General features: G+C 38.0%; 5 protein-coding genes across 8 annotated transcripts; 3 read left to right on the forward strand and 2 right to left on the reverse strand.

Moving 5' to 3' along the window:
• Positions 1–32892: 32892 nt before the first annotated feature.
• Positions 32893–38985, forward strand: LOC121984842 (BTB/POZ domain-containing protein NPY4-like). Of its 4 annotated transcripts, none has more exons than XM_042537990.1 (6): positions 32893–33061; positions 33206–33374; positions 33753–34473; positions 36113–36182; positions 36759–37940; positions 38245–38985. In XM_042537990.1, the coding sequence occupies exons 3-6, from the start codon at positions 34412–34414 to the stop codon at positions 38818–38820; spliced, it is 1890 nt and encodes a 629-aa protein (XP_042393924.1). In that variant the 5' UTR covers positions 32893–33061; positions 33206–33374; positions 33753–34411; the 3' UTR covers positions 38821–38985. The 4 variants fall into 4 exon arrangements, with proteins under 4 accessions (XP_042393924.1, XP_042393925.1, XP_042393926.1 ...); XM_042537991.1 differs by having other exon boundaries at positions 33278–33374; XM_042537992.1 differs by lacking the exon at positions 33206–33374.
• A 4526-nt stretch (positions 38986–43511) lies between these two features.
• LOC121984843 (chorismate mutase 1, chloroplastic-like) lies at positions 43512–48067 on the forward strand. The gene is made up of 6 exons (XM_042537994.1): positions 43512–43806; positions 45868–46087; positions 46180–46266; positions 47075–47218; positions 47567–47659; positions 47741–48067. Exons 1-6 carry the CDS (start codon positions 43619–43621, stop codon positions 47972–47974), a joined length of 966 nt encoding a protein of 321 aa, XP_042393928.1. The 5' UTR covers positions 43512–43618; the 3' UTR covers positions 47975–48067.
• A 1954-nt stretch (positions 48068–50021) lies between these two features.
• On the reverse strand, positions 50022–52010 carry LOC121984844. The gene is made up of 3 exons (XM_042537995.1): positions 51855–52010; positions 51037–51775; positions 50022–50931 (listed from the first exon to the last, which is right to left on the reverse strand). Exons 2-3 carry the CDS (start codon positions 51739–51741, stop codon positions 50407–50409), a joined length of 1230 nt encoding a protein of 409 aa, XP_042393929.1. The 5' UTR covers positions 51742–51775; positions 51855–52010; the 3' UTR covers positions 50022–50406.
• Positions 52011–57299: 5289 nt separating this feature from the next.
• Positions 57300–69602, forward strand: LOC121984846 (probable mitochondrial-processing peptidase subunit beta, mitochondrial). Its single transcript, XM_042537996.1, has 9 exons — positions 57300–58109; positions 59008–59172; positions 59245–59382; positions 60870–61021; positions 61124–61232; positions 64035–64133; positions 67476–67541; positions 67663–67770; positions 69306–69602. The coding sequence occupies exons 1-9, from the start codon at positions 57456–57458 to the stop codon at positions 69390–69392; spliced, it is 1578 nt and encodes a 525-aa protein (XP_042393930.1). The 5' UTR covers positions 57300–57455; the 3' UTR covers positions 69393–69602.
• A 308-nt stretch (positions 69603–69910) lies between these two features.
• Positions 69911–94796, reverse strand: LOC121984847 (sister chromatid cohesion protein SCC2-like). Its single transcript, XM_042537997.1, has 28 exons — positions 94205–94796; positions 93993–94102; positions 86619–86746; positions 86447–86543; positions 86112–86368; positions 80854–80961; positions 80596–80704; positions 80142–80238; positions 79869–80055; positions 79355–79786; positions 78763–79289; positions 78478–78685; positions 78344–78394; positions 78106–78264; positions 77870–78037; positions 77396–77692; positions 77163–77315; positions 75417–75586; positions 74100–74208; positions 73503–73664; positions 73320–73424; positions 73008–73241; positions 72759–72892; positions 72406–72669; positions 72036–72330; positions 71455–71547; positions 71256–71381; positions 69911–70517 (listed from the first exon to the last, which is right to left on the reverse strand). Exons 1-28 carry the CDS (start codon positions 94438–94440, stop codon positions 70281–70283), a joined length of 5253 nt encoding a protein of 1750 aa, XP_042393931.1. The 5' UTR covers positions 94441–94796; the 3' UTR covers positions 69911–70280.
• Between the last annotated feature and the right edge of the window lie 21393 nt (positions 94797–116189).

A 116189-nucleotide genomic window follows, 5' to 3' on the forward strand; every position in this document is an offset into this window, starting at 1 on the left:
GTATCAGAGCAAGGTTTGCTCTTCATCGGATTAACACCCGGGGAGCACGAGCTAGAGGATGGATCTACTCGGAGAAGATGTCACCATTCCACCCTTCTACGAATGCGGCAACTTCGCGTATTGGAAGGTAAGGATGAAGTACTTTCTTATGACTAACATAATGAATTGGTTTTGTGTACAAGAAGGCTTTTCTCCTCCGGTGGATAGGGAAGGAAAACCTCTTGAGAAGAAGGAGTGGACCGGAGAACAAATTCACAAATCTGAAATCAACGAAGAGGTAACGAAAACAATTGAATTTTCATTACCTACTAATATTTTGTGTAAGATAGGTAAATACAACAATGCCAAGGAGTTGTGGGATAACTTGGCCAAGTACCATGAGGAGAGCTCCACTTCAAGCTATGAAGAGGAGCCTAGTGAGTCAAGTAGCTCACATCATGGAGGGAGCGAATTGGGAGTTGAGGGCTACTCAACATCCAAGGAAGAAGAGGAGGAGAGTTCCTCTTGCTCAAGTTCGGAGCAAGAAGAAGAAGTTTCCACCTCCGGAAGGGTTGAAGAAGAAAGCTCATCTCCATCCACAACCCTAGGTAACTCAAACACTGTGGTTTCAAGCAAATTACACATAATGTGTTTTGAGTGTAGGGAACATGGACATTACAAGAGTAAGTGTTCAAAGAGGGTAAGAAAGACTCCACCGGCGCCAAAGGTCAAGGAAGCCGGAGTCCCGAAACGCAAGGGCAAGGAGCACATCGTGTGCTTCCAATGCAAGCAAAGGGGACACTATAGGAGTCAATGTCCATGGGGGAGGCAACCTCACAAGGACAAGAGGCCAAACACATGTAAAGGGGGAGCTAAGGCAAACCCTAAGGTAACCTCTAAGGTTCATTTTTGCAATTCTAATAAAATGCATGCTAGGAATTTTATTGCACTTGTCGATAATAACAAGCATGATAACCTTAGAAATCAATACATGTGCTTAGGAGCTAAACATGTGAATCTAGATAAGGATAACTCTAGAAAGGCTAACCCTAGGATCAACCCATCTAAGGCTAAGGATAACCTAGGTAGGAATCCTAAATCAACTAGACATATGCCTAGGAATACCTCAAGGAAGTGTGATAAATCAAAAATTGAGGTATTAGAGAAGGAGAATCAAGTCTTGAAGTCAAGACTTGATACTTTGGAAAAGACTCTTAAGAACATGGAGAAGTCATCTCTAGGGTCTAAGAGTCAAAAACCCAAGTCCAAGGACAAGAAAGGTTTGGGTCACAAACCTAAGTCCCAAGTGGTCAAGCCCACTTATCATAGTGTTCCATTCGATTATGGAACAAAACCTAGGGCTAGGAAGACCACCACCAAGATCACAAGGGGAGTCACCCCTAGAGTTGATCTTGATGAGTCCCAAATGACCAAGGCTTCAAAGCCTAAGAGGGTCATTAAGAGGGTTGCTAGGGAAGTCATCCCTAGTGAATATTTAGTGAACCCAATGAGCTCTAATAGGTATTGGGTTCCTAGGAGCATCTTCTCTACCCTATAAATGGGTTAGAGAGTGTCAACTCCAATAAGAAGGGTAGTTAACCCAACTTTGAGGAAATTGACACTCAAGGAGCATTTTTCAAGGTTTTGTGAACCTTTGAAAATGAATTGGAATTATCATTTACTCCTTGGAAGAGTAAAATGTGCCATTATGGAAAAGAATGATTTTAATTGGCACAATTTGGGAAAATCTAGAGAACTCTCGAGGAAAAATGAAACATGCCAAGTTTTGAGGATAAATTTGATCTTTAAGTGGCATGAATTAATCTAGAGTTCAAGAAGTGTCAAAATTAGGATTTTGGCATTTTAGGGCAATCAAGGGTTAAATTTTAGGTTAGCAAAGTGGTTAAGGATACTTAGATAGGTAATCTAGGTATATTTATTTATGCTAAATCTTGCCATGATTGTTTGCCCTCACATGTCATGACATCATGTTTAGTTTTATTATCATTTGAAATGTCATGATAATGCTTAGGCTAGTTTATATGTCATGCTTTATTTAAGTTTTCAAACTTTATGCCATGACATCATGACATTGGCACATGTTTTTACTTATGATATCATTATATGCCATGTCATCATCTCTTGCATTATAATCAATGAAATTGATTTAAGGACAAACATATAATTTGATATTGAGATCAAATTGGTGTTTAGAAAATGCATGAGAACTTAGCCTAAGTTGACCTTAATTCATATCTCACATCAAATTGACTTGAATGTGGTTTGATACACCTTAGATGTGTGTGAGATATTAGGATCATGAATTAGGATCAAGGTGCATAGTTCTTGTACCTAGATGAGCCTAATTCAAGAAATGGAGGATCATAGGGAAAGCTTGTGTACAAGTCATGTACATTTAGCCCTAAGATTATGGTCCTAAATTCAAATGGTTTTAAAAGCATTTTAAAATTGATTTGAAAAACCTTGATGAAGTTTTCCTAGTGATAGCATTCATCATTGAACATTGTGATACAAAGTTGAGTTAAACTTGAACTATTTCAAAGTTTTTGAACTTTGTATCAAGATTGAAAAAATGGAAGTTATCTTCATAGAAAACTATTTTTCCATGATAGTATCTGTTATGAGGAATGTATCCTCAAAATTTTACGATTTTTGGAATTTTCTGGAATTTATTAGGAGTTTCTGAATTTCCGGAGAAGGGAAATCAGAAATCTCTGAGTTCATAGTATGGATCGGTCACCGGACCGATCCAGAGAAGTCCTGATCGGTCTGGTGACCGATCAGTGATGATCCAGAAAACGTGGATCGGTCTGGGGACCGATCCAGGGGGTTTCTGATCGGTCCAGGGACCGATCAGTGCGTGCCAATTTCTGATTTTTCAGTTGTTGTCTGAAATTTCAGTTATGGAAGTGGTGTTTTTGGATTTCTAAAGGTTTGGAACTCTCAAAGACATTGTTGGTGCAATAGTCAAAGGGGGAGTTGACATTTAGGGGGAGTTTTACCTAATTGTCAAGGGGGAGTTGACTTTTAGGGGGAGTTTTTACTCCTTAAGACTTTTGAGGATTAGTGATATGAGATTATCACTAAGTTGATTGTTGAGTTTAGTATAAAGGGGGAAATTAAGAGTTTCAATGAAAGGTATGGGACTTTCATTAGGAAGAAACTCTTGACCTTGATACCCTCCTTTTTTCTTTTTGATGTGTGTCAAAAAGGGGAGAGTGTTCATTGGAGAATTATTGGAGAACTCAAGTTAGGTTATCGGGTTAACCTAAGCTAGGGGAAGAATGTCAAGGAATGTTCAAGGAAGAACATTGGAATTCTTTTTGATGTGTGTCAAAAAGGGGGAGAATTATTGGAGAACCTAAGTTAGGTTATCGGGTTAACCTAAGGGGAGAATGTCCAAAGAATGTTCAAGGAAAGAACATTGGACATTGGAAGATGGTTGGAAAACCTAAGTTAGGTTATCGGGTTAACCTAACTTGATTATGAGTTTTGTCAAACATCAAAAAGGGGGAGATTGTTGGTGCAACCTTAGGTCAAGGTTGACCTGGTTGGCCCGACTCGAGGTGACGTGACTCGAGTTGTATTTTGATGTTTGACTTGGAAAGATTGTCGGTGCAACCTTAGGTCAAGGTTGACCTAGTTGAGTTGCATGTTGATGTTTGACACTCGTGAGAGAGTTCTATTCTTGATGTTTGACAAGAATAGGTGTTTGGGAGATTGTAGGTGCAACCGTAGGTCGAGGTTGACCTGGTTGACCTGATTCGGGAAAAAGCCCAAGTATGGAGACTTGGCAACGGAAAAGTCCAAGCAGGGAGCTTGGCACGGGAAAAGTCCAAGTAGGGAGACTTGACACTGGAAAAGTCCAAGCAGGGAGCTTGGCACGCGAAAAGTCCAAGTATGAAGACTTGGCACGGGAAAAGTCCAAGTATGGAGACTTGGCACTGGAAAAGTCCAAGTATGGAGACTTGGCACGGAAAAGTCCTAACTGGGATGTTAGGCAGTTGGAAAGTCCTGATGAGTGAAGCCAGGCAGTGAGAAAGTCCTAACTGGGATGTTAGGCAGGTGGAAAGTCCTGGTGAGTGAAGCCAGACAGTGAGAAAGTCCTAACTGGGATGTTAGGCAGTGTGGAAAGTCCTGGTGAGTGAAGCCAGGCAGTGGGAGAGTCCTAACTGGGATGTTAGGCAATTGGAAAGTCCTGGTGAGTGAAGCTAGGCAGTGTGAAAATCCTGGTGAGTGAAGCCATGTGAAAGTCCGGGTGAGTGAAGCCAGGCAAGGGAAAATCCAGATGGATCAGGGATGATCGGACATCTGGTGTGGAATAAGTCCAAGTAGGTCAAAGGGATTGACCGGACACTTGGCGAGGATTTCTAGCAGGTCAAGGGAGTGACCAGATACTAGGGATGAAGTACCAATAGGTCAAGGTTGACCGGATATTGGTTTGGAAGGTTTGGGACTTGGTTTGGGCAAAAATCAAGCTCTGGATCGGTCTGCAGACCGATCCAGTGATACGTTGGCTGTGGGCTTACTGATCGGTCTGGGGACCGATCAGCATGGAGCCTGATCGGTCCCCGGGACCGATCAGGGACGCTGGGATCGGTCCGAGGACCGATCAGATTCCACACAGAGAGTTGGGCAACTCTCTGTGAAGCCTTCTGATCGGTCTGGGGACCGATCAGCACAGGGCCTGATCGGTCCCCGCGACCGATCAGGCAAGCCCCAGACCGATCAGGCTGAAGCCTGATCGGTCCAGGTTCTAGCCGTTGCGTAGCAACGGCTAGTTCTCTGCTCTTCTTCTTCGCAGGTATAAAAGAGGGCTACAGGACTTCGGTGAAGGCTCTCTCTTTTAGCTACTTCTTCTTCCTTCTGGAAGTTCTCTCCTGCCTGAAGCTTCTGCTTCTTCTTCCTGCTGAGCTTTGTTGAGCTCGTTGGGTGCTAAAGCTTCGCGTGAGCTTCTTCCTGTTGCTGGTTTTCTAGCTAGGCTTGGATCCGAGAAGCTGCTGCTTCACCAGGGTTCCTGCTGACTTCAAGAAGGCAAGCAAGTGTTGTTTACATTTCTGTTCTTGTTTTCTTGTTCCTATTTGTACTCCTATTGCTGTTGCAAAGATTGTGGTGAGGTTTCTCCACCCACAAGGAGTATCTATTAGCCGGGTTTCCGGGGACTCATCCACCGACGGATTGATAGGCTTCGTCCACCTTACGGACACGCCGAGGAGTAGGAGTTTCATCTCCGAACCTCGTTACATCGACGCGTTGAGGTTTGATCTTCTTGTTTTCGTTTCTTGTTTTTATTTCCACTGCGCTAACCCTAGTTTGTAGAAAGAAACGCGAAAAATTGGGGTCGGCTATTCACACCCCCCTCTCTAGCCGTACGAAGGATCCTAACACTTGCCACTACGATCTTACCGTAGTGTCTTGATACTTTTACTTTGTCGTTTCTCCACATCAGCCTCGTTCTCTTTGAACTAATCAAAGCACTTAGACTTGCGGCACATCAAGTAAATATATCCGTATCTCAAATAGTTGTCTATAAAATAGATGAAATATTTGAAACAACCTCTTGCCTGGATGCTCATAGGATCACACAAATCAGAATGAACCAATTCCAATATATCTTTGACTCCATACCCCTTAGACTTAAAAGCTTCTTGGTTATTTTTCGTTCCAAGTAAGACTCGTAGGTTGGAAAGATTTCCACTACTAATGAACCCAAAAGTTCATCAGCTTCCAATGAATCCTACTCAAGTTAATATAACCTAGCCTTAGAAGCCAAAGATATAATTGGTTCATTTTCGAAGGTTACTTTCTCTTAAAGTTAGAAGATGTGTTACTAATTTCCATTTGTTGCATCGTGAGAGTTATTGGATTTATAAATTGCCAACCAACGTACCAGAACAGATAACTTCCCTCTTTTTCTTAATAACAACTTTGTTATTAAAAGAGGCAGGATATCAAGTTCTTTGAATAGTTTAGAAACTGAAAACTAGTTCTTTCTAAACTTGGTGCGTAAAGACAATCACTCAAAAATTCATGTTTTATTCTTATCAAAAAATAAACATCTCCCACTGCAACAGCTACCATTTTTACAGTAGTGCCCATGTAGACGGTGTTTTAATTTTCATTTAGTTGTCGGGTTTCCTGGAACCCTGCAATGAATTGCGAACATGATTAATGGCATCTGTATCTACACTTCAGGTTCTGGTAGATAACACCACTAAACATGTTTCAACTAATGAATTAAATACACCTATATTGTTCTTAGTTCTAAGAAGACAGTCTACCTTAATGTCCAAGTCCTATTTCCAATCATTACAATTGGGATTACTAAGTCTTTCTTATAGTATGACTACTAGGGGATTGACAAACATTCTAAGAATCACAAAAATATTTGGTTAAGACCAACTCCTTAAAAATCCCCATGAATTTTGTATGCCACGTTAGTGTGGACGTATACAAATTCAAAGAGGAAATTTTATCATTTAATTTTATTATCTCGTCAACCTTACTTTATGACGAATAAAATTAATAGTTGATCTATCTTTAATCAAATATTTGGTCAAGACTCTAAATTTAAAATAATATTGATTCCTCTAACAATACTATTTAAATTTACCAACACCTCAAAACACCGTGAATTTTGCATGCCACGTTAGTGTGGACGTATACAAAATCAACATTTGTAAGAGGAGGGTTTTACCCATTAACTATCTTGTCAACGTAACTTTATGACAAATAAAATTATCTCAAACACCGTTAATTTTGTATGCCACGTTAATGTGGACGTATACAAAATCAATCATTTGTAAGAGGGGTTTTAACCCTTTAATTTTATTATCTTGTCAACCTAATTTTATGACAAATTAATAGTTGGTTTCATTTGGTCACACAAATAATAGCAGTGACTCCGATGGAGAGGATACTATTAGATGTGTCTAAGTGTATACCATTACTTGACACTAAGTCCATTAATAAGATTATGCCCCTTCCGTTGGGGAAGATCACACGCTCTTAATTAACTTCCTATAGTCATCCAAAAATGGAAGTCTGTTCTAGTGATCTGCAAACAAGCTCATCCGTTATGGAGGAAGGCACTCAGAGCCAACGCGCAAGCTTGTTTGCATCACTTACAAACCAGTAATGGAGACCATGGGATTTACTTAAAAATCCCTCTCCCACTTAGTTATTTATAAATGAGGAATTTTTAACTATGCTAGCCTACTAAACTTGTAAACTAACATGCACACACAATATAAAAGCAATAAATAGAAAATCTAATTTTCAACTATTATGGCTTTTATCTCTAGTTGTCCTCCGTGTGTTGTCATCCCAAGCTGCTGCCATATTTGGCCACCGCCACCGGGTCTAGCTGTCGCCTCCATCTTGCTCCTAGTTCCGCTGCGCCTCTGGTCCTTAGAAAGTTCCACGCTTTGCAAGATTCGATCCGCGACATAAATAGAATTTTACATTTTGATCCTATATTCCATAAAAGGAATGTACATATATCTAGATCAAAAATAAAATCCTAATAAAACTAAATACAGCTCCTGCTGTATTTTAATACAATCATGCACACACATATAAATGCCCTTGACATGTCCAAGGGTCCAATCACACACATAATTATAATTAAAAGCCATAATAGTTGGATCCTGCATCCACAAAGTTAGCACATCCTACTATTAACCTGCCTAAATTATGTATGACATGTGCATAATTAACCTAATACCAAATACACAGAGTCAAAACCCTAGCTCTGATACCAATTGTTGGTTGCTACTCGGAAAACCTAGAGGTTCCACTGTACAAAAATTTTGTACAAAGGTCTGAACCTTTTCCTAGCTACCATGTGTTCTTTTAAATTAAATTTTGGATCGCCTATGGAACTTAACACGTTTGATCCAAAACTTAATCTATTTGTTCTTTTAGGTTTAGACTTGGATCTCCTGCGGAACTTAACACGTTTGATCCAAATCACCTTAAGTTATTAATTCCATTAAATATTAATTTCCATAATTGGTTCCCAGTACTGACGTGGCGAGGCACATGGCCTTCTTGGATATGGGAGCAACCACCACCGACTAGACAAAACCTTTTATGGAAAGCTAATATTTAATTTCCTAAAATAACTTTAGGTCAACCGAAAAGAACAATCAAATCACAAGGAAAAGAAAAACAAAAGAACATTATATCGAAAACAAATTCGAAACACTAAAATCGTATGCCTCTTGTATTTGGTATTATTTCCAAAAATAACTAGTATGATGCGGAAAGGAAAAATACTAGTTATACCTTTTAGAAAGACCTCTTGATCTTCTATCGTATTCCTCTTCTAACCTCGGACGTTGTGTGGGCAACGATCTTCCGAGATGAGAACCACCAAGCACCTTCTTCTTCCTTTCAAGTTTCGGCCATCAAAACATCTTCTAGGATGAAGAGGTTCGGCCACCACCACCATGCTCCAAGGGATGCTAGAAACAAAGCTTTCTTTCTCTCCTTCTTCTTCTTCTTCTCTAAACTTGATCCGGCCACCATATGAGTCTCCACAAGAAGGATGAGGTTCAGCCATCAAAGAGAAGAAAGGAGGAGAGGATGGCCGGCCACACCAAGGAAGAAAAAGAGAGAGGAAAAATAATAGAGTTGTTAACCATGAAGGCACCTCTACCCTCTCTTTTATATTCCTTGGCCTTGGCAAATAAGGAAATTTAAATAAAAATTTCCTTAATTCTTTTTCCATTGATAAGGAAAATTTATTTAATTAAAAACAATTTTTTTCTCATCAACAATGTGGCCGGCCACTTTAAACCAAGCAAAGGAAATTTAATTCAATCAAGAATTAAAACTTTCCTAATTTGTTTCCGAAAATTTTATAAAAAATTTCTCTAATAATTTTTCCCTTCATGATGGTTAATAAAAAAGAAATTTTATAAATTAAAATATTTCTTTTAAACATGTGGATAAAAAGAAAGTTATCTTTAAAAAAATTAAAATCTCTTCCAATCTACAAATAAGGAAAGATATCTAATCTTTTCTTAATCTTTGTAGAAGCTTTATAAAAGAGATATTTAATTTTTAAACTCTCTTTTAAATTATGAACATGATTAAAAGGAAAGTTTTTACCAAAATTAAAATCAACCTTTTAATCTACAAATAAGGAAAGAGATTTAACTCTTCTCTTAATCTTTTGTAGAATCTTATAAAAGGAAAGATTTAAATTTTTAAACTCTCTTTTAAATCATGTTATCCACATAAGAAAAATTTTAAAAATAAAATTCCTTTTTATTTTAATAGGGCCGGCCACCTAAGCTTGAGTTCAAGCTAGGGTCGGCCACATGAATTGACCCATGAACCAAAACATGGCCGGCCCTAACTTGGTCTCCAAGCTAGCTTGGCCGGCCCCCTATAGGATGGGTAAGAAGGTGGGTATAGGTGGGTATAGTACTCTATAATCAAGAGGCTACGATAGGGACCAAGAGGAGGAATTGGTTTTGGTCTCCCGATAAAATTAAGCATCCCGTGTTCGCCCCGAACACACAACTTAATTTTATCAATAATAATTCATTCCACTAGAGAATTATTATTGAACTACCGCACCAATCCCAAATTACATTTTTGGGCTCCTTCTTATTATGAGTGTGTTAGTCTCCCTGTGTTTAAGATAACAAATGTCCACTAATTAAGTAAGTTACTAACAACTCACTTAATTAATATCTAGCTCCAAGAGTAGTACCACTCAACTTCATCGTCATGTCGGACTAAGCCCACCTGCAGGGTTTAACATGACAATCCTTTTGAGCTCCTCTTGGGGACATTCTCAACCTAGTATCTCTAGGACACAGTTTCCTTCTATAATCAACAACACACACTATAAGTGATATCATTTCCCAACTTATCGGGCTTATTGATTCATCGAACTAAATCTCACCCATTGATAAATTAAAGAAATAAATATCAAATATATGTGCTTGTTATTATATTAGGATTAAGAGCACACACTTCCATAATAACTGAGGTCTTTGTTCCTTTATAAAGTCAGTATAAAAGGAATGAACTCAAATGGTCCTACTCAATACACTCTAAGTGTACTAGTGTAATTATATAGTTAAGATAAACTAATACCTAATTACACTACGACCTTCCAATGGTTTGTTCCTTTCCATCTTGGTCGTGAGCTACTGTTTATAATTTATAAGGAACCGATAACATGATCTTCTGTGTGTGACACCACACACCATGTTATCTTCAATATAAATTAATTGAACAACTACATTTATCATAAATGTAGACATTTGACCAATGTGATTCTTATTTCTAGATAAATGTTTATACCAAAAGCTAGGCTTTTAGTATACATCCTAACAGTCAGAGGACAGGAGTACTCCGACAGCATCCCGTCCACTCACTCACTCATCAGGTGTAGTGATGGTAGAGTGCACGGTTGTCACAGCCCTACCCACTCGGCCTCACTATTGTGTGTGAGATGACTGACTGGCGTCAGGGGGTGACCAGGACGCATCATTGGCATCATACGCATTTATGCATTTACTGCTTGTGTTTGCTGCACTTATATGCTGCATTTGGATGGATGCATATGTTTGACATGCATACAGGATTTATGACACTTCCGATCTGACGACCTGATTATTCTGATAGGTGGTCCTGGTGAGTACAGTATTCTTTAGCCTTTCTATTATGCATTACCTTCTTTTGTTCAGGAGACTGTACTCCATAGTTATTATTATTTGTTATAGTTTACTATACATGTCAACTAGGTATCTGCTGAGTTGTTGAACTCACCCCCGTGGACACTATATTTTTTAGGTACCAGGTTGTTTATGGTGTCGCTTGGAGTATCCTGTCTGCTGGTCCCCATGTCACATCTGAAGACTTATCGGTTTCCCTTATGTTCTGTTTGTTTATGTATCACTTTGTTTAGCTCTGTACTCCGGTTTTGTTTTTGGAGTGTTGGTGTTGTTATGTGGTATTTTGTATTGGTTGTTGGTTGTGTAAGCCTAGCCGGCTAGCAGTATTTGTGCTTTGATTCGTATTGGATTTCTGTCATTTTCCATTTTGTTGGTTTTGTTCCAGCCGTGTGGGCTGATGATATATATATAACTGCGTGGTTGTGTGTATATTCCAGCCGCTTGTGGCTGATGTATATTATGCCTGTAGAAATGCTTCAGATTGTCACCCGTACAGGGGAGGTGCTGCCAAAATTTCTTCGGACAGGGACTCCTCTGGGGCGTGACAATTTAGTGGTATCAGAGCAGGTATACGATACTTGCTATGTGTTTTGGATTTTGAGATTTATCTGATACCAATTTATTTGGTATCAGAGCTCAGATTACGAGTCTTATTTCTGGTGTTTCGGATTTCGTGATTTGGTTTTCTCGATGTGACTTTTCGGATTTTGGGACCTGGCAGCGACAGGACATCTCTAAGCTATAGGAGGTATGTTGGTATTTTGTTATCCTACCTTTTCGTTAGTATATGCATCGTTGACTATTATAGTTTATGACATGTATTAGCACTCTTTACTAGTACCTGTCTAGTTGAGATAGTAGATATTTTATGTATTAGGTAAAACCCTGATGATGATCGACCTTGATAGAGATTAAGGGTTACAGTTTCTGGTGATTTATCATATCATACACCAGTAGTTTTTAGCTTATGTTATTACTAGTTGGTTAGTAGATTGAGGCACATACCAGCCTCTGCTTTTATTAGCTGAGTAGTGGATAGTATCTATATCTTTATGTTGATCTAGCCAGTAGTATACCATGTTATCTTAGTTAATTTCATCCGTAGATAATTGGTTTACTCTTGTTAGATTGGTCAGTAGAAGTCTGATTTATACTTGTTGATTTGGGTAGTCGTATATTGATATACCTTAGTTGCTTGTGGAGAATTAAGGTATTCTTGATTAATTAGTAGATGACTGATTTAGTTTTGTTGGTTTGATCAGTAGAGGACAGTCATATTCTATTTTTAGAGGTTCGAATCTTTCGATTATTTGTGCTTAGTTAGATATCTATCGCACATTTAAGTACATGATGTTGGGATCTTAGATGGCTAGAGGGGGGTGAATAGCCTCTTAAAAAACTTAGACAGAGAGTTCTACACAAAAACTAGTTAGCACAGCGGAAGTGGAAAACTAAAACGAAGGAAGAAAAACACACACAGAGCAGACACAAAGATATACGAGGTTCGGGGATAACTTGCCCCTACTCCTCGGCGTGTCCGTAAGGTGGACGACTCCTTGATCTTCGGCAGATCGCACCCCGGATAACTTCCGGCTAAAGATGTCTCCTTCTCGGTGGAGCAACCTCTCAACAGAGTCTCAAGGAAGATTTAAATTAAAGCACGAGACTTACAGAAACTCGGTGGCAAAGGAGAATAGAAATCCTTACGACCACGCGAGTATCAGTAGCAGAAAACAGAGATCGCAGTTCACCCGAGAGCTCAAGAACTTCGCACAACAGCACAGACTTTTTTTTTTCAAGCTTTCTTCGTTGTTTGTTCTTGTTCCCCTCTCGCTGTTTTTACTGCTTCTCAAATCTGATCTCTGCTGTCACAGATCTGGTCAAAACTGCGCAAATCAGCGCTGCAGCCAATCCCTCTTCCTCCTTACCTGGTTCTCTGAACTCACACCAATGATATCACAGTCATCACTGGCGTCTTCTGAGCTCGAACCAATCCCCAGGAGTCAAGCAGATCGCAGCCCAATCGCAATCAGAAACCCAGTGAACGTTGATGCCTCAAATGCATCTGTTGCAGCAAATCACAGTGTAAAGAGCACTTGTCTTCTTCTCTTAATGAAGCTCAATTTGAATTCAACCATGAGAATGTGACCTGCAACCTGCAAGCTCAAAAGACTCACAGCAGATGGTTAAAAACAGATGGTGAAGACAAATACGACAATCAGAAAAAGTACATGCAAAATAAACAATACCGTGGATCGGTCTGCAGACCGCTCAGATCATCGATCGATCTGCGGACCGATCAGGAACTAATCTGATCGGTCCCGGACCGATCAGATGGTCGTTTCAAACGCAGCTCTGACCGGTCTGCGGACCGATCAGGCACTACTGATCGGTCCGAGACCGATCGAGATAGCGTTCTTCCCAAAGCTTACGGCCTCGATCGGTCTCGGGATCGGTAAAATCCTGATGAGCTCTTGATCGATTTACGATCGGTGCGGCCGTCGATGGCGTTCGATAGCCAGCGATCAATTCTGATCGGTCGGCGGACCGATCAACTGACACCCATGCGATCGGCTGCCGACCGATCCAGCTTCTCGACTCAGTCCGGGTTGAGCCCTCTCTGACCTAGTCCGGAGAAATGAGCTCCCTAGCCCTCTCCGACTTCATCTGGTCCTAGAGAACGAGCTACCGAACCCTCTCTGACTCCGCATGCCAAGTTTCCTTCTTGGACTTTTCAACACCAGATGTCCGATCACCCTTGATCCATCTGGATTTTCCCTTGCCCGGCTTCACTCACCAGGACTTGCACCTGGCTTCACTCACTAGGGTTTTCACCTGGCTTCACTCACCAGGACTTTCCAACTGCTTCAATCAGGTCAACCTAGTCAACCTGGATTAGTAATTAATCTGAGTTAATTATCTGATACAAACTTAAATCAGTGTCAACAGCAAAACAACATCCAGGTCAGACTGTATCAACACATGACTTGTACTGATGTGGAAAGGATTGAAATAATAGTATATCGTTGTCGGCTCGACCAGTTTTAGAGGACCGATGTATCCAATTTCATGAATATTTTGACCATGGACTGTATATACTTGGTTGGATGACTTAGAAGGTGCATTGGGGTTTGTGACCCCGCTGATGTAAGGAAGTGTAGAGCTAATTGCTTAACACTTATGAGATACAATCGTTACTAGTGTATAACTTGGAGAGTACATTTGGGTTTATGATGTTAAAATTTTCCCCATTAGATATAGTCTTAGTAGGATACGACATTGACTTGCAATGTTATACCATGGCGTGTATATCTCTTTTGTCCGCTACTAGTTCCGTTGAACCTAGAGTAGGGTTGTTACTGGATGATTAGGCTGCTTTATTTTGGGCTGTCTATAATTGATGTATTCCTGCTTGATACATATGCAGGATTTTTGTTTAGGTATGCCCGTAACCCATGAGTGTTGGTAGCATAGGGTTGGTCTCTTTGATTGAGCTAGTATGCTGATTTTGCATGTTTAGGTTGCATGTATATTATGATTGTTAAGTGTTGTAGGAATCTTGTGGTTGACTGTCCATTTGCAAGTAGTATATGTATACATGTTCTGTTATGGTTTGTAGGTTCCTTGTGGATCATAACTATGTAGTTCGGTGTATGTATCTGAATGTATTATGGAAAGTATCTTGTCAATTTAATCTATGTTGTGGGATGTGCACATGAGTTTAGGTATTTTGCTTGATGTATCTTGTCGATTTAATCAAAGATGTGTTATGTGCAGATGTGTTCGGTGTAAGATTCGAGGTAATTTGTGGATTATATTTGATTTATGGATACACTTGGGTCTATTAGACTCTATTGGAAGTATTAAGTGATTATACTCAATTGGTATGTGTTGTGAGTATTATTGGAGGTGTATTGATGATTCTACTTATATTGAATGCAGGATGTGGAGTGTCTGCATTATGTCATTTGTTGGATTACCCTGTCAACTAATTTTCTTATCAGTGGGTGACTCACTACGATGTTGATAGAGTTGACGATGGGTTTGATTTGATTACTGGATTGTGATACCCTAGGCTACCCACAGTGATTTGTGGTAGAGCGACCCCATGTAGTCTCTGGCTAGATAGTTGGGTGCCTTGGGAACTTAGGTTTGTTTGTGGTAGAGCGTAGCTCCCACATATTATTGTTTGTTGTGGTGGAGTGTTGCTCCCACGTATTTCGGATTTCTTGTAGAGGAGCATTGCTCCCATATTTATGGTAGATTCATATTTCGGATTATTTGTGGTGGAGCGTTGCTCCCAAATATGGAGGATTTCTTGTGGTGGAGCGTTGCTCCCACATATGTGGTATTTTGTGTGATGGAGCGTTGCTCTCACACTAGAGGATCTATTCTTTGGTGATTTATATCGTTGGTGATCAGATCTATTTATTGTTGAGGATCTTATGGTTAGGAATGTCTATGATACGGACATTATGTGTCTTGGTTTTACCATTATGGCTTGCGGTGCCCTAGATGTTAGCATGGACTCGATGATTTGGGTATCCCTAGGATGTTTGGATTGGTTTCCATTGTCTTTGTTGACGATGTGGTGATCTATTTCTGATCCGAGGTGAGTCACGTACACCACCTTCGCATAGTTCTAGAGTTGTTTCGACAAGAACATCTATATGTGAAGATCAGTAGTGCGTATTTTGGTTGTCTTCTGTGAGATGTTTGAGACACACGGTCACCAGTAGGAGTATACCGTGGTTACACAGGAGATAGAGGTTGTTACCGTTGGAAGTAGACGAAGTCTATAGAGGAGGCTCGCAACTTCCTTTATTTGGCTCGATATTTCCGGAGATACGTTGAGGGTTTCTCTCGGATATCTATGCCACTGACACGCCTGACCAGGAAAGGTGTGAAGTTCACGTGGTTTGAGGATTACGAGACCAGCTTTCAGGAGCTGAAGAGGAGACTAGTGTCGACTCCGATTTTGGTTTTATCTTTTAGAAAGGACGGATTCGTGCTCTATACCGACGCATCTCTATAGGATTTGTGCGCTGTTTTGCTGCAGCACGGAGGGTAGTCTCCTATGCTTCCCGGCAGTTGGAGGAGCTTGAGAAGAACTACCCAGAATATGATTTGGAGCTAGTCGCTATTATTTTTGCCATGAAGATTTGACGGCATTAATTATATGGCGGTACATTTGAGATTCTCACTGACCATAAGAGTCTTAAATATCTGTTCACTCAGAAGGAACTTAATCTTCGACAGAGTAGATGGATGAAGTTCTTGAAGGGTTATGTCTGGACCTTTAGCTATCACCCGGGGAAAAGCTAATGTGGTTGCCGATGCACACGACAGGAAGTCCAGAGGGACTCTAGCTTACCATCGAGTTGTGGTCACAGATTTGATTTAGGACTTCTCTGAGTTAGTCCTTGAGGAGAAGGGACTTTCCCGGGGCGTGACAATTTAGGGATTCTCTGAATTGAGCCTTGAGGAGCAGTGACAGACAGAGCAGGGTATTCTTGTTACCATGGTTGCTCAGTCGTTGATCAGGACGAGGATCCGAGAGGCTCAGGCTAGTGATCAGCATTTGCAGTATAATGGCAGCCAGATAGCTTCCGGGAAGCAGACCGAGTTCACACGAGACGAGGAGGGTATTATATACTTCCGAGGCAGGTTATGCGTATCTCAGTCTCATCCGGTCTTACAGGAGCTACTTCAGGAGGCTCATCGCTCTCGATTTGTGGTCCACCCAGGCGGGACCGCATGTATCGAGAATTGAGGCGTTCCTATAGGTGGAACGGTATGAAGAAAGACATCGCGTAATTTATAGCGAGAGGTCTTGTCTGTCAGCAGGTGAAGGCAGAGCACCAGATACTTGCCGGTTTACTTCAGCGGATTCCTATTCCTGAGTGGGAATGAGAACATATTACCATGGACTGTGTGGTGAGTCTGCCTAGAACACGACGAGGTCATGACACGATTTGGGTAATCGTTGATTGATTAACCCAATCCGCGCACTCGTTAGCGATCCGGAAGACTGATTTCCTGGATCGATTGGTAGATCTGTTTTGCTGGGAGATCATCCGATCACGTGGTGTTCCGTTGACTATTATTTCGGACAAAGACCCTGGTTCACGTCTCGATTCTGGCAGAGTCTGCAGTAGGCCTTGGGCGCTCAGCTCCGATTCAGTACAACTTTCCATCCGCAGACAGATGGACAGTCAGAGCGGACCATTCAGACTCTAGAGGATTTGCTGAGATCGTGTGTATTGGATTTCGGAGGCAGTTGGGAGGACCATCTGCCATTGGTAGAGTTCGCCTACAATGACAGTTTTTTTTTTCGGCTATCCGGATGACACCGCTTGAAGCGTTGTATGGTAGGTCTTATCGTACACCCACCCTTTGGGATGAGGTTGGGGAGGCCCAGTTGTTGGGACCTCATAGAGCTCAGCAGAACGAAGAGTTGGCCCGTATTATCAGACGGAGAATGTTAGAGGCGCAGGATCGCCAGAAGTGTTATGCTGATCGGAGACGCAGACCCCTAGCGTTCTCTATTGGCGACCATGTATTTCTGCGAGTTTCACCCACGAAAGGAGTGAAGAGATTTGGCCCCGAGGTAAGCTTGCTCCGCGATACATTGGACCTTTCCAGATCTTGGAGAGGATTGGAGCGGTAGCTTATCGTCTGACACTACCATCGTCCTGTCAGGTGTTCACGACGTATTCCTTGTGTCTATGCTGAGGAGGTATATATCCGACTCGACAGATTTGTTGACAGATACCTCAGTTCCTATTCAGCCTGACGTCACCTATGAGGAGGTTCCGGTACGGATTCTAGACCGGAAAGAGCGTCAGTTGCAGAACAAGACTATCCGACTGGTTAAAGTCGGATGACAGTATTATTTGGACGAAGAGGTTACTTGGGAGCTCGAGGATACTATCCGAGCTCGATACCCCATTTTTCATTTGGGATATGTGATTTTATTTACCGTTCAGCATTTATACTCGTTACCTGTTGTTAGTATTTGCTGATGGTAGATAACGAAATTTGGGGACCAAATTTTTATTAGTGGGGGAGAATGTAAATACCGAAAATAGGCGAATATTAATAAGGGAATTTTTCAGAATTTTTGGAAATTTTTCGGAGCTCGTACGGACGAGTTAACGGGGATAAAAATGGGGTCCGGGAAAGCCTGTTTAGGCCACCCCATTTAATGAGGAAAAGTTTTATTTTCTTTTACTTTTCCTTTTCCTTTTTGTTTTGTTTTTTTCTTCTTTTTCTTTCCCTCGCCGAACCCCTCACCCGACGCACGCGCCTTCTCTTCTCTCACGCCCGTGCCCTAACCAGCGCCCCTTTCTTCTTCTCCACTTCTCATCTTCTCCGAGCCGATTTCCCTTCTCTGCCTGTTCTTCTCCTCCTCTATTTCTTTCTTCCTCACTTACGCCGCGACACCTAGAGCCTCTGCACAGCGCCGACGCCGCGTGGAATTGCCGCCGGTTGCCCTAACCGACGCCTTCTCCCCTCTGTGCTGCCACTGACACCCTACAGCCGATGCGACTCACAGTCGAAGCCCTAGCGCCGGTCGCGATCTCTTCTGTGACAGCCACCGAGATTTTCCCTTGCCCACTTCTCTCTGCTCCGTCGGCCGTCGCCTTGTCGAGCAGCGGCGCAAGGAGTCCTCCTCGACGCTGCGGCGATCTCTGTGGCGTGGTTGCTCGGGTTCACCACTGGATAGGACACCAATTCCGGCAGAGGCCAACAACTCTTGTTCCTCACAGTTGCATTTGGAGGGAGGTTGCTGTAGAATCCAGTTTGGGGGTAAGATGTATATAAATTTGAATTAATATTGAATTAAATCCATTGTTTGTTTGGCTGCATTGGATTGATTTCATTCTGGTGAGGTGTTAATGGTGGATGGAGGATAGATTCATCATGGGTTTGGAATTTGTGGATCAAAGATTGATTTTGTGTTCTTGCCGGGGTGTATGTATTTGATTTAGTGTTCATATATTTAGGTGAGTTGTTGTTTAATTTTGGGTTGGATTAAGTGTGGTAGATAAATTATGTAAAATTGATTTTGGATCTAGAAGGAGTTGGATTAAGGATTATTTGGAGGATTAATCAGAAATCAGATATTAGTGGAGTTATCCTAATTGGGTTGGAGATTTATTTAGCTATTTTAATTTATATAAATTTAGCTAAATAAAATATATATATATTGATTGATGCAGGACTTGGATTCGGGACGAGCGTCTCGAAACGGGAGATTAATTGATACGATCTACTTATAAGGCGGGTACCTTGACTTATCTTTTTGATACGTCTTGTTGATATGTCTAGTAGGTTATAGCCTTTAGTAATAATTATGTTCGTCCTTATTTCGGTACGTCACTACCGGATACTCATTACATGCTTGTTTGCTCACCTGTTATGCATTTTATGCTAGTATCCATATGATTATATATATGCTCAGTGAGGTAGTGACATACCATGCTTGTTATGTTCAGGACTTAGGTTTTTGATATCCTATCTGACCTGTGTACTTTAGTTCTTCGTATTTGACCATCGATACTACGATCATGTTATATATATGGATATGGTTATGCTGATCAGTTTATTGCTATGCTTAGTGTCATGCATCATGATTGCATGCTGCACGATTGTCGGCTCCACTATGGTAGAGCACATCGCCAGTTACATATACTACACACACCACCACTCATGGATTAGTGGTATATCAGGCAGGTGTGTGGCAGTTCTGCTGTTTGGCTCCGTTGGTCGTGACGACTCTGTTTGGCTCGGTGGCATTTAGTGTAGCAGTGTAGCAGATGCTGGACTCTGTTTGGCTCCGTTGGTCGGTGACTCAGCGTGGTGACATGAGATACCTCCTGTCATCGAGATAGGAGATGAGAGCATTGAGCTCCCCATTTATGATTTGGGGTCGGAGGACAGGACTCCGACAACATCCCGTCCACTCACTCACTCATCAGGTGTAGTGATTGTAGAGTCTTGATTGTCACAACCCTACCCACTCGGCCTCACTATTGTGTGTGAGATGGTAGACTGGGGTGACCAGGACGCATCATTGGCATCATACGCATTTATGCATTTACTGCTTGTGTTTGCTGCACTTATATGCTGCATTTGGATGGATGCATATGTTTGACATGCATACAGGATTTATGACACTTCCGATCTGACGACCTGATTATTCTGATAGGTGGCCCTGGTGAGTACAGTACTCTTTAGCCTTTCTATTATGCATTACCTTCTTTTGTTCAGGAGACTGTACTCCATAGTTATTATTATTTGTTATAGTTTACTATACATGTCAACTAGGTATCTGCTGAGTTGTTGAACTCACCCCCGTGGACACTATATTTTTCAGGTACCAGGTTGTTTATGGTGTCGCTTGGAGTATCCTGTCTGCTGGTCCCCACGTCACATCTGAAGACTTATCGGTTTCCCTTATGTTCTGTTTGTTTATGTATCACTTTGTTTAGCTCTGTACTCCGGTTTTGTTTTTGGAGTGTTGGTGTTGTTATGTGGTATTTTGTATTGGTTGTTGGTTGTGTAAGCCTAGCCGGCTAGCAGTATTTGTGCTTTGATTCATATTGGGTTTTTGTCATTTTCCATTTTGTTGGTTTTGTTCCAGCCGTGTGGGCTGATGATATATATATATAACTGCGTGGTTGTGTGTATATTCCAGCCGCTTGTGGCTGATGTATATTATGCCTGTAGAAATGCTTCAGATTGTCACCCGTACAGGGGAGGTGTTGTCGAAATTTCTTCGGACAGGGACTCCTCTGGGGCGTGACATATCCACGATGAATGCCCATAATGCATTTCGAGGAAACATGTTTAGATCATACCTGATTAAGTCACGATTCTCCATTTGGTAGCCTATCACGTGAATTCCGTTGAGGATGTCTTTGATCCTCGCATGGAGTTGACTTACCGTTTCTCCTTCCTACATTTTAATATTAAATAGTTTATTTAAAAGAAGGTCACGTTTAGTTACCTTGGCGTCGCTTGTTCCTTCGTGTAGTTTGACCAGCTTGTCCCATAATTCCTTCGCATTTTGGTGTGGGCCCACTCGGTTCAGCTCTTCCCTCGTCAGTCTGCATTGCAGCGTGTTGAGAGCTTTGAAGTTTGTCGAGGCTTTTTTTCTCATGCTCGGAGTTCACTGTTCTGGGTCCAGTGGATTTTCGGAGTTGTCGATCGGCGCCTTGTAGCCTCTGGTGACGCTAAACCACTTGTCGAAGTCGGTCTTTAGATAAACCTCCATTCGCTTCTTCTAGTAGGGAAAGTTGTCCCCGTTGAATAGAGGGGGGCGAACAGTGTTATATCCTTCGTTTAGGGCCATAGATCTTGCAAAAAATGAGGAGAGAAATCCCAAGACTTGGTCTTGAATTAGTAGTGCGGGATTAAATTAAAAACTGAATTGGTGTTGCACCAGTTCAGCTTAATTTCTACGGAAAAAACTTCCAAAAAGGTAATAATACAAGTTTGGATTATAATGTAAAACTTAAATCCGAAAATAAATTGAAAAAGAATTTCACCCCCTTGTTTGATTGGTGGTTGCACCAAACCAGAGTGATACCTGCTCTGATACCACTTGTTGGATCATGAAAGTCGATAGAAGGGGGGTGAATATCGATCAAAAAATTATTCGTAGCGAGTACGCAGCGGAAAATAAAGAGCACAATGCTAACAAGAACCAATTTACTTAGTTCGGAGCCTTGGTCGACTTCTACTCCAAGGCCCGCACTCGTCGAGTGCTTTCGTTGGGCAATCACTAATAGTTCGTAAAAATATTATAGATAAAAGTACAAGAACTTTAAAAGATACCGACAATAATAAAGGAAAGAAAAAGCAGCACGTTGTCGGAGAGGCTTTGAAGCGTCGTAGGGGCATAGCGCAGCAGAGCAGATGTCGTTGTTGTTCTTTGCTTCAGGACTCACCCTCCTTATATAGGAGGCTCTGGGCGCCCGGATCCCTTCCGGGCACCTGGACTGTGACGTCGTCGGACCAATCAACGCGCTCTAAGCTGTCGAGGATAAGTTTTGCCTTTCGGGCGCCCGGACCAACTCCGGGTGCCCGACTCCCTTCTGAGCGCCCAAACCATCTTTATCTAGAAAGTCCTCTTGCAAGAAAGAGTTACTCTGAGGCAAAATAATAATTTAAACTACCCTACAAAATAGAAGTTAGCACAATAGAAAAAGAGTAGTAATTAGATTCTGTCTCACCGAGACTGGAATCTAGTCACGATCTCAACTTATATTTTCGAAATGGATATAATTTGGATCGATACCTAAGTTCTCTACCAGGGTACGCGTCCTCACAATCACTCTCCTCCAGTGACTTACCTTAACTTACCTGCCAAATGTCTGGTCAGCCCGTCGACCCGTCTGGACTTTGTGCCAACTATCATGTCAGCCCGTCGACCTAGATGGACTTCGTTCTAGACATCCGGTCAGTCCATCGACCAGTCTAGTCTTCGTGCTAGCTATCAAGTTGACCCGTTGACCTAGCTAGACTTCGTGCCAAACATCCGGTCAACTCGTCGACCAGTTTGGGCTTCTCCTGCACACTTAGTTAAAGTGTTAGATCATAATGAAACTAACTTAACCTACTTTGTCATTCATCAAAACTTGAGTCAGACCGTTAGTGCTAACCGTACCAACATAATTTATATTAATAAAATATTAAGGCTCGCGCGCGGCTCACGAACTATCGAACAATATAATTTGGGCTTGGGTTCGACTCAAAAAAAAAGTTCGAACATGTTTGAGTTTGGCTCGAATTCGATAAATTTGAATACGAATCAAATATTTTTTGAGCCAGCTTGATTCGTTTGTAGCCCTAATTAGGACACGAGAATTCTTGATGGTACCCATTTTCTAAGCATAATTTAGTAAACCTATGATTTTTAAATTCCCCACCATTATCACTTCTAATTTTGTTGATTTTTGAGTCTTTTTCATTTTTAGTTTATTTATAAAAATTACTAAATATTTAATTTTCATTAATAATCATCAATTATTACTAGACAGTATAAATTTTCATTAATAGATTTAATTCCACGTGAGTCAAATAAATCTAAGTGTAATAATTCAAGTGTTGAATTGGTTTGAATTTGATTAGTTGGTTTGTGAGTTGATTTGGTCTATTTTTCTTGTTAATAAGTATTATAAATTGTTGAGTCTAAATTAGGTAGTTTTAGTAATCCTCTAACTAAGCCATTTAGTTTAGTGAGATTTCTAAAATTAGTGTGGGGCATTCTCCTATGCCACAGTCAGGTTTCCTCTTTTTGTGTCAAGTGACACTTAAGTGAGGAGATGACTAGGTTAATTATATAAATGTTATTATTTCTAAGTCTTTTAATTTTATTATCGGTCTTTCATATGTTTAATTAAGCATTCAGTGGATATAAACTTAATCTTATATTCTGAATCACACAATTGACTAATACTGAGTAAATTAAATTTAAAATTTTCGATAAGGAGTACTTTATTAAAAATGAAATTGGATTCTAATTCAATGTTACCTATTCCAATTACTTTCATTTTGTCATTGTTTCCAAAGGCAACTATTCCTAATCTTTTGAACGTTACCTTTGTGAACATTGTTTGATCCTTGGTCTTATGTCGGGAGTAACCACTGTCCAATATTCATTTATATTCTTAAAAAATATTAGGTAAAACAAACTTTTAGCTCAAGTGTAAACTTGATTCTGATTCTGATTTTAATTTAATTTATTTCAATTTAATACAATTTATTTTAATTTAATTCATTTTAACTTAATGTTTTAATTCAATTCTTATTCATCTCACCTGATCTATATTTTCAATCAGAGAATCTTATGATTTTATGAGATGAGTTACGTTAAATTTTAGGGTTTGGTTTAACTTGTGTTAGATTCAAGTTTAGCTTTGAGTTTAATAAATAGACATTCTTTAGATAAATTTCTAAGTTGTGGTGAGTCACATAAACATCATTAGAGTAACCACACATTCGAAATTTTTCAAATAGTCGTATTCATTGAACTTAATAATAAAACTTTAGTCTACTCAGTTAGGATTGGTAAGAAGTAGCTTCAGTTAGTTCCACTATGCCAAATGCACCAAGTCGAAGTCATATCTTCCTAAACATGTTTATCCAAAACTTCTCCAGTACTTTTTGTCAGATTAAACTTTTGTTCCTATTTAAGCTAGTCCTAATTACCCAACCGGGTAAATTATTATTTTTTTAGAGGTGCCAACTAATTTGGTGTCTCCCTCTGAATTATTGAATTTGTGTTTAAGTTTTAGGTTTATGTCGATTATTTTTCTAGTTATAATAGACTTGATTGTAACTTGAATTTAAATTAACTTTGTAGTTATTTGATTTACATTTATTTTTTCTATTTGAGTTTGAATTGTTTGACTTTATTTTATTTTTTAGGTTTAAGTTTAATTTATTTAATTTAATTTTATTCTTTAGTTTGGAATTTAGCTTTGAAGGTTTATTTTGGTTTGGTTTTGAATTAATAGGTTTAGTTGGATTTGGTTTTAGATAATGAATTTTATTTTTAGATACATAAAATTGATTGAGTCCAACATGCATGGTTAGACACGCTTTCGGAACTCAGACTTTAGTTTGTTTCTTATTTTGGCTTATAAGTGATAATAAAAGCTTTGTTAGTCGAGCTGGATATGTATCCGAGTTCGGACTTATTGTACACAGCTCTTTGTGATCTAAGTATCATATCTAGGTATTTGGATCTAGTTGTGAATTTTTCTAACAATTCTTTTAGATTGTTTATTTCAGTTTTCAATTTAGCATTTTCTTCCTCAAGTTTTTCGACTTAAGTTGAGTTAAAGGTTTTTGTTTGGGAGTTAAATTGTTCCTTAAGGTGTTGATTTTCCTTAAGGAGAGTGTCATTTTATTTTTTTAGATTTTATTAATTTTTATTTAGGCATGCAATTATTTTAAAAAAATCTAGCAGTTAGGATAGTTGATACTTTGTTGGAACCTTCGGAAACGAGTGTGGACTCGTGGCTTGATTCGTATTATACTCGTAGTCTTGTTCTGTCTCGCTTTCTGATTCCGATCCGGTTGCCATCAGTACGAGGTAGTTGTGATGCTTCCGATCCTTGACGTCCGATTCTTCATCCCGAGTCACCTTATCTTCTTCCTGCATTTCGGTGTTAAATAATTTATTCATAGGTGAATTTATTTTGGTTACCTTTGTATTATTTGTTTCTTCGTGTAACTCGATGAGTTTATACCAAAGGTTCGAAAGTTTCGACCCGATTTAGTTCTTCTTTCATTAGCCCGCATTGGAGGGTGTTTAGGGCTTTGTTGTCCGTCTATGCCTTCTTTTCATTTCTGGGTTCCAGTTCTTGGGTTCAAGTGGTTTGTCGGCGTTGTTTGTCAGGATCATGCAGCCTTTGCAGATGTTGAACCACTGCTCGATGTTTGTCTTCAGGTACACTTCCATCCGCTTCTTCTAATATGTGAAGTCATCCCCGTTAAAGAGCAGGGGATGAACGATGTTGTATCCTTTGATTTAGGCCATTTAGAGAGATGGAACCTTGTACACAAGGAAGAGGAAGAAAGAAATTCCAAGACAAGGTCTTGAATTAAGTAATGTGGGAGGAAAGGAAATAAGGGTATTTCACTAATTTTGAGGAAAATAATAAAAAATAATAATAAATATTATGACAAATTTTGTCAAAAAGATTATTTCACCAATTCTGACTAATAGTGAAAAAATGAAAGTGAATTTTAAAAAAAAAATTAGAGGGAAAAAAATGAAAGGCGTAGGAATAATTTTTAATCAAAAATTATATATAATTTTTCTTCAAAAAAGGAACCCCCTGCTCGATTAGTGGTTTCACCAATTCAGAGCGGTCTTGCTCTGATACCACTTGTAGGATCGTAAGGTCGCTTAGGGGGGGTGAATAGCGATCGTCGAAAATTTCAATTTAAAATGAGTTACGCAACGGAAAAGGGAAACAAAAAGACAATGCTAATAATGTCAAGTTTTACTTGGTTCGGAGCATGTGACGACTGATACTCCAAGGCCCGTGATCGTCGATCACTTTCGTTGGACAATCACTATCAGTTCGTAAATGAATTACAAATATTGAGTACAAGAACTAAAAAATAAAACTTGTTACTGACAAACAGAAAGGAAAATGAAGTCTCTCATTCCTCGAACATTGGAGCAACCTTTCGGTGTTGTCGGAGCCTTTTCAGAGGAGCACTTGAATATGAAAGTTGTAGCAGATGTTGTTTTAAAGCTGCTGGTCGAAGACCCTTATATAGACCCATTCTGGGCGCCTGGAACCTCTCCGGGTGCCTAGACCGTTACTGACTTGGCGACCTCTCGTCAAAACTTCATCCACGAAGTTTATCCACTTCCGGACGCTTGGACCCCTTTCGGGCGCTTGGACCCCTTTCGAGCAACTGAACTGTTAACGTTGTTAGAGTGTATACTGAAAGCCTAAACTTTTGTAAACATTTATTTTGAATAAAAAATCACATTTGGTCAAATTATCTATATTTGTTTGTAGTTGTTCAATTAATTTATATTGTAAATAACATAGTATGTGGTGTCACATACAGAAGATAATGTTATCAGTACCTTATAAATTATAAACAGTAGCTCACGACCAAAATGGAAAAGAACAAACCATTGGAAGGTCGTAGTGTAATTAGGTATTAGTTTATCTTAACTATATAATTACACTAGTACACTTAGAGTGTATTGAATAGGACCATCAGAGGTCGTTTCTTTTATACTGACTTTATAAAGGAACAAGACCTCAGTTATTCAGAATTACCAAATTCGTTTTGGGGATACGCTCTAGAAACGGCAGCGCACATTCTGAACTTAGTACCTTCTAAATTAGTATCTTCTACTCCTACAGAATTGTGGAATGGGCAAAACCCCAGTCTAAGACATATTCGGATTTGGGGTAGTCCAGCACATGTGCTGAAACCATATGCTGATAAGTTAGAATCTCGTCCAAAAGTTCGCGTGTTTGTGGGTTATCCCAAAGGAACGAAAGGTGATTTATTTTATAGTCCTAAAGACCAGAAGGTCATTGTTAGCACCAATGCCCAGTTTTTAGAAGAAGACTATATAATGGATTACAAGCCTAGTAGCAAAGTTGTTCTAGAAGAACTTAGAGAGGATACGCCTACTTTAGTACCAACAGTACAAGATAAAGTACCACAAGAGACTGCAACACGTGTCACACATGATACACAACCACAGACGGTGCCTCGTCGTAGTGGGAGAGTTGTGAGGGAACCTGAGAGATTCATGTTTTTGGGAGAGTCTTCGGACTTGATCCCGGGTAAACATGAACCTGATCCCTGAACATATGACGAAGCACTCCAAGATATAGATGCAGTATCTTGGCAAAAGGCAATGAATTCCGAAATAGAGTCTATGTACTCTAATAAGGTCTGGGAGCTTGTAGAACCACCTGATGGTGTAAAAGTCGTTGGATGCAAGTGGATCTACAAAAGGAAAAGAGGGACAGACGGGAAGGTAGAAACCTTCAAAGTTAGGCTTGTTGCGAAAGGGTACACTCAGAAAGAGGAAATCGATTATGAGGAGACCTTTTCACCGGTAGCTATGCTTAAGTCTATCCGGATACTCTTATCCATTGTCGTTCATATGGATTATGAGATTTGGCAAATGGATGTCAAGACAGCTTTCCTTAATGGAAGTCTTGAAGAAAACATCCATATGAAGCAACCAGAAGGGTTCATTGAAAAATGCAAAGAGCATCTAGTGTGCAAGCTCAATCGGTCCATTTACGGACTGAAGCAAGCTTCAAGGTCTTGGAACATCCGGTATAATGAAGTAATTCAGTCATATGGATTTATTCAGTGTCCGGATGAGTCTTGTGTATACAAGAAGTGTAACGGAAACGTGGTGGTATTTCTTGTACTATACGTAGATGATATTTTGTTAATTGACAACAATGTCAAGGTATTATCGGACGTAAGGGTATGGTTGTTCAAACAATTTGATATGAAGGACTTAGGAGATTGTGCACACATTCTTTGGATCAAAGTTATAAGGGATCGCAAGAAAAGAATGTTGTGTCTATCCCAAGCTTCATATATAGATACAATCCTTGCTCGTTTTAGCATACAGAATTCCAAGAAAGGTTTCTTACCTTTTAGGCATGGAGTAGCTCTATCTAAAGAGATGTCTCCGAAGACATCAAAGGAGATAGAGGACATGAAAGCAGTTCCTTATGCTTCAGCAGTAGGAAGCCTTATGTATGCAATGCTGTGTACGAGACCTGATATCTGTTTTGCCGTGGGCATGGTTAGCAGATATCAGAGTAACCCTGGACAAGGACATTGGACTGCGGTAAAGCATATATTAAAGTACCTGAGAAGGACTAGAGATTATATGCTAGTTTACCAAGCAGACGATTTGCTCCCTGTCAGATTTCCAATCGGATAGGGACAACAGTAAGTCTACATCAAGCTATGTGTTTACTTTAGGAGGTGGAGCCATTGCATGGAGGAGTGTTAAGCAGAAATGCGTTTCAGACTCAACCATGGAAGCTGAGTATGTAGCAGCCTCTGAGGCAGCTAAAGAAGCAGTATGGCTCAGGAACTTTCTAATGGACTTAGATGTGATTCCTGATTTGCCCAAAATCATCACAATTTATTGTGATAATAGCAGTGCAGTTGCAAACTCGAAGGAACCACGAGCCCATAAGGCAAGTAAACATATAGAGCGCAAGTACCACCTGATACGAGATATCGTGAAGCGAGGAGAAGTTGTCATCGCCAAGATTGCATCAGCAGATAACCTGACAGATCCTTTCACTAAGGCCCTTCCAACAAAAGCTTTCGATCGGCATGTGGAGGGGATGAGAATCAGATGTATGGCAGCAGATATGACAACTTAGTCATTAGTATAAGTGGGAGATTGTTAGAGTGTATACTGAAAGCCTAAGCTTTTGTAAACATTTATTTTGCCCCCAGGGCGTAGCGCAGACGGTGGGCGCATGGTATCTCTGGCGTAATGGCCAGGGGTCGATTCTCAGGAACTGACGACCTGGGGTTTACCCCGTCATGCGCCTATGGCCTGTGTACCTGCATGAACCTCCCTCCATATCCGTGGGGCCGGCACTAGGGGGGCCGCTAAGGTAGCGGATCTACCTTTTTGTAAACATTTATTTTGAATAAAGAATCACATTTGGTCAAATTATCTACATTTGTTTGTAGTTGTTCAATTAATTTATATTGTAGATAACATAGTATGTGGTGTCACATACAGAAGATAATGTTATCAGTACCTTATAAATTATAAACAGTAGCTCACGACCAAAATGGAAAGGAACAAACCATTGGAAGGTCGTAGTGTAATTAAGTATTAGTTTATCTTAACCATATAATTACACTAGTATACTTAGAGTGTATTGAGTAGGACCATCAGAGGTCGTTTCTTTTATACTGACTTTATAAAGGAACAAGACCTCAGTTATTATGGAAGTGTGTGCTCTTAATCCTAATATAATAACAAGCACATATATTTAATATTTATTTCTTTAACTTATCAATGGGTGAGATTTAGTTCGATAAATCAATAAGCCCGATAAGTTGGGAAATGATATCACTTATAGTGTGTGTTATTGATTATAGAAGGAAACTGTGTCCTAGTGATCTAGGTTGATAATGTCCCCAAGAGGAGCTCATAAGGATTGTCATGTTAAACCCTGCAGGTCCGACATGACGATGAAGTTGAGTGGTACTACTCTTGGAGCTAGATATTAATTAAGTGAGTTGTCAGTAACTTACTTAATTAGTGGACATTTGTTATCTTAAACACAGGGAGACTAACATACTCATAATAAGAAGGAGCCCAAAAATGTAATTTGGGATTGGTGCGGTAGTTCAATAATAATTCTCTAGTGGAATGAATTATTATTGATAAAATTAAGTTGTGTGTTCGGGGCGAACACGGGATGCTTAATTTTATCGGGAGACCAAAACCAATTCCTCCTCTCGGTCCCTATCGTAGCCTCTTGATTATAGAGTACTATACCCACCTATACCCACCTTCATACCCATGTTATAGGGGTCGGCCAAGCTAGCTTGAGGACCAAGCTAGGGCCGGCCAAACCTTGGTCCATGGGTGGCCGGCCCTAGCTTGAACTCAAGCTTAGGTGGCCGGCCCTATTAAATTAGAAAAGAATTTTATTTTTAAAATTTTCTCATGTGGAAGATATAATTTATTGGAGAGATTAAAAATTAAAATATCTCTTTTATAAGTTTCTACAAAAGATTAAAGAAAGAGATTAAATCTCTTTCCTTATTTGTAGATTGGAAGATATTTTATTTTTCTTCTTTGTAAATTATTCACAGGTTGAAAAATTAAAATTATAGAAATTTCTTTTTATCAACCATGAAGGGATTTTAAAGGGAAATTTTATTTTTTAAATTTTCCGAAGACAAATAAGGAATTTTAATTGTTGATTGAAAATTACCTTGTTTGCTCTCCATGAGTGGCCGGCCATGACATGATCTATTAGGAAATTTTGTTTACTTTTTCTTAATTAATTCGTGTCAAGGAAAGTTAAGGAAATTTTATTGTAATTAAATTTTCTTATTTGCCAAAGATAAGGATTATAAAAGAGGGGGTTTTGGGAGCCTTCAAGGTGAACAACCTCTATTATTTTTCTCCCTCTTTTCTTCCTTGGTGTGGTCGGTTCTTCCTTTTCTCTCCTCTCCATCCTTGTGGCCGAAACTTTCTTCCCTCTTGGAGATCAAGTGGTGGTCGGATTCTAGCTTGGAGAAGAAGGAGAGAAAGCTTGCATCCCTTAGAGCATTAGTGGTGGTTGAATCTCTTCATCCTTGGAGGTGCTCTTGTTGTGGCCGAACCTTGCAAGGAGGAGAAGAAGGTGCTTTGGTGGTTTCTCATCTCGAAAGATCGTTGCTCACACAACGTCCGAGGTTAGAAGAGGAATACGGTAGAAGACCTAGAGGTTTTTACTTGCAAAAGAAAAGGTATACTAGTATTTAATTTCCGCATTATACTAGTTTTATTTCTTTGTAAAAATATCAAATACAAGAGGCATGCGATTCTAGTTTTTTGAATTAGTTTTCGATGTTGTGTTCTTTTATTTTTCTTTTCCTTGTGAATCGATTGTTCTTTTTGGTTAACCTAGAGTTATTTAAGGAAATTAAATATTAGCTTTCCTTAAAAGACTTTGTCTAGGCAGTGGTGGTTGTTCCCATATCCAAGAAGGTCATGTGCCTCGCCATGCAGTCCTGGAAGCCAATTTTGAAAATTAATATTTAATGGAATTAATAACCTAGGTGATTTGGATCGAACGTGTTAAGTTCCGCAAGAGATCCAAGTCTAAACCTAAAAGAACAAATAAATTAAACTTAGGATCAAACGTGTTAAGTTCCGCAGGCAATCCGAGTTTAATTTAAAAGAACACATGGTATCTAAGAAAATGTTCAGACCTTTGTACAAAATTTTTGTACAGTGGAACCATTAGGTTTTCCGAGTAACAACCAACAAACATGGGTTCGACCAGTCGTCGCACTGTAACGTGGGCGCTTGGACCAACTCCTGGCACCTGGACCGCCCGGGTGCCTGCGACACCCGCTTGAGCGACACTAGTCTGGGCGCCCGGACCAGCTTCGAGCGCTCGGATCCCTTCCGGGCGCTCAGACTCCCTTTTTTCAACCTTTGAATTCCTGCAAAAAGGAGTTAGTCCAGGTAAATAAAAACATATTTATTTTACAAAATAGAGTTAGCACAACATTAATAAAATAGGAGTAATAATTAGATCTTTTCTCTCCAAGATCAGGATCTAGTCAAGGTCTCAACTTAGGTTTCCCAAATGGACCTAAGTTGAACCAATGCCTACAGCTCCCTTAATCGGGAACATGTCCTCACTAGGTCTCTCCTCCAGTTGCTTACCTTTACTTACCACTTACAGTCGCTTGACTTACCTTCGACCCACCAGGTTTTCCCGCCAGTTGCCAGGTCCCACAGACCCAACTAGACTTCGGCCGATTGTCAGGTCTCGTAGACCCAACTGGACTTCATCCAATTGTCAGATCTCGCGGACTCAACCGAACTTTCTGCCAGATATTGGGTCTCGCGGATCTATCTGAACTTCGTACCATCTATCGCGACCTAACTGGATTTCAACCTGGTGTCATGTCCTTTAGAGTAGTAAACACCTGCACACTTTGTTGAAAGGTTAGATAAACAACACATATACTTTTAACTTATTTGTCATATATTAAAACAAGATTATTAGTACAAACTGCACCAATACTTAACTCCTAATTTTTTCTTACCATATCAGTAGAGAGAAAATAAGAAACTTGTAAAAAGCTACCGTTGGAGATGCTCTAAGGGCATCTCCAATAGTGGATGAGTTTTTAGCTTTTTGACATGACTCCCATAAAAAATGAAGGAGAAAAAAAAATCCAGTTAATATTATTGACTAGTCTTGGGATGATTAACTCGACCCTAAGAAAATTTTTCATCGGTCATCAGGATAAATCGGGAAGTGCGCACGACAGACAGCTCAGAACTCAACATCTTTTGATTGCGCTCCCTATTTAGAGAAATTTTTTTTTTATAAATATACTATAATTAGATATTAAAGCACGAATATCTAGATAATAATTTGGATAACTTACCGCGACGTCATAGCCCGACAATCTAAAAAAACAAGAAAAAAAGCTATTTAAGAAGCTGGGTTTGATTTGATGATACCTAGGAAAGAGAATCATGAAGTTGTTTATTCATTAATAAGCTCCAATTGTTTATTATTTTTTTATGGATTCTAATATCATGGTAAAAAATCTCCTTTTTTTCTTGTCATAATTATCATAAATATCCTACTAAATTTAAAACAAGATATAGATATTATGCTTAATTAATTAATCTATCAATATTATTGTTTGTTGATATATACAATGTTATAAAATAATTATTATTAATCAATGATTCTTATTATTAATTTTGACGAAGGCCATCAACGGTAGACCCGACTCCGGATCAGATCCGGGTCGACGTATTGGGTATCCATGAATTTTGTTATTTTGTTATAGTTTTTATACTTTAGCGAACAATTTTTAGTTTACTTTAAAAATCAATTAAATAGACATAAAAAACTCAAGATTCATTTCATTCTCATCCGCTTTTAAAAACTCTCGCAACAGTAGACAGCGAAGCGAAACAGTGGCAAAGATGGAGCGTCAGAGAGAGAAGGAAGAAGCGTGGTGGAGCTCTGACGCAAGGGAGGAACAACCGCATTATTCCATATAAGACATGGCCAAGGAAGTGAAGTGACCAATGGAAAAAGGTATGATCCCTTCGATGGCAGATGGAGAGGTGATGTTAAATTCTCCCATTTCTTTGTTCCATCAATTCTTGTCCGCTTCTCCTGACGTCCTTTCCTTGTTGCAATTGCGATTGCGATTGCAATTGCAATTGCATTCAAGTGTAGTTTTGCCTTTATTACGTCCCCCGCTTCTTGAGATCTCATCTTACTCTTGTCTGTCCTCTGAACGTGCGGAAGCGAGGAGGAAGACCACTGAGTAGGGGTGTTAAGGACGATGGCCATCAGCTTGATGCTGTTACTTCTGGAACGATCTCAATCGGATATCTGAGAAGCGGTAACTCTTCTTTTCCATAAGTTCGACCTCAAACCCCCAATTGATTTTTTTTTTTTTTTGGGATCGGGGTTAAGGTTTCTCGTTTGCTTTTCGTGGAATTTTCTCAGCTTTCCAAAAGACCAAGGTTGATCTTGATTCGATTTTTAATCATTCTTCACTTTTAGATCTTGCCGTGGTTTTTAGTTGGTTAGCAGGTGAGCCTGCCTGTTTAGGCAACTGTAGGGAGGCATGGGTTCTCTCCACTTGTTAAGATTCCCTTCCGCAGTGGTTACCATGGTCTCCCTACACGCTCTTCTCCTCTTCTGGAGAAAGATGCTCGCTGTCTGGTTTTACTGAAACCCTACCCCTCACCTCGAGATGCTGTCTTTCTCTTCGCAGGCAAAAACCGCAACTTGGAGGGGGAGCTGGAGGGGGGAATGTGGTTCTGAGCGCTACACTGCTGAGGCGCGCAACACCTCCCACCAGATCTCAAGAGCGGAGAAAAGGAGGAGGAGCCAGAGGGGGCAAAAATTATTTACTATTCGATCGAGGGGCAGTGGTGTCAGGTTGTGCTTGTGTGTGGCCCTGTGTTTTTGCGATTTGTTTACTGATATAGAGAGAAGGGGAGTGAGGTAGGCCATTGATCACCTTGTGTTGACTCCGGACTCCGTGGGCATCTGCCGCCGCTCGGGGAGGCAGTGAATCCTCTTTATATGACCGCTTCCTGCGCCCTTGTGCTGGGTCTATCTGCAGGAGTTGGGAATTTTTTTGCCTTTGTTTCTCTAGATCGTAGAGACCACTCGATTGCTCTTCATTTGGAACAAATAGTTGAGGCATAGGGCTTAGTTTTTTCGCAAGCTGTTGTTTCAGCATTAGGCCATCTCTCATGGGAAAAAAATAATCCACTGGCCATCCATTTCGTGGAGCATGCCTCACATGGTGTGGATTACTTGCGTAATGGGAGATTAAGGATTGTGGATTTGAAATACTTCAGTGTTGTTGAAGAGGTCTTTTTTGCTTCCCCCGCCCCACTTTTTCCTTTTCTATTTCTTGGCAAGATGAAGTACATGAAACTTGGATCGAAGCCTGATGCATTCCAGGCTGATGGCAACAACATCAGGTATAGCCCTTATCTGTTGACACCTATTTATGTGTTTGTTGTCATGTTTTTATAAAAGATTTTTTTGTAAATAAGATTTGCAAAGAGATTGTGTTATTACTTATCAGCCAACCAAAATTTTCTCTCATTGCTTTCAGTTGATTTAAAGAAGTAGCTTTTGCCAAAAAGGTTGGATCTATATTTCAATCTGATGTAATTTGCTTTTATGGTCATCTTAATCTTCATCTATGATCTGCTTCTGTGTTTATTTCAATAATGACATATTTGTTAAAAGGTAGTTATTTCTCAGTGCATGTTTAGGGTTTAACTTAGCTTACATAATAACCATAGTATGCGTTATTCCTTATCTGCAACCCAACTTTTACTCTCATCGCTATCAGGTTATTTAAAGAAGTTGCTTTTGGCTTAAAAAAAGTAGGGTGTCATTATTTTAATGGGATGCAATGTTCGTTATGCTCATCGTGATCTCCATCTGGAATGTATTTGGGCTGTTTATTTTTGCATTGACATATTAAAGATTGTTCTTTTCAATCCATGTTCATGTGTAACTTATCTTACATAAGAACAGCCTAATGCATTTCTATCATGATTGCCTATGTGTAAGAAACTTCAACTTGATGTCTTAAACAACCTAGAATTGAGGGAATTTTTTAGTGCATGCTGCTTAAACATTACTGTTTTCGGTAAGGATTGACAACCTAGAATTGAGGGGATTTTTGAGCCCATGCTGTTTAACCGGAACTGTTTTCAGTATGATTGACATACTATTTAACATTTAGAGAAAATATTAAAAAAAGAAGAGAGTAAACAGATCTTTCAAGAAAGATATGCATTAGATGACAGGAATATCTAACAATTATATATGTAAGATTGTGGCGTTACCAGTGCTAGCGCTACTCAGTGTTTCACACATGATTTTGCTATAGTTCAGTGGAGAGAGAAGATTCATGTTGTTGACTGAGTAGTTGCGGCAAACACTGCTTGACAAAGATGATGAGTCTTTTCAAGGGGAAAAAATGAGAATACAGACTTCAAAGTAGTGAAAACATGCTCTTCTTCGTCCTGGAGCTGAATAAGAGCATGCTGTATCTGTAAATTGCACCTGTGGCTATCTCTCTTTGGCAATTATCTTTAGAGTTTGCTTACTAAAGAAGTTAGAGAAAGAATGTAATCTGTTTCTAGGTGGTGGTATATATGGGCTGTTTGATCTCTTTCCTTTCAGGATGTAAATCAATCCTCAATCCATCCATATCCTTATTGTTCTTTAATCAAGATTTTTTTTTTTTTTTTGTGATTTACCTCCTTTCACATGAGGAGAGATCCTCTGTATTGGTGGGAGGCAATGACCCCCACTTGTTATTGCCTCCCATCTATCCGCCTGTCCTGGTTCAGGAGCGGACTAGGATAGACGGTCTAGAGGATCCGCTCCCCCTTCACATAACTTGGGGATGAGCTCTGTGAGAGGCTCCGGGTTGAGTGTAATCACCTTCTGCTATAATTTAATCAAGATTTTTCAGTTTCTGTTTTATTTACTTCTAATCCTTCCATTAGGATTAGATGCCTTCCTTATCCCATTCTGCCAGCATAAAATACTTATTTATTGATAGATATTCTTTTTTTAAAAAAAAATTCTTTCCAGGTTCGTTGCATCCGAGCTGGCGGCTGACATTGTTATTAATGTAGGAGATGTGAAGTTTTATTTGCACAAGGTATTATCTCCACTATTTTGACTTGTACAGAGAAAAAAATCCAGAAGGTCGATATTTACTTTTTTAAATTCATTTTCTGTCAGATACTTTGGGATACAAGTTTCCTTATTTTTATGGTCTCCTGGATGCTTTTTTATTGAGTTTAATCTGTTCTCTCCATTTTTTTTGTGTGTTTGTGTAGAGATTTGAAAGTTCTGCAGGATTGTGATTTTTGGGAGTTGCTATAAGTTCTGTGTTCTTTCTATAATGTTCCATAGGATTGTAATTATGCATGACATTTCTTTGCAGGACTTATTCTCTTTGTTATTATTAATTTTTAGTTGTATTTATGTCCAACTTTCTGAAAGTTCACCTTCGAAGTTTTCATGTTCCATTAATATGATGTTCTTGACCTCCCTGTTGGCTTTGGGATTTATTATAACTATGTTTCAGTATATTTTTTTTCCCTTTTTATAATCTTGACTGGAAGAACTACTGATCCTAGTGAATTTCATGCAGTTAATCCAATATCATTTTTCTCATACTAACTTATTCAACTCATACATGAGGCTCACAATCTTAAGTAATATTATGCAGTTCCCTCTTTTATCCAAAAGCCTTCGCTTGCAAAAGTTGGTGGCACCTACAAATGAGGACAGTAACGATGAAATTGACATTCCTGATATACCAGGAGGACCTGCTGCTTTAGAAGTTTGCGCTAAATTTTGTTATGGCATGATTGTCACCCTCAATGCATACAATGTTGTTGCAGCTCGATGTGCAGCTGAATATTTAGAAATGCATGAAACAGTTGAAAAAGGGAATCTCATCTACAAAATTGAAGTCTTCTTGAGTTCCAGTATTTTACGCTCATGGAAGGACTCGATCATAGTCCTTCAAACCACAAAGTCTCTACTACCTTGGGCCGAGGATCTAAAGGTGATCAATCATTGCCTTGATTCCATTGCTTCCAAGGCGTCCATGGATCATTCTGAAGTTGATTGGTCCTACACCTACAATAAGAAGAAACTTCCATCTGAAAATGGTCTCGATCCCCATTGGAATGGTGTTAGGAAACAAATGTCTGTGCCAAAAGATTGGTGGGTTGAGGATCTATGTGATTTAGAAATGGATTTATATAAGCGGGTTATAGTCGCCATTAATACTAAGGGTAAAGTGTCGAATGATGTGATTGGAGAAGCTCTAAAAGCATATGCATACAGGAGGCTTCCAGGTTTTTCCAAAGGTTCTCTTATGTTTGGAAATGATCCGACGAAAACAAGGACAATACTGGAGAGTGTCATTTGGTTATTGCCAACTGAGCCAGGATCAGTTTCATGCAGTTTCCTGTTTAAGATATTAAGAGCTGCAAGCATATTGGAATGTAGCGAAATATATAGGAAAGAGTTAATCAAGAGAATTGGACAACAGTTGCAGGAAGCATCTGTAGCTGACATTTTGGTACCTGCTGCAATGGGAGAGGCCATATATGATGTTGACTTAGTTGTAAGTGTTGTTGAAGAGTTTGTAATGCTGGACAGGGACACTGTTAGAAACAGCCCAGTCAGCTCTGAGGAACTGGTGGAGGTTAGGAGCCCCGTCTTTGTTCCAGCAAGTTCGAAAATCGCTGTTGCGAAGTTGATTGATGAGTACCTTGCAGAAGTTGCTAAAGACCCAAACTTACCTATTTCCAAGTTTGTTGAACTTGCTGACATGGTGTCAGTTGCCTCAAGGCCAGTCCATGATGGACTTTATCGTGCCATCGACATGTACCTGAAGGTAATTTCTATCACTTCTCTGGTAAGAGGATTAAATATGATTGGACAGTGCCCTATATGAGTTAACATTTGGAATAATCAGTAAGAACCCACAAATTCTTTCTCGCCTTTGAGTTTGTTTCTGTTTTGATTCACATTAAGATAATGATTTTGCAAAGAAGTTGTATCGGAGACTTACACTGAAGTAGTATGGCTTATTCATGCAAGCTTTCAATTTTTCCCTCTAATTATTTCCCTTCATGCTTAAAAGTATTGTTACGAATTAATCACTGCTGTATTTGGCTGCTTCTGTCATGCTGGTTCAGGAACATCCAAGCCTAACCAAGAGTGAAAAGAAGAAAATATGTGGTCTAATGGACTGTAGAAAGTTGTCAACGGATGCTTGCATACATGCCGTGCAGAACGAGCGTCTTCCTCTCCGTGTGGTGGTCCAAGTTCTCTTCTTCGAGCAGATGAGAGCTTCTGCAGCAACCAGTGGAAGCGCACCTGAAGGCCCTAGTAATGTCAAGGCAGTGTTCCTTCGAGAAAATGGTGGCTCCTATGGCAGCTCAAGATCAGCTATCACAACCAACACTGAGGAAGATTGGGATGGCGTTCTGACAACAGGAGATCTCAAGTCCACGAGTTTGGCTGGCAGAGGTGGAGGTAGTCAGAGAAGCGCAAGCGGCGGCAATGTCAATAAACAGAGTGACGACAAATCCAATGGCAAAGTTAAGGGAATTCTGATGCCGAAGAAAATGCTCAGCAAGCTGTGGTCAGGCAAAGGTCAAGGTTGTGACAATAGCAGCTCAGACATGTCTGAGAGCCCGAGCCCAGATTCCATTAATCAAGAAGACTGCAAGTCCACACATTCAAGGAACACGAGACATTCAGTCTCATAGTGAAATGAAAAACTGTCAAGTTATACTAAATTTTTGATGCACTGTAATGCTTGATGTTGATTAGTATCACGAGTGACTGAACATCTTGGAAGCAAGAGGGATCAAATTTTGGTGGCTGGATTTGACCATAACTTATTACTTGGGGCATATTAAAAATTTAGTGTTCGTTGGGTGTTCTAAATGGATGATGAATAGTTCTTGTTACGTAATGGTGCCTTGTCTTTAAGGATTTGCATTTAGAATACTAATAAATACTCTCTGATTTGAAGCTGCCACAAGTGTTTTAAATGTTCTGTGGAACACTTTGTATTAGTTATTTGGATGAATTGTAACATTCTAGCTCCAGGCATTCTTCATGGTCGGTTTCTAAGTTATGTATATGGAGATAAATCATGTGGTCAGTTTATAGTCGACCGTTAAAGGACTTTTATCTCATTATAGTAAATTTGTCACCCTTTAACTAATTGAGCACCCTTATAAGAACAGATTATTTAGATGAATGATGAACCAAATAATACCGAACCTTGGGTGATCGGTAAGGGAAGTGTTCACGGTGGGTGATCCAGTATTCCATGATTGTGCATAAGTTATTTAGATGAATGAATTATTAATTGATGGATATGCAGAACAAACCCATTCTTGATTCAGTCTAGCTATACAAGTGGCTTTGATACCATTATATAGGATTAGAGATTGCTCTGTAACATGATTTACTAAAATGTTATTTTAAACAACACATTTATAATTTGTAGATTTAAAATTGATTCTTGTTGAATTCAGAATATCTTTTATCGTGAATTTAATGAAATCTTCATCTTTCTTGATAAAACAATATGAACAAACAAAGAAACAAAAGAGGTATGAACATGGTATGTTGACTTTACTTCTACTGAGAAAATAAAATATACGATATTTGCACTATATATAAGAGATCTCTTGATCCTTCTTTAGTTTTTCTAGTTTTGCTATGTTGACTGACTTCTAATGAGATAATTGAATCAATAATATACGATATTTGCTCTATATATATATATATATAAAGAGATCTCATCCTTCTTAAGTTTTTCTAGTAAACAAATCTTACTTTTATCCTTTTTTAACATTTAAAAAAAAAATTGAAACCAAAATATGTCTATAAAACATCTACAATCATGCAAGCTCTTTGATATCAGTGTCCTGTCAAAAGTAAAAAAAATTTACCCAACGTTTCACTATCAAAAAAATCTCTCAACAACTCCTTTATGTCCCACACTTTCTTATTAATTATTTAAATATAATATAAGATAATTAAATATAACATAAGATTAGGGGTGTCAAAAATGAGCCCGAGTCGACCCGAAAAAAATCAGGTTCGGGTTGGACATTTTCAGGTTCGGGTTGGAGGGTTGGAGAGTAAAAAATTTTCGGGTTGGGTCAGGTCGGGTTCGGGTTGACCCAGGTTGACTTAAATATAGGGTTTTTTGGGGTTAAATCAAATTTTATTTTAAAAATTTAGATGTTTTTATATATATTAATATCATGTTTGAATGATAATGATGGAGTATTGAGATAAAAGTGAAGAATTATAGGGAAAATAACCCAAAAAAATCATTTTGAATCAGATTTTCGGGTTATATGGGTCGGGTTCGGGTTGATCGGGTTGGTCGGGTTCGGGTTCGGGTTCGGGTTGAGGTGTTTTGGGTTGAACTCGGGTTTGGGTCGGGTTCGGGTTGGGTTAAAAAAAAAAACTCAACCCGACCCAATCCGACCTGACCCACCCGAATTGACACTCCTACATAAGATAATAAAAAATAATTAAATATATCATAATTAATAAATTATTTTTACTAATTACAATCGTAAGGTGCCTAAATCCTAAATCCTAATCGGTCTGCTTATTGCCTTAGACCTAAGAAAGCAGAAGAATTACAACATTAGATGATGGTGTTAATGGAAAAAGGACACATCTAAGAGAGCATGAGCTCCTATGTAGTTCTTGCCCTACTAGTGTTGAAGAAAGATGACTCGTGACATATGTGTGTTGATAGTAGAGTCATCAACAATATTACAGTAAAGTATCAGTTTCCAATTCTCTGCTTGGACAATTTTTCTGGAAAAATCTATAAGACGGTGGTTTTCTCTTCTTGTCTTCTCCTCAATTTTCACTTCTTATCAGCTCACAAGATAACTATTATTGTTCCCGGACTCAAAAATGTTGTACAAAGGAATAGCAACCTATACGGATTGGAGATCCCATTAACTAGATTCAATGAAATAACCTAACTGTACCAACTAAGTGGGGGAACTACCCAATGAAAGGATGGAAATTAAACATATGACATTTAACAATCTAGTGGAATAATGTGGAATACTCCTAAGGGATCACCTATGTGAGAAAGAAGTCGGGTCACTTCGAAAAGAATTAAAGACATGATTCTTAAAACTTCTCACAGAACCAAGCATGTTCATGAATAAGAACGATTACACCCATGAGAACTGAGTTATATCAGGAAGAGTTTTGGTTGAGATATGTCAATGTTTATACAGATGACATAATAGTTTAAGGACATTATGTCTACTATAAACCAGTAAACAAATAGATCTTTATAAGGGAAGATTCAAAATATAAAATCTACCTCTCCTGTACTGAACTCAACTGTTGAATCTTATCACATACCCTGTTTTCAATTATATGGGGGATTGCTAGATATATATGAATGGAAAAGAGGTGGAAAGGAAAGAGATGCTATTGTGAATGAGACTTTAGTCCCACATTGAAAATTTAAAGGCACTTTTGTTGGTTTATATTGATTCACAAGCATTGATATTGTGAAAAAATTCATGGGGAGAAACTCTCTCTCATGCATGGGCCCGCAGGAGTGTAAATTCAAGGCTCAGATTATCAAATAACAGACTAGCGTCATTAATTTGAAACGATCACCGAAGGCATGGAGCTCCTATAACAGGAGAATGCAATAGCAAAAAAGAGAATACTCCACCTTCGTTCCCATCTTTCTTCTCTGTCGATTGGTCCATAGTAACCTTGAAGCACTATTGGAGGGGGATGACATCTCACTCTCGGGTCTCAGTCAAGTCTTCTAGGTAGCCCAATCATCCAAGCACCTCATCCATCCCTACTTAGCAGTCTAAGATTATTCGCTCATGTCACTCAAAAAAATAAGTTGAAGTTGAATTTTAATTTCAATCCGGCAATTTTCTCTTTATCTTCGACAATAAGATTGCCCAACAAGAGGAGCACCACTACTTGTAGCCACCAGGCCATGCACCACTCCACCAACCAATAGCAGAGCCAACCTGAGTAATCTACCCGAGCTGATCCTGGGTAGTGGGCTATGAGCGTCGATGTCGACATGTCACCCCGGGCTACTTTCCTCTATCTCTTTTTTTTTTTCTTTTCCCCGGATACCTATTAATGCTGCTCCGCCTGTTCCACCTACAATGATCCATGAACAAATTCTCTAGCTAGTAGCTAGTGCTTCGCTCAGCCTATTGTGTGAATGGAGCAGGGATGAGAGGTGATTATATTCTTTTGTTGCTGGTGAAGCGGTAACTAGGAGCCATCACTAATCAGTCAAAGGGAAGACGTCAAGTGTGATTTAGGGGAATCTGCCTGCCGCGCCCACACCAAACTATTTTTTTTAAATTGGCATCATATATTTAAGTCTTCGACTTAACTAATTCTAGGTGACTAACTCATTCCTACGGAAAATTTTCATATTCATGAACAAGTCTGGTGTTCAGCTTGGTAAGAATTTGTTTATATTCGTTCAATATACATAAAATCAATTAAATAAATAAATTTGAATAGCTCGTTAAACTAAACAAATAAACTTGAACACATATATGTTCAGCTTGTTAATATCCGTAAATAATGTTAGTGAACAATGTTCACGAATCATGTTCATTAATAAAATTATTATTAATATACTAAATAAATAAAATAAATAAATAAGTTTGAATTATCAAGCTCGATAACCAATCAAACAAGTAAAAATTTTAAACAATCAAACAAATTTAAATTGAGATCTCGATAATATCTAAACGAACCCAGTTCAAACTAAGCTCAAGTCAAGCTTGAATTAAAAGCTCTATAACATCTAAACAAACCAAACTCAAGTTAAACTTCAAACAAGCGCAAGTTCATAAAGAAAATAAATCAAGCCAAGCCTGAATAATCATTTCAAAGGCTCGATTCATTTTAAACTCGACTCAGCTTGACTTGATTATCTTATCAAATAAAATTGAACACCACAAAGCTCTATTCAACTCGGCTCAACTTGTCTACAGCCCTACTAACCTAAACCTTTTAGAGAGTGGTTCAGACAGAGATGGAGTCGACTCATAGATGAAATGGAAAGAAATCTTTGTGCCCGGCCCGCTAAGAAATTCACCATCAATCCCCTGTTAACTTGAATTAAGGTACTAATAAGATAGGATAGGATAGTATAGGATAGATTGTACATCTTGTTTATTTTATTTATCTATTTATTTTTAAAATAATAGATAAACAAATATAAAAAACAAACTATCTATGAAAATAGAGTAGAATTAACTTTGCTTCCTTGACAAGCTATTACTTCGTTCAAATCTGCATTTCATTGTCGCTAGCTAGCAATCTGACTCGACCGGTGGAAAATATAATGGAGGAATTAATCGCCCAACCGGTTTAACCTAACTCTTCTTCCCACCTACCGCACCAAATTCCTCGATATATTGCGTTCTTCCTGCGTGGCCTCTTCCTCGTCGTTTCTCTCCGTTCCATCGCCGCCTCTTCCGTCGATTCGATTCCACCTCTCCCATGGAGCTCAAGCTCTCCAGTTCCTCTCCCTCCTCCCTGCACGCTCATCGGATCTTCAGTTGCCCGCGCGCCGGCGCCTCCTGCAACTGGACAGGGCGATCATTCCTACCTGACTCGCCTCTCTCGGTTTCGCCCAGAGCTTCGAAGAAGCTCCATTCAATCCAAATTCGAGCTGTTTCTCCTTCCAGGTACGAGAAACTTTGCTCCTTTGGCTTTGGTTTGCCGTGCCATCGTTGGTATAAAGAATGTCAAATTTGCTTTTTTGGATCTGCGGAAACTTTGATCTCCATTTTCTTGATCATAGGATTTATTTTTCGGATCATTTAGTTGTGATTTAGGTTTTCTCTTCTTCTGCTCTTCTGTCGTTCTGGATTCCGACTATTCATCCGTCCACTGCCTCCGCTTTTGAAATCGATAAAATTTATAGTGGAATTGCAGCTTTTCACACATTCTTGTATTTGTTTAAGAATTTTCTTAACCTGATGGCTGTTTATCAAGATCTACGTATCTTTCTCTTGTTCTTTGCCTGTTTGGCACCAAAATATTTACTCGAATTGAAATATCTGCAATGGAACAATGTTGGAACGTACAATTTGCTGTCTTTTCATGTATAGATACGCGGAACAAAAAAGGGCGGTTTTTTATATTCCTTGATAGTGGGATTATGTTCTTCGGAGCAATAGTTTGGAAAGGAAATATGATTTTAGGGGAAACTTTTTAAAACCCTATCAGGTTCAGCTCTCACCATTCAAAATAAGTCAAACACCAACCTTTTAAGCAAATTTTCTTTTGTGAGAGATGGCTCTATTTAATGAGGCCAGATCCCCATATCCTCAAGTTATAGTTTAGGTTGGGGAGGGTGGCCGAACACACACACTCGGCCCCCGGTAGCCTGGCCACTTGCCCACCGCCGACATACTCCAGGCGGCCTCTAACCACCCACCCCGACCCAAACTATAACCGTGTGGAGGGGATAGTGAACCCAGGAAGGGATTGTAACCAATTACGGTCGGATTGCTGCAACGATCTAGCGGTAATTGCAAGTGGTCCATTCCCCGGTCCATTTTTTGTGGACCAGAGGTTCTGGTCTCTTAATGAGGATCCTCTAGCCTCTTAATGAGCCCAGATCCCTTGGTCCACAAAAAAAATGGATCAGGGGATGGACCACTTGCAATTGTGGTTGGATCGTGGCCACACTCCGGCCGTAATTGATTGCGATCTCTCTTTGGATTCATCGTCCCCCCCAAGTTATAGCGGTGGGTGGCCAGAGTCCACCCAAAGGACGCCTCCCGGTCGGCCCTCGGTAGCCTGGCTACTTGTCGACGGCCTTCGGGCGACCTCCAACCACCTGTCCGACCCAAATTATAATCTGAGGAGAATGTGAACCCAAGGAGGGATCGTAACCAATTGCGGCCAAATCGTGACCATGATCCGATCGCAATTGCAAATAGTCCATCCCCTGGTCCACAAAAGTGAACCAGAGCATCTGGTCTCTTAATGAGGTCAAATCCCCTGGTCCGCTTTTTTTGTGAACCAGGGATAGACCACTTGCAATTGCAGTCATGGCCGAGATTGATTGTGATCTCTTTTGGGTTCACCCTCCCCCAAGTTATAGTTTGGGTCGGGATGGGTGGCCGGAGGCCGCCCCCTACTTGACCCCCGGTAACCTGGCCACCGTCGACGGCCACTCGTCCCGACGCAAACTATAACCTGGGGGGGGGGGGACAATGAACCCGGGAGAGATCGTAACCAATTGCGATATCTCTCTGGGTTCACCACCCCTCCCCAAGTTATAGTTTGGGTTGGGACGAGTGGCCGGAGGCCGCCCCCCCCGCTCGACCCCTCGCCACTTGTCCACCTCTGGCAGCCTCCAGCCAACCTTCCCGACCCAAACTATAACCTAAGGGGGATGGTGAATCCAGGGAGGGATCGTAACCAATTGTGGCCGGATCGTGGCCACGATCCGGCCGCAATTGCAAGTGGTCCATCCCCTGGTCCACTTTTTTGTGGACTAGAGGATCTAGTCTCCTGTTTAATCTAACTAAATAAATATATAACTATAAGTTGTGCACTTAATGGGAGAAATAAAATATCAAATATATATTTAAGATTTCAACAGCCATTGTAATTGTACATTGCTTATGACTGTCTGTGTATATAACAAGTTGCCCTGCCTTTTTTGTTTTTCAAAATAATCAATTTCAGATTTATCATTATCTTACATTATCTCATCTTCTCATCCTCTGTAGTGTGGAGAAAGAAAGGATCGATCAAAGTGAGATCTTAACATTGGAGAGCATCCGACACTCACTGATAAGACAAGAAGACATCATTATATTCAACCTTTTGGAGAGATCACAGTATGCTTATAATCCCGATACATATGATCGAAATGCATTTTACATGGATGGATTTGGTGGTTCTTTGGTTGAGTTCATGGTTAGAGAAACTGAAAAGTTGCATGGCCGGGTAAGCTGCACCTTAAAGGAGACATAAGTAATAAAAACAGTCAAACTCCCGAACTAATTCCTTTTTCACTTATTGATCACTGTGTAATATAGGTTGGTAGATACAAGAGCCCAGACGAACATCCCTTCTTTCCAGATGCTTTGCCTAAGCCCTTGTTGCCACCTATTCAATACCCTAAGGTATGTATATGTTCCAGTAATAGTATCTTCCACATATATGACAATTGAGCCTTCTCTCTGAACCATTACACTAAGAACTGACAGACATTTGTTAGGAAAAGTGAAATCCCAACTAGTCTCTTTCTTATCAGTGCTGTCTCTTCCTCTTCTCTACTCTCTCTTCACTTGTTATGTTGTGTGTATGTTCTACCATGGGGATTTCAGACATTCTAACTTGTGTTTTCAATAACATGCATATATGTTTTAGAAAACTTAAAAGCAGATTCATAGCTTAGCATTTTGATGATCAAACCATTTAAATTTGATTACACTCGAAAGAAACGGAGAACAAATCAACTTAGGACTATAAATGAGCTCAATGTTTGATAACAAACTTGATACTTAGCTCAAGTGGAGCTCATTTATATTGGTTCTCTGCGAAAAATTGAAAAATATAGAACCTGAATAAATTTGTAAGTTAGACAAGATAAACAAATAATCTTGAATCCTTGGGAGCTTAATTCATTCGTGTTCTTGAATAAACTTGTGAACTGTTCATCAATAAAGCTCAATTCATTCATGAACACACTTATATAGAAACTTGTTAAGGCTGGGTTATGTTATTGCTTATTTAGCTTGTTAATTCACATATATACAATACATATGCCACATGTATTTATGGCACTATTTTTTTATATACTCTTGAAGTTTTGCAAATTTAAATATTGTGTTTATCAGTTTTTTTTTCATTGTGTACAAGAATAAATAACATACATTTTAGTCTAAAACTAGGTTTATTTCATTTATGTCCTAACTTCTTTTATTCTAGGTTCTACATCCGGCTGCTGATTCTATTAATATAAACAAGAAAATATGGGATATGTATTTCTATGATCTACTCCCAAGATTGGTTCAAGAACAAAGTGACGGAAACTGTGGCTCAAGTGCTGTTTGTGATACGATCTGCTTACAGGTATTCTTTTAAAATTATAGGTTTCTGTGCATGATCAAGTGACTCATACTCCCAGTATAGAGGGTGTGCAACATGATTATAGCGTGCTGCAATTTCATGCTAACATTTATATGCAATGAATGTGCAGTAACATTAGATGTACATCCTAGGTTATTGAAATATTCCTGTGGCTTCAAAATCAAGTACACATCAAGAACAAAGTTTATTGCCCTTGGAAATGATTGGGTGCATTGACTGCTTCTCGTCACGATGAAGATATTTAGAATCATGTTAAAGCACCATTTAGAATTTGCTTCTTGTCTAAATATGAATCTTCTTTCCTTTAGCCTATTCTTCACCTTTGTGCAGGCTCTCTCGAAAAGAATCCATTACGGGAAGTTTGTGGCGGAGGCTAAATTTCAGGAGGCACCTGCAATCTACAATCCAGCAATAAGGGCACAAGTACAGCTACTTATCCTGTGCCAATCCAACTATTCCACAAATGAATTCAGATGGATAATATATCTTTCTTGTGGTTTTCAGGACAAGAATCAGCTAATGCAACTTTTAACCTATGAATCAGTCGAAACTGCAATCAAACAAAGGGTCGAGGCAAAGGCCAAGATCTTTGGACAGGAGGTTAAAATTGGAGAAGATGATGGAACACCCCCTGTCTACAAAATACAGCCTTCTGTAGTTGCTGAGCTCTACGACAATTGGATCATGCCATTGACGAAGGAAGTGCAAGTTGAGTATCTGTTGCGTAGGTTAGATTAAATTGTGATATTTAGAGAAGTATGTATACTTTCAGCAAGCACTTTGTCATGAATCCAATAACGAAAGCTAAAAAGAGCCATATGCTGTTTGCAAGCAGTGTCCTTTCTTGTTGAAACTTGAAATGAGCAGATATCTGCTTTGTGTTACTTGTGCATGGATTTAAGAGTAGAAATTGGGTTGTGCAGTATTTGAAGGATATTTCATCGAGCTCATAGGGGCGTGCAAATGGAAATTCTATCAGAATCGTATCGTTTATGTTCTTAATTTCTCTTTTTGGCTCTTGATTTATACTATTGGTCTTCTAATAGTGATTAATCATTTATATTAAGGCCAATGAGAATATATGATTCAAATTTGGGTGTTCCCTCATGATAGCCCCTTTGTAACTTATTTATGAATTAGCAAACAATCAAGTTTAAAAAATCTAATCGCTTGTTCACTTAAGACAACTTTATGGTATGTTGCCCCATTGATATTGCAAAGTTTGATTCATTTATTAAAGCATCTTGGTTTTTAAGCATCCATTAGTTTGATTTCCAACTATTACGTGAGATTTTTTTCTAAGTTGGATAATAAATTTGAAATGTTGGTAGTTGGATGATGAGATACTTGCACTTTCGAATTACCTGATGATGATCGATAAAAAAATTTTATGGAGTTCATCATCTCTCCAATTAATTGGTTCAGAGTTTGAAATCTCGATTATCTAATAATAATAATAATAATAATAATAATAATAAAATGGATGCTGATGGAGGAAATGCGAACTGTGCTGGGAGGGATAATGAGAACCGTCCTGCAGGAGTACACGGCAGAGGGCCCTAAGACTAGAACCCTAAACTCCATCCACTCCCATCCCTAGCCATTCAGCTGCAGTGATCATGGGTTGAGGTGTAGATTCTGGAGGAGCCACGTAGAAATTGTGGGTATTCTCCGATTGCAGCCTATGACTGCAAGGGCTGCTATGAATCAACTGTGCGTTCTCTGGTTTGGGCCGTGACTCAACCCAAAGATTCATCTTGTAACAGTGTCGCGACAATCAATTTGCTTCACCAGAATTGAACACTCGTATATTCATTATCGGTATAATAGATTGTTGCCCCAAGACTATAGTACAGTAAAATGATGCTAAGTTGGCTAAGTAGATCAGTGTTATTTGATTCAATATTTTTTATAATAAATTATCATCCTCAGAGAGTTTCTAACAGATTAGAAGATGATAAATTTATTATAATAAAACAAGAATCAAATCCCCTAGTCATTTAATGATTGACTATAAACTAATCCTCCTTTCACATAGCCTGAAAATAAACTAATCCTCCCTTCACATAGCCTGAAAATGAACCGTAAAAAATATGAACTTAATCAACTTTTATTGGTATAATAGATTGTCTGTTATTTACAATAGATCAGGTAATACAGAAAAGTAAGTTGGTTTCATGGCGTCTGATGTGGAAGCTATTAGAATAAGAAATGATATGTCTATCCAGGAGGTAATGAACACTCATGATTTTGCTCGTTCCAATAAACTGATAACGAACTTATAAAACCCACTTTGACAACAGCATGACCTTCCTCAGTTGGGGAATGCTACATTGAAAGAGAAATAGGTACTCGCATGATACAGAAGAATTGAGCGGGCGTTAGCAGATGTAAGACAGAAACCTACTTGATTAGAGTTCATAGTAGCAATTTGTAATTATACAGAAAATATTGCCTCAAAGAAAAGAAACCGTCTGCTAGGTTAGGAAAAGATACCTTCTTCTACAGCAATTCAAACACGATTACTTGTAACCACGTTGAAACCACATTAACTGGCAGGTAGAAAAACCGTTCTGACAATTTTGATCTATTCTTCAAGTTGAGGGCAAACCCAAGTGTACATACATTATTGTGGATGCTGGTCGATATGAGTTTTAGCATCCTTGGCTGATCGTCATCCCTAAACAGTTGTTATCTCTTCCTACTTTGAGAATCCAATAACTCTTTGAAAAACTCATGCAATTTGGTCGATGAAAGCAATTCCAAATTAACAAAAGCTTAGAGATACAAACAGAAATTTAGAATCATTTAATAAACGCGGCCATGAACTGTGATGAAGAACTAAAACAACTCATTCATGATCAAACAAACAGAAACACGTTTAGATAATCAGAAGAATGTCAATCATCACACAGCTAATTATTAGCCCAGGAAAACATAGTGGTACCACGACAATTTTATAAATTAGAAACCTAGTGAGCAAAATCAGGCAACTGCAAAGGAAAACAGATCGTACCCAATAAAAGCAGCTCCTATTATCCAACTGAACAATGGAAGGCAAAGGATTGCAGCTTTACTACTACCTCATCCTAGACGTAGTTCATGGATCAAAACTCTTAAAACTTTCAAGATGACACTCAGGTTTGATGATTGATACCATCTGCTGCAAATCAATTTCTCCTGGATTCCATTTGCACAGGCAACGGGGCGGATAGGCCAAACTTGCCATTCTGATTCTTGGCCTGCTTCACACTCTCAAATCTTTCACCATTCTCGAAAGAACTTTCAGAACTCCTCTCATCATCACTAGCCTCATGAAACCTTTCAGCTCCTGTATGATTTCCTTGTCCATTTCCCACAGCTTCACAACTCAAATTCTCCACAACAGGATGTTGATCACTGAAATTACTAATTTCATCTACAAACTGGTCGTGGTTGCTAAAGGGCACCCTGGATCTCTTACCAACTTCTGAAAAGCTTACCTTTTTGACGGCCCTATGAACTTCCTCAGCTCCCTCACTCCCTCTTCTACTATCCTCTGCGAAAGTCACCAGATTTCTACCATTACCTGCAAACTCAACAGCATTGAGAAACAACTGATGCTCCTTGACCAATACTTTATCAATGAAGTCAAGTATCCGGGTCAGCTCTCTGCTGATCGATCGCTTTCCTTCTCGAATCATTGAGTCGCCACCCTGCATGTCAAATGCATATCAAATACAGAGATCCTCAGCAGGATATAGCGACGGATACAGCGAGCAAAGAAACCCAACAAAAGAACCAACTTTCCTCGTTCTCACCTGGATAGCGTCCAACCGGAAGAGAAGATTCATGACTCTTTCGGTGAGGGCTTTCGGGTCGACTCGAGTCTTGTCGGAGAGCGCCGATCTAAGGTCAACCACATGGGATTTCATCGCAGCGAGTTCCTTCAGGTGGCGGAGCGTCTGAGATCTCCGCAGAAGGAACCGGCGGAACGCCGCTTGGATTCTCCGCGCGGCCAAATCTCTCAGCGAAGGCGCGCAATAAAAATTCGATCTTGGCGATGGGGAAAAATGTCTTGTCGATGGACGCTCCATCGCAGGAGAAGGAGAGGGAGACGAGTGAGAAGGGGGAACATGGGAAAAGGACGACTCGAGCGCAGCGATACGGCAGAGGAGAGACTGGACGAGTGGGTGAGGTTGTTGTTGGTGATCGTGGAGATGATGAGGAGGAAGGCGAGACTCCTCCCCATGATGAAGACCTGGAAAAAGGGGAGCCTGCGGAGGCTGCTGCTGGAGTTTGGAATAGAGAGAGGGCATCAACTGAGGAGAGTGCTGGAGGAGGATTTGGGCGGCTAGGGTTTGGGAGAGGTGACCAGATGTGGTGAGCGGAGAGGTGTTAGAGCAGCAGCAGCAGCAGCAGTAGTCGCTGCTATAGAACGAGGAAGAACAGCAGCAGCTGCGGCGACAGCATTGATTCGATGGCGTCTGGGTGTGGGCATAGCGGTGGTGGTGTGGGCAAGCCATGAGGGCGGCGAAATGGGAGAGGAAGCAGAGAACTCTGCAGACAACAAGGTATTAATTAAAAAGGAATAGGGGCAAAGAGAGAGAAACGGCAATCCGAAGATAAACTCGCATACTTCAGCCCAAGATCGTTCGGTTTAAGTTTTCACTACCACCAATTGTGCTAAGCACTGGCCAGTTGATTGAACTGGAGAATATGAGAGAGAAACGGCAGGTTTGATTTAGGAGGATGCTTGATGGGATGAATTGATAGATGATTTGTTTGTCGATATGAAGTTTTTGATAGAATAATTTATAAATTATGTGCAGTATTAATCAAGTTTGATGTGTTTTGTTTTTGTTTTATTTTTTAAAACAGAAACTTACCAAACCGCGTAGCTGATTTTGTATTTTTTCCCATCACTGAGTTCATTTTACATTTTACACTCTTCCCAAATATTTTTATTCATCCTAAAATCAGCACCACAACATTGTGTTGCCCTCAATCACCTCTCTCGATCTCCCGCTTCTTTGCCTCCTCGTCTTTCTGCTCCTAAGCATCGTGGCCGCCATAGAAGGTCATCTCGAGTTCCATGACTAGGAGATCCTGATGGGTCTTGACATTGGTGAGGACGATTGGAAACGCTTGCAGGAGCATGACTCCGTCGACGGAGAAATCGTGTTCGACTACTTCATGTTAGATTCGCGTGAGGAGTGTCGTAAATGAGCCTCCTCTAATGGAAATGGCCACGATGAGGAGACCGTTGAGACGATGATGATAGACAATTAGAAAAATCCTAGTTGGGGTGGACATGAAAGGGAACAACAATGGAAGCTCTCATTTGAGCTTCTAAAGTTACATGCTTTGCAATTTATTATCTATCAATTATTTTTTCCCTTTAAAGTTATTTCATTATTATTATAATACTATCAAAATTCATTGCTAAACAAATATTAGGCACAATGTCAAGGATTCTCTTTTAATACTCTTTTCTCTCCGTAAAAGTCATTCCAACCTCAATTGAAGATCCAAGCAGTGCATCTCAATGTTGCCTTTTCGATCATGAGGCGTCTTTCGATTCTAAAATCTCAATTGCTTACTGGTGGATTGACCTCATGGTCAGTTTTAACCCTTTAATAAGACGTTTCGTGACTTCACCCAAAGAAAGGTACCTCTAACAAGGCATGAGATGATTGTTCCTATTAGTTGTGGAACTCATCTAAACACCTTGAACAGTTACCTTTTCAAGAAAGCTCCGAGTCCCTAATTGTTCCTTGAAACTCATTTTCTTTGTCACTCAGTTTTATGCTTGTGCAATAGTTGCCTTCCTTATATTGTTTAGTCTTATCGTTGATGTTGGTATGTGTTTGAAATCAGTAATCGATGTTTTGTATTTTTTTTTATCTTTTTATCGAACAAAGATTGGTTGTATTATCTTTCGAATGATTTATTTATTTATTTTAAGAAATTCATAAAGAATGATGAAAATTATTGATTGAAAAGTTAAATTATAAAATAGATTATCTTCCAATATTATATACAATTTTAATGTATGAGATTATGCATTTTCCCACATCTTTAGTTTTGTAAATGTCCAAACAAACACCGTAGCCTCTCTTTCCTTTTTATTTTATTTCTCTTCCTTTTTATCTCTCTCTCGTGTTAGTGGTCATCCAAAAAATTTTTTCAAACCATTGTTTTTTACTATGGTGCTGAGCACAATATTATTATTGATTTTTTCAACATGTAGTTGATTTTTCAAAATCAGCTATACAATATTGTTGTTTATTTTTTAAACAATATTGTGTTGTTGATTTAATTATAACTTTTCATTTTAAAAAAATAAACTTTATATAAAAATTATTTTATAAATTTATTTTTTAAAAAAAAACTAAAGATTTTAATAATTTTTTTGACGGGAGCTCTAGAATAGTTGAGATAGTCTTGAAATCAATCTTTCTAACTATTGAAATCATCCTCCGCCGAGAAAGACTGTTAAAAGATGATTTAGTGGTGGTGAGTTAATTTGTTGGCAAATGATGTCGATAGAATGAGTGCTTTAGCATTCTACTACACGATGAGTGACTTAAAATTAAAGGATGAAAATTTTGATATAAATTGTGATAAATTTAAATATATATTATGAGTGAAACTATTTATCATGATAGGAGTAATATCTCTAATATATATATATATAGAATATAGAATATTTTTACGCTTAAGATCAACATAATTATTTTTTTACTATAATTAATATGGTATTATTCTTTTAATTATATTATTATTTATAGCCTATTAAATTTATTTATAATATTTGAGGAAGGATAGGTATCTTTTAGTGTAATATATATTGAACTAATTAAAAATATATACGAGAATATAATAACCAAAATAAAGACTTCAGGCGAAGTAATTGAAGCATTTATAATAAAAATAAAGTTACATTAACGGTAAATTAGAGAAAAATCCCCAATCACAATGTTAACTTTGCATGCAATCCCCGTGTCCAAAAAATTTTGTTTCCACTCCTTGCATGCAAAGTATTACTTGTTTCAACTCCCTCATGCAAATATTGATACATAAATTGCCTCTCAAATTTTTTAGGTACAAAAATTCTAAAATTGAGTACAAAAAGTCCAAAAATGAGTATAATTCTTCTTAAAGTCAGTACTTTATATTAAAAATCGAGTATATTTTCTATCAAAATTGTCCCTCTTATTTTTTTAGGTATAAAAAGTCTAAAAATAAGTATAATTCATGTTAAATTCAGCACTTTACACTATAATCTAGTACTCTATACTAGGATCGAGTATATTTTCTATCAAAATTAACCCTCATATTTTTCGGTACAAATAGTCTAAAAATGAGTATAATTCCTATTAAATTCAGCACATTAAACTAAAATCGAGTATATTTTGAGGTGAAAAAAGAATCGTACTCAATTTAATAGAAAATATACTAGATTCTAAGTTAATATACTCAATTTAAGAGGATTTATACTGATTTTTAGACTTTTGTACCTAAAAATATCATGGACAATTAGGTAAAGATATTTGACTGGGGAGTGAAAACAAAGATTTTCATGGATAGGGACTGCATGCAAAGATTTGTTTGCCAATAGAGACTGCATGCAAAATTACCCTTACATTAAATATCAGTTCTAAGTTTCTATCTTTTTACATTAATTATAGATGAACTCACCATACACATTCAAGACGCAATGTTGTGGTGTATGTCATTTACAGATGATATTATTTTGGTAGATGAAATACGTGAAAAAATAAATGTTAAACTAGAATCTTGACGGAAAATACTAAAAAAGAAATATTTTAGGCTTAGTAGAGTAGTGTTGGACCGCTGGGGCCGGTTAGAAGGGGGTTGAATAGCCTGCAAAAATAAGGATCAACCCTTCTCAAACTTCTTAAACTAACACTTGCATAATAATTAAATAGACAGAAAGTAAAAGAAGAGGCATACAGGGATTTACTTGGTTACAACCGAGGAGGTTGTTAATCCAAGGAAGATGTCGCACTAGTATCTCCTTCAGGCGGAGAAGCCTCTTACAACGATGAAGCGCAAAAAGAAAGAAGCTAACTAAATTGAAGCGTATAAGTGTTGGAAAATAAATTGCTTAAAATGAATATAAAGCTTCTGGACCAAGGCTGTATTTATAGTCTTGGTCGGGATGCCCCGAAGTGTTTCGGGCACCCCTGGGAGAGATAAAACTTTATCTCCAACGTACAGATCTCGGTTTGATCGAGATCTGGATATACTTTCGGTCCGGGCGCCCCGGATGGGGAAAGTCAACATCATTGACTTTTTCAGCCTGGGTCTTCTGCTCCGGCTCTATTCGCCTCAGTCCAAATCTTTCGATCGTTTGGGTGATCTCAACCATCCGGAATAGGACTCACCCGAACTCAACTTCCGGTCTTCTCGAGCAGGCTTTCACTCTGGCTTCTCGTCCCTTGGAATCGTTGTGTGCTTCCTTCTTGTCTGCCAGCGTACTTATCCGCAATCTTCGTCTCTCGGTCGCACCCCGTGCCGACCTTCTCGCTAGCTGCATCTCTTGCTCCCCGAGCAGTATTTCGCTCCGGCTTTTCATCCCTCGGAACCACCACATGCTTCCTTCTCATCCGTCGGTGTACTCTTCCGTAGCGTCTCGTCCTTCAGACGTAAAATAATGAATAGAGAGAAAGTGTGATGAGAGAAAATGATAAAAGAGAGTGTGATAGGAGAGAGCATGATGAGAGAAAATATGATGTGAGAGAAAGTATGTGGCAAAAAGGCGATTCGCTCGCCCCCAGTGCCCCCACCAACCCGTCCCTAGGCCAACACGGAGGAGATAAATCACGGGTGGCTACTAACCATTAGTGCAAATGACCAAGACATGGGGGAGGTTATGCTCGGCCACACCGAGTTTCGACCCCAAGACCTCATGTGGCAACACCCCATACCTTAACCATCGCACCGCCTCGAGGGGACGATGTGAGAGAAAGTATGATGGGAGATGATGAAGAGAGAGAAAATGTAATGAGAAAAAATGAGGAGAGAGAGTGTAATGAGAGGGATTGAGGAGAAAGAAAGTATGGTGAGAGAGAAAGTATGAAAGAGAAAGTGTGATGAGAAAAAAGAGAACAGTGAGTGTGATGAGAGAAATTAAGGAGAGAGAAAGTACGATGAGGGAGAAAGTACGATGAGAGAAAAAGTATGTTGAGGAAAAAAAAGGAGGAAGTGTGACAAAAGAGATTGAGGAGAGAGAAAGTGTGATGAGAAAAAAGAGAAAAAAGAGTGTGATGAGAGAGATTGAGGAGAGAGAAAGTGTGATTAGAGAGAAAGTATGATGAAAAAAAGAAAGAAGAGATTGAGGAGAGAGAAAGTATAATGAGAAAAAAAAAATGTGTGATGGAAAAGATTGAGAAGAGAGAAAGTATGATGAGAGAGAACGTGTAATGAAAAAAAAGAGAAAGGGAGTATGATATGAGAGATTAAGGAGAGAGAAAGTGTGTGATAAAATGATGAGAGAGAAAATATGATGAGAGAGAACAAGGAGAGAAAAGTGATATGAAAGAAAAAATAAATAAATATATTTTGATATTTGATATTAAGGGAAAAAATTTTAGTTTTAGGTTAAGGGTATTTTTGGAATAAGGGACTATTTTGATTGATGAGAATAGGGTAATGACTCATTGAAAGAGAGGTACATGAGAATGAGTTATTACCCAATTTCAAAGATTCATTTCTTTATTTGCATTCCTATTTCTATAATCCAAACATTAGCAATAGTAATTAATGATTCTCATTCTCATTCCTCACTCCTATTCCCCTAAACCAAACACGCCTTATACTTTCATCTTATGGTATTTTTGAGAGAGAAAAATGACTTTCATCTAATGGATATTTTTAAGTGAGAGAAATGGGGTTTGTTTAGTTGCAAAAGGTGGAACCGTCACCTTAGCGGCCTCCTAGGTCCGGCCTCATAGATATCCAAAGGGGGTAAATCACTGTTAAGCTGAGCAGAAGGTATGACTGGGAGTTGAGTGGAATTTAAAGCACAGTAAACCGAAATTTTACGCTCGTATGCAACTGACGATCCTTACCCCCGAACCTCCGTTCCAGCCATCAATGGGGTTTGTTTAGTGAACGTTGGGGGCGTGGATAGCCTCCTTCGAACTATTTCTACATCCGTCACCGGACCTCACTCCTCTGCCTTCCCGATCCTCGTTTCTCGGTCATAGCCATGGCGATCCGAAAGCTCCTCGCGCTCTCTCGCCGCCGACTCGTTCCCTCCGGCCATCGATCCACCTCCACCACCTCCGCTGCTATTCTGGCAACTCCAGCCGCCGCCGCCCCCTCCCTGGCCAACCCCCCGGTGATGCCCTATGATCGGATTGCCCAGGAAGTACGATCCAAGATCAAGAAGCTAGATGATCCCGACCCTCGATTCCTCCGATATGCCTCCCCTCATCCCGACCTCGCAGACCACACTCCCATCCTCGCCGCCCCCGAGACCCGTGTGACCACCCTTCCCAACGGCCTCCGCGTCGCCACTGAGTCCACTCTCGCCTCCCGCACCGCCACCGTCGGCGTGTGGATCGACGCGGGAAGCCGATTCGAGACGGACGAGACCAACGGGACAGCGCACTTCTTGGAACACATGATCTTCAAGGGTACGGAGTCGCGGACGGTTCGGCAGCTCGAAGAAGAGATCGAGAACATGGGAGGACATCTGAATGCTTACACATCGAGAGAACAGACCACCTACTATGCCAAGGTGTTGGATAAAGATGTGCCCAAGGCGTTAGAGATCCTTGCTGACATACTTCAGAATTCGTCTTTTGATGAGAAGCGCATTGAAAGGGAGCGGGATGTCATTCTTAGAGAGATGGAGGAGGTAAAAGTTCATCATTTTCACCTCTTTTCAATAATAATTTTTACGTCATTGGATTGAGCCAAGCTCACTAACCGTTTAAAGTCCCTTTCTGAGTCGGCTTAGCTTGCCCATTGCCTGTCTTCATTGTTACCTTGAATTCCGTTATTGACTACTTTTTTTGTACTGTACATGATTCGATTGTTAAAGCCCCTCTTAACCAATATACGAGGATATCCGTGAGAGTCCAGATGGCCACTAATATAATTGATTGATGACTGAGGCAAGCACATAGTAAATAACTAAACAGAGACATCATTCTTCTTACAAATCTCATAGGAGCTTTTATATTGTGGTTATTAAACTGCTAGATTTCTGTAAAAACTAGAAGAAATTTCTGTTAGGTGTTTTTCCAGTGTATTTTGATTTTTTTTTTTTCTGTTGCAAATTGCCTGTTCGTTTTAGTGACCATGACCTTTTATGTACAATATTGCATTATTGCTATATCTAACTATGCAAAACCAAAAAATATGTTTTACTGCTTAAGCACAAACTGATGAACCCAGTTTCACTTGTTGCATTAAACTCCTTGTGTTTTGTTTATTGATTGCCAAGCTATTGTAGCTGACCTAATATGGTCATTTTGCAATTTCATTGGAATCCACATTGATTTTCCTGTTGGATCTGATGATTTTTTCATAGTCTACATCACCAACTAATTAAAATCATCATAGGCAAATTTACTCTGTTGTGTTCAACAGAAATGCATTTTGAAATTTGATTCAATGGAAGGAAAATGATATATTATTTTTTAATCTTTGTAAAGACTTGGTTTGAGAAATTTCAGTGCATTCACAAGTCTTATTATTATATTTTCCTTCTTTGGTCCTATACACTCAGGTCCTTTCTCTCTTAAATACAGGTGGAGGGACAGACGGAAGAAGTTATTTTTGACCATTTACATGCGACTGCATTCCAGTACACTCCGCTTGGCAGAACTATACTGGGACCAGCTCAAAACATTAATTCAATTACTAAAGAGCACCTTAAAAATTACATATCAACTCACTATACCGCCCCTAGAATGGTTTGCTTTTTTTTGTTCAAAATAACACTTTTTTTGTCCGGACACAGAATAATGTTGTTTATAATTCTTTAGGTTATCTCAGCTGCTGGTGCCATTAAGCATGAGGATCTTGTTGAGCTAGTGAAAAAGAAGTTTCCAAAGCTGTCAAACAATCCTATTACAGCATCTCAGTTGATGGCAAGGGAACCAGCTATTTTTACTGGTTCTGAGGTGGGATCAAATGTTAATACTTTATGAAGTTAACCTTTCTTATAAAATGAGAGAAAATAGGATGAGATGACATGAATATATTCAAAGATGATCAGATTCTATCCTTGGAAATATTTAGGTGAAGTTTGGTTAAGGGGTTTGGGAATGAGAAAATAGATTCATTTCCAAACCTTGTATTTGGTTGATGAGAATGGAATTAAAATTTTGGAATGAAACCTAAAAACTTGAGTATTGATGAAAATGAGAATTAAGTTTTGGACGAAAATACTCTTAATATATTTGCTCAATTTTTCTTTCATATCACTTTCTCTCCTTGTTCTCTTTTATCAAACTTTCTCTCTCCTTATTCTATCATCATACTTTCTCTCTCATCATACATTCTCTCTACTTAATGTCTTCCATCATATACTCTCTTTCCTCATTTTCTCTCCCATCATACACTCTCTCTCTCTCCTCATTTTCTCGTATCACACTTTCTCTCTCTTCATTACCTTCCATCACACTTTCTCTCTCTTCATTATCTCCCATCATACTTTCTCTCTCATCATATTTTCTCTCTCCTCATCCTCTCTCATCATGTTTTCTCTCCCATTATGACCCCACGGGTCATCCGAGTTGGTAAGTGGTGGCATGCTTGCCACATGAGGTCGCGGGGTCGAACCGCAGGGCTGTCGGGGCGTAAATCCCTGGACCCTGTGCACCTCACCCCACCATCACTTGCCCGCTCGGCTACCGTGATTTACCTCCCTCGTGATGGCCTGGGGTCGGGTGCGGCGGGGGCGCTGGGGGCGAGCGATTTCGCCTTTTTGCCACATGTTTTCTCTCCCATTACATTATCTTTCCTTATTTTTTCTCATCACACTTTTGCTCTCATCACACACTCTCTCTCCTCAATCTCTCCCATCACACTTTCTCTCTTCTCATCCTCTCTCATCACACCCTCTTTCCTCATTTTCTCTCATTACATTTTCTCTCTCATCACACTTTCTCTCTCATCGTATTTTTCTCTCATATCTAATTTTTCTCTTTTTTCCTCTACAGGTAAAAAAGAATATTTTGGTTTATTCCGATAGAAAATATTCAACTAACCAAATATTATTTTTAAGTGTGATATGCATACTCATATACTTTCTCATTCCACAATACTATGATTCCAATTCCCATTCCGATTCCGATTCCTAAGAAAGAACCAAACGTCACCTTAATTTGAGTGGAAGGAATATGGCTAGAGGGAGAAAAGAAAAACACATTAGTCAATTTAATAGTGAATGATTTACTTATTTTTAACATTACTTGTAGCATTGCCTTACATAAAACTCAATTGGGAGGCATATGATTCATGCAACCGACCCCAAGTAGTTGTGGCAGATACAAATTTGATGGTGGTGAAGTCAACCTTTTCTAGATAAAGTTAACCTCTCTTAGATATGTTATCTTTGTGCAAGATTGTTTTTTCTTCTTTGACAACTACAGTGTGTGATATCCAGGTTAGAATAATAGATGATGATATTCTACTTGCACAATTTGCTATCGCATTTAGTGGAGCATCTTGGACAGATCCAGATTCCATTGCTTTAATGGTTATGCAGTCTATGCTGGGTTCTTGGAACAAGAATTCAGGCTGGGGGAAGCACATGGGGTAAGTGGTTGTTGTTTGTTTTATGCTTATAGTTTGATAATACTAGATTTTAACTTACATTGCTTTGCACTCCTTTATGACTATCTACCTGTATTTAAACAGTTCAGGGCTAGTCCAAAGAGTTGCTATCAATGATATTGCAGAAAGTGTAATGGCCTTCAACACAAATTATAAGGATTCTGGTCTTTTTGGTGTTTATGCAGTAGCCAAGGTTAGCCATCTTTTCCTTATATCTTATGAGATCCTGTGTTCGTACCATAGAAGTGTGATTGATTGGTATACAGGACGTTTATTTTGTGTTCTTTGAATTGGATACATTGAACTTTATTACAAACTAGTCATGATTTAGGAAGAATTTTGCAGTAGATCCTGGAATCATTTGCTATTCATCTAGTTTCTCTTAAATTTGTTAGAGATTCATTCTTGTTATGACTATGTATCTTTGAGGAGCTGCTATAAACAGATGTTTTGCTTTGAAAGCATAGTTATTTGAGGTGTGAAGCGCCCAAAGCACATAGGTGTTGTGGGGCCTAAGGCATTAGGTGCATAGTGAGGTGCGTGCCTTACTAAAAGTGCCTGGGGTATAAATTTTTATAATTTAAACATATATAGGGAATTTCTGTCAAAATATTTCACTAACAAAATGTTGGGGCAATTTTCCTAGGTCAAGTTTGACCAGTTTGACTAAGCTTGAGTTGAGTCAAGCTTGAGTCGGGATTTGAGTTTTGATGTTTGACAATATAAGGAGATTGCTGGAGCAATTATCCAGTTATGGAGATGGTCAAAGGGTTGACCAAGTTGATGAGAATACAAGTCAAGTAGGTCAAGGTTGACAGGAGACTTGACTAGGAAAGTCCTAACTGGATGTTAGGCATTAGGAAAGTCCTAGTGAGGAGCTAGGCAGCAGAAAGTCCTGGTGAGGAACCAGGCAAGTGGAAAGTCTTGGTGAGGAGCCAGACAATTAGGAAGTCCTGATGAGGAGCCAGGCAACGGAAAGTCCAAGTGTGATCTTGGCAAAGGTTGTAAGTCCAAGCATATGGTCTTGGCAAGGTAAGTCCTAGTGTGACTTGGCAAGGAGAACTCGATAACTAGGATGAGGCCGAAGGAAGCTCTTGAAGGCAAGGCGTGAAGGATGGGGAGATATCCGAGGGACGCAAGGCTGATGGAGGAGGCTAGAAGGCTAGTTCGAGATTGGTCGAGTGTGGTGATAGAATCCGACAACTAGAATGAGGCCAAAGGAAGCTCCTGAAGGCAAGGCGTGAAGAGTTTACTTAGAAGGGCAGATTTAAAAAGTGAGGAAAAGTTTTCCGTAGGGAAAGTTTTTCATTGCTTACTTAGCGAGGAAGGATGGATTACTCCTCCTTTCCTCTCTTTCCTGGTTATCAACTGATGGATGGATGGATTTGTAAATCCATCCGCGAATATTTTTTTTTTGGCCCTTTTTTTATCAGCTCAAATCGGATAGAATTGCCTTTCTCTTCTCCTCTTCCTCTCTCTTCTTCTGCCGCATCTCCACCATGCCCACCAGCCACAGACAAAGCAAGGCGACCGTGCCTTAGGGCAGCACCGTGAGGCTACACGAGGCAACCGCGCCTCGCCAAGGCGGCACCGCGCAAACGCGCGAGGTGGCTGTGCCTCACGTAGGGTGGCGGCGCGTAGCCTCCCGCCAGCCTCACACGACTAAATGCCTCTTGCTTTTGTTTTTTATTTTCTTTCTATCATTTTTTCGCAAGATTTTCGCGATTCTTTTCCCTCTTCGTTCTCTTTTCTTTTCTCTTTTTCCATTCGAATAATTTTTTTTCCACATGTATTCCTTTCCCTCCTCAATCCGCACATTTTGGGAAACAAAGTGTAATTCTCATCTTACTAATCTCTATTACAAAATGTAAATTGGTAGCAGTGGATTGACAAAGTTGACATGTAGAATTTAAGTATATGGTCAAGCATGAGATATGAATGGTAAAAAGGTCTATAAACTTAAGATGATAGCAAACACAATGTCATACCTCATTAACATTAGTGCACATAAGTATGCAATTGCAACATAGGAGTTAAATGAAACATGAGGGAATTGTAACTGAAGTGGCTTGGCATCAAGTGGTTCTAATTAGTGTAACTATCGTATGATGAAGCATGTCTTAGAAAATTGTATGTGCATAGAGAAGGAAGGGTAGTTCCTTTATACAACGTATTCAGCAACAACAACCAAACTTTATCCCACTAGGTGGGGTTAGCTATATAGATCCTTTTACACCATTGGACTGTATCCCCTACTATATCATTATCTATACTTAAATATATTTTATCTCGTTTTATTATTGCTAACTAAGTCTTTTTTGGTCTTCCTCATTTGATGTGTGTGTTTATCATAGTTTCACATCGTCTAACTGGAGCATTTATTAGTTATCTAAGTATATGCCCGTATTCAAAGATTGGAAACTTTTGTGTGATTTAACTCTAATGGTGCTCAACATCAAATGATAGTTGTAACGAATAAATCTCATTTTTAGATTAGTTTCAAAATTGCTCCATATTGATGGTATGAATAACGCGTGATGTATCCCTCAGGCAAGTAGATTTTCTAATCTTTTTTACCTTTAGGTTGTCTTGTTGAGATGTTATCATATATGCAATGCACAACAGATTTTCTCTAGATCAAAAGGGAATTATTCACCTTATTGTTAACATGTTGCTTTTTCGTATGACAACTCTGCCACTACATAGAACTATTGTGAAGCATGCATCATACGCTGATTAAAGTTCTTGTGCAAAGTTACTTGTCTAGCTTAAACTCTCAAGCATTTTGTTTCAAATCTTTCTCATTTTGCTAAATATACTAAATTGTGCTAAGGGATCTGAAATATAAAGCTAGATTGTATCAAGATAATGGAGCATGATTCCTATCTGCTGTGTCTTTTTCTAATAGAAAACCTGCATTCAACTCCTGCCAGATTCATTTCACATAATAACTAACATTCACATAATAACTAACATTTTTCTCATTTATTACCAGCCAGATTGCTTGGATGATTTGGCCTATGCAATAATGCATGAGATAAGCAAGTTGTGTTACAGAGTTTCAGAGACTGATGTTATTCGTGCTCGAAATCAGGTAATTCAGTGATCCAATGTACTTTTTTAAATTCTATACATAACTGCATAGCTATATTCTGAACATCAAGATGATGTAAATATGATCTTGGATACTTTCGATGCAGAAAGATAATTGATAGCTTTCCAATGAGCTTCTGTTTTTTTCTTTTTTCTTTTCAAGATGCTACATGTAGCATCTTACTAGTTTAGTACTTTGGTTAACGTCTTTCATATAGAACAAAATCTTTATGAAACTGCACAAACAGTTTGAATGTGTGATTCTGTGGGACTAATAGTTAAGGCAACTAAAATAGTGTTGGTATCTCCTAAGTTACCTTAGAATTAATTTCTTTTGAGAAAGTACTTGCAGTAAGGTCACTTGTTGCATTTATATTTTGCAACTCAAATAACCAATGTGAATGTGAGTGTGAGGAGGAAATGCCCATCTACAGCATTGACAAAGTATGTCTTATAAGATGTAGAGAAGGTCATGGTTTATTTTGGTTATTTGTGTTTCTTTGATACTTTGAGCTGATATAGAATTCAAGTACATCATACAATTATTCTGTCAGAAAAACTTGTGCTGTTGGAATATATTTTACACTATTGTTTATCTTTTTAGAAATGTATGTTCTTGGTTTGTACTTTGTGGTTGAGAAAGAGAAGCATGGAATGTCAATTGATTGATTCTCAAAATGTTGACATGGATGCAAGAGTATTAGTTCATTGCATATATTTCTCATCATGTGCCTTCTAGGCTAAAGGGAAAATTCAATAAAACATTGGTATGCTAGCCATAATTCAAGGATCAGATTGCTAGACAGAAAACACTCGTACAAAAGGTTAGTGTACCATGGATTTGGAAGGTAAGATATATGATGAGAATATATCAGATGAATATGTGGGACCATAAAAGAGGGTTGGTTTAGCAAATATGTCTAGCTATTAATAAGCTTTAATAGATATATGATGAGAAGTATATATTTAGTATATGCATGTTTAATGACGGTGATTAAACTCTAAAGGTAGACAAAATAAATCAAATAAGAGTTGAATGGGTGAGAGGTTTAAGGGAAACAAAGGTAAATTTTAACTTAGTTGAAAGTGATTTAAAAAAGTATTGATTTAGCAGAAGATACGAATTACGTATGTGGACCTTGTTTTTTTGTTAATCCAGGTATCGTATGTGGACCTTGTTGAAATGACTAAGGGGTGGTGAATAGTGAGTAACCCTTGAATATAAATTTTCTACTCTTGCTAAAACATTAATAAGATTACAGAAACAAAATTAGCGGCGGAAATAAAACATAAGCAAGTCAAGACATACCACAATGCTAACACTACAATATAATGTGATTAGGAACCCTCGTTCCTATTCTATGTCCTACAACTTATTGAAGAGTCATTCCTAAAAGTCCACTATCTTTCTATTTCTTGGATACCTTCTAGTTCTGAAGGCGAGAAAACCTCTCACAACAATAAACTTTACAAGTTAATGCTTTTAGAGAATTAGGCTATAAAGAACCGCAAGAGAATAGAGAATAAGAATTTTCGTTAGCCTTTAAATGTTCCTCTTAGTTCTCCTTTTATAATCTTTAATATGCTTCAATTTTAATTACCATTCAATTGCTCTCTCACCAATAAATCAATTGGGTCAACTATTAGTCGACTGCTTGATCGCTCTAGCTTCCACTACAAATAATCTCTTGTCCCCTCTGCATAGTCTAGTGCCTAGCACATGAGATGCTGCCACCATGAGGTCTGGGGTTCGAATCTCGGCATAGCCGAAGTAAATGCCTCCTTCATGCGTTAGTCACTATTCTAAAGGCTAGTAGTCATCCGTGATTTACCTCCTCTATATTGGTCTTGAGACGGGTTGGCAGGGACGCTGAGGATGAGCGTAGTCATCTTTTGTCACCTTGTAGACCCTAGACCCAATCATAGGCTGAGTTCGAACCAAATCCTGCTCAGAACCTTAACTGAGTCCACAAGCCAATTACATGTTGATCAACCAAAATTGTAACCGACCCGTCTAGGGATAGGCTGGTTAAGTTTCCAACCCCAAATGAACCGTGAACCACCAGTTTGAGCATACTATATTGGAGGGCTTAAATATATTCAAGTGTTTTTTTTTTTAACTTTTCCAAATTTTTGAATATATTTTTAAAAATTAAAATATGAATAATAACCGTGAGCCAACAATGAACTTTGACTCGAAAGTCGAAACATAATCAACACTTCGAAGCATAATCAACACTTCTAAACTGTGAACTGTGGCTTTAAAGGATAAGGTTCGAGATTTTTTGAACCTCGAAACAGTGAGTTTGAACTGTCAACCATCAGTTCACAGGTGATCTGACTGTTGTAGCTTAAGTGTGTCAAATCAGCGGTTACTTCTCACTTTCTTGTAGAGTTCTCAAATTTCATCATCAGTCGATTCTCAACTGAACACAATAAAATGGAAGTCAATTGGCTAGTCAACAAAGTTCATCAGTTGGTTGGATCCACTTTATCGATTGGAACCTCTACAACGGTCATCCTAATGATCTACTTTTCACCCCTTAGCCCACTCCACATGTTATCCTTCATGCTTCACCTACTTAGTCCACCTTCTTCCAACTATAATCAATGTTGTGTCTCGATGCTCCTTGTCTTGTGATCATCCTAATGAATGACTTTTCACCCCGTAGCCTACTCCACATGTTATCCTTCATGCTTCACCTACTTAGTCCACCTTCTTCCGACAATAATCAATGTTGTGTCTCGATGCTCCTTGTCTTGTGGTCCTTCTAGTGTCCCATTCGATTCTTTTTTAATTTCCAATGACATCGATCCATCGATCCAACCAACTTGGTCACACCAAGTTAAGTTCCACTAGGTACTCCAACACGACCTCAATGCTTCTTGTCCTGTCTTTCGGATGCCTCATGCAACCTTCTCCAAGCTCCATCGGACCTCAACCCATTGAGCATGTTACTTTGGTATGTCAAGTCATCATCAGCACAACCTTATTATCAGCTCTGTGAGTTCGGATGCAATTGGGTTTGTGATTGGTTGTTTTTTTAGTTCTGCAAATGATCGGCTTCTAGGACTGGGGAGAGGTAGGTTATGAAACAATCTGACTTGCAACACAGAATATGTGGCCTAGATCTCCTGAATTTGACTCATATCAAGGTGCAACTTGCAACACAGAAATGTATACCTTGAAAGAAATCTATCTCGTTTGACTATAGTTACAAATTATATAGTTGTTATGTTTTGAACCTCTCTATCAATCATAATCTGAATGCTTGGCAGGCCAAGTTTATTTTATAGTTGTATTTTTTCAATTATAATTTTCTAATAATCAAGGATTTTACAGCTTAAAGCTTCTCTACAACTTCACATGGATGGTACCAGCCCTATTGCCGAGGATATTGGCCGACAGGTAATATTTGACAACGTACAATGATTGTTCACTAGCACAGGATATAATATTCGATTGCACGAAGTTTATCTTGTGGCCAGCCAGCCATCTTCTTTTTGCTACTAATTCTTTTTCTTTGCAGATACTTACATATGGTCGTAGAATTCCAGTTGCTGAACTTTTTGCTCGGATAGATGCAGTGGATGCAAGCACTGTTAAGCGTGTTGCTAACCGCTTCATATTTGATCAGGTGATTTATGATTAAATTCATAGTAATTAACTAATCAGGAAAAAGGGATGTAGGAACTTAGAATCTCTGGGGTACACCATTAGTTACATACTGAATTATTGTGGATGCAAATTGAACCCAACCTAATACATTTATTTTGTTCAATTTCTTCTTGTTGAACAGGATAATTAATTAACTATAACTAAAATGTCTTCACTTAATACATATATTATTGCTGGTGGAATATTAAGTGGTGGATATAAGTGACTTGGAATCTCGTTGTGGTATGCAATTGGTTCGACCTCTACATAGCAGAAATCTTAGTCGAATACAAATAGAACTGAACCAAATGCATACATTTCTGTCCAATTCCTTCAGATCTAACCAGATAACTAATTAACTATAACTAAATGCCTTCAGATAATGCATTTTATCATTGAAGAATACCTATTGTTGAGGATAATTTTTTTAAAAAAATAATGATGAAATCATGAAATTCTATTTCAGTATTTCCATAAAGATGACCCATTTGAGCCAAAACATGATAACTCTGTAGGAGTTGGTAGATTATGCAAGTGATGAAGCTGTCCATACTGTGTAATAGCTGCTAAACGTAAGATTAGTTTTTGCAACCTTGTTATAGATTAGTCAAAAAGGCATTGCATTAATGGTGTGTTTAGTTGGTTGATTGAGTGTGTCAGACTGGACAAATGAGCCAGATTAAACAGTTGAGTTGAACGGGTTGATTTGGCTAGTTGGGTCAAAATGGTTAGATAGGACAACTGGACTGAAATGGGCACAGGTGTGGAGATGGATGGTCAGTCTAGTTTGGTTGGACGGGTTGGTCAGTTTAGATGAGTTCAGTGGGCAAATAAATTGGGTCGGCCAGTTTGAATAAGTTAGCTAGGTGGTTCATACAAAGTAGATCAGTCAGTCCGGACAAAATGAATGTGAGGACAAGTCCGGACAAAATGAGTGTGAGGACAAGTCAAGCCAATTGGATAGAACGGATCAGTTGAGCTAAATAGATGGAGCAGGTTGGTCCTGCTAAGATGACTAAACAATCAAGTTGGGCTGGATGAGATGGTTAGTTGAATGGGTATAGTAGGTCCAGCAAAGTGGTTGGACCAAAATGACCAAGTTGGTCCATACAGACTACAAACTCATCAGACTAGATGGGACAAGTGGGCTAGTATCAAGGTGGGTGCAGTGACGGCCAGAAACATTATATCCCAATTAGTAAACCTACGAGCAAAGACATTATGGTCCTGCTCCCAATCTTTATGCCTTCCACATTCCTTTTTACCACCAAAATGCTTATCGAACACCTAGATTTCTTTGCCCATTGTTTTTATAATACCATGCATTCATTCAATTGTTTCAGAATGTACTTTTGGCTACTTCAAAAATAAAATCCATAGTTCTTTAATACCAATACGATATAGCATTGTTGTGGAAGCTAGGAACAACACAAGCAGCGTAATCTCTGTCTCTCTCTAGTATTCATCCTCTTACTTTTTTAGAGGCAGCAGTTTATCCAATGTTTGGCCATGCAGGATGTTGCACTTGCAGCCTTGGGACCTATCCAGAGCCTTCCAGATTACAACTGGTTCAGACGCCGAACCTATATGCTCCGCTACTAGTTCGAATTCTGCTCTGCTTTTGGTTGTTTGTTATCTATCAGTTTCTTTGTTAGCTCACCTTCCTGAAATGTTGTGGTAGTAGGTTATGTGTACCCTTGCCATCAAAATGTCTTGGGTCTGAAACATCAGTTTTTTCCCCTTTTCCCAATAAAACTGTTAACTGCCCAAGAGTTGAGAAATTCTGTTTTACTCGTAAGAATTTTCCTTCCATTTTGTTGTTTTCAAGGTTAGCAACTCAAAATAGTGGATTGAGCATCCAAACTGCTTCAAATACTATATGAATCCATTTTAATGACGCTTAAATGATAAATAATACCCCAACTTACAAATACCCAACTCAAACATCTAAGATATATATGCATAAATTTAAATTTAATTATTAGCCATAATTAAATATTTCAAGTTACGTACTATTGGATACTGATCCTGCTCATATCTAAACCTCTTGCAGACATGAAATGATAATATAATTGATACTTGTATAAAAAAAACATCCAAAATGGTGAGATACGAACAAGTAACAATGGGGGAAGCCCTTTAAACTTCACTAAAAAGGTGAGATACAATGTACACTGAACCAACCCAATGGCTTGTCAATGTTTTGGCACCAAGACTTGGTGCTGTGAAAGAATTGAAATTTTCACTCCTTTGTAGCTGGAGCACATATCTACAACCCTATAACCACCCAGACTGGAGAGGAGAAAATAAAAACAAAGCAACAAAAATAAGGAGTTACAAAAAGGGGGCACGCGCTGCGCCAGAATCTGATTAGCTTCAGTTTGTAACGAGACCAAGCCTTGTTAATTGCTATGCACTTATATCCTCTCCTCCACAACCGCCAAATTAATATAATGTACAAAAAACAAAGCTAGAGTCCGCTGTTAATGGCTACACCTGCACTCGTTGTCTGGTTATCCTAACGCCGTTACTCTGGTTACTGAAATCAAGCATGCGTGGTCCGCCTGTCCAGTCTTCATCATCATCTTCATCGTCATCTTGGTTGGTTCTTCTCTGGTTAGCAGTTTTTCCACCTTTTGAGCTTCTTGGAGTGGGCCGCTTCTTCTTGATACTAGCAGAGTATATGGAATAGTCTATGGTGTCTTCTCTCAAAGCCACCTTGAAGTCCTATGTCATGCACACCAAATTTATGAGAGTAACCATAGAACAAAAATTGAGCAGGTAAAAGAAATAGTACAGAAATTTTGAGAAGGGAAAACATTGGATGGGAACAGAGAGAAGCCACTGAGGAAGAGAGGAAATCACTATGTCAGACTACATGATCCTCAAACTGCTTAGGGATCTGTAGATATGGAATTTCTTAAACTACCAGAATTTATCAAGCAATTGAAGGACCAGAAGCAAAATTAGAAATGAAAAAGATCATGTTACTATCAAAAGTTATCATCTTTTAGTCGGTGATGCTAAAAACCAAGGGAATAGTAGGATGACTACTTCACAAACCAAGTACCAGCATAGGATAAATAGTCACATCATGATATTGATACGTGGAATCATATCCCAGATCCAAGCAAATATTCTGAAAGAGTTTAAAACAGACCTATTCTGGTAAAGCTCATATGTGATAGAGTTTAGGTCTAGCAAAAAATAATGCAATGTGATTTTGCGAATACCATCACCAAGCTTCAAATAAAAACAAAAACTAGAGGGGTATCAAAATATATAGTGAGACTCCGAAACTACAAAAGTTGAGCACGGTAGCATACTGGCCATCAAATCGAAAACTAAAAGATTTTTTCTTTGCTGAAGAATCTTGCCAAACCAATGGAGGTATCAGACTATAAAAGATAAGATATCATAAAAAGCAAGTGCAGAATATTTTTTGGGTTAACAATGAAGCAGTACCTGATACTTTTGAATCATAGCTTGATAGGAGGTTGGCAGACTAAGTTGAGTGTCACCAGCACTGAAAGGAACATTTTGCCTAGAAATTGTCTCTCCAGGCTTTGGAGGTTCCTTTAAAGAAAATGCCTACCGAAGGAAATCAAATGTGTAATTAATTTGCATGAAAGAACTTAACAAAATTATTAATAAAGAAAGCAACCTGGCATCGAGCATCATTCAGTCCATAGGTAATTTTCAAGTGTCTTTTCAACTTCAAAAGGAGTTGTAGAGCAATTGCCTCGTGACAATCCGCCTGTATACGAAAATGGAGCTCAGACATCAAAATATATTACCATAAAGTATCTGGAAGTTGATTGAGAAAAAGTGATCCACCCATGATTAAGATATACAAATGATAAAACTAATCATGTTCTTCAACTTGTCAATGTCAATAGCAGAAAATGCCCACAAAAATTTTATAAGGTTCTATATGTAACCTTGGAATGCTTAAATCAGGATATATACAAAGTGAAAAATGAAAAAGGAGTATAAGAACATGTATAAGGCCATGTAATTGCTAAGAAAGGAGATTCAGTCACAATTTCTGTTAACAGAAGCAGAGAAAGGCCCAATATATAAAACATTCTATGAAGAATGTATTAGTCACTAGGTGTTTGATCAGATGTTATTCGGTATCAACTAACATAGCTTAGTGGAAAAAAAAAATTATGCCATCAACTGAAAATATTTGCAAAACCATGACTTGAAAACTGTATACAAATTTTCAACAAATGCCACAACCTGAATCTTATGAATGTCCTCTTCTGAAATTGCATGTGAGTTTGACATCTTGTCCTCCATCTCCAAACTGTGCTGAGGTGTCTTTTGCCAACAAGAATTAGCATTCAGATCAAGATTTTCATTAGTTGTTGCACTCTTGACCGAGTTCTGGTGCTGCAAGAAAGAACTCCAGGCTTTCATGTTTGCTTCCAATGCACCTGCCCTAACTTGTATTATTCTATTTATATCATATATCAAGTAAAGGGGCTCATCAGGACATGTGAATGGGAGAGATGCAAGAATCTCTGTACAATACCTGCAAAGTAATCAAATCAGAACCCAAAAGTAAAAAGTAAAAAAGAAAAAAGTCAAATGATAAATAGTCACTTACACAAGAAAGCTAATTGGTAAATAATTCCCACCGCCAGTCTCAAATTTTTTCACTATTGAGTGAATAAACTTGTTCCTTGATATACGATTTGCTCGAATAAGCCTGTATATTCGAGATATACCTGGCCTGACAAATGCTATTGGGTTCCTATCCAACTTGCCTTTTTCTCCTGAGATTAAATTATGAGTATTTGCTATGCATTGAACAAATTTAAATGACATCTGAAGGCCATCACCCAAACGACTTTCAAAGAAAGAAGGGTACCTATAAATACGTCATATTACTTCTCAAATTCCTCACTATTCAAATTTGATCAAAAATTTAAAATCTAAAAAACATAAAGGCTTACATACTTTTCATTCATGTTCATAAGCAAGTGATGAGCCAATTTTGAATTTACTTCTAGGGGATCAATTTCAAGTGCTATAAGGCATGGAACACATGTAATAGGATGCACCAGACCTTGACGTAGAACAACTTCCAGAATCTGTAACATAAACATAAAGGGAATCACCAGCGAAAATTTAATCAAGCAAATATAACAAACAAGAAAAAGGCATTTCCAACATGAACATAGATGCTGAGAAAATAAGTGTCCTCACCTTGAGAGCTGTCTGACGAATTTGCTCATCAACATCCAAGCAAATTTCAAGAATGTTGTTCCAGTAAAGTTGAATGATTCCTCCGCAAATATTAGTATCACCTGCACCTGCAGCTACAGGCACTGCATTTCTAGAACCTTCAAAATGTGGAATTGCATTGTTGTTCTCAGTATCTGAACTGAATTTGGTTTCCGCATCAAGAAGATATTCATATAGGTTTTGCAGTGCTTGTGTCTGGAAAAAGAAGTCTCATTAAAGAAAGTGACCAAGACAGAGGAGTGTGCAAACAGGGGTGAGGGAGAGCCACCATACCTTCAGCCTGGGATCAACAGTAGTGTCCAATGTTGCCCTCAATATTTTCCCAACATCATTTTCCAACATGTACTCAGGCCTAGCAATCAATACATTTCCCAGTGCCTGCCCAGAAATAATTTATGAATTCACAAGATACAAAGCATAATCTATAAACAAGAACTACCTGACAAGGTCACTTGCCTGTAAAGCTCGAACCTTTAATACAATGTCCTCCATAACAAGATATTTTTTAAGCGACAAGAGACTCTTGTGAATATGAATATGTTGAGAATCCATTCTAAATTCTAGATCACTGCTGTACCTTAGAAGCAACCCAAGGCAGAAAAGTGATCGAACCAATGCCTAAACATTGCATACAAATAGATTATAAGTTACATGCAACCAACAGAATTAATTTATAGAAAAATTCAATTTCAATGAGAAAACAAATGAACAAATGGGCCAAATTAATATAAAAAAAAATATTAATATCAATTGACATTGATCTCATATCATTTTCCTTTCTCATGGCTTGGATTGACAAGATTGTCAATTTATTGGAGATGTCTCTAAACATATTGCCACTAAAAATTTGTCATTTCAGATAAAATAGCTGAAATGGACAATTTCAACTACAGTATTTAATTCAGTTATTCATTCTTAATCAATTAGCAAGCATCACTATATGAAGAAACTTCAATACCTAAAATGCAACTGAACACAAAAGAGAATCATAGAAGCAGAAAAAATAAAATAGTTGTACCATATAGTAAGCCTATTTGATAGTAGATATTTTACCTGTGTGTTATCTGAACTGGAATCTTGCAAACGCTTGAAGAAGACGAGAATCAAATATTCAACCACATTTGCACCTTTGCCTGCAATTTTGCTAAGCGAACAAAGGCACCTAAAGATAAAAAAGTGAAAACGACCACTTAGTACAAAAACTAATTGATGCATCCAAAACAAGGGCAAGAAACAAAGACAGGTAAACAAGCCAGATCAACAAAGTTGAATTAAGCAAGAAATATGGCTAAAACATAAAAAAAACAATCCATTAATAAAAAAAATCAAAATGATGTGATTTTTTATGTGCAGTTTGCACTATTGCATAAGAGGAGCTGGTCACCCAAAAAAATGATGTTTACATGCCAAAATTCTCTACATCTTAGTCAATCCACATTTCCATTTGCCCCAGTTACCCCATTGCATCCTCTTTTCTACAACAACAATGACATGTTGTATGTCCAAACTACTTGAGCTCTACTATAAGAATTTATCCCTCCATTGGTTACATGCAAGTTCAATGCATAATACCCATGTGTTAGATAGGGGCAGTAATTTACATCATGTCATAAAGTATAAAGATTAATTTATCTATTAAGAATTAGGTTATATGACAAAAAATCATTTAAGTCTTTTAAAATAAATTCTTTGTGATCAGCATACCTTGGATTGAGACGAATTATATATTTAAAAAAATAATAATTAGACTCTCTTAAAGATTAAAAGTTTTATAACATAAAATTTATTAAAGTTTTAATAAAAATTAATCTTTGCAATTGGCACAATTTGTATCACTTTTTTTTATATATTTAGGTTGTGTCATATCATTTTCAGCTTTTGTCTATATTAATTGTATTTTGGATCATGTTGAGTCATGCCATGTTATTGGGTCATATCCAATATTATCAGCCTTAGTATTAAATAAGTTGTCTTTTATTACTATCTTCTCTACCCTGATAAAATTTACTTGAATTGGTGAATTCAAATTAGATTCGACATCAACAGCCAGGACAATAACAACTTAGTCAAATAAACCTATCAGAAGGAAACATAGTTCAACGAATTAAGTTAAGCTTCACAATCCAACTAGTGAGATTTACACATCGAAAAAAATCAAATAAGTCAAATAAAGTAAATGAATAGAGTTCAGCATTAACCACATGACATATACACAGGTAGGACTTTTACCAAATGGGTTCTATTATGCAAATATGATGTCACATTATAGTATAGATATGCAAGGAAGAGATACATCTAATTGAGCTGTTGAGCATTAAAAGGAAATAACAATTTATGGGTAACAATCAAATGCAGGAAGATGAAACCCACTTGATACAAGCATGAACAACTGTCAGGAAAGAGTGGCGAACAATCATGTGTTTCAGGTCCTGCTCAAGTTCCTCAATAACGCTCTGTGGTGGCTTCCGAAGCAAGGGAAGGACAGCATTGACTATGAATAGTATACTCTCAAGAAGCTGTGAGGCTGCTTTATTCTCAACCTATATATATCGAGAAGTGAGATCGGCTATAGAATCTGTATGTCGACTTTATATTGAGAAAAAATTCAAAAAAAAAATTTAAGGTTGGGATTGGAGAAATTAAATGCATACGGTCATAAGAAATTAAACTAAGTCATGATCCCACGAATATATTTTCAAGAAGATACTTTCAGCATTATGAATTTTTTTTGGCATTTTATGGTGTCAGACACATATAAAAGGTCTTTTTTGAGAAACTGGGAGCAAAGCTACAAGTTAATACATGTTACACAGGATAAAGGTGAGATTAACACCCATAACAAATTTTAAGCCCTTACTAACTAAGCAACCTAGTATCTTCAATAGCCACAAAAAAGTTCACTTTGGAACAATGAAAAAATATCATACAAATATAGCTTCATAGTTTAAACAAATTTCCATAAAAAACCCTTTTCTTAGGTCAAGATGTACCATCCGCCTTCAATAATTTTCACATTTGAGATAGAGCTATTTTGGTCATTCACTATGTGATAGGTCTATTGGTCAAAGGGTTAGATTCAAAGTAACTAAATTGTTACACGCAGCTAGCCCACAAGTTCACCACCAAAGACTCGTACTAGTGTTTCTCACTGGCAAACTAACTACAATCAGTTTAGAAAGAATTCACCACAGATGGCCCACCCATCCCATCACCTAGACTGGTTCTAATCACCTTCAGAGAAAATGAACACTTTAATTCTACTGTCACAGGATTAGAAGTCCCACCTAACCCAACCGTTAATGGATCCCCCACCCCACCAATGTATAAGGACTAAAGGAGAGAGTCAACTGATGGAAGTACAACCACATAGACACGAATCTTACTGGTAAAATTAGGTTTAGCTAACGTATTGTGAAAAAATTGACAACTAAAAGAATGAATCATTTACTTAATATAGTAGGATGTAAGATTCAACATGCAAATTAGAAGTTAACCTGCCAAGCTGATACATGAGAACTGTGACTAAAAATATCAGTAGATTAGAAAATATACTAAGATATAATATATGGTACTCAAATTAAAAAGTGACCAACTTCTAAAACTAAAGCTAAACTGACAATAAAATAAAGTCTACGCGTCCAAGGAAAAAAGAATCAACATGTCTCAGGTATCCCATGTCTTCTTCATAAACAATGTTTTTTCAGCAATGTTTCTTTTAAAGAATGATAAACATAGAGTACTTGACTTTAGAAAGATTGCAAAAGACAGACATAACTTTGCAATATTCCATCTTTATCAGGGATAACTAAGATAACAAGGCACAAGCCTTCGTATAGGAGAAATGAAGCAAGAAGAGTGCACATCCTCCCATGAGCTTGATGAACATAAAATTGCTGGTTCGTTCACTTAAAGGAAGAAGGGAGGGCAAGGAAATTAAAAAAAATCACATAGATGACAAAGTAAACAAGCCATGAATATCCGGAGAAATAGACTTGCCAAACTAATAACACAAGATTTGATAAAACATATTACCCATAAACCACTGAGAATCAACAGTCAACTGAATAATTAATCTTAGCCAATACCTAATAAAGTTGCTAAAGATGAAATCAGTACCTGATTCTTAAGATACGGTTGAAGTGTTGTAACAAATTGAGATTGATCTGTAGATGGCACACAAAGTGCTGGGTTTACAACACAAAACGAGTGCAAAGCAAGCACATATGGTAGTGCACCGCCCTCCTCTTTATCACTATTCTCCTCTTCTACCTGAATGGCTTTCCATCAGGTATGGAACGCTATGACTAAACATTTACCAAGACTAAGCTTATAGAATAATGGAAATGTACCTGCAAGATTCTTTCTAACAGACGTTTACAAATGAGCTCACATCGTTTACGGACAGATGCTAAAGAAGCATTAATTCCAGTAGCTTTAGCCGATTGTGGGAGAAAATCAAGGGTCAGATTACGCCTTATAATTGTAACAAGATGATGATTATTAGGCATATTTCTCAGCATATCAACAATTTGCTCAGTCTTCTTAGCTATATCCAATGGTACACAGCTACCGTCAGCTATCAAGTGCTTCTGACTTCCTGTTGGCTCCTCAAACCAAAGTTCATAGAATGTTTTGCAAACTATGTCCTGTTATAACCCCACTAGGCAATTAACATTAATTCTTTACAAGTTAATATATTAAAATTTCAAATTATACACAGACAAAACATTGTCATTTTGAATTTTCCAAACAGTAAGTCACAATTAGATGGAGCAAACCACTGTAAAATAAAATGTGACAAACCAATTCCCTATTAATGGTACCTGTACACTTGATTCCTCATCAGTAACACGAGAAAGTATCACAATAAAAGCTTGTGTCGCTTCAGGAAAGTTAGACTGAGAGATACACAAATCACGGATGATCTTAATAGCACGCTTCCGCACACTAACTCCAGTGTCTTTTATCCGTTCTGCAACTTTTTCATAGTACTGACCATGCAAAAAATAGATTACAATTCGGACAAGCCATTCACAAATACAAAAGCACCATTTTTCACCTTCAAACCAACTTCAGGATGAGAAGCAATATGTCTGCCAACCAATTCAAGAGCAGCTTCCCGAACAGAAATTGCAGAATCACAAAACCGTCCTTCAACAGCAGTTTGGACACGTTCATAACACAAAACCTTAGGATCAGCTTCAACGATAGCACTGACCTAAGGCAGAATAAAGAACATCACAACTGTAATATAAAAAAATTAATTTCATTATTTCTATGTTGAAGGAAATCCTTACTGCTCTCAATGCCTTGGCTCGTAAAACTGGAGAGTTCTCCCTCAAGCTTACCTAAGAACAAATTTTTTATTGTGATCCATCAAAATTCACAGTAGCATAGAATAAAGATGCAATGAATAAAATAAACCAGTTACCAGAAGCAAATAGAGAATTTTGTCGAATCCCCGAGCGAAAGAAACATTTTGCCCAAGCGCTAAGCATATTCTTTTAGCCCCATCTCTCGACAAAAATAAAGAACCAGTAGAGTCACGCAAAATGGCTCTAGACTTTAGTCTAGCGAGATGGTAAGTAACATTTTCTCGAGATTGAGAATCATCCTTGTACCACAAGCACAGATGGAACCTGCAAATTATTTGGTAGTTTATCCACGTATTTAAAACTGAAACAAATCTAAATGGATAAAGTGAATAGTATCAAACCAGCGAGTAAACAGATTCACATCATCTTCTGAGCCATTTTGTTGCATATAATTCAAAAGAATTTGTTGGATGACTTCCGATCCAGTGACTGAATCTGTATCTCCAGAAGTAGTGCTTGTCAAACCAATGTTTTGTTTAGCATTATCCTTGTTCTGCATCTTGCAATATGAATGCAAAGCAATGAGCTGTTTCTTGCAAAGACAAATGTGACAAGCCCAATCTCGAAGCAGCATCTCTTGTCCAGCAATTCCCAAGCAATCAGAATGAAAACATCTCTTACAAATATGACAGATGATGTTTGCACCCCTCCCTTTTAAGCAAACAGAGCATGCATCATTCTTGCCATTCAAGACGGATTCATTTCGATCAACTAGCTGTTGTAGAATCCAGAATTTATCCCTGCTGCTAGTCACAGCATCGCGTTTCAGCTTTGCTGCAATAGCTCCCAGAAAGTCAACAGCCATGCAACGTGCTGAAATGTCTTTGCATTTCAAACCAGCATTCTCAAGCAGCAAGACACACAAAACCTGCAAGGCCAAAATTTTAATAAGATCTAAATGCGAAGAGCATACTTTCTAGTGAAGTTCATCACCTCCAATAATGAAGCAGAAGCAGGATACTCAGGTAAGTTCAATGTTGTAAGTAGATCCATGACTAGGTTCTCTAAGATTATCTTTGATTCTGAGGCATCCTGAGATTTTCCATTAGTTAGTCTCTGAAGAAAACTGGTCCAGAAAAGACAACAGGTTTTGGTTGCATCTTCATAACATTTAGCTGGGGTACTTGAATCAGATGAAGTATCGAGAAGAACATTCCAGTTTGATGCTGACTTCAAACTCTCTGGAAGGTTGCCACTAAATTGTACCATTTGAATCAACAAAGCTGTTATCATCTGAATCTGCTTTTGCTCTTCATCTGGTAGAAGATATGTTCTAATGGCCCGCTTAGAGAATTGTAATTTTCGAAGAAGCTGCAGTGTTTCATCTATCAAAAAACTCCGGTGTATTGTGTATGACGCATACACCTAAGTAAATATAAGACCATAATTAACAATTACACATACAAAAATTATATAATCAAACTGACAAATTTATATGGCAGATTACCCCAGAAATCAAATTAATACACTTTAGTTGCAAAAGTTGGACGTTCTCTGCCAAAAAGGTAGAAAAACTAGTCTTGACCAGCTGTAGAATACAACTATCTGATAGCCGCTCCACAGACAATAGATCTTTGAGAAATCCTAGAATGGTGCAAAGTTTTTGAAGGACAGACTGCACTGGAGTAGAAATTCTGGCATATATAAGAAATGCAGATGTATCAAACATCTAAACACACGAAATAACAGAAAAGAAATTTGATAAGTGACCAGAGATTACTTGCTCCCTGCAGACTTTCTCATATTAAAACTCCTACTATATCGCCTTTTTTTGGCTGATGAATTATTATTTATATCATCATCATCAGCATCCTCACCTAAATGCATAGGGGGAAGTAACAGCAGTAAGCATGTTAATGCAGAAATAACTTTCAGATGTGATATAGAACAGATCATTAAAATTGCTGTTTAGGAATTTAAAAAGAGTAGCACCACATGCTATGAGCTATAGTTTTGCATGGCAAGGAAGATTTTACACCAGGTGCCAACCAATTAATTAGGTGCAAGCAGCTTATACAAAGATGAAAAAGGGCATCAGGTTCAAGTCATTTGGACATTCAGAATCAGGATGTACATACAAGAGGAATTTGGATGTCACAAATGAGGTCACACAGCATCATCAGATGTTCCAATCAAAATTTGGTATGAACTACTTTCAGTTCTGAAAATATTACCATCAAAGAAATCATTATCACTTGGTTTGGCAAGATTCTGCAGAGGATTGCATGCAGCTATGATTTCCATGATTTGATGTCTTGAGAAATCAAGAATTCTTTCAATCACCTGACATGATTAAATGTGAAACAATTCACTGAGGCATGAATAATTACATTTTTAAACAAATTCATCAACAACAACCCTTAATAATAGAGTATGACAAATTAGTTTATTACATCAGTTTGCCATTAATGTCATAAAAAATTAGTACATACTTCTTCTCTATATAACTGCTTTGGCATATCTTGGTGGGCCATAATTGCCAGTGCTGCATGTGAAGACTCGAGAGCACATAGGACAAGATTTGCAGCATCAACATCAGGCTGAAAATTGTACACGTTCATAATAATTGTACACATACATAATAAGCATTGAATTAGCATGTGAAGTTAATAACTTTTTTTTAAACTATCATGCTAAAAGAAAAGGCAATAATGAAGAATTCAAAAGACATTTATTGATGATTGACAGTTCATATTATTGCTTTTCTTGTAACTGGCAATGGATGAGTGATTTATCTGTAGCAAAGTAATAGAACACTATCAGAAATTTCCAACAATCTTAGCTTTGTGTCCTGAAGAACAACTGCATAAGCTGCTTATTTGACAAGATAAGTGGAATCCCAAACAAAAACCTTTAAGGAAACTCAAATTCGACAACCATACTTCGTGGCTAAAATGTGGAACAGGTAGGAAACAACATATATACAAAAAGTTAGTGTAGGAGATATGAGAATGATAAGGAGGATGTATAGGATTACAAGAAAAGATAAAATAGAAATGTTTCTCTAGAAAAATTAGGTCCAGCTACAAATAATTATAAAACAGAGAAATAGAATGAAATGGCACGGAGAATGACAGAAAATTATTATGTAATACAAATCAAACCAATTAAGGTTGAGATGTGAAGGATAGTGGAAGACCAAAGGCAATTCTACTTATAGCACCATGATTTGAATGCTTATGCAGTGTCGAATGCTATGGTGGAAATGTATCACATCTCATATTTTAAGTACAACACAATGTCAAAATTGTACCAATTCAAATGTCACAAAAAGTTCGAACTTAGTCTTATAGTTGTGTTTTTTTTTCTATGTACTTCCTCTTTCCCTTCCAATTTGCCAGCGGCATCATATTTTGCAACACAGTACAGAAATAGTATCATTTCAATGAAAGTTCGTAACCTGTGTAAAGCTCAAGATTTTGAACTTGTGTAGCACAACTAAATGTGATAAAATGATGTAAAAATGATTTTAAAAAAATGAAATTTGACAGTAACATGTTCATACATAGAGTTCAATGGTTGGATAAGTGGATAGTGGATCACAGATAGTTGAGACTCACACTTTGTTTGTTGTTGTTATAATGTGGTACAACTGTTTTGTATTTTGAAATGGCATAAAGAGTGAAATTATCCTAACTATTCCAAGCTCATGATTGTGTAAATTCAATTGAACTGGGGATTTTAACAGGTCAGTTCTAAAGTTCAAAATCTAGCAAGCACACATGTTATTATTAGCAGTAATAGATTTCCAAAAGAATAAGGCTTAGGAAATAAATAAACTTGGTCAACCTTTCAAAAAAATATACAATGAACAAATAATATCAACGAAACTGCAGGGTGATGCATATCGATTCAGTCAGACAATTATAATCATCATTTCAACCTGCTAATGATCTAGCACCTCTTAGGCAGCTGCAAAAAATTTATAATTGCAACATAAGATAACAACTCCCCCAGCTATGTGAATCAGAGAACTGCTCTCCAAAATCATCAATATAGGAGAACAAGACCGAATAGACTTTCACTTTACTGGGAATTTTTTGTCTATATATGCACATCAACAAATTTTCTCCTAAAGCAGCATGTAATACCCATATCTAACGCTTCACTTTACCAAAATAATGGTATGTATGTTTAGTCTACAGCTCAAGTACAAAAGAACGACGATGAATGATTATATCAAACCCCATTCTACTATATCAACCATCAAGCTTTACTCATTCCAATCATTAGGCATTGGCTATATAGATTTAGTTCTACATTGATCCATCCCCACGGGATGCTCAGTTGGCTAAAGATGACAGATTTGTTACAATGGAGCATGAATCAATTCCCGACGGGCACATGCCGTCAGGGGAAAAACTCCTCCCACCCCCTAGCCACTTGGCGGTCGGTTATAAGTTGATCTAGAGTGAGTGTAATCACCTCCCTTCACACAACCTGGACTGGATGTGAGGGGCGCGCGGGGTGAGCATAATCACCTTTTTTTTGCTACAATAGTTCTACATTGATCCAAGTAGAATATCATTATCAAACCGTGTTTGTTGCAACAATTTGGTGCAAGGCAATACCACCAGTAATACTAAAAATTAACTAAATTATTTTTTTATTACATTGATTAATATTTCTTTGTTATCTTTCTATCCTTCACATCTGTACCTCTAAGAAAATCAATTAGAATCCAACAGTTGTGTTTTATCAGTCGTACATACCATCTTAGTCTATCTCTCACGTTATATCTATTTCAAAAAAATTCTTACGCTCCAAGGGGAATACAACAATCATGAAAATTTCCAAATGCTCAACTCCATTTCAACCACTCACATTTTATCATAAAAAATATATCTTTAAAAATATCTCCTCTTTGGAGATCAAGAATGAATGTTGGTAATCACACTACCTAGCATCAACCAATTTCCATTCAACTTGACGACAAAGCTTGGTCCTATAATTATTTGTGTGTGGTTTGTGGAAAATTTTGCAATTTTCTATATTCAATTTATCAGGAAAAAAATTGCAATTGAAAAAAAAAATGTCATCAACTTTTCAATGCCATTATATAATAAAATTATTATTTACACCGAAGGTGCTTGATATTTTCCAAAAATTATTATGGAAACTCATAAGAAATGAAAACAGGAAACAGTGCTTTTACTAGGTACTACAAGGCACAAGCAACATACTATAGTTATTTAACTGATCCATAATGGCATATAGTGGACTGATGATAAAGCCCTATAGTGCATTTGGTTCATAAGAATAGCTAATCTATAAATTCAAATCGAATAAGAATTACTAAGTTTAACCACAAAAATGAGATCAGAACACCAATTCTCATAGAATTATGATTCCCTAATCATAAGAAATAAACATTCCTTTATTCAAAAAAAAAAAAAATACTCACCACAGAATGTATAATCTTACTCTATTCGACCCTTCAAAGAATGTGTGGTTCATTCATCCCATTCTTATGGCCATTCATAGTATATACCTTGCAACTAATGTCTAGAAACTAACTAATTTTACTACTGTCTAACATATTATTGAACACTGGCATTATGTATTATTACCTTGAAAGGGAGCTTTGGCGCAAAGGTAAAGTTGTTGCCATGTGACCAAAAGGTCACGAGTTCGAATCCTGGAAACAGCCTCTTGCAAAAAGCAAGGTAAGGTTGCGTACAATGGATCCTTCCCCGGGACCCCGCATGGCGGGAGCTTCGTGCACCGGGCTGCCCTTTTTTTTTATTATGTATTATTACCTTATTGCTTCATTTCTTTACTGAACTCATTGTTATGTTGCAAGTACATGCATTGACCAGTTTCTATACTAACAATTCTCAACTGAAAATGGACCAACTAATATTGTTTAGTAATATACCTTGCAACTAATGTCTAGAAACTAACTACTATTTTCTTCATGGGTTGAAATGTCTTCTGTACCACTCGGCACGGATGATTTTTTACTGTTCCGCCGAGCGGTCGAAACCGGCACAGGAGGCGTCGGAGGAGACGCAGGACGCCTCCGGCGGCGCTGGAGGAGACGCGGGACGCCTCCGGCGGCGTCCCCAAAAGCGTCCGGCAACGCTTCCTACGCCGCCAGATCCCCCCCCGGCGAGGAGTGTGGCCGATCTCGCGTCCACGAGCTTTTTCTTTTTCAATAATTAATTATTTTATTTAATTAATTTAAACAAGGAGGATGTGTGATATTTCGAAGAGGCTTTGATAAACCCTAATTAAATTATCCTAATAAAATATATAAAAAATATATTTAAAATTAAAATAAATTTAATAAATTTTATTAATTAATATTCTGAAAAAAATAATGTTTTAAATTCCATTTAAAAATTTTAAAAAATATAATAATTCTTATTTATATTCTAATATATTTTTTATTAATTTAATTTTAATTTTTTAAAAATTCTAAAAAAAATTAAAAATTCTAAAAAAAAAATTTAAAAATTCTAAATTTTTTTTTAAATTCTAATAAATTATATTTATATTCTGATATTTTTTATTTTAAATTTTTTTACTATTTAAAATATATATTATTTAATTAATAATTAATTAAATGAATAAATAGTTAATTTATATAATTATTATTATATATAAAATAATATCTTGTATTAATTTATATACTTATTATTATTATTATAGACAGTTCTATTTTTAATTTGAATTATTGATATATTAATTCTATTTAAATAAAACTATTTTAAATTATTTTTTCTAATAATATTAAATTATTCAATAATTGAGAACTTATAATAAATCAATATACAACTTATTTTTATATACACCATAAATATATTTATCTTATAATTACTATATATAAATAAAAAAATATCAAAATTGTATCGGTATGGCACGATACAATACCGAAATCGTATCGTTCCGGTCACCGAAACCTCGAAACGGGTTGAAATTTTAAACCTTGATTTTCTTACTGTCTAACACAGTTTTTTAATATACTGGCAATATGTATTATTACCCTTTTGCTTCATTTCTTTACAGAACTAATTTTATGCTTCAAGTACATTCCTTGACCAGTTTAGACTAACAATTTCGTAACTGAAAATGGACTAATTTAATTTTTATTGTCTAATAAAATGCCTTGCAGTTAATGTCTAGAAACTAATTAATTTTCCTACTGTCTAACATGTTTACCATACCGTCAATATGTATTATTACCCCTTTCCTTCATTTCTTTACTGAACTAATTGTCATGCTGCAAGTACACCCCCTTGACTAGTTTCTAGACTAACAATTTCTCAACTGAATATTGACCAACTTAGTTTTTATTGTCTAGCACAACGCTGAAACATACCCCTTAACCAGTTTGTAAACAGAAACAAATCCACAACTGAAAACCGTTTTTGTTTAGTATAATGCTAAAATATATCTTTTCTTTATTTCCCTATTTTGCTCATAGTCATGCTTCAATGCATACCCCTTGAAACAAAATCAGCTCCTTGTTGATGCAAGTGGGGAATAAATATGTTTAATATATAGAAATTTACCATGTGATCTTAATTTCATAAGAAAATTGTATATAAAGATATTAAAGCAAAATCCCAGTAAAATAATTAGTTTTGGAAAAAGGAAAGGAGAAAGACGAGGAAACAGCCTTCTACACAAGAAGCTAAAAATAACCAACAGAAAAGGCCAAATACGACAGAGAAAACACACTTACATTGTCATTGTCATTTCCATCACTGGACACGCCTTGTGCACATTGTATTTGGCGATCTAAAACACCTAAAAGTCTCACAAGAATGTCAAGTGGAACCAAGTGCAGGACTTTCTTTGAACGAATAGACATGATTTGGTTCACAAGTGTTTTGATCTCAGAAAGAGGCAGAGACTGCTCATCTGCTAATTCTAAATCATCAGGAAATTCTGCCTTGCTACAGAAATCTTCTACCATCTCACAGAAGCTTCCAACAATACCTACAATCAAAAGAAGAAAAAATGAATTCATGAAGAAACACCACAATAAGATAGATCACAGAAGAAAGGTCATGTAACCTTGTTGGTCCAGAGTATCTGGGCCTGCTGTTAATGGAACAGAATCAGTTTCTTTCCTAATCATTTTAGGTTTCCTTGAGGTAACAGAAGGTGGCTCCTGCACATTCATTTTGGGATTTATATAAACAGTAAAGGAAAGATGTAAATAGCTTACAGAAGATCCTAAACTTACATTGACCAAGTTTTTTTCTGACCGATCATCACTATCAGTTTCAATAACTCTTTTCAATTTCACAACTTTCTGTTCAATCGACTTCTTTTCAAGTGTTTGATTAGAACTTCTCCACTCCTGAGAAGGACCTGAGAAGCTTGAACAGCAAACTTTACATAATCAAAGAAGTGGTAATGGTTGAATAAACAAGGGCATAATCACATGATTGATCTCTAAAAGCTGTCATCAAATTTTATTAGCGAATAAAATATAAAACAGAACAAAAAAGGTTACGCATTTTAAATGTACAAGGCAATGGAACATCTAAATGAAGTGAGAAGAAAAAAATTGAGCTATCCATTCAGATCCAGTGAGTATCCATGAGACAATTTTTTCTAAAGGCACCCTACAAAGAACAAATCTAATAATGAGCTACCGAATTGGACTAAACAGAGAAAATGTCAGGCATGTCACTTAACGCTATCAAAACTCGAATCTCTGTTGCAAAAGTTATTATGCATCACTTTGTTCCAATAGGCTGAAGAAGTATATCTAGTTGTAGATCTTAAAGTCAATGGCATGTAGCAAAAAAACCTGTCACCAAAACCAAATTTTTATATCCCCCAATTCAAACAAGGAATACAGATTTCATCAAATTCAAGATGTGCAAGCTAAAGCAGATCATTTTTTGGCTCAATTCAAACAGAAAAACCAAAAACAAGTATGATGCAAACAAAATACACCCTTCTAAAATAAGTTGATCGAATAGCATAACTTAGTTCATGGTTTAATTTTTAACACCACTTCTCTCCCATGAGAATGTTGATCGAGGTGCCTCAACAACATGAGAATGCCTGCTTATGCATGTGAATTATCTTGGTATATGCAATAAGATTCCAACATAGTTTCAACATTGAATCAGTCTTGTGCTTTTGCCATTTTCTTCCTACGTAATTACCCAAATCTCCCACAGATACAAGTGTAAACTTTGCACCAAGTAATCCAGATCTGAATGGCCATTTCAAAAACCAACACACTAATATTATCTGTATCATATCGCAGACCTTCTGAATATTATTGTTGTTTAATTTTTCTTTATAGTTTTTTTTAACATTTAATTATTTTTCCTCACAAAAAACCAGCAATCCAGTCCACACATTAGTCCAAAGAAATACCATTATACCTTTGCAACAAAAAAAAAGTTCACTATATAATTTATTCATAACTATATTTATTTGCCAATAACTTACATTGGTAATGATGAATGCAAATATTTCAATACTGTAAAATCAAAAAAGTCCAATATACTAGGTGAGGACCTTGAAATCAAATACTCCAATATGAAGGTCAAGCTTTGATCCTGAAAGATAAAATTCACACTCACCAAAGTTTTGAATAATTTGTTGATAAGTCATTTGGTGAATTGACAAAAGCAAAGTGTCTAGCATACATAGATTACTAACTATTGACAACCCACTAAGAGTATCATCAGCCCCTAAGATGTCTAGACCCAAAATTGCACCAGCCCATGTTTAGGGAAGAATTTAATTGCTTTCCTGAATATCCAAATAGGTATGAACACAGACCTAGGCATGAACTAGGGTACAACATAAAAGTATGTTAAAATTGAAGCCCTTAGTTTTAACAGTCAATTAGTCACATTCTCTGATGTTTGCTAAAATGGAAGATTATAGGACATGTCAAACCAACACAATCAAAAGTTACCAAAATGAAATTTAGAAGAGCTATCACAAAAAAAATTAAAAAATCAGTTTGAGCCAACTCATAAAGATTAGAGAAATCATCTAATATTACACACTAGCCTGAATGAGACTTAGACTAAAATATAAGTATGATCTCACGTACGTTAAGGATCAAGTGATCAACTATACCGACAACAACCAAACGTTATCCCACTAGATGGGGTCGGCTATATGAATTCTTTTATACCACTATATCATTATTTATATTTAAATAATTTTTGTTTTGTTTTATTATTGCTAACTAAGTCTTTTTTTATCTACTTTTGAGTGTAATGGAACCCGTTGTAGGGTTGTTCCCGGAAGGAACGTGTTTTAGGATTCGACTGTAATATCTCGGCAAGGATCGCTACATCTCCAGAACTCGGGTATAGTGTTAAATATGCAAGAGCTCGTGTTGCAAGGTCCGACTGTAACATATCGGCAAGGACTGCTATGGAAACTTAGGTGTAGTTTTAAATAAGTAAGAGTTCTCACATCATAAGTTAGATAAAAAAAAGGGCAGCCCGGTGCACAAAGCTCCCGCCATGCGGGGTCCCGAGGAAGGATTCATTGTACGCAACCTTATCCTACTTTTTACAAGAGGTTGTTTCCATAATTCGAACCCGTGACTTTTTGGTCACAAAGCAACAACTTTAATATTATAAGAAGTTTAATAGTCAAAGATTTGGAACATGAAATATAAGAACCCTCACTTGTAAAGTAATGGAGGTAATAAATACAATGATTAGGAGAAGAATTAGTATTTTGTGTATATAAGAGATGAAATGGCAGGCAAGAAGGCAAAGATGGTAGAAAACTTTGGTTTTAAATTATGGTACACAGGAAAGAGTAAAACAAGAAATAGAATGGGTATTGTTGTAGATAATTTGTTAAATGATAAAGTTATGGGAGTAATTAGAAAGGAGGGTAGAATTATAGCTTTCAAGATAGTAATGACGAAGAAAACTATAAACGTAATTAGCATATCTGCACCAAGTAGGATTAGATGAAGATATCAAATCAAGATTTTAGGACGACTTGGATGAAATATTACAAAACATTTTGCCAAATAATTTTCATAGGAGGCGTTCTAAATGAGCATGTTGGAATGAAAAATGAAAAATATGAGGATGCATAGGGTTTTGGGTTTGGAACAAGAAATGAAGAAGGGAAAGCTATATTGGATTTTATGATAGCATATGACCTTATAATAGTAATGCAGAACTAACCCAACATGACCTCTTAAACTTCAAGCAATCAAAACTTTTGATTCGGACTCAGAATCAAGCTGTGTATGCGGTCACGTGTGCAAAATTTGAAAATCTACATTTATTACTAGCCCATTTTAGGGACCAAATTCCACAATTTAGAGCCTCATATGACCCTCCAAAGATTTTATTACTATTTTTAATAATTTTTATTTTTATGGTATTTAGAGTATTTTTGGTATTCCAGGTAATTATGAGTCATAATTAGTCTAAAACAGCGTCTTGTTTTATTGATTTTAATTTCTACCAAGAGATTTCCTTTTCTTGAAAGATCTCTTCTTTTTCTACAAGATTAGAATTGAAGTCCATATATTGGGATTTCTTTCCTTTCTTTATCTTGAGGTCTAGAGTCTATATAAACACCTGTCTAGTTGTATGAGGATTAATCCCTCAATTAATAATAAAGTTTCCTTTTTTAGCAAACAACGATTTTTCTTCTTGTTTTCTTCAGATTCTCTTCTTACCTTCTCCTCAATTCCCCTTTCTCGTCCACCGAATAATCATTATCCTCCCAACATCAAATAGCTAATACATTTTTTAAGAATAAAGAATGCTTAGTCACATTCAAAAGTAGCAATAATAAATCGCAAATTAACTTTCTTATAGTTAGGAAAAGGGATAGAAAGATTTGTAAATATTGAAAGGTCATAAGAAAGCTTAAACTAAGTTTAGTAGTGTTGAATATACGCATTAATCATAGCTTCAATTGAAGAAAAATATGCACAACTCCTAAAATTAAGGGGTGAAAATTAAAGGATGGGAAGTAAAATATATTTAAGGAAAAAGTAGAAGTACAAGCATTAGGTGAAATATACAGTGATTCTAATATGACATGGGATAAGATGGTATCAAAGTTGAAAATATTAGTAAAAATGTACTGAGTCAAACCAAGTAAGAAATCTTGATGGTGGAATGAGAAAATACAAAAAATAAATAACGTATAAGGAATTAGATATATGTAAGAACAAGGACAACTTAAAAAAATATACAATAGCCAAGAAAGAGAGGCTAAAAAAGCAGTGAATGAAGTAAAGAAAAAAACTTTTAAACGGTTATATCAAAAATTAGATACAAAAGAAAGAAAAAAAGACATTTATATAATAACTAAAATGAAAGAGAGGAAAAGAAGAGATCTTATCCAAATAATATGTATTAAATATGAATACAATAGGGTAATATTAAATGATGTTGAAATAAAAGAACGATGGAAAATGTATTTTCATCAACTTTTTAATAAAGATTTAGGTGAATTCAAACTTTAGAAGTAGAACAATCTTTAAATGGAATGCAAAATGGAAAAGTCGTAGGATTAGATGATATTCTGATAAAGGTATGGAAATGTCTAGGAAAACAGAGTATTAAATAACTTATAAAAGTATTTAACATAATATTGAAAATGAAAAAAAAAAATAGATCAATAGATGGTAAGTGCTTTAGTTCACTTATATAAGAATAAGGAAGACATACAAAATTATACAAACTATAACGGTATTAAACTAATAAGTCATAACATGAAACTTTGGGAAAGAGTAATTGAAAAAAAAAATTAAGGGAGGTCGACTATGCATCTTCTCAAGAAAATATCGGGAGCAAAAGAAACATCTATATTCATTGACTTAGGAAAATCTTATGATAAAGTTTCAAAAGAAATTATATGAAGAATTCTAAAAAAGAGAGGTGTTAGCGTAACATATATTGAACTAATGATATGTATGAGGGAAAACTTCATGGATTAACTGAAGCATTTCCAATATAGATAGGGTTGCATCAAGGATTAACACTAAGTTCTTATTTTTTTTACACTAATCATGGACGAATTCATTGGTAGATGGGACACATGAAGGAGTAAATATTAAATTAGAATCTTAACAGGAAACACTAGTGAAAGATTTTACGGCTTAGTAGAGTAAAGACGAAATATATGAAATTTAAGTTTAGTAATATTAAACGTAATGAGACAATTGTTAAGATAGAAGATGATGAGTTGTCTCAAACTGAGGGCTTTAAGTATTTAGTATCTTTTTTGCAAAACAATTGAGGAATTGAGAGATATATCTTACATAAAATACAAGTAGGATGGTTGAAATGAAGGAGAGCGTCGAGTGTTTTATGTGATCGTAAAATACCTCTAAAACTTAAAGAGGTTCTACAAAACTGCAGTTAGACTTGCTATGTTATATGATGCTGAATATTGGACTATGACTTGAGCACATAAGCAGAAGATGAGAGTTACAGAGATGAGAATGTTAAGATGAATGTGTGGGCATACGAGGATGGGCAAAATAAGAAATGAAAGCATTAGCGAGAAAATCGAAGTTGCATCTATTCAGGAATAACAAAGGCATGCTTAAGAATATACAGACATATACTTAGATAGTGAATAAATGCTCCAACTTTGTAATATGAAACTATAACAAATATGTACATCAAATACGAAAGAGTAAAACTAAAAAAGACTTGATTAGCAACAATAAATAAGATAAAATTTATTTAAGTAAAGATAATGATATAATAGAGGATCGAGTCCAATGGCGTAGAAGAATCCATATAGTCAACCTCATCTAGTGGAATAAGACTTGGTTGTTGTTATTATTGTTCTTGAGTGTAACAGAATACCAAAGCCAATTTGAGGAATTGCTCGTAATGTGACAATTGGGAAGAGCATAGATTGACCATCAATCAATTTTTTTAATGAGCTTGAGCCAGAAATTGAGAAGAGGTCAAATTGTTTTTGCCTAATTTATAGAATAGGCATGACGAAAGGATACCTAAAGCTTCCCATGTTCAGACACAAAACTCCATCGACAGAAAACAAACCAACCTATACCACTATTTAAGGAAACAACCTGCAATCACTGATTCTAGAGTACATACTAGTTCTTATATCATTAAAATAATAAATCAGAAATGTTGAATCCTAAATCTCAACTGACAAATTATAAAATCCAATATGCTCGTTGTCACAATAAAAGACACATGGCATCAAAATGTCAAGTTGAATATTAACAACTTCGCCTAAAGGTGAGGAAAGGAGTGGAGATTAGACTGGAAAGAATGAATAAGAAGTTGATCCTTTACATGAAAGTTCAGCTAGAGGGGAGGAGAGGGGAGGATGGACGTGAGACTTAAACCTTAATGTTGACAATGCATTGTAACTATGATCAAACTAATTGGCATATCAAAATGCACCAGTAAACTTCAAAGATTGTCTAACATGGCATAAATTGTATAAATATGATCTCGGTCAATGCAATTATTTCAATATAACTCAAATTTAACCTCACCCTTAATCATACAAATTTTGTTGGATGAATCATACCTCTTTGACAAGTCATATAGAGGTCTGTGGCTCCTACATAATGATGAATTTTGAGTGTAACGACTTCCATTATATGGCTCATATCATACTTGGACACTTTGCTGTATATCTTTTTGTTACACAGTATGGGAGAGACTTCATATACCTATAAACTGCTATCAAGCTCAGTCATATGAAACTTAACCAGGCTAAAACAAAAATTAGAGCCCCAAACAACAAAGCAAGCCCCTCATTTTCCCACTTGGACCCAACTTGTGGAGGAAATCAAAGATTTAACACTGTTGTCAAACCTAATACACAAATAGATAAAAGTCAAGGTTCTAACATCGTAAACTGATCCTTCTCCTAAAAATAAAGAACCTTTATGTGAGTACCAAGACTTAACTCAAGAATAACCCTATGATGACTTGTCCCCAATAATAAACAGTTTGCACACCTCAGAAGCACAATTACTCAACCCAAAAAAGTAAATTAAAGTGAATAAACAGAATGACATGGGTCTGTTGGATCCTCATTTGTTGATTAATAAATCTTTTTATAATAATTTTATTAACACTGGTATGAGTCCATGTAGCAATTTTTTGGACTTATGTATATAATTCTGCATGCTTCCATAAATACTAATCAACGACCTTCATGTTTCTTCCACTAACACATATAGCAAGTAAATTGATTCCAACACTTATTTGTCTAAGTAATCAAATAACTTGAACATTAGCCTACTTTTAATAACATGAGCTTTGTTAACTAATTAGGAGAAATTTGAGCCCCTGTCTGTTTTGGGGATTTGGTGTTTCTTGTTCAAGAGGTGATGCAAATATTTATACTCCGTTTATTTTTATTATTATTACTTTTATCGTTCTAGCAAACTTAGTTTATTTTCCTTGAATCATATCAAATCATAACAACAACAATAACAATAACAACCAAACCTTATCCACTAGGAGTGGTCAGCAATCATATCAAATTATCAAAGTAATGTAAATCCTATAAAAGAGGTTCTCTCTTGGTGCTTCATCATCAGAGCAACAATTCATTTTACTATCAAAAGAAAAGTATAGATTACCTGGACGAAAACACTTAAATGCATCGTGATTAAACTTCATAACCTCTTGATAAAGAATCGAATGGTCCTCCGGGTCATCAGTACCAACGGCTCCATCTTCCTTGAGATTTCTACCCGATAGAAATAAAATGCATAAAATATAAACAATTTAAAAACGTGTCTACGCTCAACCAAATCCAAGCCACCAGGAGACCGAGAAATTCGATACTCACAAGTATCCCACGTCGCAGTTACTAAGTAGCTCGGAGATCGTTCTAGCGTGCGCAATAATCTCCGGGACGTCGCCGGCTCGGGACCCAGCGAGCGCGTCGGAGAGGCCGATCTTCTGGTCTACAGACCCGAAGCACGGGGGAAGCGAGGGCAGGGATAATGAGGGAGCGATCTCGGAGTGGGTAGTGTTGACCAGGCGGCAGTAGCGCTCGAACCGTAGGTCCTGGTTGAGCTCCATGGGTCAAGCAGAGGCCGTCGGGCCGTCAAGGGGGGTCGGGGATCGAATTTGGGGCCGCAAATCCCGGGATTAGGACTGATCCGCGGGGAGCGGTTAGGGTTTCGGCAGGCGAAAACCCTAGAGGTCCGTGCAGGGAGATGGAGCGCGGGCTCGAAGGGGGAAGGGAAGGGGAAGCGGAAGGGTACAGAAGGGGGAGAAGGATTTGGGGAGGGCAGCAGTTGCTCCGCACGAGCTGGACCCACTTAAATAGAGACGGCGAGCGGGCAACGGCGAAGGAAGTTTTTACTATTAAGATCTCGGATCGGAATTCACCAACGGACTTGCTGCTTCCTCCGCACGGAAGCGGAAGAATGAGATGCAACAAACAAATGTTATTTTACGAATTCTTAAGCATCAAAAGAAATTTATTTTTTTATTTTAAACAAATACCTCATCTCCAAACACTAGTGTGTGTGATTTAAACTCACTGGTGGCAAAACGTAAAGCTAAAGACAAATTCTGCTAAAGAATAATAAATTCTTATTTGTAGTGTGCAATATAAACAAATTTGATCAGCATGTTTTGCATGCTCTTTCTAATGATCGGCTCAAGCCTATTTCACATCCTTAGCAGAAAAAAAAATTAAACTTTTGACATTGTTTAAAAAAAATTCCCTTCAACCTTTTTCATTCCAACTTTGATAAAAATGATAGTTTAATTTTTTTTAATAAATTAAAATATTAATTTAAAAAAATATATAAAATTTAATTTTTCATTTTTTTGATATGTAAATTATTAATTAAATTTTCATATTCAAATTTTGATAATTTAATTCAGCGAAATATAGACTTTACGATAAGTGTATTAAAAATTATTTAAAAATAAAAAAATGAAAGTATATACAAATAAAATTGAGGAAATAAGAATAATGAAATATGATAATAATAAGAAAAAAATCATACTCTCATGCTCAACTCATCATCATCCGTGAATCATAAAAAAAAAATAAAAAAATATATGTATAAAATGACAAAACACAATAAATCCTTAGAAAATAAAAAACACAACGACACCAAATCAGTCATTCTCGTTTATCAAGAACTAAATGAGAGCCTTTTTAGACCCAGTGTAAAAGAAAAAAAAACAAATCATATTTTTCACCACCTAAACTAGAATAGTTGTAAATGATAGAATGGAGACAAAGGTAAAATTGAATAATTTATGATCGTAAATACATCTAAATAAAAATTAAACTTAATATTTATCAAGGAAATAAAATGGTAAAGGTATATAACTCGTTATTACTCAAAAATAATAAAATCTTTTATTTCGATCAAACACAATATGGATGAATACATCAACATTTGAATTTAATTAAGCAAGAAGCATAGTAGCAGCACCAACTGAATCAGCGTGTTAGTGTTAGGTATGGTTTCTCTTCTCCAATCTCAACGAGCAAAAGAAGCACAGAGAGGGAGAGTTGGAAATGGGGAAGAGGGAGAACTAAAAAAATTAGCATTTTTATTTCATATTGTATGGATAAGATAAAAAATTTCTAATTCATATTCTTATTGATCAAAAGAGAAAGCATCACTAACGAAACGAGAGAAGGCTATGATTGAGAGATATTGAAGATTAATAGATTAAATCTTATAAAATAACATCCATAATTAAAAATAAAATTAATTTGTTAAAAATAATTACCTCAATTTTTAGAGAATGAGATTGTGCAATCTTTTATCATGGGGACCCTATTCTTTTTCATTCTCTTTAAAAAAACATATAAAAATATATTTAATATATTAAAAATAATAGGTATCTAATAAAAATTGAGATCCTAAATATAGATCTTAATGACTTATGCCTAAAGTCGGTCATACTCTTTCTTACATGTTACAAGTTATAAGTCGAGTAAAGTGATCATAATATTATTATGTTTTAAAAGGGTTGGTGTTGGGTTATTATTTGTTGGCAAAGGAAAATAATAAAGAGCTTTTTTGGTGAAAAAATAACAAGAAAATAAATGATAATTTGAATTAGCCTCATTGATTATCTCTGGGATGATTGACTCGGTCTTATGGAAGTTTTTCACCAGTCACCAGGGTAAATTGGGAAGCGCATACGGTGGCTAACCCAGAAGTCCAGCATCCTTTGATTACAGCCCCCCCATTTGGAGGAAAAATTCCTACAAATACGCCGTAGCTAGGATTCGAACCGTGAATATCTGGGAGATAATCTAGATGTCCTACTGCGACACCATGGCCCCGGGACGAAAAAATAACAAGAAGATCCATTCGAAAATAGTTAGATTAATCAAATCAAAGATTTATGTATTTGATTTGATTAAGGTCTCAATGTGTTTTTGATTAATTTCTACGGAATAAAAACACTGAGTTTGTCTTATATTTGATCCGACAACAATTTTGGCTCTTGGTGCGTCCTTAGAATGAAAACGTGTTTAAATTACGACTTTGTTTCCTCGTCCACATGACAACTCTAAAAAGACAATTATATTAAAAAAAAAAAAAATGTAGAGCACAGTATTGGTAAGAAAATTGTACGGGGATTTTCCACACCGCGTAGTTGGTTTTGTGCTTTACCTAAAATATTTATTTATTTTTTAATTGATTAAATCATGTATTTCTTCCTATTAAAATAAAACCTCGTGTATTGGATACCACGAATTAGACATTTTATAGAAAAAAATATATGTTACATAATTATAGTAATATCCCTATAAACTAGTAGATATTATGACTTAGTGAATATATCTGCTAGTTGATCTTGTGAATTGACAAAATTAGTAGATATTTATTCAGATATGACTTTCTCTCTGACAAAATGACAGTCAATTTTAATATGCTTTGTCCTCTCATGGAAAACTGATTTGAAGCAATATGCATAGCGGCCTGGTTGTCACATATGAGTAACATTTGTGTAACCTCTCCAAACCTTAGCTCCTGAAGCAACTGTTTTAGTCATATAAGTTCTTGACTAGTTATAGTCATAGCTCGATATTCTGCCTCTACACTGGACCTTGCTACAATAGGGATGGCAATGGAGTGGGGCAGGGGCAGGTTTGTCATTCTCATCCCCGCCCCGTCCTCATTTTTTCGGGTTCGGGGATTCTCCGAACCCGAACCCACGGGGATCAAACCCCCATCCTCACCCTCATCCCCACCCCATCCCCATATTTAATAATAATAATAATAATAATAATAATAATTATTATTATTATTATTATTATTATTAAATAATGATAATATTAATATTATTATTATTATTGATATTAATATTATCATTAATAATAATGATATTATAATAATAATAATAATAATAATAATAATAATATTCGGGGCGGGTTCGGGGATAGGGATAGTATTCCCATACTCGCCCCAAACCCGCCCCATCCTCGAAAAATCGGGGATCCCCATCCCCATTTCGGGTTTTCTCCGCGGGACCCCGAACCCACGGGAAAAATTATCATCCCTAGCTACAACATTCTGCTTTTTTCTTTTCCAAAAAACAAGGTTACCTTCGACAAAAATACAGAACCCAGAAGTAGATCTTCTATTAGAGGGAGATCCTGCCCAATCTGCATCAGAATACCCCACAACTTGAGTATGTCCTTTGTCTTCATATAGAAGACCCTTTCCTGGTGCACCCTTGATATATCGAATAATACGAGTCACGACAACCCAATGTTCTTTGCACGGAAAGTTAAGAAATTGACTTACTACACTTACTGCAAATGAGATATCCGGACGAGTGACAGTAAGGTAACTTAGTTTCCCTACTAATCGTCTGTACCGTTCGGGATCTGAAAGAGGCTCCCCCTGATTTAGCAAGAGCTTGACATTAGGATCCATGGAATTGTCAATTGTCTTTGAGTTTAACATTCATGTTTCTTCCAGAATATCCATTGCATACTTCCTTTGGGATATGATTATGCCATCTTTAGACTATGCTATTTCTATTCCTAAGAAATATTTGAGTTTACCGAGATCCTTTGTTTGAAAATTTTTGAAAAGATGTTGTTTCACTTGTGAAATCCCAAGATAATCACTACTATGATGACAATATCATCAACATAAACCACTACGTAGATGCAACCAGTCGATGAGTGGCGATAAAAGACGGAATGATCAGCCTCGCTCCGAGTCATGCCAAACTGTTGAATTACAGTACTAAATCTATTGAACCATGCTCTGGGTGACTGCTTGAGGTCATATAAAGATCTCCACAAGCGACATACAAGACCAGAAGACTCCCCTTGAGAAACAAAACACGGAGGTTGCTCCATGTAGACTTCCTCGAGTAGGTCATCATGTAAGAAAGCATTTTTGATGTCCAACTGATAAAGTGGCCAATGGCGAATCACAGCGATTGACAGGAACAGGCGTACAGAAGACATCTTGGCAACAGGAGAAAAAATATCATCATAATCCAATCCATAGATCTGAGTATAGCCTTTAGCGACGAGACGCGCCTTAAGTCTGTCAATCATACCGTCTGGACCAGCCTTCACCGTATACACCCATCGACAACCAACAACTGACTTCCCATGTGGTAAAGAAACAAGGTCCCAAGTCCCACTACTCCGTAAAGAACATATTTCATTGAGCATGGTCTGTTTCCATCCTGGATGGGCAAAGACATCACCTACAGACTTAGGAAGAGAAACAGACGACAAGGAAGAAAGACAAGAATAATAGGAAGGAGAAAAACGATGATAACTCAAAGAAACATAGTGAGGAGAAGGATTACGAGTGGAATGCATACCCTTTCGAAGTACAATAGGAATATCAGAGTCAGCAAATGGGACCGGAGGAACAGGCGAAGGACTTGGCTCCAAAGATGTGTCCATGGCAATGTCAGTGTTGGTCAGCGGCAAAGCAAAACAGGGACGATGCTGATAAACCTGCAAAGGAGGAGACGAAGCTAGGGATGACAGAGACGCCTCTAGGGGACAAAAGATAGTCACTGGTGCAGGTGGAGAGGGAGAAACCTCGGACTAGGAAGCGGAAGGCCCAAAAAATGAAACCGAATTAAAGAATGTGACATCAGCAGAGATGAAGTACCGACGAAGAGTAGGGGAATAACACTTGTACCCTTTCTGAGATCGTGGATACCCAAGGAAAACACACTTATGAGACCGAGGAGAGAGTTTATCAATGCTAGGATCAAGATCATGAGCAAAGTATATAGAACCAAAGACTCGAGGTGGTAAAGGATGAAGAGGATGATGAGGGTAGAGGATATGATGAGGTATTTTTCCCTGGAGAGTGGATGAAGGCATGTGATTGATGAGATAACATGCAGTGAGTACGTCATCACCCCAAAACTGAAGAGGGACATGAGAATGGAGAAGAAGAGTCTGAGTGGTCTCAAGGAGATGACAATTCTTGCGTTCTGCAACCCCATTATGTTGTGGAGTATGAGGGCAAGATGTGCGATGCAGTACACCATGGGATGCCAAGAAATAACGAAACTGAGTAGAAAGATATTCACGTGCATTATCACTTTGCAAAGTATGAAGAGAAATACCAAACTGAGTTTTTATTTCATGAAAAAAGGATTGAAAAATAGAAAACAATTCTGAACGCTCTTTCATCAGATATAACCATGTACAACAGGAAAAATCGTCTATAAAAGTAACAAAATATCGTGATCCCAATGTAGAAGGAATACGACTCGGACCCCAAACATTAGAATGAACCAAGGCAAAGGGGGGCGTAGCCCGACACAGTGCGAGGAGAAAAAGAACTACGAACATGCTTACTTAACTGACATGACTCACAGGACAAAGTCTCTAAGTGAGAAAGACTAGGATGTAATTGTTTCAATTTATCAAGACTTGGATGTCCCAACTGAGCATGAATAAGAAGTGGAGATGCCGTCGCTGAACCAACAAGAGAGGGTTGTTGAAGCCGATAAAGGCCATGAGACTCACATCCGAAGCCAATCATCCTCTCCGTACTCCGGTCCTGTAAGGAAACAGACGTTTTAGTAAAAGAAATAACACAATCAAGAGACCTAGTAAGTTGACTTATTGATAACAAATTAAATGGAGCTCCGGGAACATAAAGAATATTATGGATGGAAAGAGACGAAGAAGGATAAACAATACCAATACCCTGGGACTGAGTTTGGGAACCATTGGCCATGGTGACCATTGGTAAGTAACCGGAAGTAGTAAAAGAAGAAAATAGTGAATCATTACCAGTGATATGATCAGTGGCCCCTGAATCAAGAACCCAAGAATTTGAAGAGCGAGATATGCCAGCAAAGGAATTACCAGTATGTGCAATGGTAGCAGTGGAATCAGAAGCCTGACGATCCTCAAACCATTTTAGAAAGTCATTATAGGAAGGTAGTGGGGTCGGCTCCAGTGTTAATTGTGAAGCAGAAGCTGCGGAAGCAACGGAACTCTGAACAATCTGAGCAGTGCGAGGAGGTCGACCATGTAAACTCCAACACTTATCAATCGTGTGTCCCGGTCGGTGGCAATGATCACACCAAGGACGCCCTTTGCCACCCTTGCGAGGTGGAGGTCTGTTGTTGTGTCGAGAGACCAAAGCCGACGAGTCAACGGGTACTAAAGGAGGCATCATCAAGACTTTGGCCGAGACACGGAGGAGAGTCGCCCAGGTATTGTCCATGGTAGCTTATGTGGGGCTGCCCAGGATCTGATCACGAATATGAGAATAATCTATGGGCAAACCATATAAAGCCAAAGACATAAAAAATTTCTTCCGATTTTCAAGCTCTTTAACAGGAGTAGCCACAGGCGGTAGCAATTCATTAAAGTCACAAAAGAAGGCTAGAGACCGAATCTAAATAAGTTGACATTGAATCCTTAATCTGATGGGCACTGAGGATGGTCATGAGATCTTCACAAACCTGATAGAGTCGCCGAGAGGTGTTTGTAAAGAGTTGATGAGCTCGTGTTCAAATGGTTTTGCAGGTCTTGTGAGTATGGAAGACATTCCTAAGAGATGAATGGATGATAGCTCGAATAATATAACACAACTGAGCGTCAACTTTCTTCCATAGAGGACGATCGACGACTTGAACATCTTTTTCAGTTTGAGTGAGATGTGTCTCATATCCCTGTCCAATCAGCCAAAGCTCAATGTGAGATACCCAAGAGACATAATTCTTACCATCCAACTGCTCGAAAGAGAGAGGTGCAGTGATGTGGTTGGTAAAGATTGAGGTATCCGGCTTTGGAACGTCGGATGTAGCCATTAAATAGACTGGAAAGAACTGTGATCGGTCGAGAACAAGAGATGTGATAAACGGAGCTCGCTGTCGAGTCCGTTCCTTGAAACCCTAGCTTTTGCAATCCGGGAGTTGCTGTTGGATCGACGCTGGTCGGATCTAGATGAGAGGAAGAGAAGTATCTCCGTTCAAGTCTCTACTGTCGATCAAAGGGTTGCTCGTTAGCGACACCTGACTAGAGTTGCAGGTTGCTGAGACGACAGGAAGGAGGAAGGAGCGATCAAAGGGCGCTTGGATGGAGTCCGAAGCTCGCGGGATCGGAGTTTGGGAAGAGAGGCTGCGTGCGGCGCTGGGACAGGTGAGGAGGCGGCGGAAAGAACCGCCAGTGCTAGCCGCACGCCTGGATGGACGGAGTTGGGCGGAAGTGGCTCACCTCGAATCTCTAAGAAAGCATGCGTCGACACCGAATGAGGCAGCGAGAGAGACGATACCGAGATGTGTCGCGTGAAGAGAGAGACGACGCCGAGATGGGTCGCGATCCGTGTGGCCGCGGCGCGAGGAGAATTAGGGCATAAGGATGACGCGATGAGGATAACTTGGCTTTGATACCATGTTAAAATAAAACCTCGTGTATTGGATACCACGACTTAGGCTTTTTATAGAAAAAAAAGTATGTTACATAATTACAGAAATACCCCTATAAATATATGGCATATTCTAACACTTCCCATTCTTTTTTCCATTATACCCCTCTTCCTTTTTACTCCCCTCTTCCTTTTTACTCTTCATCCCAAAAAAAACTCTAAAGCGCTTTATTTTTCCACTAAAAAAACCTAATCTCTTAGCCCTCCTCCTTCATCACTATCTCAACGAGTTTTCTCCGCCATCCCCTTTGTCTTTGCCTAATAACGCAAAGAGTCACGAAAAGTTTATGTCAATTTAAAATTAAGACTAGAGCTTTAAATTGATTCGTAGTGGTCTCTGGGATTCAGTGGTATTTTTGATCGAGATTTGAAAAAAAGCAAACGACATGGAAGCCGTGGCAAGCTACATCAAGGGCACGCTCCTCCAGTTGCATACCTCAACTTACCTGCCAAACATTGGTCCTCCAGACCTATTTGGACTTTTGCCAGCTCAGTGTCTGATCGCCCGATCCACTAAGACTTTTCCTGCAATACTACATTAGCCAACAACAATAATAGTAATACAGAATACAATGGTAAACCTAAACCTAGATTTACCGAGATCCGTTGGTCTGGTCGACCGCGAACAACCTTGCTTGGAGTTCACTCCTCCAAGACTTCTCGTTACTTAAGGTTACCACCCCCTAGGGTTTTCTCAACCTGGCTTCACTCACCAGGACCTAAGGTTATCACCCCCCTAGGGTTTTCTCAACCTGGCTTCACTCACCAGGGCCTAAGGTTACCACCCCCTAGGATTTTCTCCACTTAGCTTCACTCACCAAGACTTAGTATTCAGTTACCCAGGGATCAAGTCCTCCAGACTTATCCACCTGGCTTCCACGATATACCAAGATTTTCCCCCTTGCCTAGCCTACAACTAGGACTTCCCTTGATCAAGTTCCATACTTAAGAATACTTAAGCATACTTAAACATATTTGTCTGACATTAAAACCTTGGAGGTCGATTGCACCAATAAAACGTGGATGTTGGTTATGGTAACTAGTTCATTAGAGTGACTCACTGTATGACTTCATGTGGTTCTCTCTCTCTCTCTCTCTCTCTCTCTATATATATATATATATATATGTCTGTGAAGTTCTTACTACAGCTCGAGTGCAAGTTTCCTTCGACTTGAGGTATACAAGTCATCTTGGTCATGGAAACTTATACTTTGACATCTTAAGCAAGCATCTCATTGAGGTGTGGACCTAGAATGATTGGGTATAAGTTGAAGTGTCCGAAGGTGTTTGGATAGCCCACAGAGGATTCATCGCTCCTTGTGAGGAGACGTATACCCTATGGTCACTCGTTAGGATTATTACTCAAAGTCTTTGGCCAACGCATCACATGTTAAAAGTGCAAGACTCTTGTACACACGTACGAGTAATTTGAATATATAAAACGAGGAAATATTAGTTGGGCTAGGTGTGACATAGTTAGCCTAGTGTGGATAAGACACATAGATCATGTCCTGAACCAAGTGGATATAAGACAAGCGAAAGAAATGAGGCACGACTCACTGTAGCTGCTGAAGGGTTTAGAATTAATTCTAAGATCAACTATGATTTTCTGACTAATTGGGGATCATGATGTACTACTAGGTACCACTCATGATCGTTCTATAATTAGGTAGTTAATTATGGACGACCAAGATAAATCGGGAACCTATTGGGCCACACACACTAATGAGTCTCTAAAAGACGTAAAATAAGTTAAAGAATAGGATTCTTAGATCAAGAGATAAATGTTTGGTTTGACCATACATAAGACAAATATGAAAATATTTATCACAATGGAAGTACAGATGGGTCACATCTCTTATGAAAGAGTTAGATCATATTTGGTTTAATCATGAATTAGTCATGAACCAACTTGGTTTAGTTGTGAACCAAACCAAGAGGTTAATGAGCTAATTTTTGGTTAAGGGATAATGAGTTAGATTTGGGCTTTCTAATCTAACTCATTAATGAGGGCTATATATTGATATGGTTGAGAGAAGATTATACATATGAGATTATTAATTAGCTTGTAAGGTTTTTGGAAACCTTTAACCCATTTTCTCTTCTCCTCTCCCTCTCCCCTTCTCTTTGCCGCCGACCACACAACAATAAGGAGAAGTTTTCTCCTTATTGCCGTGACCACCACAAGGGAGAAAACTCTCCCTTGTGTTCTTCTCTTTTTCCTCTTGATCCCTCTTTTTCGCTCGTGGCTAATAACTTCTGAAGGAGAGAATTGTACTCAAGGAGTTGTCTTGAGGAGCTCGGCGTGGATACAAATAGAGGCGAGGTTAGACAACGTCACCACGGTTGATGCCCTTCTCATTATAGGTCATTCGTAAGGTACACCTAGCGTAAATTTACTTTCCGTAAAAATTTAATTATGCGATTATGTTTGGCAGGTTGTATCCTTATATGCGTGTGGTGCGTGTGATGTAATAATTTAGAAATTATTATTTTATTTTCCACTACACATGTTTACAAAATGTGTTTTAGCACACACCGCATCAGGCATATCCCAACACATATTACTCCAGAGCTTGATCTCTTCATTTAAGCTCGGATTTAAGCTCTATCTGTATTGATCAACTCGAGTTCTTACCCTTTGATGCCTATAAAGATCATATTCGAATATTAGCATCAAATATCACAATAATGAAATAATTTATAATTAAGTCCAAAAATAAATATAATTCATGAAATATGATGTAAATATAAGTTTAACCTATGAGAAGATCATAAAAGCATGCACTTATAAATCAAAATATTGTGGTAAAATCATAGTTATTAATAAACTCGATTGATTGATGATTTACTGCTTTAATATGCATGCTTAGTTTAATTTTTGCATAAATTAGAATAATTAGATAAGGACTGGGCTTGATTAAGACTTACTTAACCTAGTATTAGGGTGGGGTGAGATAATAGTGCATTAGGAAAGCTTGGTCTAGGAGTCAAGTAGGGTAAGACGTACCTTATTTGGTCTACTTAGCTAAATGAAACTAACCGAAGCTATCTCACCACATCCTAGACTAGTTAGACCAAGGTTTTTTTATAGGAAAGTTAAATATATAATTTCTTTAAAAGGCTTTGTCTATAAGTGGTCGTTGTTTGGATTCCCAAGAAGACCCTGTACCTCGTCACAACCTGGAAGCTAATTTTTAAAAAATGTATTTAACAAACTAACAGTTAAACCTGAATCCAAATCAAATGTCAATCAATCATTAGATTTCAAAGTAAATTAATAAAGATAAAATTAATAACCATCTCACAATACCTATAAGGCTCATTGTTTGAAAACTTAGAAACAGGTGAGTTATTAAGATCAACAATTTTAGTCTGATTGAGCCAACCTAATTAGTTAATTTACTTAATTAGTATTTAATCCAAACATAATTAATTAATCTAACTTAATTAATTAACTCAATTAAACTTCATTAACCAAATTCACTTAATTAAAATCAACTTAACTAAAATCACTTACTCAATCAAATTAATTTATCTACTTAATTAATCAAACTTAATTGGAACTATTAATTAAAATAATTAATCAAACTAAAACCTTTAATTCTTAACCAGCTTAATAAATTTAACTTAATTAATTCCTAACGAAAATAATTAAAATTTAATTTGATTAATTTTAACAAACTTACTTAATCTACTTAATCAATTTAATACAACCTAACTAACTAATTTACTTTAATCTAAAACCTAATAAATTAATTAAAACTCAAACTCAAATTATTTAAAACCTTATTGAATCAATTACAATCGTCCTGCTCGAATCAGGCACCTAGATTAAATCCTGGTGGCCCGAGTATCAAATCCAGTCAACCCATTGTCTTAGAAAATCACCCACATATTTGGATTGGGGTGCCTTGATAGGCCTACATGCCCCCACAAAAATCGAAATCTAGATGCCTGAACCTCGCCTATTTAAGGCACCTGGAGCTTTAACTCTAGGCACCCTAAACCGAAGATTAAGTCTGTCTTTCTCCCCATTCTCAAGCCTAGTCTAGTGTCAATCAACCAAGGTCATCATTTCTTATATAATCTTCCGAAAAATGCCTCCGTAATACTCTAAAACTCAAGTTTTTTTTAATAAAAAAGGCTTAATTAATGACATATTTATTTTAGGAATAAGAGAAAGCATCCTAAGGCTGGTACCTCTCATACTCTTAATACTAACCCTATACTCCCTACCCTTAAACATAGGTCTAGGTTCTTATCTACTAGATACATCCCTCTTCCCTCTAGATATCTCTGTAGGACCTTCTTTATGAGATCATGCATTTCATTAGTTGAGGTAATAAACTATTATTAGCTATAAAACCTAGTCAATTATTCTAGTCCAATTAACATAGGAATGTGTCCTGAACTCTACAATAACTTACTTAAAGTTGATAACCTCACCGACAACACTAGAGTAGATGGTAGGGAAATTAGACTATCACCTACTCTCTCATTAGAGATTATTTTGGACTCAGACCCTAAACATCTACCTTCCTATATTACCCTAGGATCTACCATTTAGTTATCCTTACTCTCACGTTACCTTAGATACAATATACTCATTTTTTTTGGAGATAGAGGGTACCTACTGTGACTCAGTTCTGATCAGTCACACTTAGGATTTATGACCATCTATTGTATTGGAAAAAGAAAAGCAGAAAGTTTAAGCATGCAGTACAACTAGACTGTTAAATTTCATTGGCTCAAGCAAACATGTTATGTGTTTGACACTTTACATAAACTTCTTTACGCAGCTTAACTTGTGAAGATAAATCATAAACCTTTACTTCCACCTTTTACACTGCAGGAATAATGAGGATCACTACATTTTTAACATGGTAACTTGTTTTAATCAATAAGGTTAAATACTAATGACAAAAATCTACACATTAACTTATTAAGTTTGTAGATGAATGTGCAATGCGTAGCTTGCTAGGGTTTTACTTATGAATATTAATGACAGAATCTTGTCACACGAGTATGTTGTTAAGTTTATAGATGAATGCTCAATGCTTAACTTACTCAGCTAATATTTAATATTTCTGAGCAAAAAAAAACTTCTATATTGATAAGATACAAGAGATGTAACATACAAGTATTTTAACTTCCGAAGATTGCCAAGCGATTCTGGTAATTCCCCTGTCAGATTATTTGGTGAAAGAAATCTGTAACGAACTCAAAAGCAGGAATCAAATTACATTGGATGCATAAATAAATAAATATATCAAAACTAGTGACAAATAGTACATGTATTCATCTTACAAGGCAGTTAAACTACTGAGGTTGCCAAGGGCTTCAGGAATCGGGCCTTCTAGACAGTTTGCTTCTAATTTCCTATCGCAATTTATATATGTTTATTTAATTAGTACCACAAAATATTATAGAAGAAGAGAAACTATGGAGCAGGAGAAAGGAATGTACAGAGATTCGAGCGTTGTGATATTTCCAAGCTCTTTGGGGATGTTCCCAGATATCCGATTTTCCCAAAGAGATCTATAAATCTTTTGTTACAAAAGAACTCTTTGGGAATGTCGCTACAAACGTGTTGCAGTCAAGAGTTTCGATGTGTGATTACTTTGGGATCAGAAGCTTGAAAGCCTTCGAGGCCTTTGGCTTGAGTGGAGACGTCGGGAGGAGCGGAGCAGCAACGAGGCCTCCTCTTCTCATCAGCTTGTTCTCGTCTCTAAATCGCTACAATCAAGAGCGAAAATTACACCATTTTGGAGAGGAGAGCACACCGTCATGGAGGAAGATCTAGTAGAGGCGGCACCCCTTCTTGTCACACTGTCGACAGGATGGCGTGAAGAGATTGTATGAGGAGAGGGAAAGAAAAATGACTTAGGGTTTCGGGAACATGAAGGGGAAAACAAGGCGCCAAAAAGATTTGCGGAGAGGGGAGAAGCAAAATTGCGAGAGGGAAAATAACGAAACAAATACAGTCAAAGACAACGATTTTATAAAAACTGTTGTCGTAGCCCCTAAAAAAGTGCTTAAAGATAACGATTTTAGATAACTGTTGTAAAATGCGTTGTTGATTTAAAAAAAAGTTGTTCAACAACAATGATTTTTACAAAACTGTTGTCGTTTGTATTTTATGGGAGCTCAAAGACAACGGTTTTATCTAAAACCGTTGTCTTTTACCAAATTTACAACAGTTTCATCTAAAATCATTATCTTTGTGGTGTTGTCGTTTAAAATTTTTGTTGTAGTGGATCACTATATACCAGAGGAATATCTCACTTTTGAACTTGAATAGACACTTGTTGAGGTTGAGTTTGAGCTCATACTACTTGAGGGTTCGACTTATCTCTTCAATATTCAAAATCAAGGTCTCGGACCAAGTAGATTTGATTAAAATGTCAGCTATGTACACCTCAATATTCCTCCTTATTTGATTCTTAAACATATGATCCATAAGCCATTGATAAGTTGCCCATGCATTCTTCAGATCGAACAGTATAACAATATAACAAAAGCTTCCACAATCAGTGATGAAACTAACCATTTTTTTTTATTTTTGGATGTTAAAGGAATCTAATGGTAACCTTGATAAGCATCCAACGTGTATGTAAGCTCGTAGCCAGAAGTAAAATCTCACCATTTGATCGATATGGGAGAGAGGATAGCAATCCTTTGGATAGACTTTGTTGAGCTCCCAAAAGTTGATGCAAACACTCCACTTGCCCCTGCTTGGATACTAATACCACATTGACGAGGAATTAAACCTCTCGAATGTGTCTGGCTTCCATTATCTTGTTGATCTTTGCCTTAATCACTTGGTTTTGCTTCAATGAGAAGCCCCTCTTCTTCTAGCGAACAGATCAAACTTCTGGTAATGTGTCTAATTTATGGACCATCACAGTCAGGGGAACGCCCATAACATCCTTTGATAACCATGCAAAGACGTCATGCTTGCATGAGAGACATGCATTAAATCCTTGTTTGAGTTTAGTCGAAAGATTGGTTGCAATATGGGTGACCCCATCTGTCCGATTGGGATGAACTTGCACATTTTCATGGTTCTCTATTGGTGGGGATATCAACACCTCCCAAATGGCCTGGCCAACAGTATTTTGAGTTCTGCAAGTTTTGCGTGAATTAGTTTGGATCACATCCACATAGCATTTCCTAGCCACTAACTGATCACCTTTTACTTTCCCAACTTAGCTTCCCACTAGGAACTCGATTTTCTGATGAAAGTGGAAATTGCTGTCTTAAAGGCATTCAACGTTAGCCTTCCTAATATGGCATTATAAGAGGAAGTTGTACTTACAATAATGAAGGGTGTATGTCGAGTTCGCATGAGTGGTTCCTTTACTAGGGAGAGGGAGAGGTCAATTTGACCAAGCGGTTGTACTTCATGCCTTGTGAAGCCATACAAGGGGTATGATGGGATAGAGTACCTCCTCGTCTAACTGTATATGGTCGAAAGCTATTTTGAAGATGATATTAACAAAACTATCCGTATCTATGAATACTCTTTTTACACAATAGTTGACGATGGAAGTCTTAATCATCAAAGCATTATCATGAGCAGTCTCAATTTTTTCTAGATCTTCTGGTCTAAAATTAATTGAATAACCATTCCCTCTTCCTTAACTAGCGCTTGCTGCATAGCTCTCCAACCTTCTACCATTAGTCTTCTAGGCTTGAGTGGAATCTCTATCCGTTGGTCCTCTTAATATCATGTTTACAGTCTCTCAGGGATTGATCTTGCCTTTATCCTTTTGTCTGCATCCTTTCGATCTTTTTCTCGGTAGGATTCGGAGGAGCTTCGAGTTTCCTTTATAGGGGAGCGAGATCGCTGACTTAAGTGATAATCAATGTCAGTGTCATGATCAGAACGATGATGATGTTTGTAAGACTCAGGATAACTTTTCTTGCTAGACCAACTCTGATTAGCCTTTCATTGATCAACAACTCATCTCAATTCCTTTGCATATTACTGGCATTCTCGAGTAGAATGAGTTTCTTATTGATTGAAGGCACAGTACCAACCTTCAGGAAACTCCTGGCAAACTTCAAGGTCTAAACCACTTCTACCATCTACACCACTTTTTCTTCTCTCTGATTCATGAATTCTCAATTCCGTATAGGTGGAGGAGAGAGCTTTACAATCTGGCTAAATAGAGATGGGAGCTGGGTTTGGTGTTTTCTTTTTCTCTTGGCAGACTGAGCCTCCTCAACTTGAACATACTTAAGTGCTTAAGCTTGTAATCCATCAAAGTTGATTAGAGACTTTTTTCTTAGGGACCTGAAAAAATCCCCATCGTCTAAATTCTACTAGAAAGCATTGACTTGTATCTCCAAAGTGGCCAAGGGAGCATTGATGGCCACTCGATTGAACCATTGTAGATATTCCTTCAGAGGTTCTTTGGGCTTTTATTTATGTGCAAATAAATTAGGTGGAGTTTTTGATATCTTCAGCTGGTGGCGAAGTGCTGCATGAAGACAGTTTTTAACTCCTTGAAAGTTTGAATAAAAGAGGCGGGAAGATGACTAAACCACCTCTGTGCCGATCCCGAGAGCGTTGTTAAGAAGAATCGACACTTAACATCATTAGTATACTAATGTAATAGAGAGGTGTTCTTGAATTTATATATATAATCTTCTAGATCAATAGTGTCATTATATTCCCAGATCTGCAACGCTCGAAAGTGTTGTGACAACTCATCTTGGAGGATGCTTCTCGAGAATGGAGGACCCAAGGTGCTTTTGCCCCTCCAGACATGGGGGCTTTTCCCTTCAAAATATTATAGGATCGATGCACGTGAGAGAGGCGGGGGGTGAATTATGTGATTTTAAAAACTTGTTCTTTTTTTATTTTTGAAACAAGTGTATAGCAAAAAGAAAGAAAAATAAAACACCAGAAAAACACAAGATCAATTACCTGGTTCGGAGTTTTTGATAATTCCTACTCCAAGACCCAGGTACCTCAGACCTATTGATAGACAATCCACTAAATTTTCTTCTAGAATTGTTGGAAGAGTAATTCAAATACAAATGATCGAAGGAAGTGTAACAATCCTACACTTCCTCTATTCAATAATAAATAGTAGATAATTGTAACTTAAATTAAAATATACCGACTCATAGTAAATGGAAGTCGAGGCTTGGAGTCGGTGTCGTAGCGTCGTAGTAGAGAAGCAGTGTGGTCGAAATAGTAGAAGGATTGTTTGAGTTCGTACAGAAGATTACACATTGTGACTGGGAGAATTTTTCTTTTAAGGGTATTGAAGGCGCCTCTAACCTCAAATTTATCTCGAAAACTTTGGCTTCGATCAGCTCCAATGCCTACGATTTCTATCCACGCGAAGGCGCCTCCAAGTGCTTCGAGGTGTCTCCAATGCACCTCCGATGTGCCTCTAACACACTCTGGGTGCCTTCACATTTATTTATGCGCAAGCGCCTTCGCCGGGTCCAAGGAACCTTCAAACGCTGCTCCGAGGCACCTCTGCGCACCTCTGAGGTATCTTGAACACTGTTTATTCAAGACTGATTTTTGCCATTTAACCCTGGAAGTTCATATTATCCCAATAATAAACAATAACCTGCAAAACAACATTCGTACATTTATAAAATAATATTATTAATTAAATCCTATATTCCCAAGACTAGGATCTAGCCATGATTTCAGCTTAGACATCCGAAATGACTCTAAACTGGACCGCACCTAAAGTCCCACCAGGACTCATCCTCACTAGATCACTTTTCTCCAGTGATTTACTTTCACTTACCATTCACAGTCACTTGACTTTTCTCTTAACCCACCAGGTCTTCTTATTAGTTGTCAAATTCGTTGACCCAACTAGACTTTAACCAGTTGTCAGGTTTCGTGGACCAATCTAGACTTCCTACCAGATATCATGTCACACCTCGCCCTATCTGGACTTCATGCTAGTTATCAGATCCTCAGACCTAATTAAGCTTTAGGATGATGTTAGGTTCTCTAGACCAGTCAATTTCTACACACTTGGCAAAAATGTTAGACAAATATAATACCTAACTTTAATCTATTTATCATGCATCAAAAGCTGAGTTTGACCATCGATGCTAACTGCATTAACAAATATCTTGGTTGGGGGGGGGGGGGGTTCTCCTATGGATTTCACAAAAGATTTCCTCATGACTATTATATTTTCAGATCTGCAACACTCAAAAGTGAGTATCATGGCAACTTATCTTGGAGGATGCTTCTTGAGAACAGAGGCCGCAAGGTGCTTTTGCTCCTCCAAACATAGGGGCTTTTTCCTTCAAAGTATCTCATGAGGGGGGGGGGGGGGGGGTTTCTCCTATGGATTCCAAGAAGATTCCCTCATGATTGACATATTGATCGGCATGGGGAATGCATTCCGTAGTGTTTCAGAGGCCTGGGGCATCTTCTGGTGAGGCATCGACGTCACTTCAACTGACCGAGTTGGTGGCTTAGTTGGTGGGTTGTGTTGGGACCAAAATGTAGCTAGAGGGGGGAGGGGGGGTGAATAGCTCGGCGCGTGCTCGTGGTCGACGTTGCTTGTTTCTTCAAAGATATGCAGCGGAAATACAAGAAACAACTACAACAATGCTAACAAATGGATTTTACTTGGTATCCATCTCACAAGAGGTAACTAATCCAAGGATCCACACACTCATGCACCCTCCACTATGAAAACCCTCCTTTATGGTAACTACCAAAGGCGGAGAAGCCCTACAAGTTCACACTACAAGAAGAAAAGGAAAGGGAAACAAAATACAGCACAAGCTTACAAGAAAACCCTAACCCTAGCTTTCTTCTTCAGCTGTAGATCCGCCTCTTGACTTGGAAAACCTCCAAGAATCTTCAAGAACTGGCGATCTGAACTTTGTGGAGAAGCTGTGGGAGCACTGTGATGATCTGAGATGAATCGGTGAAGTTCTACCGAAGAAGACGCACGCCAACGACCTTTATCTGCGCCAACAGTCAGATCCCGATCGATTGGATTGCTCTCAATCGATCGGGGAGGCTTTGGATCGATCAACTAATCGATCCAGAGCGCCTCTGTGCTCTGGAAATTTGCCTGGATCGATCGGCCGATCGATCCAGGGCTTAACGTGACACATCTCAGCTTCCCAATCGATCCACTAATCGATTGGGACCTCTGGATCGATCAGTTGATCGATCCAGCAGACTTCTGTGTGCTCGTGACTGCCTCCCAATCGATCCACTGATCGATTGGGACGAAGGCTTCTCGCGGGGACTCCCCAATTGATCGGCCGATCGATTTGACTCAAGCCAATTAATCGACCGATCGATTTGACTCCAGCCAATCGATCGGCTGATCGATCCAGCTGCTGATTTCTACCCAAAACCAAGTCCCAAGCCCCCCAAACCAACATCCGGTCAACCTTGACCTGTTGGTACATTATGCCTAGCATCCGGTCACCATTGACCTGTTAGGATTCCCTCACCAAGTGTCCGGTCAATCCCTTTAACCCACTTGGACTTTCCATTGCCCGGCTTCACTCACCGGGACTTCCCTTCTGTCTAGCTTCACTCACCAGGTCTTTCACCTAGCTCCACTCACTAGGATTTTCACCTGGCTTCACTCACCAGGATTTTCCTCTGCCTGGCTTCACTCACCAGGACTTTCACCTAGCTTCACTCACTAGGATTTTCTCACTGCTTAGCTTCACTCACTAGGTCTTTCCTCTGTCTGGCTTCACTCACCAGGACTTTCACCTAGCTTCACTCACTAGGATTTCCTCACTGCCTAGCTTCACTCACTAGGTCTTTCACCTGGTTTCACTCACCAAGACTTTATTTCTGCCTAGCTTCACTCACCAGGACTTTACAGTCAAGTATCCGGTCCACCTTGACCTACTACTTGACTCTCTTCACATCTCAACTGGTCAACCTTGACCAAACGGGAATTGTATCAACAATCTCTCCAAATGAACAACTGCACATGCATTGTCCATATCTAAACCCAATATATTGTCAAACATCGAAACTTAAACCAAGACTCAAGCTTGGTCAACCAGGTCAACCTTGACCTAAGGGATATTGCACCAACAGGTTGGTTCCATGCGACAAGGATAGTTGGGGCTACTCCTGTAATACCACCTGTACCATCACATCTACCAATTTATTAAAATTCTCTATTGCCATAGTGATGACCTTAGATCTTCCAATGTCATCCATCTTAACGTCTTAGTTGAAGTCTTAACTCAATTTTTCCATAAATGATACCAATTTGATCATTCTTGAGAATTTTGATGAACGAACCATCGGTGAGTTGACGTGGATGTCAACTTGTCACCAATAGCCTAGTGACAACAAGGATCGACGACGAGATCTGCTAGAGCTTGGATAAAAGAAAAGAGGTTAGAATGATGAGCAGGGGATTCCTTGGAGTAGTCACTCCAACGCTCAAGTTAGTTTTTAGGATGATGGTGGAAGAAGAAGAACGAAGGAGAGTATTAGGGTTTTGATAAGTATGTACGTGTACCTGCAGCCTTCAAGGAGGGATACCTTTTATAGGGCAAGAATTAATCCCTATGTCCTCCATATGTGTATTCTCCTCCTGTAATATTGTTATTTGCTTCCTAAAACATTCTGAAATCTTGAAATTCATGCGAGCATTATCTTCTTCCTAAACTCCTGAATCCCCAAATCCACGTGAGCATTTTTTTCTTCCTAAAATAGTCTTGAATCTCAAAATCCACGCAAGCATTATCTTTTTCCTAAAATAGTTCTGAATTTTGAGTAGAGTCAGTCACTAAGGAGACGGAGTGTCAAGAAAACGGGGTGCCAAGGATGCCAAGGAGTCAAGAGAGCCAAGGGGATAGGGGCGCTAAGGAGATGAGGATGCCATGGAGTTGAGGGTGCCAAGGAGTCTAGGTCGCCAAGGATACAAGGCATCAAGAATGCTAAGGAATAGAGGGCGCCAAGGAGATGGGGTGTCAATGATGCCAAGGAGTTGAGGGCACCAAGGAGATGGGGCGCTAAGGAGTCAAGGTCGCCAAGGAGATAGAGCGTTGAGGATGCCAAGGAGTTGAGGGTGCTCAGGAGATGGGGGTGCCAAGGAGTCGAGGTCACCAAGGAGACGATGGCACCAAGGAGACAAGGAGATCCCGGGATCAGGTTGATTGAGTTTTTTCCCTGGCTACTTTAGCCAGACTACTATTCTCTCGCATTCACGTGACACTCTTATATTACATCCTAGATAAAACATGTTGTTGACCTAAACTTTGAGAGACTACAACATTTGACTCGGATGTCAAATCAAAATTTATTCTAAGATGTTCAATTTGATATATTGTGGTTTTCATAGTTCAACACGAATAAAAAGTTATGACCTCTTAAATTTTACGGTTTAACTCATTGTTGCTGGTCTTTGTTGCCGATCTTCTAAAGACTAGCAACACTCTTTATTACTAATCTTCTTAAGACTAACAACACATTATTGTTGATCATCTAAAGACCAGAAACACGTTATTGTTGATCCTCTAAAGACCAACAACACATTGTAGCAGCTATAAAATCGTAGTTGCTACAATTACAAGTTATAACTTCGAGAAGGCATAACTTTTCATTCTGATTGAAATACGGGACATATAATATATCAAATCAAAGATTTTGAACAAGCTTCTATTTGATATATTGTGTGTCTCATGATTCAACCCGAATCAAAAGTTATAACCTCTTAAAATTAAACTTATAGTTGTAGCAACTACAATTTCATAGATGCTATAACATGTATGTTGAGTAAATTTTGACAGACTATAACTTTTAACTTAGATTGAGCTAAGGGATGCCGACCCGAATCAAAAGTTATAACCTTTTAAAGTTTATAATTCAACACATTATTACTAGTCTTTGTTGCTAATCTTCTA

Source organism: Zingiber officinale, chromosome 5B (genome assembly GCF_018446385.1).
Source record: "Zingiber officinale cultivar Zhangliang chromosome 5B, Zo_v1.1, whole genome shotgun sequence".
Taxonomy (NCBI): domain Eukaryota; kingdom Viridiplantae; phylum Streptophyta; class Magnoliopsida; order Zingiberales; family Zingiberaceae; genus Zingiber; species Zingiber officinale.

What these genes read in the sequence shown, in the direction of transcription:
- LOC121984844 (XM_042537995.1), bottom strand. Translation starts at nt 51,741, where the DNA reads ATGGCTTGCCCACACCACCACCGCTATGCCCACACCCAGACGCCATCG. An exon ending in TCCGGTTGGACGCTATCCAG is followed by an intron (nt 50,932 to 51,036) that starts GTGAGAACGAGG and finishes TTTGACATGCAG; the next exon opens with GGTGGCGACTCAATGATTCG.
- LOC121984843 (XM_042537994.1), top strand. Translation starts at nt 43,619, where the DNA reads ATGGAGCTCAAGCTCTCCAGTTCCTCTCCCTCCTCCCTGCACGCTCAT. An exon ending in CGAGCTGTTTCTCCTTCCAG is followed by an intron (nt 43,807 to 45,867) that starts GTACGAGAAACT and finishes CATCCTCTGTAG; the next exon opens with TGTGGAGAAAGAAAGGATCG. An exon ending in CACCTATTCAATACCCTAAG is followed by an intron (nt 46,267 to 47,074) that starts GTATGTATATGT and finishes CTTTTATTCTAG; the next exon opens with GTTCTACATCCGGCTGCTGA.
- LOC121984847 (XM_042537997.1), bottom strand. Translation starts at nt 94,440, where the DNA reads ATGGAGCTCAACCAGGACCTACGGTTCGAGCGCTACTGCCGCCTGGTC. An exon ending in TGATAATGATTTCTTTGATG is followed by an intron (nt 80,239 to 80,595) that starts GTAATATTTTCA and finishes CTATGCATTTAG; the next exon opens with GTGAGGATGCTGATGATGAT. An exon ending in GTATTAATTTGATTTCTGGG is followed by an intron (nt 79,787 to 79,868) that starts GTAATCTGCCAT and finishes ATATTTACTTAG; the next exon opens with GTGTATGCGTCATACACAAT.
- LOC121984842 (XM_042537990.1), top strand. Translation starts at nt 34,412, where the DNA reads ATGAAGTACATGAAACTTGGATCGAAGCCTGATGCATTCCAGGCTGAT. An exon ending in GCTGATGGCAACAACATCAG is followed by an intron (nt 34,474 to 36,112) that starts GTATAGCCCTTA and finishes AATTCTTTCCAG; the next exon opens with GTTCGTTGCATCCGAGCTGG. An exon ending in CCATCGACATGTACCTGAAG is followed by an intron (nt 37,941 to 38,244) that starts GTAATTTCTATC and finishes ATGCTGGTTCAG; the next exon opens with GAACATCCAAGCCTAACCAA.
- LOC121984846 (XM_042537996.1), top strand. Translation starts at nt 57,456, where the DNA reads ATGGCGATCCGAAAGCTCCTCGCGCTCTCTCGCCGCCGACTCGTTCCC. An exon ending in ACTATACCGCCCCTAGAATG is followed by an intron (nt 59,173 to 59,244) that starts GTTTGCTTTTTT and finishes ATAATTCTTTAG; the next exon opens with GTTATCTCAGCTGCTGGTGC. An exon ending in CCGAGGATATTGGCCGACAG is followed by an intron (nt 67,542 to 67,662) that starts GTAATATTTGAC and finishes TTTTCTTTGCAG; the next exon opens with ATACTTACATATGGTCGTAG.